Below are 121,896 nucleotides of genomic sequence, written 5' to 3' on the forward strand. Positions count from 1 at the left end.
ATCCTCCCAGGTTTGCCCAGCTTTTAACCTTAATTATCAAACTTACCATAAAACAGGGGGAAACTGCATCCCTACCAAATGCATGATGGTAACATGGATCCTAATTTCATCAAAAACCTAGATCTCAAAGCCAAATGTTGGGCCATAATCTCAAATTGCATTATCAAAACAGTTTTGCTCCTACTGCACAAATCACTGCTGCTATTAGCACATAACTAAAAGACAGCTCATATTATCTAGTAGTAATTTTGGCTTTTTACTTTTTTTTTTACAAGGAATTACTATAAAGAGGGATAATCCACCCAGTATGTTCAGGCTCCAAGGTATTATTGTGCAGAAGCGTTGTGGAGTGAAAATTAATCTTCCATGTCTTTTCTTTCCAGCCTAAAAATCCACTGGACTGTCACAAATATGTATTTGACAGATCGCCCAAGCTAGGATTCGGCAATGCTATCCCCTAAAGCTCTTCTGTGAAGCTTCCAGGGCCTTGGTAAAGTCCTGTGAATTCCAGCTTTTATTTGTAATCAAGTTTAAGTTACCAGCCCTCATCGTTGCATAAATAAGTTTGCAAAGTGCAAGGATTAAGAAGAAATCTGCTAGACTGAAACAAGGATGCTGCTAAAAGTAGGTTCAAATTAATTTCTTTTCAGAGCTCAATCCATAAACTGAAAAGTCAATGATCAATTCAAGTTTTTCACGATGGAGTATATAAAAAAAATTAAGAATACGATCGCGAAACAATCTGGGAGTAAGCCCTACTGAATTTAATGGCACTTACTCTTAGTAAACATGCAAAGGATTGGAGTAAGAATGCTTCAATGTAAATTCAACTGTCCCACCAAATGACACTAGGATAGATCTTGAAAAGTGTACACAAATTGTACTAATTACATGTATCTCATGTATCTACATTAGCTTAAATTAGGCCTCTTAGACCTTTGTGCTGAACAGAGGTGCTCATAATAATAATAATAACTACAGGCCCAGTAAATATCTGAATTGGACACTTTCAACAGAGCTACCAGGAATTTGCATTAAGTACTCTAAACAGAAGACAGATGTGCTTCCTACATGGCTACATAACGTATCTGGTACCAACACAGTCCACATCCGACACAAAAGAGGTCTACTAATGGGTCCAGGCTATTTGGGCCACCTGTCAAGGTAAGAGCTCCCAAATTCCCCTTGCTCATCTGCGAAAAAGCAAGCCTTCTCTAGCTCTATTTCAACTTCCATGACTTGTTACAAGTTCAAGGTTTAAGAGAAACTAAAGGCTTAAGTGTAACCCTACACATTTACTCAAAAGTACGTCCTGCTGTTTTCAACAGAACTTATTGCCAGGTAACGTGTATACAGGATTACAGCCTTACAACCACTTATGAAAGGCTTCATTTCTAGTTTATGTCAGTGTCTGCTTTGACACACTTTGTTGAAAATTATTCTCCTTACGTTCAGTAAAACAGGGAAAAAAGAAGACCCACCCAAAATGGCATAGTATAAGACAGCTATATAAAAGGGGGCAGTTAAAAACCTAGGGCATTCCCCCTCACCAGTAACATAAGGTCTAGAACAGCCTAGCACTGAGGTCTAGGCTGTGCATACACAAAACACTTTCCTTTAAAAATAGCAGCAGCAGCAGCTTTGCCATACCCAGTCGAGGGGGGCAATTCTGATCTGCTCAAAAGGAAACTAGTTTATGAGATTGCAGTAGTCAGCAGCTGTTTATCCAGTTGCGGGGAGTTTTCAGAGCAGTTCATTAGCACTGAGATTTGGCCAGATTCACTTCGGGCTGGTCTTGGGAGGCTTGCAAACAGAATTCAGCAGATATTTGTGTCAGATCAGTTAGCACAGTTGCGCGGGATACAAGGAAGCATATTCTTCCCCCCGCTGCACACACGAATACACGCTTCCTGTGTAGTTCCTACAACACGCAGCTAACTCCTGGGCTGGGATTTTGCCTGCGCTTGAGTTACAGGTGCTTAGTCCGGTTTTTTGCAGCCTCGGGTGCACTGAATGCACGGAGTCCACAGTATTCCCTCCACATCACAGGAGATTGTTTCTTCGACGATCCAACCCTGGCTCCTAACCCCATTCTCCCTCCTCCTTCCCTTCCCGCCAGACATCAACAGAAACGTTTGCCCGAGCGCCAGCAAGATCCCAGTACGCCTCCCCTCTTTCTCCATGTCGTCTGTACGTCGCCTGTCTTTTAAGTCGCGACGACTTCACGGGGGGGGGGGAGAGAAAAGGGTGTCAACTCCAATACGTACTGCAGTTTTTACAAATAGTGCAACTGCACGTGATCAGAATAGACAAGGCGAAAAAGGAAAAAAAAAGTGGAGGGGGGGAGAGGAGTGGTCCCTATCACGAACAAGCCAAATGCATTCAAAAAGAAACGGGGGGGGGGGGAGCCGTTGCGTTTTACCCACCATCTTGCAGTCATCCAGGGCTAGTCTCTGGGTCTTGGGGGCGCCCTCCGAGGCGCTGCCTCTGCGCTCACCGTCCCTGCTGTGCAGCGGCGTTTTGCTGATCTGGAAGATCGAGCCCGCGGACCTGGGGCGCTTTTTGCGCCCATTCGGTGCAGAACTCATTCATACACATCCACTAAGCTGCTGCTGCTACGCGGATCCCAGCCCGGGCGGGCACAGGCTTTCCAGCACGCCGGCCCCCAAGCGCCGCTGGCGGCGGCGGCGCGTCGTCGTCGACGATGAGCCCGACGAGGGACCCAGAACCGCTGGGGCTCTTGTGGTTCGCCCTCGGCTGCCGCTTCACAGGCGCGAGGGCTGCTGCGGGTCCTGGGCGCCTTCCGCTTGCAGGGGAGCAGCCGGGTACGCGGTCGCCGCGCCTCGTTGCAGCATCGCTCTCCTCCGGCTACAGCAGCGAGGTCAGCGCGGGGGATGCTAAGCAACTTCTTCCCTTCGGCAGCAGCATTTCAATCCCTGGAGCAATCGCGGAGCCTGCTTGCCTCCTTCCTGGTCTCCTGCGCCGCCGCCTCCTCTTCCCCGCCGCGATTTCCAGGCAGAGTAAGAAATCCGAGGGCGCTTCTTGGCGCAAGCGGCGCTTCCATTCAGGAGCGCAGCAGCCTCTCTCCCGTCTCGTCCCTAAGCCCTGCGCCGCTGCCCGCGAGCCGCTTCTTTGTGTCCTCCGCGCCCAGCTTCTGGCTCGCCGACTCCCTCCCTCCGCGCCGCAACAGCCGCGCCAGAGCAGAGACGGAGCGGGTGCATGTGTGCGTGTGTATAGGAGCCGGAGTTGGGCGCGCGCAGGCGCACGCCGAGAGGTGGGCCGCTTCGTTTTCCCTTGGCTCGAATTGCTCGGCTCTAATCGCTCGCCTTAAGCCCGTCTCCGGAAGAAGGCTCCCTTGGCCAACGATCCCCAGGGCGAAACCCTGCGGGAGGGTTTGCAGAGAGAGAGGATTGGGCTGGCTCTCCAGATTATTGTGTGCCTGATTTGGCGCTACTCAAACGCAGGCGGAACTCGCCCCCCCCCCATCCCCAGCGCCATCCCCCAACGGTCCTTCGTAACCCTGGGAATCAAAACAGGAAAAGGTTTGAAAATGGGCCCTTGCAAATTTGATATCAGTTTTGGGACTGCGCTTCATGACAGGACATCACAACAAGCCACTTCTGGCAGTACGCAAGGCGCTGTGACCCATTATTTCACATTCTCTCCCCCTCCCCCTCCGCTCCTCCATTCTGCCTTCTATCGCAAAGATGTAGATTTATGTCAACCTGTGTGCCATCTGGATCATGGGGTGCCACGGGCAAAAGGACAGGTGCTTTGCAGAAAGACGTGTTGACCACAGATTGGTCAAGATTACTCATGCAAAGGAGTCAGCCCCACTCCAAGGAATGCATGCAGGAACCAGACCCATTCATGCTGGATCTGAAACCAGCCATAATACAAAGTATGGATAGCACTTGGGGGCAGGGCGAGTTACTGGTTGGGTAGCCTTACACACATGGGTGTCGCAGCAGGTGAAAATTTTAAATTATACCCCTTTTCGTTTCGCAGCGTACACATACCTTTTCTGTAGCCACTTGCAAATACAATAGAATTTTTGTTCTATCAAGACAAAATCATTACATCTGTAATGCACCAGTTGTTGTTGTTGTTTGTTGTTTAGTCGTTTAGTCGTGTCCGACTCTTCGTGACCCCATGGACCAGAGAACGCCAGGCACCTCTGTCCTCCACTGCCTCCCGCAGTTTGGTCAAACTCATGCTGGTAACCTCAAAAACACTATCCAACCATCTCGTCCTCTGTCGTCCCCTTCTCCTTGTGCCCTCCATCTTTCCCAACATCAGGGTCTTTTCCAGGGAGTCTTCTCTTCTCATGAGGTGGCCAAAGTACTGGAGTCTCAGCTTCACAATCTGTCCTTCCAGTGAGCACTCCGGGTTGATTTCGTTCAGTATGGAGAGGTTTGATCTTCTTGCAGTCCATGGGACTCTCAAGAGTCTCCTCCAGCACCATAATTCAAAAGCATCAATTCTTCGGCGATCAGCCTTCTTTATGGTCCAGCTCTCACTTCCATACATCACCACTGGGAAAACCATAGCTTTAACTATACGAACCTTTGTTGGCAAGGTGATGTCTCTACTTCTCAAGATGCTGTCTAGGCTTGTCATTGCCCTTCTCCCAAGAAGCAGGCGTCTTTTAATTTCGTGGCTGCTGTCACCATCTGCAGTGATCATTGAGCCCAAGAAAGTAAAATCTCTCACTACCTCCATTTCTTCCCCTTCTATTTGCCAGGAGGTGATGGGACCAGTGGCCATGATCTTCGTTTTTTTGATGTTGAGCTTCAGACCATATTTTGCGCTCTCCTCTTTCACCCTCATTAAAAGGTTCTTTAATTCCTCCTCACTTTCTGCCATCAAGGTTGTGTCATCTGCATATCTGAGGTTGTTGATATTTCTTCCGGCAATCTTAATTCCGGCTAGGGATTCATCCAGCCCAGCCTTTCGCATGATGAATTCTGCATATAAGTTAAATAAGCAGGGAGACAAAATACAGCCTTGTCGTACTCCTTTCCCAATTTTGAACCAATCAGTTGTTCCATATCCAGTTCTAACTGTAGCTTCTTGTCCCACATAGAGATTTCTCAGGAGACAGATGGGGTGATCTGGCACTCCCATTTCTTTAAGAACTTGCCATAGTTTGCCGTGGTCGACACAGTCAAAGGCTTTTGCATAGTCAATGAAGCAGAAGTAGATGTCTTTCTGGAACTCTCTAGCTTTCTCCATAATCCAGCGCATGTTTGCAATTTGGTCTCTGGTTCCTCTGCCTCTTCTAAATCCAGCTTGCACTTCTGGGAGTTCTCGGTCCACATACTGCTTGAGCCTTCCTTGTAGAATTTTAAGCATAACCTTGCTAGCGTGTGAAATGAGTGCAATTGTGCGGTAGTTGGAGCATTCTTTGGCACTGCCCTTCTTTGGGATTGGGATGTAGACTGATCTTCTCCAATCTTCTGGCCACTGCTGAGTTTTCCAAACTTGCTGGCATATTGAGTGTAGCACCTTAACAGCATCATCTTTTAAAATTTTAAATAATTCAGCTGGAATACCATCACTTCCACTGGCCTTGTTATTTGCAGTGCTTTCTAAGGCCCATTTGACTTCACTTTCCAGGATGTCTGGCTCAAGGTCAGCCACCACGCTACCTGGGGTATACGAGACATCCATTTCTTTCTGGTATAATTCCTCTGTGTATTCTTGCCACCTCTTCTTGATGTCTTCTGCTTCTGTTAGGTCCTTTCCACTTTTGTCCTTTATTATAGAAATCTTTGTACGAAATGTTCCTTTCATATCTCCAATTTTCTTGAACAGATCTCTCGTTCTTCCCATTCTATTGCTTTCCTCTATTTCTTTGCATTGCTCATTTAAGAAGGTCTTCTTGTCTCTCCTTGCTATTCTTTGGAAATCTGCATTCAATTTCCTGTATTTCACCATCTCCCTCGCATTTTGCTTGCCTTCTCTCCCCCGCTATTTGTAAGGCCTCATTGGACAGCCACTTTGCTTTCTTGCATTTCCTTTTCATTGGGTTGGTTTTCGTTGCTGCCTCCTGTATAATGTTACGAGCCTCCATCCATAGTTCTTCAGGCATTCTGTCCACCAAATCTAAATCCTTAAACCTGTTCCTCACTTCCACTGTGTATTCATAAGGGATTTGACTTAGATTGTATCTTACCGGCCCAGTGGTTTTTCCTACTTTCTTCAGTTTAAGCTTGAATTTTGCTATAAGAAGCTGATGATCTGAGCCACAGTCAGCTCCAGGTCTTGTTTTTGCTGACTGTATAGAGCTTCTCCATCTTTGGCTGCAGAGAATATAATCAATCTGATTTCGATGCTGCCCATCTGGTGATGTCCATGTATAGAGTCGTCTCTTGTGTTGTTGGAAAAGCGTGTTTGTGATGACCAGCTTGTTCTCTTGACAGAACTCTATTAGCCTTTGCCCTGCTTCGTTTTGATCTCCAAGGCCAAACTTGCCAGTTGTTCCTTTTATCTCTTGACTCCCTACTTTAGCATTCCAATCCCCTATAATGAGAAGAACATCCTTCTTTGGTGTCACTTCTATAAGGTCTTGTAAGTCTTCATAGAATTGGTCAATTTCAGTTTCTTCAGCACAAGTAGTTGGTGCATAAACTTGGATTACTGTGATGTTAAAAGGTCTGCCTTGGGTTCGTATCGAGATCATTCTATCATTTTTGAGATTCCATCCCAGTACAGCTTTCGCCACTCTTTTGTTGACTATGAGGGCCACTCCATTTCTTTTACGGGTTTCTTGCCCACAGTAGTAGATATGATGGTCATCCAAACTGAATTCACCTATTCCCGTCCATTTTAGTTCACTGATGCCCAGGATGTCAATATTTATTCTTGCCATCTCATTTTTGACCACCTCCAACTTACCCAGGTTCATGGTTCTTACATTCCAGGTTCCTATGCAATATTTTTCTTTACAGCATTGGACTTTCCTTTCGCTTCCAGGCATATCCGCAACTGAGCGTCCTTTCGGCTTTGGCCCAGCCGCTTCATCAGCTCTGGATCTACTTGTACTTGCCCTCCGCTCTTCCCCAGTAGCATGTTGGACGCCTTCCGACCTGAGGGGCTCATCTTCCAGCGTCATATCTTTTATATGCCTGTTGTCTTCGTCCATGGAGTTTTCTTGGCAGGGATACTGGAGTGGCTTGCCGGTTCCTCCTCCAGGTGGATCACGTTTGGTCAAAACTCTCCACTATGACCTGTTCATCTTGGGTGCCCTGCTCGGCATAGTTCATAGCTTCTCTGAGTTCTTCAAGCCCCTTCGCCACGGCAAGGCAGTGATCCATGAAGGGGAATGCACCAGTTATCAAAAGATTTTTGAAAACATTTTTTAAAAGTCAGCATTTCCCGGGTGATAATGCACCAGTTATCACCCGGGAAATGCTGACTTTTAAAAAATGTTTTCAAAAATCTTTCGAAAAATGGAGACTTGCCCTTAAAGGCCACCTGTGACACATCTGCCTAACATGCCTAAAAACATGACACTGGAATTCAGAGTCACCCAATGAAACTGGCTGGCTGCAGGTTCAGGAAGGTTGTGTTGTGTTCTACACTTAATTCAATGTACTGAATTCACAATCACAAATTTGGTTTTACTATCACTAGATGATCTTTTTTAAAAAAAAGAAGAAGAGAAATTTATGGGGAATAATTACAACAATTACTATCCCAGGTTCCATGAGCACAGGAAGGTACAGCCAACAAATGATGTGTTTTGCTGTCATACCCCGCTTGTGAGCACCTCCTGGCTGGCTATTGCTAGAAGGAAAATGGTGGGCCTAGTTTGATCCAGAAAGTCAGTACTTAGGTTTCTTTGACTAATATCCATACAACATAGACTGTGGTTGTTATTTTAATCAGTTTGTGTTTGAGACTTATCCAGCCTGGGTACTTTTGAAGATGGGCAGGATATAACAGCTATAAAACATAAAACAGTTAAACATTAAAACAAAATAAACCATTCAGTATAGTTAAATAAAACTTCAACCATCTGTCAGTATATCACTCTGCAGGCCAGTTCCTTAGTGTTTGAAAGGCCTGAGGAAAACTGCTAGTCTTCAGCTGGCACTGAAAAATCAGCAACAGCTGATTCTTTGGGGGAGGTGTACTCCATAACCCGGGTGTTATTGTTGAGAAGGTTTTCTGATGAGTCACTAAGCATTGGAACTAGCAGAAGGGCCTCCTCAACAGATCTCAGATCATAGGAAGAGGTGTTCCTTCATGTAATTAGGCTGTAATCTGTGTATTTTTATTATTTTTATTAATTTCATTTCTATACTGCTTTATATTTTTAAGAAGACATCTCAAAGCAGGTTACAATATATTAAAATATCTGCTGTTGCTGCTGCCAATCCTGCCAGTGGTGTTTCATGGCAGGCAGCAGCTACAGAAGCTCAGACTCAGTGTCCTGGGTCTACACTAAGAGACAGCCAATCAGGGCCACAGCCTCCCAGGCCAGGTGGGAAAAGGTCTGGAAAGCAGAGAACAGGTTGCAGGTCTTCCAGAACTCACAGCCAAGTTGAATTGGTCGCAGTAGCAAATAAGCAGCCAGTGGTGTCTGTTTAAGCATTGGTGTCATATGGTTTTGTACCATTAGGCCCACCAAAACTCTGGCAGCTGCATTTTGCAGTAGCTGCATTTCCCAAACTGCCTTCAAAGGCAGTCCCACATACTTTCCTTGAAGCATGACATGGGGAGCAGTCAGTTGTTTAGGGCCAGCAGTGGAACAGAGGTGCTCTCACCCATAAGGAAATTGAAGCTGAACCTCATATCTGAAATGTGTTAATGTGTAGCACATCTGAATTGCCTTCTTTTCTAAATTGAAAAGGTTTTATAAGAAAGGCATCTACATGTATTGCATTGATTGGTTGTGAGTCGAGGACCCGCCACCCGCTTAGAGATAAATAAGACACAAGGACCCATGTATTTTAGGTTAATGGGCTAAAGAAGGTCACAACTTTATTGGTTACAGCATGTGAGTGGTATTGGCTTAGGCAATGGAGCAAACAATCTATATATGACTCCAGCCCGCTCAGCAGGGAGTCACTCAAGGGTTAACAACCAGTGGGTAGAGCTTGCTGATGCAAATACAACTGAAAGCTTCCCCTGATATCACCAGGAGTCATGTGAGGGTATGGGCTGCCGCAGCCTCTTAAATGCAGCTAAACCCCGCCCTCAAGCCAGCCCTATTGGCTGGCTGAAAGGCGCGGCAAGGCAGCCAGGATAACTGACACAGGGGGCCGAATACGCCCCCCCCCCCCCCGCTGACTCGGGAACCAGCTCCCGCTCACAACTCCTCCCCTTTGGTAGGAGGAGAGGCTTTCCCAGCAAGAAGCTAGGCCTTGGGAGCACCAACAGGAATAATCCCGTGACTGGAAAATCTCTGTAATCTGAATTCCTGCCCTTTCCTGATGCCAGGGGAAAACTAGGCTTTCTTTTAACCGGATCAAAGATGCAGTTTGGCATCCCCCCCCAACACACATTTGTGTACACACACACACACACACACACACACACACACACACACAGAGGACCTCTCTGGAGGCCCTACATGGGCTAAAAAAAACCCAGCTCCCCCCCCCCCCCCGCATAGCTATGGCTCTGCCCAATGCATACCTGTTGGGCAGAATAGGCTCTGATAAACACCGTAGCATACCTTAATCCTTCATCTCTACTATGAATGAATGAATGAAGATGGTGTTCTGATGTATATGGCAGAATCCTTTCACACCACTCAAAATGAAGCAATGAAACCAAATTGGCATGCTGTGCTAACCACGGCATAGAAGGGACCATATTTTGGAAGGCAAAGGAGCTGTAATTAATGCAGAAAGGTGAGCTGATTGATGATAAGGATTTAACTATGCCAGTGCTATAGCTTATGTTTCCTTGGAAGAAAGGCTGCAAGTTAGTGTTAGAGGAGATGTTTTGCATGCATAAGTTTCCAAGTTCAATCTAAGTTGAGGTAGGGCTGGAAAAGACCCCTGGAAAGCCACTGCCAGCCAGTATAAGTAGTTGCTGAGCCAGATGGGCCAATGGTCTAACGCTGTACAAGGGAGCTTCCTGTATTCTTGCAGTGCTGCCTTGTTGTCATGCGTATTACGGGTTACAGCAATAACAGCAATCATTGTGTTCATTGGAATAAATAACACTAATGGTGTTCAAGTATACTTGTGTTATGTGGTTACACAGATGGAGAAAAACATGATCCTTGGCCAGTTCACTGAGGGAAGTGGCTTTGGTTGGCTTGGACTCATAGAAAACAATTTTAGAATCAAATGCTGTGCACAGAGAACATTCTGCTACCAGCACTTGAAAGGTACACTTGTTTTTGCACTGCAGACAATCCTAAATGGCAATCAAGATGCCAAACATTTAAAAGTATATAGAACCACCCAGGCTAGCATTTTGAAAATCCCAGAAGTACAGTTGTCCGTTTTTCTCCCCTTACTTGATTTCTTACCCCTTAACAGTTTCAAAGGATGCATAAGCTGAACAGTTAAACTTTTGTTGCCAGCATAGAAGTGATGTGATGGGGAAAGCTTCACCTACTGAATTTCTTCCTGTCTGTTAAAGGCATGGGAACCCAGCTTGAAAACCCTTGAAGCAAGTAGGACAGTGATATTCTGGAATATTGTGTCCTGTTCTAGGCACTACATTTTAAGAATGACATTGTAGAACAGGGAGACAAGGATAGGAAGAGGCCCAGAAAAAGTCATAGGAGGAATGATTGAAAGAGCTGGAGAACATTAAGGAAGAGACAAGACAGCCATCATCAAATTTCATTTTTGAGGGTGTGGGCAGGCAGAGAAGGAAGCAAGACGGTTAAGGGTAGCATAATATTTTCCCCCAGACCCAGAATTTACACAGCAAATAAATGACAACAGGTGGAGCTTTTGAGAACTGTCTTGTGCTAGCCTCACCCAAATACATCCTCTTCATATATTGCCCTTCTTGCTGTTCCCGTACTTGAAAGCAATTGTGCAGCTGCTGCCAGATTTATTTACTGTATTATTACATTCATATCCTACCTCCCCCCCCCCCAGGAGCTCAAGGTGACACACACACTTTTCCCCTTCTCCATTTTATCCCTTCAACTATCCTGTGAAGTAGGTTAGGCAGAGAGATAGTGACTGGTCCAAGATGGGCTTCATGACTTCAGGAGCTCCATGCCACCACCTTGCAGGAAGTGCTGAGCAATCTTCAAATTGCTGAAGAGCTTTCATGCCAAAGATGGAACAGACTTGTTCTCTGTTACTGCAGAGGACAGCATGAAAACCAGTGGGTGGAAATTGCAAGGAAGTGAATTTCTACTCAGCGTTAGGAGAAACTCACTAATAGTAAGAGCTGCTCAACAGTGGAACAGTTTGCTTAGGTGCAGGGCTCCCCTTTGCTGGAGGTATAAGCAGCAGCTAATTGGCCATCTGTCAGAGAAGCTGTACTTTCATCCTGCACTGCAGATATTTCATTGATCAGATGGTTAGGCTAGACTACCTCTGAGGCCCTTTCCAGCTAAGTGGTTCTTTATTAAGATTTTCATGCTGGCTTTCTCTGTTATTTCACTCATGGTCTATTTACACCAGCAGTGGTGTTCTACTCATATAGACTTAGAGTCTGTTACAAATGTCCAGATCACATCGGCTTGGAATGGTGAGGTTCTCCTTCCAAAACAAATCCACTAAATGTCTGCCCACAGATGGAGAAAATGAAGCCATCTGGAATTTCAGAAATATCACATTGAAGAGAAAGCACATCAGAACTGCAAGATTTTGCTTTGTATTATGAGTATTCCTTATAATAATAATATTAGCAATAGAAACAACAAAATTCACACGAGGATAGCAGTCTTTCAAACAGCACAGATATGTATCAATGCAGAAGCAGGTCATCATGTTCACTAGTTATTATTATAGTCAATTCATACATGGCCATGTAACCTCTCTGGAAACCACATATATTTTGGCCTTGGAATCTTTAGCAGATCTTGAGCTTTCCATATTATATGGATTGATGCTCTTAGAGAGCCAGATGTTTATGAGCATCACTGGTTTCTGCAGGAGATTCTTTTGAACAATGGCTCCTCAATTTTTCTTTTGTAATGTAATTCAACAATAAAAAAAGGTAGGGCACTATGAGATTTTGGAATGGGGTAAACTGAAGCTATAATTCTAAAATGAAGAAGTAATTAAATGTAAAGCCACTAAGGTTTTTCAAGAACCTTTGGAGAATGGAAGGGTACTAGCTTTCCACTTGAGGTGATTGCATCAGACCTTTGTTAATGAGTGTGAACAAAGGCCTACACTTGAGAAATTATCAAGCCAAAAACATACCATGCAAATAGTTTCTTTAGGGATAGAAAGTACTGTGTGTAGAACTTAGCCTTTAATTACTACCCATTAGAGTTGCTGCTGTTACATTGGCTTCCAAGCCAACAGCAAAGTTATGTCAGCAGCAGGTACCACAGGTCCCAATTTCTCAGCCTGAGAAACAATTACTGGGTTGCTGCTTGTGTACCGCCATGGTAACGAGATGCCAAGGGAACTGCATGAAGGTTGAAGGGTAAGGCTTTTGTAAGGTCACCTAAGTTGATAGACTCTTATCTCCGTCAGCCCCAGCCAACATGGCCAATGGTCAGGGATGGTAGCAGCTATATCCCAACAATATTTCTAGGGCACCACATTGGCTATCCCTGCTCTAGGACTTAGAGACGTGTAACCTTTGGCCCGCCAGATATTGGGACTCTTAACTCAATCAGTCCCAGACAGTATAGCCAATGGTCATTTAAAATATTTCTAGGCTGTCTTTCTCAGCAATGCTCATCCAGTGATACTGCAAGACCTTGTTGTTTTATTAGGTTATGCAATTCATTACAGAGCAGAAAAGATTTGTAGATGGAAGCTGTCAAGGTTTTTCTTTATTAAAAAAAAAACAAGTTATATAGTGGCTGAATCAAGTATGGACAGTTCTGATACTAACCATGCCAACATAAAGCCTGATCCGTAGCAAATTTTCTCAGTTCTTTTTAATTAACTGGAACATGCTTCCAAGTAAAATAACAATCAGAAATATGGCTAACCAGCCTGATTACAGTGACAGCCTCCACAGTACTCATTACAACTCTGCTTCTGTGCTACAGGTGCTGCAAGACCCCTGGGGCTTTGGGGCATGAAGTGATAGTATGGTGTCAGAGACTCTGAAGCCACTGTTGTGAGTGATCCCCAGCTGTTCTTATTGCCTACACACTCCATTGCATTTACCATCACCTCTGTTGCTTCCTTTTGTAGCTCTGCTTTCAGTGGCGGTAGTGTGTAAAAGGGTGTGTAAAGGATTGGACACTGGTAGTTCCTATTAGGTTTCACCTAAATAAGTTTGAACTTTTGTGATTCTCATTTTAAAAATGTTGCTGTTGTTTAGAGTGCTGCATTAATTTACAAATAGAAGGAAAAACTGTCCGAGTGGCTTTCATAGCATTGATGATGCCTATGCCCTTCCTAGCTTTGCAGTGCTACAAAACACAGATCTTTATAGCTAAAATGAGTTGCATAAAAGAAAATTCCCTATGGAAATTTATGAATTCATATCTGCCATCAGATTTGCTAGAAAGACCCACAGTCAATAAAATGAAGAGCAGCCCACAGGACATAAAACAAGGGTGCAGTCTGAAAATAAAATGACTCCTGAAAGCTGCTGAGAGTAAACTACAATATTTGATCAGATGTCCAGGTGGAGTTGTCCAAAACATCACAGATATTTAAGAGTTATCCACAAGACTGTGAACATGAACTCAGCAGAAAGCCTCGAAGAGACGTTTCTGGCAATGTTTCAAGTGGCGTTTTGCCAGATGAGCTGCCAGAAATAATATTGTATTGGATGTGATCTTTGTATAGATATATCGAAAACTATTACGTACAGTTTGTACCTTCAACAAAAGATGGAGCTACAACTTTTGAATGGTTTTGTGTTTATAGAGTGCTGTCACTGTACATTGGCAAAAACAGACATGTCCCTGCCCCAAGGGCCTTACAATTTAAATGGATATTAGGAAAGCAACAGGGCGAGAGGAGAAAAAGTACTGAAGAATGATCATGCACACATTTGATTTATTTTAACATTTTGATCTATTTGTCAATTTAAAAAAGAGTTCACAATAATTTTGGGGCTTGGTGGGCCTCTACATGGAACAGGGCCTAATATATTATGTATCCAATTCTCTGTAAATCCCTTCCCCTTGAAATGTGCCGGACTCCTGCAATTTTAAGCTTTTGCCAAATTTGCTCTCTCCTTTTTTATATGCTCTTTTTATGTTATGGATTTTTCTCTTTTTTTGCGCACCAATTGGATATCTTGATGTTTAGTGGCATAAACATTTTGATAAATGTGTAAACAAAGAACAATTAAGAAACAATAAATGCAATTGCTTATACAGTGGTACCTCGGGTTAAGAACTTAATTCGTACAGGAGGTCCATTCTTAACCTGAAACTATTATTAACCTGAGGTACCACTTTAGCTAATGGGGCTTCCCGCTGCCTCTGCGCCTCCACTGTGCGATTTCTGTTCTCATCCTGAAACAAAGTTCTTAACCCGAGGTACTATTTCTGGGTTAGCGAAGTCTGTAACCTGAAGTGTCTGTAACCTGTAACTGTATAAGTGGAGTCTTGCTGGATTTCTTTTATTTATTTATATAATGATACTCCCCCCCCCACCTTATTAAACCTTATTAATGAGTATGCATTAGTCAAGGCAGCTTACTAGTCCTTCTGGTCCCGTTTCCCACCATGGCAAAGCCCACATAAGCCGAGCAAGAAGGCAATAGTTGTCTCTCAGGCTACAGATTGCATGTGGCCATTCTGCACATTTAAAGCCATGTTGTGAATGCTTCACATTTTGTGAAGAAGGTGCTTTCTATCACCTGCCTTGAATTTCCTGCCAATCAAGTTGCATTGGATGATGTCGTATGAGAAAGACTTTCTCCATCCCAAGCAGCATCATTTTATAAATCTCTGAAATGTTCCTTTTTGATCATCTTTCTTCTAATTAAAGAGCCCCAGATCCTGTAGCCTTTCCTCATAGTAAAGTTACTCTGGCTTTATGGCAATTTTGGTTGCCCGTAAAAGCTCAGTTACAGTTGGGAAAGAGGATTAAGAGAGAGAAAATGTAGTTTTGATGAGGGACGGGACCTGAAGGGAGAGAAGTGGTTCCAAAAGATGTTCATCGGTTGTCCAGCCATTTACAGGATTTGTCACTTTTCTTTTTTTGTAACCTGCATTTATACTGTTTCAGAGATCCTTCCAGTAATAGTCATAGGCCGTAAACCAGATTGGCTGGTGGGTGTTCTGGCCTCAAACACACGTGTCTGTCCAGTTAACTAAACAGACATCTAATCCACAATGTCAAATACTGAGCTGTAGAAGAAATATTAATGGGTGGTTGAATATGACTGAGATAAAACAGATTTTATGGATGAAGTGAAAAGACAATGCAAGGTCTGACGCTCCATTTGCAATTCAGAGTGGCAGAGGAAGGTTTTTCTTCTCGTCTAAATAGGGTTAGATTTACTAGATAGGAACAAGCAGTTTATGATGATACTGTATATAGCAACACTTTATCAGTTGCTAGCAAATCACAAAGGGAAAATTAAAGCAGTTCTAAATGCAGAGACTGGTACAGTACATACCTAAAGCATTTTGAAGCACATTAGTTCCCTCAGAGAATTCTGGGTCCTGCAGTTTACCCCTCGCAAAGTTACAACTCCCAACAACCCTTTTACCAAACAAAGGGGGTGATGTGTTTTGAATGTGTTTTAAGGGTACAGTGTGCACACAGCCTATGTGACAATATAACAACAATGCCTGCTTGACACAGTATAGTGAGAGCAGCAAAAGAGTTGCTCATGACACTAGTATCTGTGAGCATAAGCAATAGCTTGTGCACAGACTCACATGCAGATACAAATGGAATAAGTTTTCATGTGATTACTCTCAGCATTCTTTGCCCTTCTGTGTCACACCTTTTTGCAAACTTGGTGCAGCAGACATACAGAGATGTTTCTACAAAAAAAGATCACATCTACTCATTGAGGGGACCATTTGCACATCAACAGGCACAAAGGAATCATAAGCTCTTCACAAGATTTGCACACTTGCCCAGTGATTTAATAGCAGAAACCATGTGGGAATGTTCAATGCTTCAAGTGAGCAACAAACACATAGGACAAGCTGGAAAAGCCCTGCAGCTGTTCCTTGAACCAAGTATTGTAATTATTGATATTGTTCCTGTATAACTTGAACTTTGATTCCTTTCAAATATTTCCAGAGAACACGGTGTAAATTCTACCTATATATTTTATTGTGCCCTATTACCTTTCTATGGTTGACTTGAAGCTGTGAAAATTATTTTTGAAAGTCTTTATTTTTACCTCTTGCCAGTTTTCTTTCATATTTTCTCCCCCAAAGGCTAAGCTAATTGCTGCACGAATTCATGTGGAAAAACAAATTACTTTGATGCAAGCATGAACAAACCCCTCACTAACTTTCATGTGTTCAGAGTTGTTCAAGCTGCAATTTATATTTATATAACAATGCAATCAACACAGATCATGGATGTACTTAGACTTTTCCAGAATCTGAAATGGTGGAACACTTTATTTTACATGCTGTAAATCCCTGGTTCAAATATGAGGCACAATCCCACACTAGGAAGGACAGAAATCAGTTATTGAAGTGCCAGTCACTATGTAGTCAAATTGTGATAGCAGTTTTCTATGTCTTCCATTTTAAACTGAGGCCCTTGGCCCTTAGCCAGAGATGTTACTTTAATTTCTGTTTACAGCCCTAGAATCCTGGTTTCATTAGCAATCCCATCTATTTCAGAGGTTGTGTCCACATTCCTTTGCTCCAAAAGCTTAGCTTGGAAAGGTCCACTCCACTGTAAGATGCTGTTTCAGTTTTTGCTAACAGAGCTGTCATTTCAGTCCTACTCTTGAAAACTCAGACTTCCAGACTTTAGGTGACAGGAAAGACTCCTCTTTGTTGTCCTATTTCAGATGCTGGAATTGTTTCTTTAGTCCAAAAATATGTATCCATGGTCCATTCTTTTTTGCAAAAACATGCTGTGACATGCCCCGTGTGGGTGCTTCTTTTCAGCAGCTGCTGAACTAGTTTGTTTAGTAGTGTTCTGGTTGTAACTATGGAAGTGAGATATAGGCCTAAGCTGCCATGTTCCCTGGGTGACCCCTACCCCCACTTTTCAGCCAATTGATACATAAAGATATTCTGATGCTTGGCTATGAACATATTTAATTTCAATATATTTAAATTGATGAACACATACAAGAAACAGCAGCAGTTCTGTGAAAGCAGTTCTTGAAGTACAAAAATATTTTTTTATTTTTTAAAAAAATGTTTTCTGGATCCAAATGGGCAGGGGGCTATTTATTTCCCCAGACTGCAGAACAGTCGCCTTTCTTGTGAATATAGAGCTGCCATCCTCAGTGGTGGCATGTCCTATGAGGAAAAGCTGTGTCTGAAATCTCAGTGAGCGGAATACTTGGATTTGAGATTGCTTTTCAAAATGAGACACAACACCATGCTCCCATCCTGAAGAGATAAAAAATCATGTTGTGGGATAGAGGTGTGGCCTCCTCTTTCCTTGTGGCTTCAGCCATGATGAAGTTGTGATGGTCTGTGGTTTCTTGTTGCCATGGTTTCTGAAATAATAATGTTGCACTGAGCTGTTATATTTAGGGCCCTGTGTGCGGCTTATCATTGGGGAAATATCAGAAACATGATTTGCCTGGAGGAATAGAAGCAAGGCCCGTTTCCAGTGGGAAGTTATTTATGAAGAATTTATCTGAGAGAAAAACAGGATTTATGACCATCTATATGATAGGATAGGAAGGCGTGTTGAGAATTGACTTTTGCACATTCCCTCAGAAAATAAACACACGTTTCCTTTCTCAGGAAGCAGCAAATTCCCCCAGAGTTAATTTCTTCTGCTACCACCACCTCATCTCCCTCAGATCGTGTGACTCCAAATGTCTTTCCTGTCTCATTCCTGATAACCAGGAGCCATTTTGTCCTAGCTTACAAAGAATAATGGAAAATCTGCCTTCTGAGGAGCAAGGCTGCTCTTCTTTTCCTTCAGACACCAGAGACAGGACTAGTAAAACTGTTAACACCAGTCTTAGTCCAGAGTCACCAGATAAGAGCCAGACTGACCTGGTTATTTTTAAGTGATGTTTATGAGGTGGAGTCTAGGAAAGAGGAACCTGTAGGAGGTGTTTCTAAGTATAACTAGATAGGCCCTTTCAACTTGGGAAATGTGGGTTGGGGAAATGGGTGGGGGGGAATCTTTATGAGACAGATTAGGGCATCTGTTCCTCCCTTCCCTCAGATTCTTAGAAGGCATTCCTTTTGCTGTATCTTTGGCACCATTTTCATCCAGGAAACTTACTTGTTTATTGTGTTACATGCCATGCTTTTTTCAGATGAAGTTTTAAAAGGGGCTTACTTTAAAAAACAACAACAAATTAACAACAATAACATACAATGTAAAAATGACGCTGCAAATGAAAAACACCACCACACATGCAATAAAAACAGCAGACTCAGGAGGCAATCCTGTGCATTACAGGTGACTAATCCCATTGCGAGAAGTGAGGCTACAGGGAACCACACAGAGGGCCTTCTCGGTAGTGGCGCCCGCCCTGTGAAACGCCCTTCCATCAGATGTCAAGGAAATAAGCAGTTATCCTATTTTTAAAAGACATCTGAAGGCAGCCCTGTTTAGGGAAGTTTTTAATATTTAATGCTGTATTGTTTTTAACATGTGATTGGGAGCCATCCAGAGTGGCTGGGGAGACTCAGCCAGATGGGCGGGTTATAAATAAATTATTATTATTATTATTATTATTATTATTATTATTATTATTAACCTTCATCTTTGGGCAGGTAATGCTTTGCCATGACCTTGTAAATACAAAGTACTCCTGTTTTTTCACCAGTTAGTTACTGTACTAAGATGGATTCATAAATGTGTTGAGTATGAGAGAAACAGTCACTGATACAGGGTATAAGCAAGGTGTAAAGCACACTTTGTGTTTGTTCTGCATTTATTTATTTATTTTTCCTGTAGAGTTGGAAAAACTGCTTAAAAACAACAACACTGAATAGCAACTCTCCTCAGTTGATCTCCACAGATGAAATGAGAAGGGGTTGTATGCCCCTGTGTGCTTGCATATGAGTAACCACTCCCAGAGCACTAGCCAAGGGTGAATGCGGCTCTCAAGCCAAACAACGTTAGCCACTTGCTATACATACTTACCTGGGGGGATGCCCCATTCAAATCAGTTGGACTTACTTGTAAGTAGACATGTATAGGCTTGCACCCTTAGTCATAAAATGCCTTCTGGTATTAAAAAACAGCAACTTCAAATGCTGTCTCAAAATGGAATAAGCGGCAGCCTGTCAGTCTTGGCATAACCAACCAACCATGGAGATGTGGGTGAAAATAAGTATTGGTTGGTGCCAGAGCTTAATTTTAGCTGGGGCTCACTATAGCTTAGCCTCAGCACAGTGACAGGACTCAGCATGATGATATGGGAAGGAAGAACAGATGATTTGAGCATGAGTAGAATGTCTTTTGTTCGCCTCTAAGTATTCACAACCAACCCCAACGTATCTAGGATTTGGCGAAGGGGGTGAGGGATGAGGGTGAGGCACAGTCAGGCCTGGGATGACTCACACTGACTACCCATGAACTAAAGTTTGGATTCTTCTCTTTGCTTGTCATATTGTCGATGGAAAATGCAGCATTGCCTCCATTCCAAGCCTCTTACTGTGAACGTGCTTTTCCCCCCTGTCCCCACTTTATGGCAAGGAAAGAGACAAACATAAACTTTGAGAGCAAGGAACAGCATGCTTGATTTGAGCTATATGAATACCCTCCAACTATGCAGAGAGAGCGAGAATGATAGGCCCCAAGAGGCCCACTTACCCTGTCTTCCAAAGAGCACTAAGCTACTATAACTCACAGCACCAGTAGATGTTGTCTAGGAATAAGTTATTTGGAAATTCCTTGTTCCACCCAGCATTCTCCCTATTCTTTTAGCCCTGTGTTATGTGCATATTCATGTCAGACTTTTTATGTACTGCTACTGTTTAAGGACAGCATGTATTGCTCATATGCAAATGAGCCTGAACCAACAAAAGTCAGACCAAAACTAATAGAACATTGCAAGTAATCACAGATGACAGCCATTGGGTAAAATGGGAACTACGTGTATTAAAATTGCCTTTATAATATGTGTATGTGTGTATTTGCAGTGCCATAGGTTTGGAACCAGACCTGCAGTTCTGGGAATGGAAGGTGGGGAGGCAATTTTCATTGGATTCCTCCTGTTCCCTTAATTCCCCCAGCTCTACTTCCCATGCTGTTTTGGAGGATTGCCCAACCCCTTAGAGCAAATTGAGAGCAGGGGCACAAGGGACTGCATGGAGAAGGAGAAATCAGCAAAAATCACCCCACCTCTTTGCACTTGCAGGAGCATCCGGTTCATTGAGATCGGCTCGGCATAATTTATAATTTATAATGTTTTGTTATCTGTTTCCATTTACCAAGAGTATCTGCCTTGTTACTTGCCTCTGTATATGCCTGACAAGAAGTAAACCTTTTTAAGACATAATTTTGTGTTTTAGAATCCTAGAATTATTTTATTTTATTATTATATGGGGTGTAATCATAGAATTGTAGAGTTGGTAGGGATCAGTACCCTGCTGAAACCAACTGAGCTAAAACTTCTCTGATATTTAAATATGTACACTGAAGGTCCTGTGTGAGTGTCTGGAGGCGGTTGGAGGATGGATGGCGGCTAACAGATTGAGGTTGAATCCTGACAAGACAGAAGTACTGTTTGTGGGGGACAGGAGGCGGGCAGGTGTGGAGGATTCACTGGTCCTGAATGGGGTAACTGTGCCCCTGAAGGACCAGGTGCGCAGCCTGGGAGTCATTTTGGACTCACAGCTGTCCATGGAGGCACAGGTCAAATCTGTGTCCAGGGCAGCTGTTTACCAGCTCCATCTGGTACGTAGGCTGAGACTCTATCTGCCTGCGGACTGTCTCGCCAGAGTGGTGCATGCTCTGGTTATCTCCCGCTTGGACTACTGCAATGCGCTCTACGTGGGGCTACCTTTGAAGGTGACTCGGAAACTACAACTAATCCAGAATGTGGCAGCTAGACTGGTGACTGGGGGCGGTCGCCGAGACCATATAACACCGGTCTTGAAAGACCTACATTGGCTCCCAAGTGTTGGTGCTGACCTTTAAAGCCCTAAACGGCCTCAGTCCAGTATACCTGAAGGAGCGTCTCCACCCCCATCGTTCTGCCCGGACGCTGAGGTCCAGCGCTGAGGGCCTTCTGGCGGTTCCCTCATTACGAGAAGCAAAGCTACAGGGAACCAGGCAGAGGGCCTTCTCGGTAGCGGCGCCCGCCCTGTGGAACGCCCTTCCAGCAGATGTCAAAGCGATAAACAGCTACCTGACATTTAGAAGACATCTTAAGGCAGCCCTGTTCAGGGAAGTTTTTAACGTGTGATATTTTACTGTATTTTTGGTTTCTATGGAAGCCGCCCAGAGTGGCTGGGGAGGCCCAGCCAGATGGGCAGGGTATAAATAAATTATTATTATTATTATTATTATTATTATTATTATTATTATTATTTCTGTGGAATATTTGTTGACCACCCAATCAACAAATTCCTGTGGACAGCTCATGTGTAGTTCAAAAAATCTGCGATGCGTGTGTGGCTTCTATGTCCAAGAAAACAGTCAACTGCCTGTCATGGATGGGGTTGTACTTCACTGAAAGATACAGGTACATAGTCTGGGGGCTCTTCTGGATCCAACTCTTGCATTGTTGGCCCAGGTAACCTCAGCAGCTAGAAGCACCTTTTACCCTCTGCAACTGGTGTGACAGCTATGGCCATTCCTGAACTGGGAGATCTTGGCCACAGTAGTTCAGACACTACTGACTTCAATATCAGATTACTGCAATGCACTTTATTTGAGGCTCAGGGGTGGAGTAATGTGGGTGCGGTCTGCCCCAGGTGCCACTGCCAAGGGGGGGGGGGAGTGACAAAATGTGGTGTGGCACTCAATGTCTGTGAGAGATGCTGAAGCTTTGGTGCCCGACAGCTCCCCCTCAGCTGTCGGGTGGCAGGCAGACTCCTCGCACATGATCTCTGGGAAAAAACTCAATAACTTTGGCTCCCCCCAAAAAGCTCAACAACTCTGGCTCCCCATTTTTTTCCAGGCAAAAAAATAAATAAATTTCAATGTGTGGCTGGGTGACAAGAAATTTTCCACACCGGGTACCACCTCATCTTGCTACGCCACTGTTGAGGCTTCCCTTGTGTAGTGGTGCCTCAGATTAAGTACTTAATTCGTTCCAGAGATCCGTACTTAACCTGAAACTGTTTTTAACCTGAAGCACCACTTTACCTAATGGGGCCTCCTGCTGCTGCTGCGCCGCCGGAGCACGATTTCTGTTCTCATCCTGAAGCAAAGTTCTTAACCTGAAGCACTATTTCTGGGTTAGCGGAGTCTATAACCTGAAGTGCATGTAACCTGAAGCGTATGTAACCTGAGGTACCACTGTACTTGATCAGAAAGCCACAGTTAGTGCAGAATGACGCTCTGTTCAGAGATTTGCACTGGTTGCCCAGTTGCTACCAGGCCAAGTTCAAGGTGTTTACTTGTGGAACTGGCACTGTTCTGCACGTGTAATAAATCAATCTTTTAGTGTAGCAGCACCTACACTTTAGAACTTCCTGCCTATTGATCAGGTAGCTGCCTCTGCTGTACTCTTCAGCACCCACTTGAAACATCTTTTTAAGGCAAACCTATCCAGACATGCAGAAGATGCATGTGTTTTATTTATTTTTTTAGCTTTTGTTGATTTTAATCAACAATTTATTTAATAGTGATTCAATATTTTAAATACTCATTTATGTTTTGTATTTTTGTAAACTTAGCAGGGTTTTTTTTAACAATTAAGTGGTATATACATTTTGTTAAATAAACAAAATAAATAAATTCAAAAATTATATTAAAACATGAATGGATACATTTTAAACAATAAAAATTGATCATTCAGTTACCTGTTAAAAACAAGCACAAGCAGTGTAATTTAAAGTCCAGAAGAAAATAATCTGTTCCAAAGGAAAGAAACTTTGTTTGTAAATACCTATAGTTCTATAAGCTAATAAAATTTAGCAGGATTCTAGTAATATAATCTAGTGCACAAGGATGAACATGTAAATTCATTGTGCTTAGTGAGATTTAAGTTTGTATAACTGCTGGATTGACGCCTACAAATGTGTCTTAAAGTTAAGAGGGCAGTGGGCAGAATTCGAGTAAATTTCCTCCTGCTGTGATGAATAAATTACACAAGAATGTAACAGCTTGCTAGCAAATATTATTGGACTCAATTAAGTGATACATCTACTGTAGCTAAAGTACTTCTCCATCTGTGTTGCCCATCTATCACCCACATGAGTTGTGGGCTATAGACTCAAGTAGCAAAGAAAAAGTATACTAAATTGGAATGTTATTCAAATACACTACAAAGTACACTACTAAGTACATAGGAAAGAAATATATCTCTTAGCACCACCACTACTTTATTTATGCATTGTTTCATACCCAAAGTTCTCAAGTAGCTTTACATAGTAAGCAAGTAAAATTTAAAATGTACCAACAATAATAACTAAAAGTAGTCACACTAAACATCCTCCAAGTACACACTTCCTTCCATAAAATTACCATAAGTAATCAGCATAAAATAGCAGGCAGCTGAAAATCATTCCGTGAGTTAGCTATAATGTAGAGTAGTCCACTTTGTAAGATGCAACAGCCATGATCTAGAACGCTACGCCGAATGGCACTTTAGTCATATACCCATGTAAAGTGCATTGTACTAGTCAACTATTGAGAATAGTGAATAAAATATGAGTGCTCCTGTCATAAGAAAAATCGATATTTATTTAATTAGTTATAATGGCCCCAGGGTGTGGTCTGAAGGAACATGGATCGCTACCACCTTGCATCCAGGTGGAGACCCGGTATGCTGCCTTGGGTTTCATGAAGGAAGGAAGATAAAATATATATGTAAGAAAATAAATAAACAGCTTTTAAAAGGAACCTTGCTGCCAACTGAGTAGTCAGAAGAAAAGCTGAATCTGAGGCCATGACAAGCTGTGCAGCTTCTCAACCATTGGAGGGAACATCTTTTAATCATTTGCAAAGTCACTTCCTTAGGATTCCAGAGAGCCATAAGTACCATCACTACTAACAAGTCTGAAATTATTTTGTTTAATCTTATTCATCTGAGAACTGTCTCAGAACTAAAACTTAAACATTTTTTGTAGGTGTGATTGAAAAAAAAAGAATATAAGTGAGTGTCATGACACTGTAAAATATATTTGTGTGTATATATATATAATTATAAATTGCTTAATTAAAAAAAACCTGAGCAGTGCACATACAATAGTACAAAATACAACAATACACAGATAAAATTGTAAACAAGTATATATAACTAAATTATGTGTCTGCATAGGCCTGCTGAAATACTAAAACAATGTTGCAAGGGTGCCTGTGTAATATTAATCAGGAAGTGTGCATGCAGTAATCCAGTTTTCAAGTTACCAATACCAGGACTAATGTACTCAAGCTATCCTGATCAAGGAATGGCTGCCACTGTCATACCAGCTCAACCTGGTAAAAAGGCACTCCTAGCCACCAAGACCAGCTGGGCCTCCAGTGGATACAGGAGCACCTATTAGACTGCATACCTCTTCCTGCAGGGCAGGCTATTGGCCAGTTTCTCAGACACAGGAACCACTAACTCACAGAACCTCTGTCTTGTTGGGATTCAAGCTCAATTTATTTCCCATCATCCAGCCCACCATTGCATCCAGGCACTGGTCCAGGGCCTGCACAGCCTCTCCTGGTTCATATATTATGGAGTCATCAACATACTGGACTTTTATAAATGGACTTTATACAGTTCTGGGAATCAAGACACAATGAATCAAGATGGTTCTTTTCATAAATATTGGATCAGCTTTGCATACTTAGGAATAATTTATGATGACATTCATTCTGTTTATGATCTCTGATGATATATAGTTAGTTCCTACTCTTGAACAGTTCCCCACTATACTGAAAAATAATCAATTTTTGTCTATATCTATTTCTATCAATTTTAATAAAAACAATATAATACTGAAAGTATAATATTTAAAATTGGCAACTGTGAAAACAGGATGCTGTTGATGTGTAAGGCACATTCAAACACATTCCCCAGAAAGGCAAAGGAATAAACAGGTTGATGACCTGATTTACCTTATGAAAACATTTTGTTCATATATTGTATTTTAATAGCACCAGATGAAAACTAATAACATCTTTACAATTTTGACAGGTTTGCTACAGCTATCAAAAAGTTCAGTTTACTGAATCCACTTCTAATATTTAGTGGGGCCTGTTTAAATCCATCAGCCTTAAGTGCAATAACTAAAGGAAAACATGGTTCCAATTTTAAATGCATTTGGAACACACTTTGCACTGTTTGGTAAGTACTGTACTACTTTTCATTTTGGAAAGCTATGTCACCCCTAGGCCTCATTCAGATATCACATGGATAAGGCTAAGGATGGACGATATTGTCAATCTTGGTTTAAGCAAGATAATCAGTGTGGGTTTGCTCCTTACTTCAGCAATGAAGTCTGCAACATATCACAACTGCCACTTTTAATATATGCATGCATAAAAACTGGGTAATAGGCACAATCTTTGAGGCACAATCTCCTCTCTATCTCTCATAAAGCAGGAAAATGTTTCTTTGAATATTGTCCCTGGCCCAACGCATGTAGATATCATTTACAGTGGTACCTCTGGTTACGTACTTAATTCGTTCCGGAGGTCCGTTCTTAACCTGAAACTGTTCTTAAACTGAAGCACCACTTTAGCTAATGGGGCGTCCTGCTGCTGCCACACTGCTGCAGCGCGATTTCTGTTCTCATCCTGAAGCAAAGTTCTTAACCTGAGGTACTATTTCTGGGTTACTGGAGTCTATAACTGAAGCGTATGTAACCCGAGGTACCACTGTACCAAAAAAAAAAAAATTATTTACCTCATAACTAATGTTTATCATATGCATATTTAATCAACAAAGCATCATCTCACTAATTACTGTATTTTACTTTCTATAACACGCACCAGACCATAACACGCACATAGCTTTTAGAGGAGGAAAACAAGAAAAACTGCTCCCCAAAGAATCCTTGGAACTAGTTTGTTAAAGGTGCTGAGAGTTGTAGTTGTCTGATGGGTAAGCTGCTATTCTCAGAACTTTTGAGGGAAAGCCTTGCACTTTAAATGTTCAGTGCAGATATGATTGGCTGTGGAATGGTAACAGTGACACAAGGAAGGGGGCCAAATCAAGGAATGTGCCCTTTCCCTCACCCTTGCACATGGAGGGAGAAGGCTGCCTGAATTCTCCTATATATTCCCAGACTAATATTACATATGGTGCTTTGGAATTTGCTGCAGATTTTGCTTCCAATGAACTGCTTCAACATTTTTCTTCTTGTAGAATCTTTTAAAGGAAGTTCTCTGCCCAGTTAATGTTCATTTAGATGGTTATGTCAAAAACTGTTAGAAGAATGGAGAGCAATTTGGGAAATCCAGTAGCTAATGCAATGCTGGAAGCTATTCATGCAAGATGTAGCATTGCTTAATTCAGGTGGCCTTTAAATTTTGTCATCAATTGATTCATATCATTTCTATACTGCTTTATATTTTTTTAAAAGAAACCCTCAAAGCATGCATACAATCTAAGTTACAGCATGTAATAAAAATTACAAAATATCAAAACAAAACACTACAGATGAAGATCTCATATAAAAGACACATTGAAAGCAGCATAATTAATGGGAAAATAAACATAAGTCAGATAAAATTCTAATGCAATACTACAATAAACTCCACAAAACAGCATCATTAGTAACTAAACCTAATAACTGAATTATTAACACAGCAACCTTTCCCAAATACTTCTCTTGCTTAAAAAAAAGAAAGCTGGAGGCCAGACTCCAAGACTATGGCAAATAGCCTGATATCTCAAATTTTCAAAATATAGTAATAAAGTTAGAAAGGCAAAGGTATCCAGTGGTGGCTTTACACTAGTGAAAAACATGACTGTTTATTCAAGGCATGATACTTTATTTTCACCAATCCCACCCCCATGTAGCCTCCTGTGCCCTGACTTAAACATTTTCCCACTGAAATACTGTACCAGCATCACTACTGTTTAAATAAAACAACATTAATTGTTTATCTGTTCAGTTTCACAAAACAGTGTTGCAATTTTGGTTGGTGATTTCATTTTGATTTTTATAGGAACACTTCATTCAAATCGAATACACCCAGCAGGAGACTTTACAATGCATGACCTTTTGAATATTCTTCCCTTTATTGATGCCCTTCTCGTCATCAGAGTGACAGGCAAACAACTGATGGAAGCTCTTGAAAATCGAGTTTATAGATACCCAGCTCTTGATGGAAGGTATGAAGTATATATTTTTTTAAGTGCCTCTTCCTCCGACTCCTGAACTCCTCTGAAAATGGATTTTCAATGTTGTAACAGTCAGCATTTATCAATTTCCATATTGCATGCAAATTATACCATTCTTACTGTCTGAATTTATGTCACACTAAACTATGGCTTAGTGCTATGCACATTAGCTGGAATGAGCTGAAGTGAAGGCCTGGATTTGCATGCTTCTCCTCCCCTCCTCCTTTGTTGCCAGGTGAAGGACTTTGTCAGCATTTAGTTTCACTTTCACAGAATCTTGGCATCTAATATAGGAATGGGGGAGAAACTGGATCCTATTTGCATTTAAAGGTGAACCTACCAAGTTTACTTTCTGAAACAATTGAAATACACCCATCTTTTGAAATGTGAGCTTCTGAGAATTTTGTGATGTAGTTCCCCAATCAAGTACAGTTGTACCTAGGAAGTCGAATGGAATCCGTTCCAGAAGTCTGTTCAACTTCTGAAATGTTCGGAAACCAAGGCACGGCTTCCAATTGGTTTCCAATTGTGCAGGTGCGCTGGAAACAATAGTGGAAGCCACGCCAGATGTTTGGCTTCCAAAAAAAGTTCAAAAACTGGAGCACTCACTTCCGGTTTTTGATTGTTTGGGAGCTGGAACGTCTGACTCCCAAGGTGTTTGGGAGCTGAGATATGACTGTAAGGTGTATAAAAGTGCATACACTGCAGTAAAGTGTGCATAAGAATGCATATATTCATGAGAAAAACATACTGAAATGTATTATATTAAGGAAAATTGCTTTGCACAAATTTATATATTAGGCATATAAAATGTATACATTAGGAGAATTTAATATTTAAAAATGTTTTGCAAACTGATACAGAAATGTGGAGAATTGAACTTAAGAATGGAAGAATGAAGAATCTTGACAGATTTGTCCATCCATATATGTGATTGCATATGAACCACTCTTGAATCAAAAGTATCAACAGCTTGGGGAGGAGGGACATAGGTCAGTGGCAGAGCATATACTTTGCCTACAATAATGAGAGTTAGAAACCTCCTCGTGGAGATGAGAATGCCAGAGGTTGCACTAAACATTATGTTTTGCACCTACTGTATGTGGCAAGCCACTTTTTTATGGAAGACAAATAGCCAGTTGCACTTTAAAGCAAAAGAGAGTGAGACAAGGCTTTGCTGTGCCTCTCAGCTAGGAATTGGAGCGCAACTCCCATGCCAGCTCTAAGTGAAGCCAATGCAGATTTGTTCTGAAACCCAGTGCAGCTGTGTGCAAAGTTCTTTCAGTCTCAAACTTGCTTTAATCCGCTCCTGTGTACATTCCAAACATCTGTGCTCTGTGCTGTATTTCATGTTTGGAAACTAGAGTGTCTTGCTAAATTTAATAGGTCAAGGCAGGCTTCTTGGATAGTGCACTTGGAGTAGCTGGAATCAGAGGAAGGCTGGAGAAGGAGCTCACAGAGGTGGAGCAGGAACTGTTATCTGCATGGCATTATTAATCAATGTGTGTTAAATGTTAGCACATGGAGGAATTGATTGTATTGATTTTGAAAGAGGGCTGAAATGTGGAGAATATTAATGAGTGAATTTATTCATCATAATATAAAATATAAACTGTTTTTATTAACATTTAGGTTTCCTCAAGTAGCGGAAATAGAATTTGGATTTGATCCAAATGCAGAACCAGGGGATTTTAAAAGACTCTGTAAAAATTCAAGGATGGTATTTAAAGCAAAATCAGATCTATCAACTTGCTGTTAAGGAATACTTAGCTAATGTAAGCACTTCTTTTAATATGCTATTTTGAACTATAGTGATGCTTATTCCATTTGACAAAACTATTTCTTATGACCATACCACGTTGGAAGGAAATAACAACTGGTGGACAAGCGAGGCAATGGAAGACATTTATGGTAGGAATTACAAAAACCTCTTACCTGAAAATTGTGAAGGTGACATCAATGACAATCTTTCATGAGTGGTTTAAGTAATAGTCTGACCTGGGATAAGCTAGCTTCCTATCCAGGACTTTATAGTGAAATGCAAGTTGTAGCTAATACAGTATGTGTACAACTTGTTACATGTTTAAATATTCCACATTCTTCAACCATTTCTATTTTCACTTACATTTTGTATCACATCATAGTCTTCATCATTTATAAAAACGTAAGAAAGTACACACCTGCTAATCTAGCTGATTATCATTACTGTATTATAATAATAATTGTTAATGTTTATTAGACTCAACTGGTTATTGACCAAAATAAATAAATACTCTACTCTGTTTATTAGACTTGTTAGTTGCCTGTTACCTGAAAGTCTCCAAGCAAATTACAAGACATTTGAAAACATTAATAAGAATACATCATGCCTGTGGTTCCCATTTTTTTCATTCTGCAGACCACTTAAAAATTTATGAGGGTCATGGCAGACCACTTAATGCAACTTTAATGCACTGTGCCAGATGCTGTATTATTTTTAATTGTCTTTTTTCAGACATGTGGACCACCTGATGAACCTCATGGAGCACTAATGGTCCATGGGCCACAGTTAGGGAACCCTTGCATTATACCATCGAAATGAAACATCACCCATAACAGTCATAGGAAGCTTTGGCAGGTAAGTTGCTGTTGCAGCAGAGAGGTTGGCGCAATGCAAACACACTTGCAGGACCACTGGATTCGCTTCACAATTGTGTTTGCACTGCACTGACATCCCCACCCCTTTCCCCATTTCTCCAAGTAAGCAACAGCAACTGACCAGCAGCTCTACCTCATCTGACAAGACACTTCTGGATGTATCTCCACATCTGCCCATCTCTGGTGTGGAGGGATGGAGGTGACACTGTGCAGGGGGTGGTGAGAGTGGGAAGGCAAGTCACAAGTAGTGCCAAGCAGGAAGCACTCCCTTATTTGCCAGGGTGACACCCCTCTCCCCTGCCTTCATTCACAGGTACAAATGAGGTGGTGGGGAGGCAGCCCTGTCTCTATGGTGGCAGGGATGCCTTCCTACATTCTTGTGAGAATGGACCCAACTGCAGAAAGGAGCAGAAAGCAGAGTCTGTGCAACTTGGACACCATTTGTTCTAAATTAATATTTCAGTGTTTCACAAACTTACTTTTTATTTATGTAGAATTTTATTTTTAATATTGAATACACAATTGAAAGCAATAATTGTGGAACATAATTTAAGATGAAAACAACAGAAAATTGAAAACTATAACCTAATAAAGATTCTTGTCCAAAGCCAGCTCATGCACTTTATTCAAGGAAGCAGACTTCCCCATTTATATCCCCATCTGTTTGGGGAAGCATGTGCCCAACTGGGTGCAGGATGCTCCGTTTCCCACTTTGATTTAACAGATGAGGCTATGCACACAGCCCTTTCAAAGACATTAAAATGCTTCCACCCAGGGGTCAGGTGTACCAAGTACCCTTTTCATGACGGCCTCTCCACATTTGCCTTATGGTGTCATATATACACCATATTCTAATTGAAGCTAAAGGAAATGTTGGAGTTAAATTTAACAAATATACTAAACAAACCTGGTAAATATCACATATGAATATTTAGATTTGGAAGCTGCACTCGAAGAGCATTGCTCTATGAGTAATGCCAAACTGAATGTTTGGATTGGATATATTTGAGTCTTCATCATTCTTAGTTTGCCAGTAAATCTTCATATAATCATCCTTTATTATGCTCATTGTGCATATAATCAAATGCACATTTAAAATATGTATTTAGATGCCTGTATCTGAAAGAGTATGTATACTTGGGAACAAGTTTGTCTGTGATTTTTCAGGAAAAGGATGGCTACATGAAGTTTCAGAATTGCTCCAGGTTATTTGATATAGAAACTGCGCAGACACTTTCCACAGTAGTTATTAATCACTTTGGCTCCATCAAGATTGTACAAGAAATCAAGCAATGCTTCTCTGGTCACTGAATGAGTTTAATTACGAAATCCACACTCTCTTCATTAATAGGTAAATAGATAATGGCATGTTACAAATAAGTAAGTAATTTTGCCCAAAGGAATGTTGTCCTAAAATAAACCATTGTGTATTCCTCCATATATCCCGTGTTAATTATTTTCTCTACTGGAAATATGTTGGGTTACCGCTGCTTTTTCACCTAGCTAAAAGAAAAGAAGTTTATGTCAGGTTGTTTCTCCTTTTAAGTCGAAAGGCAGGGTTGAAAGCTGGTCATCTGACATCTCAGGAAGGAAAGCCCTCCTTTCCAACCTCCTAATCCTGCTCTCTGTCAGGATGCCAGGCGGTGATGGCTGGTGCCCAGTGAGTTTGGTAAGATGAAAGGCAAGGAGACCAATAGAGGGTGGAGCTGGAACCAATGACAAGCAGAGTCAACTAATTCTGCTTTTCCCCCCCCATCCTAGGAATCTGATAGGTAGGGCCACCCCCTTGGATTGGTTGTAAGAAAGAAGGCAGGCAGGTGGGGGCTGGCTGAGGGCAGATGGAGGCAGTGCCCCATTTGCCCTGATGAAGTAGCTTCCACTGATGTTGGTGGGAGGACTCAACTCTTCATTAGCTCTGATGTTCCTTGGGTTGCTTAGTTATAGGTGGATCTTTGTGGGATTACAGAGTCCCCTCAGCCTGATGGACCTTCCCTAGGTACTTATAGTAGGTGGCTCATCCAAGTATTCCTTCCCCAGTCCAGCCGTCTCACCCACTGCTGCCTTGCCAAGCTTACTGTTCTCTTCAGCTCTGTAGCCACCTCCTGCTTTTGCTGCCCAGAGACTTATGCAATAAATGGAACACACGCTGCAACATTTGTACACCTACAATGAGAAACCTTCCACTTCCAGTCCAGCTTTGTTTCCCTCTTAGAGGGCTATTTAAGGTTCAGAGCCTCCAGAAGGTGGATAGCTGACATTGTGCTAGGAAATTAGTCTTAGTGGAATTTTGCTACCTTTGTTGTTACCAGAATTAATGCAATTGCTATGACTAATGAAGTATGGACTATTAATTGTTCTGTGTCACAGTGAATTAGAAATACACATTTCAAATCTAGACTTCTTGTTATTTGGCACCACAGCCTCATGCAGGCAGCATTGATACATCTGGGACTATTGCCAGTGTTTCCTCTCTCTTACACTTAGTTCTTTTTCAATGAAGGCATAGTTTCCTTTAAAAAGTAAATAAGTTACAAAAAAACTTCCACCACTGAGTCAATCGTATGGGGCAGGAAGGGATTTGAGCTGATCTAATTTGAGTTTATTAAAACCATAAAAAGCTCAGTTCACACTTCTATTTCTCCAAGTGATGCTGAGTAGTCTTTATCTGCATTGGGCTAGAAATTGTTTTTATATATCTTCTTATTGCTGATGTTTTTATTGTTGATAGCTTTGGGGTGTTTCACGGGAAGTGATTCATAAATGAACAAAAAGGTAAGCCAGCCTTTGAACCCAGCACTACAAAGAGCCAGCTCATCAATGTAATGTAATGTAATGTAATGTAATGTAATGTAATGTAATGTATCCTGGATGACAGTGTGAGCTAAGCTGTAATGGGTGCAGCTTCAGCAATACTGTACTTGTGAACTTGACAGCTGGAAAAATTGCTACAAATTATTGCTACACAGTGTCCAAATTTCCAAATGTTAATGAATAGATACGTAATGGAAGATTCACAAGGAAAGTAATGTCTTGTGTGAACTGCCCTGGTGGCATCACCCACATAATTCAATATGCCATCTTTAGACAGCCAGAAGGGAGCAAAGAGCACAAACACAGTTAGCTGTTGGCTGTTCACTTAGTTGTTTCTGGGTGATGCTTGTCTGCAAAAGCTACTCTTGCTGTTGTGTGGGCTGCTCATCATTTCTCCAGTTCATCCACTTTAAAAGCATTTTGGATTGTGAGGACAAGCTGGCTTTAAACCATTCTCATTGATTTAAACTACCAAAGTCTTAACGCAAGAATGTATACTCTTGTGATTTATCTCTCAAAAACTTTCTTTAATTTGATAAAGTATGCTGCCTGCAATGATGTCAAACTAATTTGTAACCTTCAACCCAGAAAGGATTGGGGAAGTGACATAATATATAAAGAAAATAAGGGAAGAGCAGTTTAAGGACCAAGAACTTCATGTTTCATTTTTTAAAAACCAACCTTTTGCACTAATACAATACATTTCTTTCTCTCTCAAAAACAACAACAACAGTTGAATAGATTTGCTAGACTTCTCCTAAAGGGTCAAACTACATATAGTGTGAGACATCCGGCTGATTAAAATAAAATAAAATAGTATTTTTTAAAGAAAGCAGTCTGGGGGAGGGCACTGGGGGAAAGTGTTTTAATGCTTTCCCCATGTTCCTTTTTCCAACTGAAATAGATCTTCACCAAAGCTGCTCCATGGGGCAAAACATAGTTACTATGTGGGTATCTTCAAAGGATAATCTGAATCACTGCTCTGGAGCAAAAGAAACTGATGAAAACAACTAAGGACAGAATCATGTACTGTGTGCATGAAGAAATATAACATTTCTGTAGCAAAAGAAAAATGGCACAAGCTCACTGGAAGATCCCAGGCTCAATCTGTAGCATGCCCAAGTAGGGCTGGAGAGTTGTTGCCAGTCAATGTACACAATACTGAGCTTAGAATAATAGAACTGCAGAGTTGGAAGGGACCCCAAGGGTCATCTGGCCCAACCCCCTGCAATGCAGGAATCTTTTGCCCAACATGGGGCTGGAACCCAAGATGGATCAATAACCTGACTCAGTATAAAGCAGCTTCCCACGTTTCTCTGACTAAACTAAAAATAACTTGTCACCACGTGTTCATCATCAGTGGTTCTAACTGGTTTATATGCATTATTTGGCTGAACTGGTTTGTAGACCACAGCTGAAGTATCCCTGAAAGTGTTGTTAAAACAGGGAAAGACTTTAAGCATAAGAGTACAAGACGGGTCTTAATAAGCCAGTGACTAATATCTCATTATTTAATTTCAAGCCTTTGAAACACAAACAGAGGAAAAAGAAGCGATAATTGCTGTGCCGGGTGTAGAAGGAAGGACCTGCCACATTTCAAAGAACATGAAGGAACACTTGCGACAGCTTCAAATAGTTTTCTCCACTTCCTAGCATTTTCTCCACTTCCTAGCAACGATTGTGAGAAATCAGATTTGGATTCGGATAACTATCTCATGCCAAGTCAGATCATTGGGGAAATGGTACCTTTGTGGTATAAAGAGAAACTGCAGTGATATTATTTGTGTTAAAATGTTTTGATTCTGGTTTTCGTTTTATTTTACATATTCTCTTTAGATGCTTTGCAATCTCGTTATCCTCCTTTAGTGCATCTTCAACTCCCTTGCCATTCAAGAGTCCAACTGCCTCTCTAACCAGTCTCCTGTTATTAGCATATTTAAAGATTATTAATTTTATGGCCTTAAATATTTTAGCAATGTGCTCCTCAAATTCTTTTTAGTATCCTTTGCTGTCAGCTTGCATTTATTTTGCCTAGTGTTTCATTTTAATTTGGTCTGAAAACATTAATTGATCCTTAATCACAGGCTATAACCTGGGCAAAGATATTTACTGCTAGTGCCAGGGTTAAAAAACATATAATTGGGGGAAAGGGGGTCCTGTTATGTTCTCATTTACAAAACCAATAAAGGATATTTTTAAGTGTGCAGTTCTCTGGACACACACACACACACACACACACACACACATTTCCAGTAAACAAACAATTGCTGTGGTTTAGTTTGCCCAGTGAAATTACCTCCTTATTTAAGCATGGTTAAATATGTTCCAGATGTCACTCATTTCAACTTACTTACTATAGTTTTTAATTGATCAGTTAACTGACTAAACTGGTCAATCTCTATTTGGAGAAAAGACCAGACAACCTGTTTCTGAATTAAACTAATGTACAGCTCATGAAAATATTACTATGCTACTCTATGCTGGTTAAAGCCACTGAAATGAAAAACCATTTTTATGCGCTTCAAATTCATTTGAAAATCTTTACACAAAAAGAAGTAGAAAGGTCAGCAAAAAGCTTTCCTTCAAAATTCTGCATGACTGGAAGTCAGATAGCCCTGTAAGCCTGATTATAAAAACAGCTCTGAGCAGCCTATATTCAAACTGCTTGGATAGTCTAAAAACGGGTATACTGTATTATCCCAAGTTGTATTCACAATGGGACAGCGCAACATACGTAAAATCAGTCAGAGGTATGTAGAAAGTTCCTGTCAGGGTTCTGCACTTGTTTTCAAATCATTTCCTTTGCTCCTGATGTGGGTGCCATTTTTGTAGCCAAAATGACAACACCTATGCATAAAAGGGAATTATTATCAGGCTTGGGGAAACCCTGAGATTTGCAGAAGCATATCAAATCATTTAGAGGGAAAAGTGGAAGGATCCTCAAAACAACCCAATGGGGACTGAGTCTACTCAATGGTGATAATAAACTGACTGGCTGTTGCTGAATAAAATGCAACTTGGTAGAATTGCTAAGAACCTCTATGGATGCCTACATCATCATTGTCATCATCATTTCTACTTCCTTATTTATAGGCCACATCTGCAGCTTACATACCAATCATAAATGACATGCATTTAAAAGCAAGAACATGTAACATAACAAAGCAGTAGTAAGGTTCTACACTTAGGCAGGAATAACCAGCTCCACAAATATAAGATGGGGGGGGGGGACCTGGGTTCCCAAAAGTACATGTGAAAAGGATCTAAGAGTCTTAGTAGATCACAAGCTTAACATGAGTCAACAGTGTGATGCAGCAGCAAAAAAACCCTAATGCTATTCTAGGCTGCTTCAACAGAAGTATACTGTTCAGATCAAGGGAAGTGATAGCATTGCCCTATTCTGCTTTGGAATACTATTCCCACCTGGAATACTGTGTCCAGTTCTGGGTGCCATAATTTAAGAAGGATATTAACAAGCTGGAAAATGTACAGTGGAGAGCAACCAAGATGATCAAGGGTCTGGAAACCAAGGACCTCCGTATGTTGGGTGTGTTTAGCCTAGAGGAGACTGAGAGGCAGGGCGGGTCCAAGACAAAATGGTGTTGCCCTCAGGCAGGGAAGAAGGGATGCATGAAGATCTACAGTAGGATCAAGAGTGTGAGTAAAGTTCTACATCAGGAACAAGGGAGGGGAATCTGATCAATCTTACCCGATGGTTGAAGGGGGAATTAAAGGCTGTCATGGGGGGTGGAATGGGGCCCACTCTGAATCATGCTGATCAGGTGCAGACCCCAGGAAACCCCCGAGGGCAGCCCCCACCATTTCCTCCTATGGGGTGTGGGTGGAGGGGGAGAGACCAGCAGCACATCCTATTCACCAAGAGGCCACAGTAGAGGCAGCATTTTAGGGGCTGATGTTGAGGCAGTGGATCTAGCCTCCAAGGTGTTCTCCACAGCCATTGCTGATACTGCGGGCAATGCATTCCTTGGAGGTCAGATCCTTTGCCCCCGTGGATCCTGCTGCCTGAAGCAGTCGCCTCACCTTGCCTCATGGGTTGGCTAGCCCTGCTGAGAGGTGATAAGATAGCTATGTTCAAATATCTAAGGGCTTGTCACATGGAAGACTGAGAACAAGCTTGTTTTATGCTGCTGCACATGGGAGGACCTGACACAATGGACTCAAATTACAACACAGGAAATTCTAACTAAACATTAGGAAGATTTGGAAGCCAATTTTCCCCAATTTACTGGATTATTCCCATATCAGGTAAACCATAATTTTCAGGGGGGAAACATCAAGGCTGGTGTTGTTTGCGGGGAGTATAATGTGAAGTACACAAATGAAATGTAAACTGGTGTGGACAAGGCCTCAGTGTGAGGTGAGTGTGAAACATACAAACTTCGTGCATTATGAGCTATGCTGAACACAGTGTTGGCATTAGATGTAAACTTTGGGAGCTTTTCTGTGTGGGGCAGAGGAATATAAAAAGCAATATATTTTTAAAAAACTTGTCATATTGGCTCAGCTTGCCTGGGCCAAATAGTTTTGTAGACTGGAAATAGGAGGGATAAACATTTCCCCCCTTTCCTATTTACATGTGGGCTGTGAGTCAAACAAACATTCTTTAAAGGTAGCTAGATTATCTAAAAAGCTGAGATTCCCGTAGCATTATTATTGTAGGCAGGGTGAGATAATAAAAGGTACTTAAAGCTCTCTTATTTTCATTTCCTCATTTAATGAACACTGTAATGCAATAGACTATTATGTCAGAAAACTAAACCCCTTTCTTTTCTAGAATTAATTAGTGCCAAATATAGCTCTGTTGACTCTTTAAGTTCCATTAATTCCAGTCCATATTCTCACATGAATATGTTTTTATGAGACAGCAAGCATATTTTTATATGTTTGTACACCAGTTTGTCCTTTGGTCACACTTGGTTTCCAGCGTGATTGCCTTCCTGTCCTATGGTAATGCACTGTAGCCGAAGTCATGTGTGACAAGAACTATGGTGTGGTAAAACGGGAAGCCTTGATCTCCTTACAGTGTTGACATATGTTGGTATTATTCTTATTATTTTAATTTATTACCCTTCTTTCACACTCGGAGCCCAAGATGGGTTACAACAATTTATAATAAATCATTAAAAACAGTTTTTAAAAGTTACAAAAAAAGAGAGAAACATTAGATGTGCTTCCTAATGGCAACTCAATCGGGACGCGGGTGGCGCTGTGGGTTAAACCACAGAGCCTAAGACTTGCCGATCAGGTCAGCAGTTCGAATCCCCGTGACGGGGTGAGCTCCCCTTGCTTGGTCCCTGCTCCTGCCAACCTAGCAGTTCGAAAGCATGTCAAATTGCAAGTAGATAAATAGGTACCGCTCCGGTGGGAAGGTAAATGGCGCTTCTGTGCGCTGCTCTTGTTCACCAGAAGTGGCTTAGTCATGCTGGCCACATGACACGGAAGCTGTACTCCAGCTCCCATGGCCAATAAAGTGAGATGAGTGCCACAACCCCAGAGTCGGCCACGACTGGACCTAACGGTCAGGGGTCCCTTTATCTTTAATGGCAACTCCTGCAGCCAATAATTTGTGCCAATGTATTGCTCTGCTTTCCTTTGGACCACATCTCAAAGCAAAGGGGTGTGTGTGTCTTGTTGTCTGGACAGCCCAGGGCATTCATGCACACCACTCAGGCTTGAACCTTGGGGAGGTTACTTTGGTGCTGCTAATGCAGCAGTTTCACTTCACCCCTTATCTCTCAAGACAGATGGATGTCAACAACAAAATGCAATCACAAAACATAAAGTGGGTCCTTGGGGTGGGGTCATCAAGAGTGCCCCTCCGCCGATCTTAGCACCCAAGACAGTCTATGGGGAAGGAAGCGGTCTTTCAGATATTTGGGGTCTTTGTTGTTTAGGGCTTTAAACACTAATGCAAGTACATTGAATTGGGCCTAGAATGCAACCCCCCAGTAGAAAATTAGGTGGTTTTTGAAGCCTCCTCCTTTCTCCTCCCATTAATTCCCTACCTTTTCACCAAGGATCTCACATAATTCTTCCCCTCTCAGTAGCTTAGGTTCAGAGACAGTGACTGGGCCAAGGTCTCTTGGTAAGCTTTGTGGCTGAGTTGGGCTTTGAACCCTGGTTTCCCAGGTCCTAGTCCAACACTCTAACTACTGAAAAATAAAGCCATCCTACTTTCTTCTCAAATAACTGCTAGTATGTCCTGTTAAAGCCCAAGCTACTTTGGATCCCATTACCTGAAGAGCCCCTCACTCTCATATTTACCATCTGGTGCTTTCAGATTCCCTTTTCTGAATGCATCTTCCTTTCAGAGGTGAGATAAAACAAACTTTTGAGAAAGTTGTTTTTTGTTTTACTCTAGTACTGTAGTCATGGAACAGTGAGGTTCACCTGGTATCATTATGTTTAGATTCATAGGTGCAGTACTTTCCATTGGGGGAAGTATGCTTTATATATCAGAAGTATGGAAAAGAGTGCTTTAGTGGATTGGCACTACACTACTGAGCCACTCCAGAACACTCTTCCCACCCTCACCTCCACCAGACAAGGACCACCAAGAATAGCCCATCTTTCCACAGAAATACCACTGCATTAGACTTTTTTCATTATATAAATCACATTTCTTTGAAGGTTGTGCATCCCACCTTTCCATTAATGTATATCAATAAACTTCTACGTCTCTCATACCAGACTAAAATTTGATTGGAGATGCATTTAGTGGCCCATCCTTGTGGGTCCTCTTCTGGGTTTTTTTTTTTACAGCACACCAACTTGCTCTGACATAAATCTTTCCCTACCTCTGCCTATGCATGAGGTTCTTATCTGTCCTCCTGCCTATCCATGAGGTTCTTATCTGTCCTCCTTTCTCCCCATTGCTGCCTCCGAAATAGGTGAGGTTATCTCTTTGCCTGTGCTCTGAATTCACCATCCTTTGAAAGTTGCATATTCGTGCAGTTACACTGCTATTATGGTGACATTGGGATCGTATTGCAGCCAGATATGCTAGATCAATTTTCAAACTAAAGCTCTTCAAGCTGTTTTAGGTTTTCATGCAGGGAACACAGACCAATACTTTTACAAAAAGTGAAGAGTGGTGTCTATTGCTTCCAAGTACATAGGGAATTAAAGCAGAGACATAAAAATGAATTGCAAATAATATTCCAATTTAATTGTTCCAAATGTAAGCTAATATTTAAAATGGGTGCCAAATATATATCAGATGCGACTGTAAGCCCCATAATAAACATGATAGGTGGAACTATGTATCCCAGAATAATATAATGGCTCATAGAAATAAAACAGGTCACAGAAGGATTACTTAGAGTAGAAGGAAGCCAACACAGCAGCTTCGCCTGTTTGTTTAGCACAGCTGAGGGGAACCTTTGACTTCCTAATGTTGCCCACCAGTCTCAGGAAGCATGGTGAATGGTCAGGAATGATGGGAGTTTAGTTCAGCAACATATGGAGGGCCAAGGGCTCCCTATGCCTGGTTTAGCAGAACAGGATGGAGCCCAAACATTTCAACAAGTTTTACTTATAAGGAGGCAATGAGTTAAAGAGGGGAAAAAAACCCCACTCTCTACATTAATTTCCATCTGTATTCCCAAAGTTTTGGGCTTTCCCCAAATTGGACCTTGCATTCCCACTTATTCAGTAAAGTAAATTTGAATTCCAGAGTCCTTCATTTCCATTAACTAATGAATTTGTTACATTTGCCATGATTACAGATCTGTTCCTATGGGTTCCTGAACCAGCGAAACAGTCAGTATTGATTTAGTGGTCCCTGGATCCAGTTCTGTTCTGGAAGCTAGGGCTGGTAAGGAGGAGACATTCATAATATGTCCCATTTGCTTAATGCCATCGCCTACACAGACAGAAGTTTCCTTTGAAATATGCTCTGGCTATGGCTATCTGAGAAGAACTTTCTCTAAACAATTGACAGCTGCCAAGAATGACAGTTCAATTTGGTATCAACTGCAACCATAGTCTTCAACAACTTCAATATTAACAAGGCCTCAAGGACAATTCCAGGTCCAACTTTTAGGGCTAGATGAGATATTAACAGTGCAATCCTATACACAGTACAGTGCTACCTCGGGTTACATACGCTTCAGGTTACATACGCTTCAGGTTACAGACTCCGCTAACCCAGAAATAGTACCTTGGGTTAAGAACTTTGCTTCAGGATGAGAACAGAAATCGTGCTCCGACGGCGCGGCAACAGCAGCGGGAGGCCCCATTAGCTAAAGTGGTGCTTCAGGTTAAGAACAGTTTCAGGTTAAGAACGGACCTCCGGAACGAATTAAGTATGTAACCAGACGTACCACTGTATTGTTAAGTATGGCTTACTCTCAGTTATGTAGGCGCTGAAAGCCTAAATCTCAACAGGAAGTGATTTGACCATGACAAGGGCCTGATGTCAATATTTCCACTTTCAGATCACCCTCGTCTTTGTAGTTACAGAGCACATATATGGAGCACAACAAGGTGACAGATCATATAGAGTGCAGGAGGTTTTAATTCCTTTTCCCCACACACGTCTTCTCACCAGCCTGGCCATGACTCTTGGGGGACTTAATCTGAGGAAGAGGAATGGGATTTTCCCAAGACCTCCAGGGAGCTTGAAGAGCCCAATGCCATAGTTGAACAGTCTGACCAAGTCCCAAAGACACTTTGCCTGGCCCCCTGATCATCATCAGCACCTTGACCCAGACTCTCCTACATCCTCACCCCCCAGGAGCTGATAATACATCAAGCTCAGAAGATCAGATGGCAGAGGAGTGCTTCGAGGGCCATCTGTGGGTTTCCCTACCAGGGGTCTACTTTAGAGGAAGGAGAAACTAGAGAAGGTTCAGGTGTGCACTGAGACCCAGCAGATGATCAGGAAGAGAGGAAGAGAGAGAGGAGCTGACTGCAAGGATATAAATCTCTCAGCCTTTCTTAGGCCTTTGCTGGGATAACTTTGCTCAATTGAATATTAATAGGATGTGACAACGGACTTCTGTTCCAGGGTTTGAAAGGCTAATGAAAGACACAAATGCATTTACCCTGTACATCCAGTTTGGTCCTTAATGAGCATAGGCTTCTGAACTTTCTCAGTAACTGATGCGCCTGCTTCCTTTTATGAGTACCACACTGAGCAGTGTATCAGGCTCTGATTTTGACCTAAATGAAGAGGTGCTGAACAGATAACTCAGATGAACCCCAATACCAGAGGTTAATCTGGTATATCAACCCAAACTTCAACATCAGTTGGGTCCTCCATAGACACCATGTCCTGGACCTGCAACCCATCTGATAATCTAGTCCTTGGCATATGAGTACCTCCAACCCTGGAAACTTCATGCTTGCCCATCAGTGCAGGTAACAAAGAAAGAAATTGACAGAGAGAAGGTGGAGTGCTAGCCTCCCATATGAATAGTCATCCATATGGATATATAAGCTTAAACTTCTGATGTGCAGTAGTAACTAAAAGGTAATATGAGGATGGACTTGTCCTAAATATTATGTTATATGGTGGTGGTGTACCAGATTATTAATGTAAGTACACAAGATATACCAGATTACTTATATCTTATAGTTTTGAATAGATTTGGATATAATGTTTATTAATGATATTTATTTTTTAAAGCACCATAATTACATTCTTACAAATGGTTTACATTTTCAAATCTTTTTGTTTTAGAGAATGACATTTTAAAAAAACCAGTCAGGTCAAGAAAAACAATTACTTTATTATTTCTTCAGAACTATCCCCCCCTTTTTTGTTAAAGCTCCAAAGTACAAAACACATTTTGGCTGAAAATGTACTTCACATTCTTCATTATGGTGAGCCAGGAACAACTGAGTCATAGACTTATGACAAATAAGCACCAAACAACCTAAATCCTTTGGTGAGGGAAACTGCATGTCAGATCTATGAATAAAACCTTGAAGTTTATATTTTCATTCTTAAACAGCCCCACAGTATTGCTATATTGAACATACAGTGATAAAAGACATCCATAGTTCTATAATGGATTGCATAGAAGAAGCAACAGCTGCCTAGCTTTAGCACAGCTGCAGCATCAGGTGTTCCCCGGGCTTTCAGCTGGTCTGTATTTTGCCTTTGAGATAATGCAAATTAAGCTTTTCTGGCCCAAGCTAAATACAAAAGAGGGAGCCAAAAAAGATTGGATAAAAGAGTTAATGAATTAAAATGGAAATCTTTACAGATTGACTGTACAAAGTATGACAGAAATTGGGCAGAGACAGAAGGGAGCTGCCAGGTATAGATTTAAAGGATGGCTGGTTACCTGGGACTGCAGTGAAGCATGGTATGCGGCCCTGCGTGGCCCAGTCCCATTGCATCACAGCACGACTCACATGGTTGCCTTGTAAAGTGTGAAAGCCCATTTGAATGGGCCAATCAGAGTGATGAAGGAGCGTGGCTATGGCAACAGACCTGGCTCCATTCAAGTCCGCCCAAATAATTTAAAAGGCAAGTCGTAGAAGAAGTTGGCTGCTCATATATTGTTGGATTGCCTACCTCATAGCAATTGTCACAACTTTGGGTAGATAAGGCATTGGGTTGCATCTTTAGCCTACTGGCTAAAGGAGATCTGGGAAGGGGTGTCTCTGGGAGTCCACACGGGGGAAGATGAGCCATAGCACCCTTCCAAGTGGCGGCCCTGAAGGGTTCGCCCCAATTTAATGTACATAATAGATAGACTTGCTGTTCAAGCCTTCAAGGTCAACCAAACCTCTGATCAACCAGCTGGTGAGCTGCTTGATACCTGATGCATTTCCAATGCCTTCACTTAAGCCTACTTACATCTGTAATCAATAAAGTTGTGGTCTATTTCAACCCCAAACTGATATTATGAGTCTCATTTCTACCTTGGGCAGCCCTGCACCAGGGCTGCATGCTTCCTGTGCTTGGCCCCGCAAAGACAAAACCCTGTTATTTTGAGAAATTTGCTCAGTGAGTTGCTGCTAATCTGTGATAGTTTTTTCTCAGAAGAATCCTTGTAGTTCCCCCGTGATATTTGTGATTGGGCTATAAAAACAGTGTATAGTATTGGCAGTCTAAGATGCTGTGAACTTAAAGATGTGAGCTTAAAGTAACAGGCAAGTAACCTTATTCCACCTTGCATGTCAAGCGCTAAGAAAGAAACAAAGGGCTGATTCACATGTTCATATTTGTCACCTGATATCTTGCACCATCACTTGATTATTTGTTACTTGATGACATTGACCAAGTCTGAAGAAGAGGAGTTTGGATTTGATATCCTGCCTTTCACTCCCTTTAAGGAGTCTCAAAGTAGCTAACATTCTCCTTTCCCTTCCTCCCCCACAACAAACACTCTGTGAGGTGAGTGGGGCTGAGAGACTTCAGAGAAGTGTGACTGGCCCAAGGTCACCCAGCAGCTGCATGTGGAGGAGCGGAGAGGCGAACCCGGTTCCCCAGATTACGAGACTACCGCTGTTAACCACTACACCACGCTGGCTCCACGCTGAACATTACATTCCCTAAAATGTTCCCATTGGCAGTGGGAAGTGAGGTGTAATGTTGTTGCCACATATGGTGTTATCTAGAGTAAACATGAGGTGTAGCATTTTCCTACAATAGCAATCCGATATGATTTTTTTGGGGTGTCTTTTAATTGCATTGTGGAAACAGCTTCCATTAAACACAGGCAGTACCTATGTGGCTTTTGATTTGTGTTTCCACTCATTGTCCCATAATAAATGTGACTACTCTGCTTCAGGAGACTAACGGTTAGTTTCCTCCACGTCAATACTTTGACAGACATAGAGAAAAGAGAGCTAGATTGTCTCTGCAGGTTTGGCTACATTGGTCACCACAAAAACTGCTTTTGAACAATATCCTATGTGAACTTAATATATTCAGGGTGAATACTGCAGATGAAAAGCTAGTCTTAACACATGTGATATACAGTGCATTTGATCCACACTGCAAATAAGCAAATATATCATATGGAGAACTCCAAACATCACAAGGAAGCCTAACTGCTTAAGGTGTGAACTCCTCCACAGAAACCATTATATCTGAGGTGATAAAGAGGGTCTATCTGTAGGATGTGAAGACTGTTTCAAACATGCCAATTGTTGCTTGTAGCTGAAGCCACTTTTCAGTGAATATGCACATTTGAATCTGCTCTAATTTGCTTAAAGGTTGGCAATATAGAACCAAAAAGAAAGCATTGGATCAGAAAACTGTGTGTCCATTTTAGAAGGCATTAGTAAAATTACACACTATATACAAATACTTCTTCACAATTCAAAGTTCAAAATGCAGCAGAAAAACCTAATGATTAGAAAATGGACACTGGGTTACTCTTGATATTTTAACCATTTCAATTTTTAAAACAGTAAATCCAAGTCTTCTACATGCTCTTTACATCAGGGTATGTCTGTTCCCATGTGCCTGATGGCTGAACGAAACAATGGGAAATAGAAGTCCTTAAAAGGGAAAGAAAAAATAGCAGAGAAAGCAGAAGACTATGAATCCTATAACCCAATTGATGGAATAAATGTAGATTATCACCATGTCCATGTCAAATCGCAATCCTCTGCTATCATCCTCAAAGTCCATATAGTCCATCCTGTGAGCAGCATGTGGGAAATGCCTTCGGGTAAAGGAATCTGTGTTTTGAAAACCTGCAGGACCAGAAAAAAAGAACAAGTTATAATTCTGTCAAAAATACAGCTAGTATAAATTCCTTTTCTTAAATACACAGAGAAAAGACAGGGGGAAACCATATGCTAATATAATAGTCCAGTTACATTTGGTCTCATCTCTCCCTCATATGCCATCTTGCAGCAGTCATTCCACCTGACTGTAAAAGAGGGAATGATATAAATCAGGGCACACTCCATGGGCTCTGCTGACAGGTCAGTTCCAGTTCACCCTTCTCCCTCCAAACGTTTCCATTTAAGCTACTTAGTATACAGACTTTAAGCACTTGTGCCAGATTTTGCTTGTTTTCCTTTTTCCTCCCTATCTTTCTTTCCTTCTGTGTCATGCCTTCTATTTTATTTTATTTATTTGCAATATTTATATCCCACTCAACAATGTCCTCTGGGGAGTTAAAAACCATAAAACAAACAAGAACCCCTAAAAATTAAATAGAATAAAACAAGACGCCCTAGATTTCCCTCGCACACCATTCTCAAGCCTTCTGAGGATCCTATAATGAGATCAACAAGCAGTTTGTATAACTGAGATGCTAACCGTTTCAATTGCCCCAAGGATTGTAAACAAACGAGGTTTGGCAGCAAATTCCTTTCTCTTTTGATGATACAGAGCTCATGAAAGATCTAATTTGGGTTATCTGGAACCAATTATGCTTTACGTTACCTAATTTCTCATGCGGCATTGTCTCCAATATGGGGTGGTCCCTTTCAGAGAGGCTCTTTACACGATACAACCCCTTGCAACTTCCAGCCTTTGTAATGGATGTACTTACCCTTATGCCAAAATTGCTTTAGAAAATGTGACTGCGTGTCAAACTATTGGAGATCTTTATAAAGTTAGAGTATCTGTGCTTATGAAGCTATTGTGCATAGTTTGAAAAGCCATGAAATATCAAAGACCACCTCCCAGTGACCAGTCTCTCAAAGGCTCATAATAAATCACTCTCGATTAATTTTTTTTAAAAAAAAATCTGACATGGTTTTACTCTGTGATATGTGATAAAAGGAGAATATGGAACAAAACTTTTGTCACTACAGCCAACTTCCGTTTGTATCCCAAAATAAGACCCTCCCCCATGCAACACAAGTAAAATATTCACCCCAATACAAAACCAACCCATTCTCCCAGCATTTAATTAAATGAAATGGATTGGGAATAATATTTTATCAATTTTTTAATTGATAGTGCATTCTTATTCTCAAATAATGAGATAAAAATATATAAGGGAAAGATAGCTCAATGCCAAACCTCATGCCAGAATAACATGCACACAATAGCAGAAATTACATTCTGTATTATCAGATCAGCTTCTTCCCCAATAATTTTAATCTAATAAAGTTTAATTTTTTAAAGTTTTTAATACAGTAATAACAGAAGTATCTTAGATTAATCCTCATAAAAGCTTTCAGAGTATATTTTCAATGGCTCAAGGGTATTAACATATCCGAAACATCACTACAAAATGTGCACCTAGGTTTTATTTCCTCATTTTATGTCACAGCTTGTAAGGAATGAATCTGGAAGTGACAAGTGATGCTATTGGTGTGAAACTATTTGATTTCCATATATAAATCTTCTATATGTAGTCCACTCTCCAGAGGACTTTAATCAAATTGGCTACGTTTGATTATATTTTATTTATCTCCGTTCATATGGCAAATATAACACAAAATTTGCCAGGCGGCTATTTTTGCCTCAACAACTTTGAATCATCTTGTAATCATGAATCAAAACATAATCATGCAAACGTTTAGTGACATTATTTGAACTTGTGACGTTAAATTGCACCAGTTGAGAAGATTCAGATGAATAGATGTAATCCTTGATTTGTATCTCTGTGTGATTTACTTTAAGCAAACCTGCCTTATATTTACCCTGGATTAGACTTTATAATGTAATCATTTTTCATTCAAAAATAGAAATTTTATTACTGTAATTGTTCTTGCTGGTGAACTCCACAGTCATACATCTCATACTGCATTAGCTAAATGTCTGACCCAATTTTCCCCACCAGAACTGTATGGGAAGCCCCCTTGACTTCGAAGTAAATGAAAAGCAATCATAAATCCAAAGCATAAGTTACATGCTAGTATTAAAACACCCTTCCATCTAAGGCTCTTGCAGATTCATTACTGCATGCACCGAAAGCATAAAAACGGTAAGTTTAGGCTCCTGCCTGAACTTCCTGTCACATAAATAGGAAATTCATTCTACTATATCTTAATTAATTCAGTTTTAATAAAGGTAAAGGGACCCCTGACCATTAGGTCCAGTCGTGGCCGACTCTGGGGTTGCGGCACTCATCTCGCTTTATTGGCCGAGGGAGACAGTGTACAGCTTCTGGGTCATGTGGCCAGCATGACTAAGCCGCTTCTGGAGAACCAGAGCAGTGCACGGAAACACCGTTTACCTTCCCACTGGAGCAGTACCTATTTATCTGCTTGCACTTTGACATGCTTTCGAACTGCTAGGTTGGCAGGAGCAGGGACCAAACAACAGGAGCTCACTCCGTCGTGGGGATTCGAACTGCCAACCTTCTGATCGGCAAGTCCTAGGCTCTGTGGTTTAAATAGCCCACACCAAATTAAAAAAGGGGAAGCTGGGTCTTCTCAGTACATGTGGCTATGGATGAATAGGGTGTTCTTTAGTCACCAGTTGTGTTTCTCATTTTGCTTTCCATAAAGACTTTAAAATATTTTCATTGTTTTTAAGAATTATTTTCCATATGCCTTTGGGAAGAAGGAAGGATCACCCCACCCCCAGCCTAGTCTCCGGCCCAAACTCAAGCAGCACCACAAGCATATGTGTTACTAAGAACTGCAACTCAAGAGGCAGACCATCTCCCTTGCATGCAGGAGGCCCCAGGTCCAGTCCCTGGTGGTATCTCTGGGTAGGGTGGGAAAAGGTCCTTCCTGAAACACTGGAGAGCTGCTGCTCGCCAGGATAGACAATATTGAGCTAGATGGACCAATGGGCTCATCATTTTTCCTTACCCAATTGGAATGAAGGGTAGTTCACCACATTGGCCTCTGCTAACCTGCAATGCCGAATGTTGTCACCATTACTGAAGGATGTCAACATTTTTCACTCATTTCCAGCAAACAGAAAGGCACTAGGTATAAGAAAAGCATAATCTTGGTCTGCCAGACACCTAGTAGAGATTTAGTGGCAAGGGTAAAGGGTAATTTTGGAAATTTTTTGCCTCTTTTGCAGTGATGTTAGGAAGCTTTAGCTCTTGCATACTGTATTTAGTAATATGATGCAAATGTCTGCTTGATATCCAGCTCCTTAGAACATGTTTTACGCCATTTAATTTTTTCCCCTGATAACTTGAGACACACACTTAAACAGGAATACTTCTATTTAGAAAAATTCTTTTAACAAACAAAAAAGGGCTGTTTTAATCAAATGTCTTCTTTCAAATACCTTCCTTCTAGTTCTCCCTTCAACTAGTTTCTCAGTGTCTTTAAAATTTATTCCATATAGATTTCAATGATGGGGCCCTGTGATGTTTCAGGGACAATGTGGTCTGTGTTACATTTATACGGCTAGTAAGGCAAACTGTGGTGATGGATATTTTTATGAAGTAAGTCTGAAGAGAGGTAGAGGATCCACATCAGGAAACAACAACAATGAATATATATATATATATATATATATATATATATATATGGGACTAATTGTTTAAAAACACTCCCAGAGGTTTTTGCATCAGTTATTTAAGAAACATAAAATAAATCTATAATGATTTCAGGCTAAAATCTACTTGCTTATACTGCTCTCAGAACAAAGAAGACAAAAGTGAACTGTGTTAATTGAATAAGAGACAGTCAGTCTTTGCTCCAAGAAGCGAACTGTCTGTGATTCGATTAACAGTATGCTCTCATCTTCCTTCTTTCAGCTGTTTTCTTTACCTTGCATTGATTTTTGTGGCATTTTAGAAAGTAACCACTCTCTCCTACCCTCAAGAAAAACAACAGGCAAAAGTCCATTAGAGACATTATGTGAGATGGTGCAAAAAACAATAACCCATCATTTTTGTTTTATTATGAACAGAAGAATGTCAATGAGCAAAGTGATGGAAAACATACAGGCGGTGTTTGTTTGTTTGTTTTTAATGTAAGTAGCTAACCAAAGAGTAGCAGGTAAATCAAACAGAAGCTAACATTTTAGCACATTTTAAGCTGAGAGCGGTACCTGCATTTCTCACAACTCAGGAGATTTTAGCCAAGTGAGATTTATCCTTGTATGATTGTGCAGCACATTTTATATATAGATGTGAGCACTGTGTGATGCTGAAAAAAATCATGTGGAAAACAGTCGCTCAAGTTTCCTTTTCGGCCTCACAGCAGGTGGCTAGCAACAGCTGTTAATGAAGATAACAAATATGGGTGAAGGTTTCTGGATTTGGAGGGAAAATGCACGAAAATTTTCTTCAAGTTAAAACTTGATTGTTAACCCCCAAACAACTGCTTGGAATGCAATTTAATTCAAAAAATAAACCATGCAGGTATGAAACACAATAAAGGCATTAAGGAACATAGGAAGGAGAGAGATAGTGGGCTAGATGGAGAAATAGTTCCCTGACTGACCGTGGCCAGGATGGCTACTTTAAGGTCATTTACAGAACGTCAGTGGAAACACTGAAATGTTCCCAAATGGCTTTTGAATCTTGCCATTTCTGATTAACATCAGATGATTTTGTTGGATCAGCCCAGCATCCTGCTGCACGAAGAACTACTTTTTTCTATCTGTCCTGAATCTTCTACCATTCAAGCACTGCAAAATTTATTTATTTTTTCAAAACCAGTGGCTTCATATGAAGTGAGACTTTGGAACCTTTGTACATGGTTGGATAGAGATGATTAAGTGTCTCTCTCTGTGTGGAGATTACTACTACTACTAAAATTTCTATACCACCTTTCATCTGAGGATCACAGGGTGCTTAACATAAAAATACATAACATAGTAAAAAACAAAATAATACCCCACCACAGTTTAAAAGACCCTAGATTGTTTAATTTGCCCAAGGCATTGGAGAAGAGGAATGTTTTTGCCTGTAATGAAGGTGTCAGGCGAGCCTCCCTGGGGGAGAGCATTCCACAAAGAGGGAGCTACCACACAAAAGGCCTGTTCTCGTGTTCTCACCCTTTGGATCTCTCATGGAAGAGTCAAGTGAAGAAGGGCCTCCGACGAAGATCGCAGGTTCATATGAGGAGAGGCAGTCCTTGAGGTATTGTGGCTTAGGAAAAGTTTTTAAATGATGTAAAAGTCTCTGAATTTCCTCCATTCTCTCTGTGCTACTTCCTCAACCAAACTGACAGTTTTATTGTGCACATTAAGCATGTCCCACATGCAGGTTTTCAGTAAGAACTGATTAATATAACTACTTTTTGTGATTTGTGCATGAAGACTTGAGGATGGTTTATATAATACAAGGAAAGTTCCCAAGATTAACCTGGAAATCAGAGGTCAATGAATATTCATCACACCCAGGCATGTTACTGTTACTGAGAGTTTAAGCAACTAACATAAAGATGTTAGGAAATATCACATTGTGGCTTGTTGCTATTTTAAATCTGTTATTTAAGTATCAAGCACATCTTGTGCTGAAATTAAACAAAATAGTTGGCTGTTTCACAGATGCGTTGACACTTTTTATCATATCATTTCAAAATAGTTTAAAGATAATTACAGAAATATTTATAGAGGGATTTGTTCTCCTGGCAATTCAACACCAATCAATTCACTTTTATGTTAAAACTGAGAGAGCTGAGTCTTGCATGGGCATGCACCACTCACTATCACATGGCCAATCACATTAAATACATTTAGGGCTAACAGGTGTTCAGAACCAGCTTATTCTACATAAATCAGAAAGCCTGTAGAAACTGGTCTCAAAAGATAATTGTGCATTTGATCACACAAACTAACGTGCACATCAGCCACTGGTGTTTGAGCTGCCTGTTTAATATAGTTTACCTTCACTTGAGAATAATTCTGAAACCTGTTCAGAACCCAATTAACATTTCACAAACCTTTCTGTAAACATAGTTACTGGCATTTTTTGATACCAATACTTAGTGGCAGTTGGTTCACCCTCCCCTCAAGGGGCCGTTACAAACCATTAGTTTAGCAATACTGTATGTACAACTTAAATCTGAAGCGTATGCTCTCTCGATCTGAATTATTCACATCTGACACTGTGTGAACATTTCTCTCAGTTCATTTTGCTGAATTTCATTTACAGAATCTGGTTCGGCTGGGCTCTTCTGGATTTTAGCCACTACAAAGCTGATTTGTTGGGTCAAACCAGCTTGTGTAATATTAGTCACTTGAACCATGGAGCTGTGAATCTTTGCAAAAGGAGAAACTGCCCCACTGCCATTATTCTCTGCTCGTGAAGGAGTCATATGAAACCTGATCCAGCTTCCAGTACACTGAATGAGGAGCCTGGACTGTTATGAGACTTAGGATTGGTGTTTTCTACTGCTAAGAATTGGGATCCTGACTCTGAAAATGGTACATTAGATGGTCTAGAAGGAACCTCAACAGCTGTTCCCAAACAAGATTCAGTTTTCTTTGAAGCATTATTGCTAACACGATCCACCTCTTACTGGGCTTCTTGAGAATTCATCTCCATTTCTGAAACACTTGTCATCTTAGTTTGAGCGTCCTGCATAAATCTGTGGCCGTAGACATCAATTGGCTTAGTGAACTCTATTACGGCATTGTCTGTGGCAGCACTTTCCTGGGGTCCTTTGCCTTCCAATTCACACTTGTTAGCTTGGTCTTCATAGTGTGTCATGTGGATTTCTGAAGGAACAGAAATGCTAACATTGATGTCAGTGCTGCTTATAGACTGGGACCGACTGCCTAGCTGCCTAGCTGAGGAGCAGAGGCAATGATACCACAACTGGGTAGAACATAACCTTCTGTCCCACGTTCTCCAAGGAGTCCATGAACTCCTTGGTCATCATCAGATTTGGAATTTGTATGGTACTCGTCAGAATGAATCAGTATCTGAGGATCTCTCAATTCAGATTCTGCATTGGCTTTAGGATCTGTCATGGGATTTGTGCTGGTCCAGATCCAGTCCTGAATCCAAGGGTTCCGCGATGAGTTAGGCTGGCAGGGCCAAGGCAGGACATGAGGCAGGAAACCAGGCAAGGTCAGGCACAGGGTCTCAGGCAGGTCCCAGCAAACAGTAACAGCAGGGGTTAACCACCAGTAGGGGGAGCCTGTTGATGCAAATACAACTGTAAACTCTCCCCTGATGTCACCGGGGGTCGTGCCATGGCTCCCAGCCAAAGCAGGGCATTGGACAGGATCCACGACCGCCGGATTCCTTTAACGGAATACCCAAAAGGAAGGGGCAGGCGATGGCCACACCCTGCCCTTCCATACACCACACACAGATTCCAATGCCTAACCGCCAAATACCGGAAAGTTGTGACGAGTTGCTACGAGGTAAGCAAAAAAACCAAGAGGCCAGTGCCAATTTGCCAATTGGGAAAGAACTCCTACCAGGCCCCTCGGACAACCAAGGCGACCAACCAAAGGTCGATAACAAGATCAATTGCAAGGAACTAAACCAAAGGGAGGGTGGGTGACCTGTAAGAAACTGGCAGCACAATGTGGGGAAGAGCTGCCACGGCCGCATTTAGGCGGCTAAACCCCGCCCCCGAGCTTCCTGCCGATTGGAAGACTAATCGGGGGCGGGGCACATCAGCACTGATGACAGGCAGGGGCTGGCATGCCCCCTGCAAAGCGCAGGAAAGGCTCCCGATTGCAACCCCTCCCCTCTGGGGGTTGGAGAGGCTTTATTAAAAATAACAGAATAGCCTTCTTCCCTAAGCTGTGGAACTCCTCACAGTGGTCCATATGGCAATTCACTATACAGCTTGTCCTGAATGCTGAAGATGCACAGCTTTGATGCCTGAGATATCTATTTTCAGGACTCACCCTATATTTGTGATAATAAATTGTTTTACATGTTGTATTGTTGTAACCCAGTCTGGAGCCTTAGGGCAAAGGGCAGGTAAATAATAATATAGTAATAAGGAAAATAAACGTAAATCATTGTAAAACAACTACAAACGGTAAGATAGTAGTTTGTATGTTTTATCTCTAGTTTTAATACTCTTGCTTTTTGGATACAGTGTTTTCACTGATTCCATGGAACTTAAATCTATTATTTTTCTTCAATGAAAAATTGTCTTAACAGGAAGTGTTCACAAGCTCTCTGTAGCAACATGTACTCAGGATGTTCTGAAAGTGTGGAAAGGTGAGGAAAGAAACATAATGCATTATGTTTAAAACATGGCTCACAGAGCCTTTGGGAGGAGTGACCCAAAAGGCATTAGAGATTCTATAAATATTTTAGCAATCCTAAGAGATACAATATAGGGAGAGGAGTTAGAAAAAAGAGCCAGCAAGTAGTTTGCCGGCATGAAAGCAGAACTAGGGATGTACTGAGAGTTTTACTCAGTAAAATTGATTGGGCACACTCATTTGGGTGGGTGTTTTTTTCTTGGACTCTCAGTGATTACTCTTTTATGTAACTCATAGCAATTCTCATAACAAAAACAGTCTTAAGCTAGCACAGCTAGTCAATACCAATAATCGGATTTGTAACTGGATGCTAATTACCAACTGATGAGAAGCAGTGACTTTAATTCATGAGTATTTTTGGTTAAACATTAATTGATATTTAATATACTTATTAATGACTAGGCGGGCATTATTATAGAATCATAAGGTGGCAAGGAAACCAGAGGACTGTTGTTCAGTTCCCTAATCTCTGCCAATATAGCGGTACCTAAAGCATCCCTGCCAGGTGCCTGTTCAGCCTTTCTCATAAAAGCCTACAAGGAAGGAAATGTACAACCTCCTGAAGTTCACTGAAATACTAAAACTGCTCTTAAATTTTGGTATTTTAAATAACAAATTTACAAAGCTTGAAGTGGTTTAATGAGCCATCAGTTTCAAGCCTGTGACAGAAGTTGAGGTCATGCCCAAACCCGCTTTTGTCATCTTATCTTCACTCTTGAATATACATCTGTAAATAATGTTAGAGGGCATCTAGACATTCCTTCTCTTTATGATTATTCTTTCTAAAATCCCAACAGCATTTCTGCAGATTCCTTCCTTTATCTGACATTTAGCTAGATCAACTCTTTGAAGTTGCTTCCATCAGACCTGTCGTTTCATACTGCATGACTACTCTTTTCAAAGTGACATTGGGCAAACAAGGATACCAGCAACAATGTGTGTCCTGTGCTGTGTTTATGGCAGTTATGTAACAACAAAAAATACATGCTCAGCACAAGCCTAGTAGGACAAGGGTACTCAATGAAAGAAGAGAAAAGCATAGCCGTTGCTGGTTGTAAATTTTGCCTGGGAGCAGAACCATAAATGCTCCATAGGCCACAGAACATTTTTTGTTGCTTTCAGTGAAAAAGGACTGACCTTGACTGACCCAGTTTTACAGTACTACATTGGAAGATGCTTTTGGGTCAACTGTTTATCAATTCTAGATATAGCACCCTCAGAGTTAACCTTCCAATCTTGTTCCAAAGCTTGCCAGTAAAGAATAATGTTTCAAATAAAACCAAGTCAATGCAGGGCTCTGCTCCCTAGAATAAGTGATAAAGTCATGTCATGGAAGTGCCTATTCCGAACCATGCTAGTAGAGGGTCTCTTGTTCTTTTTCTGCCTACTTCTTAGCATTCATGAAACAGAAAGGACCTCAGCTTAAGCCAATTCCAAGCAATTCCATGTCCAAGCCCCATGAGGCAACAATGCATATTAGAGGGCAATGGCTGTTGCTGAATCAAAGATCATAGTCATACTATTAAAAGATTGTACAAGTCATTGCATAGGGCAATAGTATTATTTATTTATTTAGAAGCATCTATAATCTGTTTAAGATTTTGAAAACCTGTAAGCGGAAGTTAGTAGGAAGCTGAATGAAAAAGAAAGCAAACTTCAGGTGGTTCACAGCTGTATTTCCTGGGGAAACTGACAGTAAAGTAAGTTTACAGGAAAATGTCACATACCTAGATTTCAAATGTGAAACACAGCAATAATATTGTACAACATGGTGCATAGGCTACCCCAAATACCAGTTAGACCCACCAATCTGAACAGTGGTATTATCCTATACTCTTTCGATACAGGGCCCCAGTAGTGTCCTGTTATGAACTCTGGCGCATGTAATGTAATGAATCTGTAGACCTTAGGCTGCAAAATTTACAGGTAGGGGCCAACGAATGGCATCAAATCCATTCACATGAATGCTACAGGCTGCATGTGACACATGGAAAAGGAAAATATTCAGCAATCTTTCTTACCTTCAATAACTCTGAATGCCTTCCTGCAACTAGGGAGGGGCCATTTTGCTAAACCGGATTCTTGAAAGTTTTCCTTTAATTTTGAATATTCAATAGGAAAGTGAGCCTTTGTTGAATTGTTCAGTTCTGCAGCGTGGGGGAAGGAAAAAAAAACACATCACAAATCTAAACCACTTCATAATGTAAATTTTGTAATTGCCAAAGATTTTATTTACATTTCTCACATATTACACACACACACACACACACACACACACACACACACACAGTCTTTATGTAGCACATAAAGGAATTTTTAAATCCAAAAAAATTTAAACATTCAATACAAAACACATATAAGAAAACCTGGCAAGCATGAGCTCTTGTATATAGATCTGTTACTTTCAGGAAACTTATTCTCAGTAATGTGGAATCAAGACCAATGCCACAATCCAGAAAACCATTTAATTATCCAACTAGTTACCACTTAACTAGAATTTTGGATATGTGTTTTTTAAACAGTTGCTTTCTGTGCTGCACATTAAAACAGATCTAAAAATTGGTTGAGTTCCTGCAGCAGTTTTTTTAATATATATTTAAAATACAGGCTACAGTTGCATGACCTGGGTTGCAATCCTATCCATTCTTACCAGAGAATAAGTTCCACTGAACTCAGAACAAGTAAGCTTAGGATCAGGCCACAGCAGATTCCAGATAGGTTGCATGTAAGCATTTGGGGATGTCTAGCTATATACACGGTGGTTCAAGGCTACATGTCAGTGTATTTGCAGCACTAAAGTGACCTCTCTGGTGTAAGCCTGGACAATTTGTATGGAGGTTCTATAGATTTTAAAGCAGAAGGGTCTCAATCATAGTCAAGGAAGCTGAGCACATGCAATTAAAGAGCTCTCTGCAACTTTATATAGGAGCACCCTAAAGTAGATTATTAGCTGATAAAGTTTCTAGGTAGTCTATCAGCTTGCAGTATTTAAGTGGCAGGATATTGGTAGAAATTAGCCCTTGCCTAATTTTTTTATGGTGGTTTAGTGTTTCCATTATTTTTAAATTATTGGTTGTGTTTTATAATGTTTTTATATTTTGCTGGATATCATTCTATGATCAGTTGTAGGATGAAGAGTAGTATCAACATTTTCTAAATAAATATGCAGAGAAGATTGGGAGAAAGCATAGTCTAGCCTGGGCTCTTAGTGCAGAGGAAAGCTGTCCAAAACCTCAATACATAAACACAGGATCACTAATGATTCTCATCACCTTTGCAATTAATAGCCTTCCTTCCTAACTCAATCAGGTAAGTTGTCTCTGCCACCATTTTGGCAGAAACCTAGCAAAAAAATTAATCTGGAATTTTGTGGGCCATTACTCATCCTCTTTAGAAAAGCGCCCAAGTGATTATCTCTGGATGTGCTATATAATGGACAGTACAATAAATAATGAGCTAGCTCTTCAATTTCCATTGAACCACAAATGCATCTTATCTGGTCCTGTGGGCATACCAAGTGCTCTTCCCCCGTTCCTGCAGATTTCAAAGCTGAAAACTTAATAAGGAAAAAGCTCTCTGGGCTGCAGGGTATCTAAGCTCAACCAGATAATGTTTGTACCCACTCTTTAATTTCAAAAGTTGCATAGCTGGAGAAATCTTAGAAGAATGGATTACTGCTATTCTGGTTTCTATTGCTATATTTTTAATGTTGTGAGAGAGGAATGCTTTGAGCTATTCACAGGAACTTGGACTGAGATAGATCATATTGTGGAAAAAACTGAAACACCTGCTGTAATCGTTAATTTTTGTATAGCCCATGCTTCTGGGTTTATTGTATCAAACAGGGTTGGGGGTGGACCTAGCAACAGGTAAGACTATTAAGCGAATGCATCCTGGGATTTAGGGTTAATTCTATTTAAAACCATGTATTTTTGTTCCTGCCACAAAAATTGTGTTCTGGATGCACCTGAAAGAAGAGATTGCGAGAAACTTGTAACCACTAAGGCTCCAACTAGATAAGAACATAACTGATTATGTGTTTCAAGCAGCTTCTGGCCCCCTAATGTAGGGACAGAGTGTTTGGCTATGGAGAAGTGAGTGCTACACACACAATCTCCCCAAGTGCTTTCCTCCCAATATTGGTGATTCTAAGCCCAGTTGAAGACAAATGTGTCTTGGAAGAACCTCCTGGCTTGGTGAGGGACAGTTTAACAGCCCCCCCCCCCCCCCGCTTTCCACTTTTGCTACTAACATGTGCACCGATCCCTTTCTCTACATAACTGGAATAGATGTAGATTTAGACACATGGATCTGCTACCATCATGCCTAATGTATGAGTAGTTACCATTATACTAGATTTGGAGTACAGTGTCTAATTAGTCCTGAACATTCACTTTGAGGGAAGACAGCTAAATATTTATGGTCGTTACTAGGAAAGATGAAATATATCTTTAAAAGCTTTATACCTGATTGGAAAAAAACTTGGGCAATTGCTGTGCGGCACAGAGGACACAGAGTGCTGGTTGGATTATCTTTGGCGAGTGTGCGTAGGCAAGGTTCACAAAAGATGTGGTGGCAGGGATAGCACATGTAAGGATTAAAATAAACATCCAGGCACACTGCACAGAGGTAGCTTTCCTTATCTTGCCAGTGTTCGTGCTCCTCTTCTGTATTCATAGCCTGGGGTAAGAGGGAGAAACAAAGTAGTGCTTTAAAATTATTTCACTCAGTCAAATAAGAGACACAATAAAGGCATCATGCTCCAAGTACGATGTGTATTCCCCCACCCCCACTAATATTTTCTAACATAACCCCAAAGTAAAACCAATGTACCTGAAGTAATGTGAATGCTTCTAGGTGGAACTAGAACAAAAAGAAACATGCTTTGCTGCAACAGCTGAAAAATAACACAATTCACCTCCCCCTATGTACGGCAAGCTTTCCTATTACTTGTGATGTGCGCATTTTATGAACTGTATTACAACAGTCAGCAAAAGAACGACAACACTGGGGCTAGGGGTAGGTGTATTAAAAAGTAGATGAGTGCTTAGCATGACTATAACAAATTATCTTCTTCTCTTATGAGAAAGTGAATGCTTACATCATCTTCAGAATTCCACATGCTGTAGTTGAAAATAGTGAGCAATGCAAGCCTGCGCTCATACAAGCTAGCCCACCTAGCACTTAATGGGTTTCAAGGGGAGTCAGTAGAAACTACCTCCACTGCCTGATTACTGCCCTTCCCTCCAGAAGGTGTCCCATTCAGGTGGGCTATGGATTTGGGGGATCTAACACAATCTAGCTGGTCCAACCTCCCAGCTTCAGATCCCCCAGATCACCCCAGCCTTCCCCTTCCCTGAGTCCTAGTCAGGAGGATGGGTTCAGAACCAGCACATGTGAGCCAAGGCCCTGCTCATGATCCAGGAAGGGGTGGGAGAGCAAGGGCAACTAAAAAAATTGGTGCCTAATCATTGCTGATGCAACCTTGTCTAGCTCAGATACCTGTGATTTATAGTTGGATGGCTCCTGCGCTTTTGTAGAAACCTTGCACCATGACCAAAGTCTTGCTGGTAAGAGAATCTAAGCAGTAGTGGAAATGGTATAGTCAAGCAATGTGTTGTTCAAGGCTACTTAGGAGTTTTGTAGCTAAGCAATAGATTTGAACTTGCCCACACCGGGTCCCAACTCTCTAGCACAATGACTAAGAAATCAAGAGCACAGGATGGCAAAATGGAAAGAGGAAACCCAGCTTTCATTTTTAATCAGGGGTTTCTAGATCTCATGGTTGCAGAGACATATTAAATAGGTATCAATCAATCAATCAATCAATCAATCAATCAATCAATGTCAATTAAATAGGACATATTAATTAGGTCTAGACATTAGAGGTCAGAAATGGGTTTCGGCCAAGGTCTGTTTTTTGTGCGTGTGTGCATCTCACTCCTCTTTCTTTTTGCGGTTGCATTCTTTTGCTGATGCCAAATTAAATTAGAATGATAAATCATTTCTGATTAGTTCCTCAGCTCAGATGACCTAAACTTGTCTACTTTATTTTGTCAATTGTGAATTTGGCATTGCAGATGGTAGCATTTTTGTTTTTGGCATGCAGTAAACACGAAGTCCTGAATGATTATTATTAACTTATTTAAACAATGTAAGTGATAATTGCCTCTTACCAAACATGTATATATAGATTCACGTCACTGCAAATATATATTCTCTTTTCAGCACCTTTTTGTTTAGGAAAACCTACCCAGACATGCAAAATTGACATGCATTTTAATCTGTAATTTAGCTTGTAATGTTTATTTTTAACTGGTGACTTATATTTTGAATTTTAAAAGCTTGCTTTTAACGTTAATTTCTTCATAAACTGCTCATAGGTTTTATTTTCCATTAACTGTTATATAAATTATGTTAAATGAAATGAATAAAAATACAATCATAGAGCCAAGTTGAGGAAAAATATATAGAATGGGACTGCTGCTCACATTTAATTTTTAAATACTGAAGTGTAATTCTATCAGATTCTAGTTTGGGATTACTTTGACACCATCCACAATTCCAGGCTGCTCTCAGTTCTTATAAACTAGTGAAAAGTTATTTTAATGGTGATTATCATCCCTCACTTGCCGCTGTCACACAATTCTCTCTGTCTTCTTCACTCAAAGCTTCTACAGTTTTACCTGAGGCACTGATTTAGTGGCAAGAGGCATCCTGTGGTAGAAAAGGTAGTAGGGATTAAGTAGTAAATTTAGAAAATAACAGCAAAAGGAAACAAGTAGTTCTATGTGATTAGTGTGAGATTAAAGCACTGAAATCATTTACCACCTAAAGATGTGGACCTTCCTCATAATTTGGCCTCTGAGGGTTCTGTGCTCAGACTGATGTTTGATATTTAGCAAAGTTGCTTATGGTTTTACACTTTGGAGAAATTTATGGCTAAACTTCACATATAATGGTTAGCAAAACAAGTCAAAGCATCCATGTTTGTATTTAGTTAATAATTTACTTTCACTTCCTCTCTATTTGGCTTCTCATTAAAAGGCAAAATAGAAGTAAAAAACGTCAAGGAGAACAAAGTAGGTTAAGAGGGTCTTTGGAGCTAAGAATTACAAAGAGCCATGGCCTCCTCTCAGGCTTTTCTACTTCACCTTGGGAGAGATAAATTGCTCACAGAGAAAACTATAAAGAAGAGTATATTTTTCAGCACAACATTTACATTTAAAGTGAGTGTTGTCTACTTATGGCACCTAGAATAAATGATCCATAGACAATTGGAAGCATAAAAGGGTGGAATACTACGGCAGTATTCATTGCAAATAAGTAGAGTTACTGCAACTAAACCTATTATATACTCTGGCACAAAGTCATTATACTCACTGTCTCCCATTTTGTATAACTAAACAGTTTGATTCATTTACATTGGCACTTATTGGAATTGGCGAATTTTCCTCAAATAAGCAAAGGAATATTGTGTATATATACAGAGTATCTTTGTCATTGCAGTAACATCTATGGCATGCAATTGTCTCCAGCAAAGCACATTTAAAGGAGATGGCTTCTCCCAAAGAACCCTAGGAACTGTAATTTCCTGCACACAGAGCTACAATGCCCGGCATTCTTAACAACCCACAGTTCTCATGATTATTTGGGGAATACCATATGCTTTAATGTGGGAAATACGGGTTCACATATGCATGTGTATAGACACAAAAGCAGTTACACAAGTGTTTATGGAAATCAGAGCCAGTACTAAATACGTGTCCTTGAAAACTACATTACTTGGGGCATCTGCATTACTGGATGAAAAGTTCACAGTTTGAGTTGGAAACAAATTCTTGGGGAAATAGCATTTGATTGGTAATACAGTCAAGCACATTCAATTGTCTATGTGTCAGGGGGAAAGCTTTATAATCACTACTGCTAGATAAGTTTTGTGTGAAATGAGAAGGGAAAACTGGGGCAGGACTCAAACTTATGGGTGAGAGATCTGTGCAAGAAGCATCTGGGCCACTTTGAGCTTCCAGTTATAAAACTGGTTAAGTGACACATGTTTCCAAAGGTGGGAACTGGTCTCAGGAGAAGAAGGGATGCTGGTTTTTGAAGGGAATAGTTCATATTAGACAACCTTGTTCTGAATCAAGAAATGGGTCATTATAACAAAGTAGTCCATTAATGTATACATAGATGCTCAGATTTACAGTGGGTTCTATGCATAGTGAGGAATGTGCTTGGTTGTAAAATCTACAGGCCAGGGGGCCAGTGTGAATTATGTGTTCATTTGTACTATAAACTTTACTGTGCTAAATCTAAATTTCTCAAAGTGAAAGCCTGATGTCCTTGAGGAGGCCCAAGCCACTGTGCAAAGATGAATTCAATTTGAACCCTTCCTCCCAATTACAGTACTCTGCATTCCATACTTCAGAACTGAAACTTGCATATTAGTGCTACAGTTGCATATAGCTATTCACTAATGCTGTATATTGAGTGAGATAATAGTGGCACAGCTGGGGTTTTTTGGTAGTTTTTATTGCTCCTTTTCATGCATGCACAATCTATGCACCCCACCCCGATATATTGTGAGTGTCTAGGTTTTATTTCCTCTTCTCCTTTAACAGCTTGATCTGAGCCCAAACTGAAAAATAACTGCCTACACAGACCACCTCCTCTGCCTTTCACACAGATGGATTCTAATAGGTGTATCCTTGACTGAGTGAGACTTACTTTAACAATATTTGAGAACCCCTGTGCTAAATGTTCTAAAACCCATTTCTGAAAGCATTGTTATTGCCTTGAAGAGCCTTTTTTTGCAAGTCTGCTCTCATCAAAGCACTGAACTGCTGCAAGTCTCATTGCAAGGAATGGGAATGACACAGCAATTTGAAGATAGGCCTGTTTTAGTATTTAGCAAAATTTCTGATGACATTCTGCAGCATCCACATTGTTAAATGCAGAAGCACTTCAAGAGCTTTACTGTTATGCAGCTTTTTAAATACTAATCCCCCCAGATCACTCCATGTCCTAATTGGAATGTCATTTATTAGAATATACATCTATAGTAGCAACTGATATTACTAGTAGCCAGATAGATGCTACTGGAAAGATTACATTTTTCAGTTTAAGAACCTTTGGGAATGCAGCTCTCAGTGAAGCCATTGGCAATCACCCAGGGAAGTAGCAATTTTTCCCATTACATGAAACAAATTAACGCAATAGATTCATGAAAATAGCTTCCCAAGATGCTTAGACATATACACATGCTCAAAATTCCCAAATGGTGGGCACTTTGTAGGCAGACAACAAGGTGTTGACAGTTGCGTGTCGAGGTCCCCAATACACCCCAAAGGAAAACACAATTAACACTTAATTTTTGTTTAATTTTTTTGGCATAATTTTGGCCACAACCTTATTCAAATACAGCAATGTGAGTGGTTGCTTAGGCATTGGTAGCACTAACTGCCCCCGCACGGGGACAGCTCTGACATTTGCACCCCCCGCGAAGTCAGGAAGGGTAACTCACCTGGGGAGAGAGACGGGACTGGGAACCATGCCTCACCTCTCCCCAGCATGCTCCCAGGGGCTTGCGTGGCCCTAGCCCCTTGCCAGGGGGTTTCAGACAAAAGCATGGGGGAGCCCCTGGGTTCCTTTAACGGTAAACCCTTCAGCAGCAGCAGCATTTTGGGGGGCAGACACAGCCGAATCCATACCCCTCCAGCAACCAATTCCAGATCAATGCCTAACCGCCAGCTGAGCACTGAAGCTCACCGCCAAACCACTCACAAATGCAACCCTTCCTTCAATCCCAAAGCAACCGCATCCAGCCAGGTGTCGTTCCCCATAGGGGAAAGATGCACCCCATCTGCCCTAAAGAGGGCAACAGCCTTGAAGGAAATAGCAGGGTGCAATATCACAGAACCACTGTTATTTTATTTATTTATATATATTTTATTTTATTTATTTATTATTTTATTTATTGTATTTTATTTTATTTTCCACCACCTTATTAACATGCTTTCTGGCCTGCTCGGTGGTAGTTTGTCTAGGCATTGGTTCCGACTATCTGCACCTGACCTCAGCAGGGCAGCACTGACGACTGGGCCCCACCATATTGTCAGTACAAGCAAACATCGTGGGGGAGCAATGAACCAGGATCAGACTCAAGCACACCCCAAATGCTCCTTGCGTGGCCCTACCCCTCGAAAGGGGTCGACAAAAGCATGGCAAATCCTTGGATTCCTTTAAAGGATTACCTTTGCGCATTGGAGGGGACAGGTGCTCCGACCCCCCCTCCAGACCACCTTGAACCAATGCCTTAAATTATTTTGAGTCCAGGGAGAGCTAGCATCAACTTATCCAAGTCCTCCTGCATGCAGGAATGCAAACTTATGCTGTAAGAAGACGCCAAGTCTTTCTCGTCCAGCTGCACCACTAGCACTGCGGGAGGACCTGCACAGGTCACACTCGACCGCACCAAAGGAAGGAACTCCTCCCAAAGCATTCCCCATCTGGACACCCAGTATATGTTCACATGGGCAGGAAGACTGAGATGGCGCCCCAGTCCAGACTCGTCAGCGTGCTTGCTGGCCCAGTGTACAATGCTTTATTATTTATTTATTTAATTAATTTTATTTATTTTCCACCACCTTATTAACATGCTTTCTGGCCTGCTCAACCGCCAATCCAAATGTGCACAGCTGCTCCTATGAAAAAAGGAAATAACAGACAGGCATCAGCACAGACATCATTGGTGACACTTCCTGATGTAACCCTTGTCAGCATCAGACTTCCAATGACCCGTATTCACAATCCTGTCTACTGACAGGCCCCCAGTGTGCAGCCTTTGCAGCAGCCCTATTCAGAAGGAATGAGGCGTGTTCAGCGGTAGGCAAGCCGCAGGCCGTAATAACTGGTGCACGACGTAAGCACATTGATGCCTGGCTAACGGGAACCCATTTTCATGCACTAGGAGCGGGCCACCCCCCAGGGGAATGAAAAGCCAAATATTTCTGGTATCCATAACTGGGCAAGGGCCCTCCTCACCTGTGAGGGGAAGCCTGATGGTGGCACTCCTGCCCACTAGGTCTGTTTTAGAGTTCCCAACTCTAATGACCAGCTCCAAGCAGATAAGGAAAAGTCCTGAAGCAATAAGCCTCCAGACTCTCAGCCCCGTGCTGGCTCCAACACAATTTCCCCAACCCTCACTGCACCAAAAATGCAATACTGAAAGGAGTCTCGCCTTGATCTTTAACCAGCAGACAAGTTATAACTTGTTGCAGGTACTGCATAGGTAAAAATTGACCAACTTCCTGCCCACTGTCGTATGAGGTTGGAGCCTATTCCAACTTTCCAAGGCACAACAGACTTTATACAAGGGTCTCTGAAAATTAAAGCTTTACTATAACAGACATTGCAGCGGACTGAATACTGATAGTTTTAACAGCACATCCAATCTGTAGCAGGTGGACCAAATACTGCAGGATCTGCTCAGAGGATGGGGGCCAGATCTTCTGAATGGCCGAGGACTGCCAGCTTAAGGCTAAGAAATCCATCCAGGCCTTCTCATAAGAGCTAAAAGCAGAAAGGGAAATGGAAGCTCCTGCTCTCTGTAATTGACAACTAATTGTTGTCAAAATGCCACAGGTGGTCTGGAAAAGTCTGGCAGTAGCTGAGTGTCTGGGGCCCAGGATCTGAAGCGCTCCATCTGAAAATGGGATAGAGTGTCAGCGACATCATTAGAGTATCCCGTAATCATGAAAGCAGAAAGCACAATATTAAACCTTAAGCAGCGCAGCTCGAAGTGTGAGCAGAGGGGCGGAGACTCTGCTGGAGCGTGAGGACTGTTTTGCCAAGACGCTCACCACTGCCTGGTTATCAGACCAAAAGCAGATCCGATGGACTCCTCGGGCCACATGTGAACTGCTACTACAATGGGGAAAACTCAAGAAAAGTTAGGTCAGATGATTGCTTTACCACACCGGGCTTGAGGCCATGGCTTTGCACACCAGCAGCCCCTGAAATAAAAAATTGCAAACCATCGCATGAGATCTGCCTTCACCTCACTTGGTAAGCGTACACGAAGGTAAGGGGACCTCAGGCCACGGGCAGCCTGGCCTAGCGGGAATGGAAGGGGCGGCCTGGGGCAACACTCTGCATGCAAGATTAATTAAGTGACCCAGCAAGATCGGATGTGATGAAGCATCACTTGCTTCAGAGGAAGTATTACAAAATAACTTCCTTCAAGGCAGACAGCTTCTACATAGGCAAGTGGTATGTTTTAGCAATGATATCCATCTGGATCCCTAAATAAATGTGATTGGCGTGCCCTGCCAGGCTCAAGGCCGGTGTACATGATGATGAAGGGACCCCGGGCCATGTGACAACCTGGCCAAGCAGGAACGGAAGGGGCAGCCAGGGGCAACCACCCTGCATGCAAAATTTAACTGCCCTAGCAAATGATAGGATCTGTCAAGGCAACACTTGCTTCAGAGGAAGCATAACAAGAATACTTCCTTCAAGGCAAACAGCTTCACCACAGCAAGCAGATGTTTGAGCAACAATATCAAGCTGACCCCCAAATACATTAAAAGGGGGCAGTAGGACCACTGTCTTATCCACTGCCAACAGAACACCCAGCTCCCAGAGGGAACAAAGGGTGTCCAGAAAGCCTACGAAGAGGCTGGTGTCACATGAACCAGCCAGTAAAATAATCCAAATAATGGTACCCCCAATTAAATGAGTCTTGACTCGCACTGTTCAATCCAGAAAGGCGCTAAAGGACTTGAGTGCTGCACGGTCTATTGCGCAACCCATCGGCATCGCCTTATCAAAAATAAGGAGCTCCATCCAAATTAAAGCCCAACCACTTAAAATCTTCAACAAGGCACCTCTTCCAATTTGTTGGTAAGCTCAACCACCTGATCCAGAGACGCGTATTTCACGAAACAATTCCGGAAGGATAGCGTCATTCACTGAGGTGCCTTTGGGATACGATAAATAAGGATCAGATGGAATTATATGGAACTTTCTTAGGGTGCTTCCTAACGCTATCGTTTGGATGCTCACAGAGAGCAAGAAGGACCTCTGTGTCCAAGATTACCAATCTCTTCTGTTCACTTTCACACACAGATACCTTGATGAAACCACCAGGCAGGGGAATGGGGGAGGAAGACAAGCCCCATTACACCCATTTTCCAGAAAGTTCTCCAGCTGTTAAGTTTTGCTGTCCTTGCTTACATTACAAAGCAGACTTACTTTGGTTTAAAAAATGGTTTGTCTCTGCCCACCCTCCCACTCCATGTTACATCTATATAATCACAGGATTGGAAGGGATTTAAAAAACCAATTTAATCTAACCCCAAACTCATCACATCATTATTATTTTTATTATAACCCAAAAACCCTCCAACAAAAGAATCTCTTACAGAGGAATCTACATTCACTTCTGGTAAAATACGTCAGAATTTAAGGAGATTTACTCACATTGGAATCAGTGGCTATAAAATGGCTAACTTTTTATTTTTGAAAAAATGCTTAATTAGCTTTGGGACTAGAATATTTTAAGAACAGCTGAAAGCAAAAGAGGCAAGCATTTCTATCTAGTTTACATGAAGTTTTTTTTGACACTCCTCTACTAATCAGTAATGAGTTAAATTTTTAAATTATTTTAGTTGCTTTGTTGGTCACATATCAAAACACAGTAACAGTAAAGGTAAAGGGACCCCTGACCGTTAAGTCCAGTTGCGAACGACTCTGGGGTTGTGGCGCTCATCTCGCTTTACTGGCCGAGGGAGCAGGCGTACAGCTTCCGGGTCATGTCGCCAGCATGACTAAGCCGCTTCTTGCGAAACCAGAGCAGCGCACGGAAACACCGTTTACCTTCCCACTGCAGCGTTACCTATTTATCTACTTGCACTTTGACGTGCTTTCAAACTGTTAGGTTGGTAGGAGTAGGGACCGAGCAATGGGAGCTCACCCTGACGCGGGGATTTGAACCGCCGACCTTCTGATCAGCAAGCCCTAGGCTTTGTGGTTTAGACCACAGCACCACCTGTGTCTATTTTGTTAATGCAAGCCTACAAATATTATAACTCACCAAGTAAAACTCAGACTTCTAGACATATGTTGTAGCCTGCTGCTTATACTGTACATTCTGTAGATGTAAATAAAATAATCAACAAAAATGAATCAACAAAGCTGTCTGGCTTTTGGGGCTTTTTTGGGGGGCATGGCTGTGAACTCCTGCATTCCAATTTTTTAAAAAAAGTAATATTTATTAAAGTTTCAAAAAGTTACAAAAGTAAGAAAAAAATAATAAAACAAAAAATTACAAAAAACTGAAAAATAAAAACATTTAAAAACAAATCATTTTTTCCATAACTTATCTTTCATTTACTTGTTTCCTTGACCTCCTCACACCTCCCTTTTTTGTATCCTAGTTCAATTAGTTAATTCAGCAAATCCTTTCCATCTTTGTTTTTATCTTAGTCATTTATCATAATATATTGTACCTTTACATTCTCACCTGTTGACAACCCATTTTTACATTCTCCTTTATAGCATTACTTCTAAAACCACATAACTTCATTCCAGCATCCTTCTAACATTCCTTAATTTTACAATGTTTCTGTAAATAGTCTTTAAATTTCTTCCAGCCTTCTTCTACCGATTCTTCTCCCTGGTCTCGGATTCTGCCAGTCATTTCCGCCAGTTCCATATAGTCCATTACCTTCATCTGCCATTCTTCCTTGGTGGGTAAATCTTGTGTCTTCCAATACTTTGCGATGAGTATTCCTGCTGCTGCTGTAGCATACATAAAAAAGGTTCTGTCCCTCTTTGGCACCAATTGGCCGACCATGCCCAGGAGAAAGGCCTCTGGTTTCTTCAGAAAGGTATATTTAAATACCTTTTTCATTTCATTATAGATCATCTCCCAGAAAGCCTTAATCCTTGGGCACGTCCACCAAAGGTGAAAGAATGTACCTTCAGTCTCTTTACATTTCCAGCATTTATTATCAGGCAAATGATATATTTTTGCAAGCTTGACTGGTGTCATGTACCGCCTGTATATCATTTTCATAATATTCTCTCTTAGGGCATTACATGCCGTAAACTTCATACCTGTGGTCCATAACTGTTCCCAGTCAGCCAACATAATGTTATGTCCAACATCTTGTGCCCATTTAATCATAGCAGATTTCACCATTTCATCCTGAGTGTTCCATTTCAACAGCAAGTTATACATTCTTGACAGACTCTTAGTTTTGGGATCTAACAGTTCTGTTTCCAATTTTGATTTTTCCACCTGGAAGCCAATTTTCTTGTCCAAATTGTATGCCTCCATTATTTGATAATAATGAAGCCAATCTCGCACTTTGTCTTTTAGTTTTTCAAAGCTCTGCAATTTCAATTTATCTCCCTCTTGTTCCAAAATTTCCCAACATTTCGGCCATTTGGCCTCCATATTGAGCTTTTTCTGAGCCATCGGTGACAACCACCTTGGGGTTTTATTTTCAAGTAGGTCTTTACATCTTGTCCAGACATTAAACAATGCTTTCCTGACAATATGGTTTTTAAATGCTTTATGTGCTTTGACCTTATCATACCACAGATATGCATGCCACCCAAATACATTGTTGAAACCTTCTAAGTCCAAAATGTCTGTGTTTTCAAGAAGCAGCCATTCTCTCCTACCGTACAACGCTACTTATCATCCAGTGTACTCTGTTATAAAATAGGAACTACATTTTTAGACAGCTCTTAAAGCTGAGCAACACCACTTGGCATCTTTTTGCAAATTAAAATTTGCAGATTTTGCCTGGAGGAATGGTACCATTAATTACATAAAAACTGAAATGAGAATGACTTTGATTTGGCATTTATCCAGTTTAGACTTGAATACACACACAGCAGAATGATGTGGTGGAATGGATGGCACTGCTTCAGGGTGCAGGTGCAGGATGCCATTCTGAATGTGCCCAATTTTAAAAAATCTGTCCCTGCTAGTTAAAAACTAGGACATCAGCCCTGCTATGCTAGTTTTATACTTGCAGGGAGTTTTTTTGCACATGCAAGCATAAAACTTTTTCACATGTAACCTGAAGTGGTCCATTCTTCTACCTCCGGACTCTCACATCTCACTTCAGCTTCATTTCCTGCATATATAGATCAGAATGTGCAGCTAAAGTGATAGACTAGAATACACCTATTCAGACTACAAGAGATTTTTTAAAAATAGTCTTCTTTAAAGACTATTTCCACATAAAAAAGATTAATCCAGCAAAGCAGCCATAATGTGTGATGCTTTTTTATGCACAGGGAGTAGGGCATCCTCACCTGTGGTTTGAAGCTTCTGTCTAGCACCTCAAACGTTTGCAGCCTCATCCTGCTGCTTGTTTAGAGAAACTGTCTCATGCTTCAGAAAGGTGAGAGGTGTAAATAACTGATCTGTTACCATTCAAATAATTATCCCAAACACAGGATTTAATGTCAACTCTAATGAAATATGTGCTTTTCATGTAACCCTTATTTTGCAAGTAAGCAGTTGTAGTTTGAAATTATACTTTTAGTCAATATTCATTTATGCAGATACTACATAAAATATTAATTCAAGCTATTGTATCTTTAAAATGAAGATAGCAGCTCAATGACAGAATGTGCGTAGCCTTTCAAGAGATCAATTGAAAACTCATACCTGCCAAATAAAGCTAAATTAAAAATTTAACAGATGGTTTCCAACCACTGCAATCAATACAACAGCTTTTAACTCAACTCAAGGTGAAAAAGCACCCTTATAACTCTAAAAAAGAGAGAGTATGATTTCAAAATGTAAATTTAATTCCTGTTTTCCAACAAAAGCTCATAAGAAATAACAAGATTTCTGGTTTGGAATAAAACACCACCAGCAAGCAATAGCTGCTATGTAATCTAGAGGAATTTATATTTTGAATTTGTGCTGGTACTGTTGCTTTGAATGTTAAATTTATCTTCATATAAAGAGCTTAACAAATAATGAGCATACATTAACTTTCAGACATTTATTCTTAACTGTTGGCCCTGTGTACATTAGTAAAGTAAAGGATCTTCCATTCCTTCTATTGGTGGTGTCCTATAACTGCCACACAAACAAACCAGAAGTTGCTGTGTATTGAGCATTAATTACTTGATTGTAAGAAAGCCTCTACTATACATAGTTTACAAAAATATAACACATTACTTATTAAAAACAACTGAAAACATTTATTTAAAAAAAATTCAAACAATGATTAAAATCAGCAGCAACTGAAAAGAGATGTAACTTCTAGGGGCGTAGCTAGGCTTATCTAAACAAAATGTTTTAAGCAGGCAGGGAAAACAATACAATGTCATATAACCTCTGTGTAAAAATATCAGGATGCAAAAAATAAATAAAAAATCACTACACAGGTCATCTGGAAAAGGCTTGAGTCAGCATATACGTTGGGCTGCCTATGAAGACAGTTGGAAACTTCAGCTAGTGCAGAATTTGGCAGCCAGGTTACTCACTGGGGCAAGACAGTTTGAGCATATTACATCGATCCTGGTCTGACTGCAGAACAACTTGGAGAAGCTCATCTTAAAGTGTTTGTAGTAGCCCCACAGTGCAGTACATAATGTAGGCATGGACCTTCTATGAATTATTGTATTAGTGTGAGATGACTTGTGCTCATTTGTGATGGTGGTTATATCACATTGTTTTCTGAATGTTTATTGTGCTACATATTGCTTAACTTTGGGAATAGTTTGGTTTTAGTAGTTATTAAATTATCATCATGAGATGAACGGAAGAGGTTGAATATAGGAAAAAGCAAAGAAGCAGGCATCTAAGGCAAGTGACGTTATTGATAAATGTTCTGAACTTGAATTTTTTTTATATACTGTATATAAAACAAGTAAATGAAAATAAGTCTCAGAAACCTAATAGTGAAAATATTGTTAGTTCCAGCATTCTGAGCACCAGTTTTCAAATACAAAATGCAAACAAGTTGAGTGATATAAGCACTGACCTCAACCTTGGGGGAAAGTAAAAGAAAACTCTGATTCCATTTCAGTGCACAAACAGTCTTGAACTCGCTACTAGCTCTGATAACTCTGTTGCAGATTCCAAATACTGCAGTGAGATTGAGCATACGCTTCATTGTGGTGAAATAAGAAATTATGGTCACTTTTGTCAATGACCATTGATCCAGCCCTATGGAGAATAAATGAAGAACTGTGAGATTATGTAGAATGAATATGAACAAAATTTAAAGAAGATTTTCTGCAATCTAAGAGGCCTTCTGGTGCTGGCAGTCTTTATCATTTATCTAAAGCAGTGTTTCCCAAGTTTGGGTCTCCATCTGTTTTTGGACTTCAGTTCCCATCATCTCTGGCCACTGGTCCTGCTAGCTAGGGATGATGGGAATTGTAATCCAAAAACAGCTGGAGACCCAAGCTTGGGAAACCCTGATCTAAAGGACACCTCTTGAATGGAGAAAAGACTAGGAGGAATGCTTATGTACTCTTAAGTCAATAGGCTCAGATTGTTTTTTTTAATTTTTTTGTTCCCCAATGGCTTTTGCTTGGAGGGACATATTTCATATAGGTAAGGAAGGTTTTAATGGCTAGAAACATGCCCACGAATTTATAAGTATGAGAATTCTCTTGGCTATAAAAACTAACTTTTGGCTATGAAACAGTGAGGATCAGTCATTGGAAGGGTGGATGCATTAGAAGGGCAGATTGATGAAAAAGTCAAGTATTGGAGGTGTGTTCTTAGAAGAGTTGTAGCTGCAGTCAAAGCTTTAACATTTTGAGGACTGTCTTTCAGAGGAAGCACAAATCGCTTTGGATCTATTCATAATGGAAACTTTATTATGGTCACAGCTGAATTTGATCTAATTTTAGTAAAGCACGTATCAAAATATGGAACCCCAGGCAAGGGTCTTAAGTTGAAATAGATAAGTAATCAACAACATGGAAGATAAAGTTTTGAATCACATTACAGAATAAACATATTCTGCAAAGCATTTTAAAAATAAGTATAAATGTCTGACATAAGTCATGTTGACCAGCTTTCTTTGATAATTTGATATGTGAACAAAAATGAACAGCCTGTAGAGTGTTTTATTTGTTTTCTCCCTAATCCTGGCCATAAATCAGAACAGCTGGCTGATGCAGTTTTTAGCACACTTAAGACATATAAATATTGAATACTGTAGAGGGCAATCATAAAACACTGCAAGCAAAATGCCTGGATTGTACAAGGGTCTTCTAGTGAGAATAAAAGCTCAATGTTTTCATGCAATGCCGTGCTCACTCACTGAACCTAATCGGGGTATGTGCAGCAGAATGCACATACGCTATTGAAAATGCAAATAAGCTACAGTGGTACATCTGGTTACGTACTTAATTCGTTCCGGAGGTCTGTTCTTAACCTGAAACTGTTTTTAACCTGAAGCACCACTTTAGCTAATGGGGCCTTCCTTTCTGTTCTCATCCTGAAGCAAAGTTCTTAACCTGAGGTAATATTTCTGTGTTAGCGGAGTCTATAACCTGAAGCGTATGTAACCTGAAGCATATGTAACCCGAGGTACCACTGTATTGGATTCCTTGGCCTGCTTCAAAAACTTATATGTATTTTTCTCATCATCTACTCATCAGTGGGAGGTATTAGAATCACACTTGACAATATCCAGAAATGTTTCTCTAAAAAAAATGTCTGGCACTCAGTCATCTTTAAATGAAGCTTGTCACAGCTTAATCAAAACTGGAACCAAATTATTGCAGTATTACATAATGATCTGCTATAAATAAGAGAAACCCTTAACTCGCAGTAAAGGTACAGAATTATTTAATAAACTGGAGTCCTTGGAGACAGCACTAATGGCACAAATGTGGGACACATTTTGGACTGATTCAACATAGCAAGAAGTTTCAATCTGCTGACATCAACATTAGTACTGTGACAGAGCTGTAGAATTCATTGACATTGTATATGAAAGATGCTGGTGATATGTTTGAATTTTTTGAACCAGCTGCTATGGAAAAGCCAGGTTTGAGCAACTCTAATGATATGTCCAATAAACAGCAGCAGAAAAAGAAACTTCAGAGTGACGAATCACATAAAACTGAAACAAAATTTAATGCACATGAAAGCTTCAAAATTAACACATATAAATGTGATAATTGATAGGTTCATCTCAAAACTGGAGAGACCAAAGTTAGCATGTAAGAACCTTAATACTTCAAAGTTTGTGATCCTATTAAAATGCCAGAAATGGAACAATTAGAAGCGCAGATACACACAAAAGATTTGCAATATTACTATCAGGATGACTTGGCAGGATCATTCATTAATGAATGCAGCCACTTCAGAAATTATTTATTAAGTATGGCAGAAGGACATAAAAGCATCTTGAAAATGTGTGCAATGATGAGAGACAAACTACAAGACGTCTTCCCATAAACGGACATACCACTCAGAATTTTCTTTGCACAGCAGCAACCAATTGCACAGCCAAAGAAAATTGAGTATAAAAACATATTTGTATTCTCAAATGTTACAAGAATGACTTAGCGCATTAGCCACAAAGAATATTGAAGTAGAAGTAGTGATTACAATAGATGATGAAGATGTGATTGATGCCTTTGTGATGCAGAAAGCACATCAAAAATGTTGCATAGTGACAACATAAAGTACAATACTTGTAAATTCCTTGTTTTTTATTTAAAATATGTAATGAAACAAATGTGTAATACATTTGTAAAAAATACCCTATAAATTCTTTATATAACTTGTTCAAATCAAATTATTCTTATTCAAAAAACTTACATAGAATTTATTACATTTCCCAACCCCCTTTCTAATGAAGAAGAAATAAAAACATTTTCTTGCTTTGAAGCAAATAATTTAATCTTTTTGTCCTAGGAAATCAAAGCGAGATAATAAGCTTAACATAAAATGAATTTGGGAACAGCATGGCAGTAATCAGGACTGCTTTCCTGCCAACTGTGTTACTTCCAGTTGCATGAATTCCTGTAACTGCAATTATGGCACCGTTGTAATTATCTGTACAGCAGAACCCACTATCACTGTTTGGTGGGGAAATGTACTAATTGTGCATCCCTTGTCGTTTTAATAAGAGACACTGTCATGGGCTGCATGCTTCCATAAGCCACCATTTAGAGGAAAACAAACATATATAGAAAAAATGGGAGCAGCTTTTGAGAGTCGAAAAATAATTCTGAATAAACAAAATAACATGCAATATAAAGTTAATGAAGGACAATAATTACAGATGTTAGACAAATCTCTTATTTTAAAAGAGCAAGTGAGGCCTCTATCATATATCAACACCACATTCTGCTATGTTGGCAGAAGCTGGGACAGAGCAACGGGAGCTTACCCCATTGCATGGATTCAAACTGCCAACTTTCTGATCAGCAAGCCTGAGAGGCTCAGTGGTTTAGATGAGTTTACCAGGCTAAATGGTGCATAAAAATGCATAATTAGTGAAAATAACATGCAAAAATGTATATTAAAATTAATCTATTAGGCACAATTGCATACAAGCAAATGTGCATTAGGAGACTCGCTGATGAATTTTCATGAGGACTTTTACAAAAATCAAAAACTGATACAGAAATGGGGGGGAACTGAAAATTGGTAAAATGAAAAATTGGGAGAAACTGAAACAGATTGCTGTGAGGTAATAATTCTTTAGCCATTATAAAGCTCATTTCACAACTACTCAACTCAGATAAAGAGTTTTATATTCCAGGTTGAGGTAAAATGATGCAATAGGCTATATTTATTAAGCCCGGTATCTACAGATCTGCCAGAGAAACTGAAACCCAATCTAGTGGGCTGGAGAAGTTTTGGATGCCCCCCCCCCCTGTTTTGGCCACTACAAGTGCCAGGTCTGTGGATTCAGCACTCTATGAAGCCTCGTCACTGCTTGCTAGGTGTCAGGATTATAGGCTGACAGTGCATTTCTATACATGTCTAGTCAGAAGCAAGTCCCATTGAATACAATGGAACTTACTTCTAGGCATTTATGTATCTATCATCTATCTATCTATCTATCTATCTATCTATCTATCTATCTGGAATTTCTATCTGGAATTTCAGTTTAAGGTTTAATCCCTATTGTATTCAATGGGATCTACTTTTTAGCAGACACATAGAGGATTGTGCTGGAAATGCATGTACAGAATTTTAAGAGACACAAGTCTAAAATCAATGATTACACTTCCCCCATAACAGTTTGACTTGCTTTGCTGCTTCAACAGATTTTCTGCAATGACACACAAAAACTCCCTTCTAATTTCAGGTTTCTTGGGACTAAATCTGGAATAAACAACATTTTGTAAGCATACTTATGTAACAAATATCTATTTTCATTCCTAGGAGCTGAGAGTTGAATCTCAGGATCCCTCGAAATGTCAATGGATGGTGAGGCAGCCTGTGTGCTGCAGCTGCTTCTCTTGTGACCTTGTATTGGATCCGGAGCCAGCTGCATCTCATCCTCCCCTGTGATTCTGAGGAGACCCTTAGGCAAACCTCTGGCATTGTCCATGTCAGCTGATTTCCTTGGCTATCTCTTTACTTTCCAAAACCTCCCTCCTGCTCAAGGGCCAGGAGAAAATTGCTCTTCGAGTGAAGGCAGCGCTCAGCATCTGATTTGGTGTTCTTGCATAATAAATGCCACTTACTCTGCCTCCACTCTCTTTTGTTCCTTTTTAACAGATTAATTGAGCTGGTATGTCAATCCCATTGCCTACTGATGATGAATGTTGCCTTCTGGATTGCATCCGTATGTTTTTGGTTTGGAAGCCTTTTGGAGCAGTAGATGGCTTTTGCAACTTAGTACACCCTAGGGCACACCAGCAAATAAATGTAAGATGGTCCGATGAAAAAGAAGGGAGGGATCCTGCACCTTTAATAGTTGTATAGAAGAGGGGATTTCTGAACAGTTATTAAAGGTGCAGGAGTCCTGTGCTCTCCATCTCTCTCTTGTCTTTGTGAATTTTTACTTTTCCTGGTGCATCCACACCAAGCATTCATTTCATAATCGCAGTATTCATTTTTAGGGGTGTATCCACACAATGCCTAGCTGTATTTGAACATGCCCCAATTTCCCTCCATCTTCAAATTATGCAGATTTTATCTAACTGGAAAAAAGCAGGTAAGAATGATGAAGTCTAGTACAGTGGTACCTTGGGTTACAGACGGTTTAGGTTACATATGCTTCATGTTACAGACTCTGCTAACCCAGAAATAGTGCCTCGGGTTAAGAACTTTGCTTCAGGAAGAGAACAGAAATCGTGCTCCGGAGGCATGGCGGCAGCAGGAGGCCCCATTAGCTAAAGTGGTGTTTCAGGTTAAGAACGGATCTCTGGAAAGAATTAAGTTCTTAACCCCAGGTACCACTGTATAGGTGTGAAAAGTAACAAGCGTATCCTGCCTCTCCTTAGATGCAGAGGGAATCAAAATTGTAGGCTGCCACAAATGACAGATGTTGTCAATATGACTGCTCTCATTAATGGCAGAAATGCCAGGCTTTTTGAAGGAGCACAAACTAAGCAAACAACTGCAGAAAGGAACTTAGTATGATTCTACAACAAGCTGCTCTTCCTGGAGGCTGACAATTAAAAAAACAACTGAAAAAAAATCCTGCTGTTCCTTGTGCACATGCTCAGTGAGGTGAAAAAGGAAGTGGGTGGGAAGTCTATAAAAACAGGAGAGTGTGCAAATACAGAATAAGGATATAGCCGCAGTGCACCACCCACTGGTGTGGATGTAATTACAGTGGATATAAATACATTAAATTCTCAAAGGTGTGGAAAATGCCATACTAGCTTAATTCTACTTAAAATGGAATGAAAAAGAAATGAAATTGAAGGAAAAATTAATGTGGGAGTGCCCCATGAGGAGGATTCTGAGTCATAATCTATAGCTCCAGCAGTACATTTTTAATGCAAGTTTTCACTAACATTTAACCTCCTGTTGCACAGAAAACTGCAAAGAATGTAGATGTTGTCTACCAAGACATTAGAAAACAATATGGAATCCAAGTGGGACATCTGGTCCTCTTCTCCAAATCTCCTTTGTTTTGCCATGGACTCAGCCAATGTGTACTCCCACTTTCTTAGTTTCTGAGATAGGGGCTAAGTTCCATAGACTACTAAAACAAGTCTTCAATCTGCACCCCCCCCATGGGCAACGTGCCACTTCTCAGTGGCCTATTGAGGGTGTCTCCAGACTGACACTATTTTGCAGAAGGGATTCAACTGTATGTTGTAATAAACTTAAAGGTAAAGGGACCCCTGACCATTAGGTCCAGTCATGACCGACTTTGGGGTTGTGGCGCTCATCTCGCTTTATTGGCCGAGGGAGCCAGCATATAGCTTCCGGGTCATGTGGCCAGCATGACTAAGCCTCTTCTGGCAAACCAGAGCAGCACATGGAAACACCATTTACCTTCCCGCCACTTATCTACTTGCACTTTGAGGTGCTTTCGAACTGCTAGATTGGCAGGAGCAGGGACCGAGCAATGGGAGCTCACCCTGTCGCAGGGATTCGAACCGTCAACCTTCTGATCGGGAAGCCCTAGGCTCTGTGGTTTAACCCACAGGGCCACCTGTGTCCCTCTGTAATAAACTTAGGTTTGCACAATTAAAGCGGATTAAAGCGCTCTTTGGAAAGTAATGATGAAATGCTTTGAAAACTGTGGGATGAACACAATGCAAACAATCAGAATGAATGATGGATGACTAACCCCCACAAAAAAACTGGAATACATGCTCAACAAAGACCGGATATAATCTAACCTCCATGTAAGCTTTGTTCAAGTAGATCAGGGTGAATGTTCAATAAATAGGTCAAGTGGAAAAGCCCCGTGTTTTCTAATAATGGCCAAAGAATTGGAAGACAGAGGAGAAATGAGGGGTGAGGTGTGCTCTGCCAAGCACTAAGGTTGTTGAGTAGCCTTAAAAACACCTTCATACTGTCCCAACTATCTTAGGTAGGAATAGAAAGTCCTTCCATTCTAAAAAGGTGGTCAGCTTGTGTGTATCCAGGCTAGTTGGTATGTATTACAAATATAAATGAATTTATACTGTATATACTTAGTCTGAAATTTTTGGTGACTTCACAGGACCAGGTGAAAAGAAGCCTCAAATTAACTCTTAATCCATTATAAATTATATACTCCTTCAATTTTTCTTTACAGTTATTTCAGTGACCCCCAAATTATTATTTTTGCTGAATAATTCCATTGTTTGTGAACCTTCTGTCCCATAAAATAAAGTGTGATATGGACACACAGTGGCACAATGAATCAGTGTGTCTGGCTGTTAACTAGAAGGTTGGTGGTTCAAGTTCGCCCAGGGACTACTGTGAGCAGGATTCCTGCCTTGTAGGGGGTTGGATGAGATGATCCTCAGGGTCTGTTCCAACTCTGCATTTCTATTATTCTATCTAAGATTAGTCATACTTAGAAGAGATCCTTTGATATTAATGAAATTCAGACCACTCATTTTAATAAGTGTACTCTTAGGATAATTTAGTTGGCTATCACCCATAATTTGTATCACTTATTTGCTTTGGTCAAAAAAGCTACCATTAATTTCTTTAAAAAAAAACACATTCCACATGAAGGTAAACTGAAAACAGTAGAGTCTGGTCTAGTCTGTGTGGAAGCTGGGACATACATTTTTATCCCTTTTAAAAATTTCAAACATTGGCCACAGTAATTACAATACTTGAGTCTCCTCCTTCTCTCATCAGGAAACCTCACACGTAAATAATACGTTACTGACATATATATCCTTCAAGTTCATAGTGGTTTATAGAAAATTAAAATGCCAGTGATCAAATGCAAGACTGGGCTGGATCAATAATTTTGTGTTAGGGCAGCGGTTTTCAGCCTTTTTGAGTTCATTGCTCCCTTGACCAACTACATTTTTTCTGCAGCACCCCTATGGGCTCAGGAGCTCAGTTATGTTACCCCTTGCCTGCAGAGCTGGCAGCCTCTTGCCCTTTTTGGAGTGTTCCATGAGCCTCCTCTCCATTCCCTTCTCTTTAGGAGTTGTCCGGGCAGCTGCTGCTGTTGCCCCTGGTTTCTGAGATGCCCCCCTTCCCCTAAGAGAGGAGCCACCTCACACTACCCAACAGAGGCCTGGGACTTGTCTGTCCATTCCCAAGGGCTGGCAGACTGGCTGACTGGGCTCCTTTGCCCGCTTGCTTGCTTGCAACCAGCACTTCTGACCAGCCCCACAGGCACAATTTGCCTATGGAGCTTGTAGCCGGGGCTGCTTCAGCAAACAGCTGTGCAAGCTTTTGGGAGGCACGAGCTGTGGGAGGGCATCAGAGAAGGAAAGAGGGACAGAGGCCAGTGTTGGACATGGCACCCCTGTGTTATTACAAATGCACAACAGAGTCTTTCCATGGTCTGGAATTAGAAAAAGCATTCAACAAATGGGAAGGGTAGATGCTAATATGTCTGTGCCCTTATTTGTTTGTTTGTTTATTTTCACTAGAATGTCCCAGGGTGGTATACAATACAATATTGTACAATAATATAATTCTGAATTATTAAAATAAATACGACCGTTCCAGCCAGAACACAACACCAGTATAAAGAGGCATGTCTTCAGCATATGGTGAAAGCTATACAATGAGAGTGCTAGATGGGAGAAAGTTCTACAGTTTAGGGGCTGCCACAGTGAAAGTCCTCTTCTGGGCCATCAGTTCCATAGGCAGAACTATGAAGATGGAGCCAATATTTCAGATATTTGGCGCATAAGTCATTTAGGGCTTTAAATGTTACTGGGAGCACCTCGAATTAGGCCTGGGCTTCAAACAAGACTAAAATAGATCCAGGTAATCAGTTTTCCCCCAAACATGCCTGAAACTGGGCCACTACTGCCTTCTCAAGCACCCTCTTCAAGTAACTAAGGCAATGGCAAAAACAGAAATGAAACTGATATCTCAAAACCAATGAGTGTTTCAGTAAATAGACATTTTACTTATATTTTCTTTTGATTAACTTAGATTAATTACCAGGATACTAGTCACCATCATATTGCAAGCTAAACAAAACCCTTGTTTGATAAGTGACAATTAATGTCTTGCATATAATTTTGCTTTATGACAATGATTCAAATGTTTGGGAAGAATTAATGTCATTTTAAAAAAAGATTCAGTGTGAAGAGCTCCTTGTACTGTAACAGTAATATTTTAAAAAACTATATCACATATTCAGTTGTCCATTTATTTGTTTTCTCCCCAACTTTTAAACAAAAAGAAAGTTCAAGAAAATATTTTCGCTTTTTATCATTCACAGTGTTTCTTTTCCAGTAATAATTTATGAATTGTTACAAAAATTATTCTTGCTCTTACTAAAAATATTTTAAACTCAAATGGTACCAGTTTTTATGAGGCAGAAGAACAGTTCTTTGGCAGACAGATTGCAGCCATTTATCACAAGCTTTTAACAAAGGCAATTTTGGAATGGATATATAATAAAATCAGCCACAAGAACCAGCTTATTACAGAAATGTTGGCAGACTCTGAGCTGCAGCAGTGGCAACAAGTATCACTATTATGCTTAAAACCTATAATCACCAGATGTTAGCAGTGTTACTGTTTTTAATCTATAAAACATTCTACAAACAAAATACACCATCCTATACCATGTAATGCTCGTTCATAAAAGTTTAGCTACCATTGTTTTGTAGCTAGAGGAAATTTGGTGCCCCCTGCTGTTAAAAAAACCACACTTCTATTATTGCATACTTACTGGGGAGTCCCTTATACAGGAAGATTAGCAGCAAAAACACAATACTATAGTTCCGGTGGAATGATACATTATGCTGTGTGGAATTACATTAAAATAGAAATATAGAATTTTAATGAACTTGAACTGTAATGTTTTGGTGCGTGGGTGCATTCTGACAACACAATATAGGAAAATACACCCTATTGTCTGAGAGAACAATATTAATATATTGTATTAACTATAAAATATGTGGAAATATTTATAAACATAATTCTTGGATTCATACAGGGTGAAAATAACATGATGAATGATAACAATGATAGCAGCCCTGTATAGGGAAGCTTTTTAATGTTTGATGTTTTATTACATCTTTATATATGTTGGAAGCCACCCTAAGTGGCTGGAACAACCCAGTAAGATGGGCAGGGTACATAGCTGTCAACGGTTCCTTTTTTAAAGAGAAATTCCCTTATTCCAAATAGGATTTCCCTTAAAAAAAGGGAAAAGTTGACAGCTATGGCAGGGTATAAATAAATTATTATTATTAACAATAGATAATTTCATAATGGGAAATTTTATGTAGTCATGTAATGTGAAAGCTCAAAATGATGTTTATGCAGTTGTGCACATGACTCAAATAACCTGTAATATTTTAATGCACATGTTCACTTGTGTATATGGCTTAGCTATAGGAAAAACCTCACACTGACTGTAGGAAGTAGAAAGCTGCAAACAAAACTGAAGAGGAGCTATTTTCAAACATGAGCACAAAAATTTAAGAATAGAATAAGCAGTCTTTTCACCTTTTATAGAAGAGAACTTGTATTTGTAGTTTGTCAGGTAGAAGAACTACATTACAGGAAGGGAGATCACATTTTGATTAGAAACAAGAGATTATTGAAAGCCTTTCTGTCTGTTTTGATTAGAAACAAGAGATTATTGAAAGCCTTTCTGTTTGGATTTAAGTGAATGCTCATGATGAAGGACTTGTTCTTTATACTGATACAAGTTTTGGGTGCGAGAAAAAAATAATTAAAATGTACACAGACATAGTTTCTTTTCTACATTTTTGGTATAATCTACTAGTGTTTTTCATAAGAACAGGAAATGTTTGTACATATTTTTGTACTTTAGCCAATGGGTCCATTCAGACATTGTGTGAAATATAGGTAATGAACTATGGTTTGATGTTATGTATGAATCAACAAAGCATGGTTTGCAATTGTCTGCACCCCCCAAAAAGAACAGTTTGAAGTAGGTTTGTAAACCATGACTGATGCTAACTATAGCTTAGTAAGATATCTGAACTGATATATATATCATGGCTGCAGCCATTACTCCCACTTAGAGGCTGCTGTCTCTAACATGATAACGTTTGGTATGATTACAATCTCTATTTTATTGTACATACCTGCTTCTGAGGCCACCTCTCTGGCCACCTCTTCTTTCTCCTCAAACTGTTCAGTCGGTTCCTTTTTCTCTTGCTCAATTTTTGATCAATAGTTGTGAAAGGCTGAAGAAGACCAAGAGGTGTGATGTGCTTCTGCACAGTATCTTCTTCTGTAGTGCTCTCTGATGAAGACAGGAACAGCTGCTGGTCAACAGTAGTGCTCTCAAGATACTGTTTGGAAGCTTTTAAACCATGATTAAACTCTGCCTCTTCTTGTGCAAATGCACCATAAGAAGTAACTGAAAAACTGTTTGGAAGCTCACCAGCATCTGATTTAAGTGGGAAATGAAAAAAATTATGTGTTCTGGTGGACTTTAATTGTAAGCAACCCTTTGTGTAAAAAGGCTGTGCTTCATGTTGTCTGGAGAAAACAGGTCTCTTAGCGGTGGAAGTTCCATATAAAGTAGGCAGCAAAACAAGCTTCTCTCTGAAGTTCATGTCTAAACTCTGTGATTTTCTATGAAAAGCTTTTACAGTGTATTTGTCATTCACAGCCAGTGAAGCTGAAATACTTGTTTTTGGATTAGACACTTTGAAGTGTATTTTTTTACTGTTCATCTCAAAGTTGGTTGATCTTACCTCTAGGCAAAGTGCCTCCATTAACCGTCCAATGCCATTGTTATTTTTGGCTACACATGGAAGTCTTTGATTTCTGTCTTCCAAAGATCCACCTGTCACAGTCTGCCATATTTCGTTGTTAAAGTCGGAATGAACTTTACAAAGAGACAAGTGCTTCAGTGGCGATATTGCTGATGTAACTGAACTAACTGTTTGGTAGTCAGTTCGCCTCTTGCAAAGATGGATGTTTGTAAATTGGCCACAGGAGCATTTTGTACTATTGACGAAATTAAAACCCCCCAGACGGGCCCCACAGAATGGGCAGTTCAGCTTTCCAGTTGTCCACTGTGCCTGAGGATAATGTGGAGGGAAACAAACAATGAATTATTTGTAATCCAGAAGATAAGACATAAATCTTTTTTCAAACAGAGCAGAAAAGCATGTAAACATTTGTTTTATGACTGAAAAAAGGCAATGGACCAATGTAATAATTTCAAAGGGTTATTTGATATTCCTAAATACTCTGAGACCTTAGTTTTATATTAAGTAAGGCATATATTTAACATGGAACTTTGAGGGGGAGGGTAAGGGTAACCTTTGAACAGTCTTGTAAACTACAATCCTATGCAGAAGTCAGTCTGTTCAAATCTTTTTGTTAATATATAGTTTATTGAAAAATTTCAGTAGAGTGAAAAGTCAAAAGAAAAGAAAGAAGTGCTTAAAACTGTGATACAATGCAATATTTGGGTATATAAGTAGTACCATGATTCTAACGAGTATAAAATTACGAGTATAAAATTACGAGTAAAAAAAAAGTCATTGTGCTTTTTATAAATGTATTCCATACAATCTATGTTTGTATGTTGCAAAAGTAGTCATAGCTTCTATCCATCTTTCAAAAGGGCCATGGTGTTATCTTTCCAATAAATCAAAATCAGTCTTTTAGCAGAAGAGCCCATTTACATCTGTTGAAATCTTACTGAAGTTTCAGGACTTATGACACCAAACGAAGTATGGGAATAGCATTATGTATTGCAATTTTACAGAAACTTTGGATGTGTTGATGTGCATACTAAATATGGCAAGAGCAGAGTTGACACAATGACTTGCTTATTATAAGCATTTGAAAAGGCATTTACCTACTTAAATAACTATAAAATATGTAATGATATAACTGTACTTCTAAGGCCCTTTATAATGACCTAGATATTGTTTACTTTCTATAGAATATTGCATAGGATATTAAAAAGTTATGCGAGATAAGTAAAATGAACATACGTTTTCTATTATACGAGTCACCCAATCTGGAAGTGCTTCTATGTTCATGTGCCACACATTACAGATATCCTGAGAGGCAGTAGAAGTGTGAGGTTCCTGTTGAATTAAGATTCAATATATTAATAACATTCTGACCTACTTTCTATTTTCAAATACCTTTCGTTGATATTTCTACTTCCAGTGCCATGAACCAGTTCCTTTGTATCCATTTCCTGCATTCTTTATTCCTTCCTCTTTGCCTTCAGGCAAATGTGTCCTTTATGCCAGTTCTCCTAACTAATTAGTGCCCCATCAATCTATTTCAACCAGGTTGAACAAGTGGTCTATACCTAGCACCTTTGCTTCTCCTTCTCCAACTATGATACAGGGTGCATTTCAGTGTTTGACAATTAAGTCATGAAATACAAGTATGCACTTTTGACGTTTTTATTATAAGTTACCTTCTGAGGGCTTGCCCTAAAAGATAGTAAGTATTTGATAGTTTTAAAACACATAAAGTTGATCCTGCAATAAAGAGGCAGACCAGCAAGATAAGACTGCTGCCTAGAGAAGATTTCTACTGTAATGGCCTAGCTGCAAAGATGATGGAACACAGCTGACGTCTCCAAACTATCCTACAAAATGAGGATTTTCTCAAGCATATAGTGAAAAAGTTTAGGAAATAGTTTCAAATCTTGTGGTTGGATTCTTTCCTGACAGATTATTGTTAAACCTTTATTAATATATCAATTATGAAATTTAATAAATACATTGTTATGATGGTATTTATGCAATCACTATTATAAGACACTAGAATACACTATACATTTAGGACACAATAGCGGATAAAAACAAGTTGTGTAATTGTTTAAATAAATGGTGCCATTTTCTTTCTTGAAAATAGGCATTGTGCAATGTGTAAACAGAAAATAGCAAATAAATTGTTTCAAATAAATACAGCATTTCATGAGAAAATTAAAAGGTTTAGGGTTACAGATACGTGCCCCAATTCCGAAAGCAGTTGAACTGACAAATTATAGACCCAAGCCAGTTTAGTCTCATTGTTACTAATGTAATAAAAACGTGTTTCAGTTTAATCAGTCTTGTTTAACTAGTTTAAAGATAATGGTACTAGTTTCTAAACTATAAAAGGGTTGCAAGAATAAGGAAAAAAATGTTTAAAACTAACACAATTTAAATGAATGGGTTCATGTTTAATTCTGAGAAAACCTACTTGTTCAATAACATTTGTACAATCACTGGGAGGGGGGATCAGTTCACATTGCTGGTACTTTAAATTCCATTTCCCCCCATAATTTGTTGTTGTCGTTATTTTCCAAACAAAAACTTACCTAATTTTAACAATTGTTCTTTGAGTGGGGCAAATTTTTATACTGAAAACAATATTGTGAAGAATACTTGGCTTTAAAACATATGATTATTGGAGCCTTGGCTTTATTTTACTATGGCAGTAACAAAAAGAAAATAGGAAAAAACAAGAAAAGTAATGAAAAATATTTTAATTTATCTTATGGCTATACTGCAGTATGACATTTAAATGCTACTAAAAGCTTTATCAAGTGCACTCTAAATAATCACAATTTAGTGCCAGCAGTTGCACTCCCAAGACTGAATTCACTGCAGCATATGAAAATGAAATTTTAGGATGTAGCTAAGCCCTGTCTCAAACGTAAGTCCTAAAATATTAAGCAGAAGTAAAAAGCTTCAACACTCTGTATTATTTGCTTAATCTCCAGTTTCTTTCTTACCAGTGGTATAAATAAGTGTCTTAAAAAGTCTGGTGAAGGGGACGAAGGGAGCTAATATTGTGTCTTGATGTGATGGGAATCCCTGTTTAGTTATGATGTTTACCACACAAGGCTCAGCCCTAACTTAACCCACTTGAATGTGAAGAAATGATAATAGGAACATAGGTGCCTTATACTAGGTTAGACTATTTGTCCATCTGGCACAGTAATGTTTGCCCTGGTTAGCAGAAGCCCTCCAGGATCTTAATAATGGACAGATTGGGTGCAACCGGGTCCATGCCAATTTGGGTGTAAAGTATGTCCCTTGAATCTGTTTTTCTCTCTCTCTGTGTGTAAGGCACTTACAACAAGTTTTCAAGGTGGTGCGGTTGGATTTTCATCTCTTCTTCTTTACAGGTTTATTTTATTATTTATTTTATTTCTTAAATTTCTATACTGCCCTTCATCAGAGGATCACAGGATGGTTTATAATATAAAAACACAAAATACATACTATAGTAACAAACCAAAACAATACCACCCTGCCACACAAAATCAATTTAGAGTGTTAGTTACTTAGAGCAGCTACAAAGAACAGAAACTGCGATCCAGGTTGAAATTGGGCTGCATATGCCTCCATGTGGTATGGTATATGGAGATATTTTGCACCTCACAGGGGCATTGCATGAAAAAAAGATGTCTTTTTTATGTGTGCATTTATATGTGCATTGCTACATAAATGCAGTCATAAATGAATCTGCAACATGGCTTGTCAGGTGCTTGACCCTGGTTTTCTAGATGTTTGGTAAATTATTCACATTTATAGAAACCTTACCTAAATATATTAAAAGTTACAGTAAGTCATTATATATAACTGTTACTGAGAAACATTACAATGTAACATATTTATATCAAAAGCAGGAAACCTGCAGGCAATTAAAGTATCTTTTTTCTTGTTCCAATGAAGCTCATAGTTTAAAATATTTGACCGGTAATGTGACCAAAACTTTACTGACAGTCAAATGTCCAGTTTCATACATGTCCACAAACCTCAATCTGGCTTGTTAACCAGCCTCTGATAGCATTTGCTATCAACTTTCCTTCTTTCCCACTGAACACCAAATTTTCTATCATTTGCAGACTGTTTCTGGGAGAGTTATCTGATTTGTCCTGCAGTGTGGAGAAGGAAAGAAATCAGTGGACTCTCTCCTGCTGTTTTTTCTCTTGTCCAAACTGCAGGGACAGTGGGAGGAAGCCACATCTTGCAAACGCTTTGGAAAGCACAGAAGACTTGACATAAATGCAGATACTGTTCCATCTGACTCACAGTGACTCTGCCCTGCTGTTTCTTATCTTATCCAGACTTCTGCAAAAGTGAGAAAAGACTCTCCCCTCTCTTTACCCCTCTAGCAAGTGGAATATATATTGACTTATAGGATGCATAAAAAAGGTAAGGGGACCCCTGACCATTAGGTCCAGTCGTGGCATAGTTGGATACATATTTAGAGATGTGTGCATTTTCTTTGAAACCCAAATTGACTGCACTGTGATCTGTTTACTGGAGCTCAGCTTCTTTTCCTCTTCACACCCTCTTAATGTATATAGACTCCTTGTCAGACAAGCAAAGTGCAATGGACAAATAAACATTCTTTTAAAAGTCTACCCACCCCTCTCTCTGCAAAGCAGATCAACGTGTGCATATCAGAAAGTCCTGATGGCAGTCTCACTTTCTAACCCTGCCCTCTGCAGTGCATGCATGCTTTAGTTAGGACAGCAAGTAGACCCTGCAGCAAGGGCAGCATGTGCTTCATGTGTGTGTGTGGGGGGGCAGTTTCCTCTAAACTTACTACTGCAGGCATAGACTACCCAGACTACCTAATATGCAGATAAATTATAGGGTACTATACTTGCTTTGGAGGGATTATGTGTAGGTGTATGTATTTCTGGACACAATGCCTTACTGAGCCTCTTCTCCTCCACTCCTCCACAGCCATATCAAGTAACACTTCCACATTTCTTTTTAATTGGGAAAAAGTCACAGAGAATCAAATTGTGAGATATCAGATATCTATTACCCATCCAGCACGAGATGTTTGAGAATTGCTTAAAAAAATCCTTCTAATGTAACATAAAAGTTGGATGGTACTGAAGACTTTAAAAGCATTGATAGTTAATTATAATATTGTGTAAAAATAATCCCACCTTTATGAATAAACACCTTTAAGACACATTATTATCGTTTGCTGCATCATAGCCTGGTGCTTTTGTGGCCAGTCAGATGATTGGAAGGAGATGGAAGGACTTAAGTGTTATGTACATTCTATATTAAAAAACGTAAGTACTACAAAATAATGCCCGTTCTCTCTCTCTCTCTCTCTCTCTCTCTCTCTCTCTCTCTCTCTCTGTGTGTGTGTGTGTGTGTGTAGAAAAGCCCCTTTAAACTATGCAGGTCAATAAAACCACCTCCCCTACCCATCAGCTGCTTTCAGAAAGCTTCTGAGATTTCACCAGATGCTCCTTCACACTTTCAAGCATATCTTCACTATCATGAGGACCAATCACTTGCTTTTAAAAAATACTAAGCCTAAGAAACTTGAGGTACTGAATTCTATGCCTGATAACATATTGTGGAAAAAATCGTGCAATTCACAAAGCCTTGGTTATAACAAGTGTAGGAAGCAGACCTGTCCTTTTGATTGGAGAAGCTTGATGAATTTGAAGGCTTATTTCTTAGCTGAAACTGGTCAAATGAGAGAAATAGATGGCTTTTGACACTGTAAAAACTGGAATCCTAAAAATATCCCGCTATTCACATAAAAAGCTGTAAAAAGTACAGATAATCCACATGCCATGTATTGCCTGTTCTTGCACTGGGTTTCAAAGTAGGACAGATGCAAAACTTTTGACATCTGTTTGTCCTTATTAACCATGTGATTGCACATAGTGCATTGGGTTGCTTGCCTAGCCCTGTTATGCTGAATCATGTTATAACATCTGAAGAATGTGTAGGAGACGCTACGGTTAAGCTAGAAGCAGATACAAAAACACCGTCCAGATTCTCCTTACAGATTATTTCAAATCATTAAGAGGTGGAAATTTTTAAAGGGTTGCTATATAAGGAAAGGAAAATAATGTGAGTTTCTTTTTCTGCATGTATCATCCAGTTTCATAATCCAGATTAAGAATAAAGCTGTTCCCAATAGTCTATGTTTAAATTAGAAATACAAAACTGAAAAAAATGATGTTATTTTCTTTCCTGGCAAACACAGCATTACATTGCGGATGAAGAATCAGCATGGTGCACCTTTACTTTGCTCTTCTCTCTGAACCAGCATTATAAAAGACATCAGCAGGGGAGCTAGTGGAAACCACTGCTTGATAATTAACTGATGCTGCAAAATGACAGCAACTGCACAAATGCATTTTGTATTTTTTTTTAAGACAAGATTTAAACTTCCCATTTTTTAATGAAAATGATTTTCTTAGCTAGTGAATTATGATGATATATTAACAATTTACGAAGCTGCCTGAAACTGTCTCAGACAAGGCATCCCCCAAACTCAGCCCTCCAGATGTTTTGGGACTACAATTCCCATCATCCCTGACCACTGGTCCTGTTAGTTAGGGATGATGGGAATGGTAGTCCCAAAACATCTAGAGGGCTGAGTTTGGAGATGCCTGGTCTCAGACCATCGGTCCATCGAGCCCAGGCCTGCCCATTCAATCTAGTATCAGCTCTCCAAGGCCTCTTTCCTAGCTCCCCTATCTGAGATTCTTTAATGGGTTGAGAAATGATAGGCTGTAGAGGAAGCGGGCTTGAGCAATGGACCAATGCCACGATTATTTGTAAACTAATCTGACGGATTTCCATAGCACTTCTAAGTAATTGTGAAAGCAACTGAACAGAAAACAACACTGTTAAAGAAAATAGGTGCATTCAAAAGAAACCTGTGTTCTTAATTTACATTGATTTCAATAGGAATTAAGTGTGCTGGGTTACCAATAGCAATAACAATAATAGTTGTTGAAATTATTTTATCACAGTGAAAAGCACCCCATCACCTAAAAGGTCTGTGCCAAACAGATTCTTTTCTGACTGTATGTGCCTACTGATCCTTTGTTCATCTTCCTGTGCAGTCGAAACAGTTATTACAAGTTTAAGCTTATTTATACTTTTCAGAAGTTTAACCTTGCGAGCCCTCATTCTGCTCCCTGCTGCAATGGTGAATCTCTCTAAACTATCCTTATAAATCATACAGATTAGGCAATTTAGCATTGCGGATATCTTTAATTTTTTTGCTTTCCTAAAATTTTAGGGTTAGCAAGTTAATAGCACTGAATTATAACTACAAATCAAAATAAATACTTACTACACTAGTTTGAGCTGCAGAGTTGTAGAAAATTTGTAAAGTTGAACACACTCTCTACAAAGTAACTCATGGCTATGGAGAACACAGATCCAGTACAACAGCACAAAACCGGTATTGGGATTTACTTCCCTGTTTTCTGCACTGGGCATACATGACATCTACAATACAATACAATACAATACAATACAAATATGAAAGAGTACTTCAGAATACTAAAAATATCAATAATGCTCCATTTGATAAACAAATGGTTTAAATTGTCCAATCCACAACCCAGTTCTTCTTAATTCAGTAGTATATAAACTGTGCAATATTGAACATGTTAATTCCAGCACTCCTAAATTATAAATACATATTCTAGTAATGGCCTAGAAGAAACAATATATTTTTTACTTACTTCAAAGACCAAATCTGTAGTTTGGTCGTTTATGAGGCAATCAGAATTAGCTACGTATTTTCGACACTTCCAGCAACGAAGCATGTCACCCTGACCTTGGCTAGTCATCTTAACTCTGGTTCTTTGAACTGTATATCTGTTGTTGTTGTTGTTTAGTCGTTTAGTCGTGTCCGACTCTTCGTGACCCCATGGACCAGAGAACGCCAGGCACCTCTGTCCTCCACTGCCTCCCGCAGTTTGGTCAGATTCTATCTGTTAGAATCTGGTCAGATTCTATCTGTTAGAATCAAATAAAAATAGCATACTTTATTATGTTTCTGTATTCTGTGTTTTTTCACCAGTTCTTTCAGAGAAAGAGAAGCTTACATTTTATTCTGATGTACAAAGTTATGGGTCAATCCACATTAGCTGATGTTTTATCCATATTAATCGCTTCTTGACTCTTCACAATGCACATACTACTCAACTCCACTTGTATTGATGCCACTACTTATGATTTTTTATCCTGTGTTTTTACTGCGTTTTGCTCCCATTCATTTCCTCATGTGCACCTTCTGCACAGTATTGCTACCAAAAGCAGCGGGAGTGGCTTTGTTCCTGTGAAATCAGTTTAGCCCTCTTTTCCCCACTTTCCTCCCCTGCTCCATCTATGAATTTACAATGGATCTGAGGAAAGTAAAGTTTATTCTCTATTTTATTCCCATTAACAGAACAGTCATATTAATGACAGTCATATTCTTGGTTGTTTTTGTTTTGTTTTTTTGCACAGGTCCAAATAATTTGAACAAATAATTCTGCTATCTATGCAGATTCCTTGAACAGATGCAGGGTGCAGCTGAATTTCCACCATGCCCCATAACCACATCCCCCGCATCATCACCATGTTCAAGTTTTCAATACCTGAAGAGGTAACTCAGTGCAAAATCTTTACCTGATTGCAAAGCTAAAAGGAAACTTCAGTTCTTCATTCACATAAGCTGTCCCATAGGACTGCTTACAGGAATGTGTTTCTGACAGGTGAAATATGTTGCTTTAGAACAATTGTGGCTTTGCTCTGCAGCAACATGTTCTCCCTCTGACTGTTGCTTTGAGTCAAGGTTTTTCCTGAAGTATTAAACTATATTAAACCATGACTAGTTAGATTTCTAGTCACCATTGTCAAATTGTCAACTATGATTGACAAAAACAAAACTTTACATAATGAAATAACATTATTTTTCAGTGTTTCAAGGCTAAACACTTGGCACAGTCAGTAAGAGTCAGGCCTCTAGTTAACCTCTGGTAGACTCTGTAAACTCCCATACCCATACCATACCAACCATACCATACTCCTCCAACCGGTGAGGCCCATAATCCACAAGGATTTAATCTAGAAACAAATTATGGAATTCAACTGCCACTAAAAGATGCTTAGCTTTCAAGGACAAAATGAGATGGTATGGTAAATGTGAATGTGCATTTGATATATTTGCTTTTTATTTGGTGTCAATAGCAGCTTGGGAACAGTGTGTGTGAGAGATTTTCATCAGAATCAATTGCACAGTGGGAAAGGACTATCCCTCCTGAGTGTTGTGGTCCTGATCCTGACCTCCACTCTTCTCCAACAATTGTTATTTGTAAAGTAAAAACAAATCATGCTAAATGCATACATGTATTTAATGTGTCCTCTCATTTGCTCCAGAGTTTGTGGTGCATTGCTCCTTTAAAAAAAGTTCATGAAATTCTTTTATTAGTCAAGTTTACTCATATCCTGCTTGAGGAGAGTATGCTTAGCTCTTCTATGTTTGGATACAATGAAAAATGCTAATGCTTACAGAAAACTTGAATATATTGAAGTACGCCTAACTGTGTATTTAAGCAGCAGACATTGTATTTGTTTCCATCATGAAAAATCTTATTGCTCAGATGTAATTTTGCTAGTGCCATGAACATGCCTACTGAAAGGTGGTACATAAATCTAACATAAAACTACATAGCACATACACAGGGCACAATACTATAGACGTCTGCTCAAAGGGAAATCCCACTGTGTTCAGTGTTTCCTTCCCCCAAGAAAGTGGGTATAAGATACAGCCTTAGTGGACCTTTTAGAATTGAGCTGTAGGAATTCTCCACCAACAGTGCTTCAGAAATGGGGAGAGTATCTTACATGTGTGTACTTGGCAGGGATCTCCTGTGTGTGGGTTGTAATATTATTGAGCATTAGTGGTTTATTTATGAATGGTTCAATGACAGAGATAATACTTTAGGTAGTGAATGATTGTAGTGGTTCTATAGAATAGATGATGAGTGAGATTAGGTGAGTGGTTGTATGAATAATGTTTGTTATGATAATTGAAATCTTACATTATACTGCCTGGTAATGCTCTCTTGACTTGATTTATATTGCTATGGTATTTATGTAAATGCATATTCTTTATGTATTTTCTTATTTATTGTACTGCCTTGCAATCTTCATGTTGTAAGCAGTCTATAAATGGAAATTAAGAATAATAAGCATCATAAATCCCTGTGGAATTTAGCAGTTTAAGTAGTGACCCCCCCTCCTTAAAAGAAGCAGCATGCTTTCCTGCCCAACAGCTGGACTTTCAAGAAAAGGCACTTTTCGCTTACAAATGACTGAAACGTAATCCAGAAAACAAGGCTGCGATTCTAAATGTGCTTTCAAGTTAACTCCCTCGAAATCAAAAAGGCGCTTCAGATGAAATACATTTAGAAAAGGGAGCATGGTTCCTCCCTCCACCTTTCGTAGGAAACAGGTGGGGAAAAGCTTCTCTCATCTCTCTCTCTCCACACACATACTGTATTTTTTACTCCTGCTGCTGCCGCCCCTACTGTTTGACAGGGGGTCGTGTGGGGAAGGGCGATGCCACTGCCATTCCTTTCCACGCGGCTTCCCTCGCGGACCGTCCTGGCTGCTGTGCCCCCTTCATACGAGGCGCCCCTTTATTCTACACCCACAGGGAAGAGGCAGCCTTCGTGTGACACCCCCTTCTCCCTCTGCCCTCACGCGGAGGCTGGAAGAGGAGAAGGAGGAGGAGGCGCCTGCCTGCTTGTCTCCTCGACCACAGCGACTAGGCCTCCTCCTCCTCCTCCTCAGCCCGGCCGTGCCTGACAGAAACTCCCGCGCGCGCGCCCGGCCGCCCCCATTTACCTGCCTCTGCCCCTTTTGGCGCCCGGCCGCTGCGGAGGCGCCCTCTGAGGGAGAGCAAGGAGGGCGTCAGAGAGGCCTGGTTGGCTCGGCGGTGCTTTGTCGAGTCTTTGCCGGGAGGGATTATGAGAGAGGCGGGCTGTCGCGGCGCCAAACGGGAAGAGACGGGAGACAAACGGCAGCGGAAAGCGCTCGGTCTCCTCGGGCAAAGCGGGGCGCTGGAAGCGGGAGAAGAAGGGCTCGTCGCCTTCGCCCGCGCCCTCGTTCTCCTTCAGCGCCGCTCCTTCCCGGGATGGTGGCTGTAGTAGTAGAGCAGGCTGGGAGGGGCGGCGAGGTCTAGCTAAAGTACCGTCGCCGCCTGCTGCTGCTGCTGCTGCTTCCCGCGCCTATAGCTATAATATAGCTGCTTCTTTTCTTTCCGAAAGGAAAGCACCAGAGCATGGGGAGTGGAGGATCTGACCCCGAGCCCTACTGCTTGTGGTTGCTTTGGAGCGCGCTCCGTACATGCTCAGAGTACTTCTCAAAAGGAAAGTCTTGCCATATTCTATAGGTTAGGCACTAGGAGTCACTGAGGTGTCCTAGCTGGACTGTGACCAGGGAAATCTTGGTTTAAATCCCCCTCCCAGGCTTGAGGTCTGCTGGGTGATCCTGGGCCAGTCATCGTCTCTTAGTCTCGCCTACCTCACAAGGATGGTTGTGAGGATCAATGGGCAATGCATGCTCTGGGCTCCTTGGCAGAAAAAAGGGGTAGAATCGTAATAAATCAATAATCTGGCGGTTAAGGTCTTGCTGCTCAAACAAGCACCAAAGTTTCCCTGTTGGTATTATACACTTGGAGGGATTGCACTACCCAAATACTCTTGAGGAGAACGTTTTCATGGGACCAGGTTATATGTTTGTTGGCTTCCACTTTTTGTAGCTCAGAGTCCGCAAGTCTTTCCTGAAGACAACACATTTGTTACAGATATTTCTTCATTCTCGCAGGGCAGACTTATAAATTGAAAAGCTTATTCATTGCTCTCTTCTACTATTGTTGTATGGAATGTATTTGGTGAAAGGAGCACACTACAAAAGTAGTGTGTGTGTGTGTGTGAAAAACAGAATCTCTCTCCCTGTTATAAGATAACGGTATATTTTTATCTTGCACTCTAGACCAATGATGTTTCTTAGTTGACTCTGAAAGCAACAATGGTGCTGGCAGGTGCTGAACATAGAATGTAAATAAGCTGCAGGCCCTGTCCTCAGACTTTAAAAAAAGTAATGTACAAGGCAACATGTGCAAAGGAAAGCAAGTTGAAGGAAAGCACTAAGATCTGTTTGTTAATGTCTGCATGAGGGATTTTAACAGGCATTTGCACTGATCTTCCATTACTGGATTTCTTCCTGGGATGGAGCTGGTTGCTGCATCTAACTGGCTCTTCGTCCTTTTGCCAGCCAGAGTGACCTTGCCTTCATTTTTTCACTCTCCATGCAGCTGACTTTTGGGATGGTATTCTTACTTGTAGGACAAAGAATTCAATCTCAGTGTTGCTGCATCTGCTCATTCTCTCATCAATATCTGGGGACATGGTAATATTCACCTTGCTATGGAGCTGTTCTGGGGAGGGAAGGATTGCATAATGATAACCTCCTTTGTGCTTTCAGTAGGGACAGAGGCCAGGATGTCCTTCCCTTGCTTCTGGGTAGCTCATACCATTGTCAATGAAGAAGTCATTAATGAAGGAGCATGCACTCAGTGGTTCTGTGGAAAGGCTCTGAGTTGCAATTGTCATTGTTGTCTATATCTGCTTTAAAGAGACATTTTATGTTTTTGCTGGATTATAACAGCACAGATTACAACAGCACAGAATTGTTCCAAAGCTTTTCACCATCTGGAATAATCTGTGACCTATTTAAAGCACCAAAATATAACATGACAGTGCAGGTGCTGACATTTGCAAGACCATCAGCTTGGTTGTGAAGTTTAAATGTTCCATTGCATATCTTACTGTGTAAGATATGAAAATGTTTTAATTAGCATTGTAACCCACCTGGTGATAAATATTATAAAGAGCACTACATAAATAGCTCAAGTAAATAAAGAGTTTGTGATTGTGAGTGGGCACTATAACATTTGGTAGCTGTAGCCTAGTGGCAGCTGGCAATTGACTTAGGTTATTTTTCCAGACTCTGTGCTGTCTTTGTGTGTAGTCATAGTTGCCAGTGTTGTTGTTTTTTATTTTTATTTATTTTAGAAAATTTCTATGCCAGGTAATTTCTTACAAGTGCAGAACAAGTATTATGTAGTGTCTGTAACAGTGTGAATTCTGAAGTATGAAGTGGTTGTGTGTTCATATATGGGATAAGGCAGTTCTGCAAGTAAATTGGTTCCAAGCTGTTAAAGGCTTTATATACTAATAGTGACATCTTGAATTTGACCTGGTAGCAAAGAGGCACCCAGTGGAGATCTCTGAACAGAGGTCTAAAATGCTATCAGGGTCTCCTTCCTGTTGGCAATTGAGCTGCATCATTCTGTACTAACTGCAGATTCTGGATCAAGTGCAGGGGAATCCCTACTTGCTTCCTAAACAGCTCCTTGCACCTTGTAATGGCATCAGGAATGACATTAAGTAGGGCTAGAGACATCACTGAGGTGGGAGAAACTAGAAACATAGAAACAATATTCTGTTGTTCTATTGCAGAAAGCCATTCTATTTTACCCATTGGGTAATAAAAGTTCAGTTCTTAGCATATTGTTAGACTGCATTCAGATATTGCTGGATGAAGCCAATAATACCTCTTTTTAGATAGTAGTGTATCTTTTTATTGTACAGTATTCCCCAATTAAGCTTCTGTTCTATTGGAGACCCTGTGGCGTTAAATAATTCATTACAATTATTTAGAACTTTTAATGTCATTGCTTCACCACAACAGCTAACCAGCTTTGATTTTTATTTTTGTAATAATGGAAATCTCTGTAGTGCACCCAGTTCTAATAAGTTAACACTTCAAACACTTAACAATTACTTGGCAATGTGTGACTGGTCCAATGACTTTATTTCAGTCCTAATGCGAGCATTCCAAGTTTGGAACGTTCACAGAAATATGATCAACTAAGTGTGAACAGCATTTTTATAAGGTTTAACCACAAATCCCTGGTGAGGTATCTCTAAAATATGATAGTGCTTGTAGCCGTAAACAACACACAAAGATAATATGGTAACTTCCTGAAAGATGAATTTGCACAATTTCCCCCTTTCTTTCAATGCACATAAATCACTAAGTTATTACTTCTGCTTCACAAAAGCTGTTACTTTTGTTTCAGAATGAGGGATCATCAAGGGTCCTTTGTGAGGCTAGAGTTATTATTGTTATTGGAAGGATGCAGCTCTAATTGCTATTTCTTGTTGCAATAAGGCTCATTGCTGACAAATCTCATGGAACGACTTTGGGTTTTTGATGAACATACACTAAAGCTGAGAGAGATTCTTTTGATAGCCAATATATTGGGAAAAATAAATAAAAAGGAAGAAATGTGAGTTAATTTCAGGACACCCCACAAGAGTCCTGAGAGATGTACAGTATTCTACACCCACAGAGGTACAAATCCCAGCTCCTTTAACAAACTACAGGTCCCAGGATTCTTGTGGGTGCAGTTTAAATGTATTATGTCTACTGTACACAATCAAATATTATAGCTACTCTTCAGTTAAGATCAATGTGAAAACTTAAGGAATTGTACATAGCAATCCGAATAAATTGTTCTGATTCATGTTGCATCTGGTGTGTGTATCTGTAATTAGTTATAAAGAGCAAACTAGGGTTCAAGGCTTGATTCTGTGTCACCTTATATCTTGTTAAAGCACATCCCTGTAGGACTTCTGCTTTGGAGAAGAGGCTCTCCAGTCTGCTTCTTTATCTATGGGGGTAACTCTGAATGCTCAGTGATGAGGAAAATGCACCTGGATTATAGCAATCCTCCTGATTATCACTTGCTTCTAAGGTTGGGCACTGTCATTTGGAGCCAGGCCTACAGGATGTGGCATTGAGCTCTTTCTCAAATTAAGACCTAGCTACAAGATGTCAAAACTTTGGAACTCATTTGTGATTGTGCGGCCATTCAGTCTAGAAAATTAACTTCCATAAATGTTGGAATGCATGCCTTTGGGAAAGAAATAATAACAGAAACTAGCTTCCCTATAGAGTTATTTTAGAAAGCCTGCAAGAGGCTCAAATATTAATATTTTAAATTGTAATATTGGAATTCTCTAGAAGAGATTTGTTGTGCCTTTTACAGTTTATAGTTTATATCTGGTCTTCCTCTCCCTTTACCCCAAAGTAAAATATATTTAGGGCATTTTCTTTACTGCTGTTCCAAGTTCTTTAATAACAAGACCTGAACATCTTGACTGTCACTTCAGTCCAAGTGATTAAGAACCAGTGAGGTACAGTGATTAGAGTGTCAAACTGAAACTGGGGAAACTGAGTCAAATCACATTCGCCACTAAGCTGCAAAACTCGCTGGGTGACCTGGGACCAGCCCCTCTCACTCAGAGTTTGTTGTTAGGTTAAAATGGGAAGTGAGGAAGAAGGAAAGGGAAACATGTATGCTGTCCTGAACTCTTTGGAAGAAAGGCAGGATATGTATGTAATCATAGAATCATAGACTCATAGAGTTGGAAGGTACCCCAAGTGTCATCTAGTCCAACCCCCTGCAAAGCAAGAATCTCAACTAAAGCAACCATGATATATCGTCATCCAACCTCTGCTTAAAAACTTCCAAGGAAGGAGAGTTCACCACCTTCCAAGGGAGTCCATTCCACTGTCAAACAGCTCTTACTGTCAGAAAGTTCTTCCTGATGCTTAGTCAGAATCTCCCTTCTTGTAACTTGAAGCCATTGGTTTGGGTCCTACCATCCAGAGCAGGAGAAAACAAGTTTGCTCCATCTTACATGTGACAGTCCTTTAGATATTTTAAGGTGGAGTGGTAATGTTTTCATTGAGCACCCATGATATATACTTCCCAGGAGAGGAAAGCTCTATAGACATATCTCCTTATAAGGGGAGCAACCCACTTCATTAGAGTTGAACAGATAGCAAATTTCAAAATACCCATCAGATTGGAGCCTGATCCACATTTACTCAGAAGTAAGTCCTATCAAGTTACAATAAACTTAAGAGACAACTAATATAGCAATACAGAACCAACACAACAGAACATTATATTGTGTGCAGAACTAAAACACTAATAAATTCTATACATTAAAACCACCAACCGTACTGCGAGGATTTAAAAGTGGGAGATTTATCCAGCTAAATTCTTAGAATATATCCAACTGAAATTAATGAACCTCAGTTAGTCATGCCCAATAATTTCAATGGATCTACTTTGGGTATCGCTAACACTGTCTACAAACCAAGGAAAAACAGAAATGTCTTAATCTGATATCCAAAAGACAGCAGTGTGGGCACTAGGTGGGCTTCTCTAGGAGAGTGTGAAGAACTGCAAGTATGCATGCTGGATATATGAATTGGCTCTTAGTTCGTAACAGTTTGGTTTGCCAATTGATTTCTCTAAATTCAAATCCTGACTCATATACAATTTATTTCTGGCCACAGTGTAATATTCAGGAAAATGTCATTTGTTTCCTTTTGTTTGAAATATAATGATTCTCAATCAGTTATTCAGGACCAAATCTGATTTGTCAGGTGAGTAATACTATTATGGCAATCATTTTCCTTTACTGTACAGAAAAAGGAATGTCCTTAACTCAATTGCACAATATTTTTATTGGAAAAAACTTCACTTCCATGAGCAATCAAGCCAATGATCTGCTCCATTTTCTCTAAAGGAAGTACTTATTCTAGTCAAAGTGAGTCAGATGCATGCGATGTGTACTGTGAAGAGAAGTGAAATCCTCAAACTAAAATGTGCTAAAATATAATGCATATGTTAGCTTCATCATATATTGCCAACAACTAAAATAGTAAGTATTGGGGAAATTACAGGTTTGACAAATGTGTCATAGCTGATGAACAACAGTTGACTTTTAAAATTGTGTCTTCACATTTATCTATTAGTTCGCTAGAGAATTTAAAAGGAATATTGAGTTGTGACTTGTACACCTCAAAATTGTGCATCTTATACATATCAAAGTTTTGCAAAGTAAGGCAATATTGCCTCAGCAGAAGCTTTGTATGCCTTTTATTGGGCAGATGGAAGCAGTAACAAATGCTTTAGAAAGAGTGCACCTAAATGTCCATACAGTAAACATCCATAAGTGTCATGTGCCCTTCAGCTCCATCAGGCTCACACAGACCAGGAGGAATAGGAAGGAAATGTACAGATGGGGGGCTGGAATCCAGGTTCAAAAAAGAGATGTCTTCTCTTTGTCACTCTAGATGTCAGAGAGAGAGAAGCAGATTGGCTGGCTCCTCTGCCTTATCCAGGGATGGGGAGGACTTTGACTAGGGACTGAACAGGAGGAAGTGGCACAGGAGCTGGAGGCAGAGGGCAAGATACAGTTGTCATTGTGAACCAGGTGCTGTCTTCACAGGTGGGACCAGGTGCATCTGCCCTGATTGAGCGCATGTACAGCATATTTATAGGGTGAGCGTGTCCCGTGAGGGAGCTCACTCTACCACATCTTTAAAAGCTTGGGAGGAGAAACATGTCAACTGTCAAGACAGCTTCAAAGCTCCCATTATGAGCCTCTTTCTTTGTTCTTGAATCTTGGAATCTTGACTTCTGGCCTTGTGTTTCCTACTGAGCCTGTACTGCTCTTAGCCTGAATAAAGAACTCTTCCTTGCTTACCAGTAAAAGTTGCTGACATAGTGATTTGGGATGGGAGCCTGACAAGTAGTATCAATAGGATATCTGAAATTATTTATGTGCATTAGGTGTCTGCTCCATAGAGATATACATGTCATGGACCCTGGTTGCATGGACAAAATGAACTCTGCATTGGGATATATGCTTCCATCTTTGACTAGCTATGCCTGTAATTTCCAGGGGATGTAGTTATTGAGAACAGCTGGGGAAAATAAATGCAGAGTTTTAAATAGGCATTTCTTTTTCAATTTACTCTACGAGATGTACTATATATATGTAATGCATTGTAAGACTATTAATAAAGCTTGTTACATTGCAAAAAAAAAGGCATTTCTTTTTGTACAGCACTAAGTTTACTTGAGAACATATGTTCCTTCTTCAAGCAGTGTAATGTGAACTTCTGGTGCAGCTTCTGGTTGTGCTTACACTGTTTACCTGAAAGACAGAAAGAGTTTGAAAACAACAATGTAAATAAACTGGGAGTAGACATTAAACTGGGGAAACAATGTTAATCGTTAGTTGTGCATAGTTTTTATTCTTCAGTAATGGTTGAGGAGGGTGTTGCCAGCTGTGGATACAGGCAACTTCATTAGTTTCTTCTATCAAATTAATACAGGTGATGCATTAGGTTAATTAATTTATGATTATTAGGAAGGTTAATTTAGTACTATTATTTATAATATCTATCTATCTATCTATCTATCTATCTATCTATCTATCTATCTATCCAGTTGAACTATTTTACTCCATTACTATTAGCCAGCCACCTAGTAGAGTAAAATTCTAGTGCTGACCTTAAAGGGGCAATTAATAGATAGATAGAAATATAATATATAGCCACCCCACCAAAAACAACACACGCTGTACACCCACCCTTGGGTGGTTTCCCCCCTTTCTTTTTTTACTATTCTTACAGTTATTATTTTATTAACTATATAATGAGCAGCGCTAACAGAGTATTCCAGTTCCTTATACAATGGCTTATACTTGACCACACTCAATTATTTTCTTCTTTTGTTGATTTTTCCTATTTTATAATTTCATTTAAAAGACTGCAACACAAATTACAAAAAAGTGAGTGTTTGGAAGAAGGAATATGCTCCTCTTGTGGATGTAACTCGGCCAGTGTTCTCTCCCCTGATCCAATGGGCATTGGTGATTGTGAATGGCACATCTGAAGTCACATCCCGTTAAAAAGAATGCATTGAAATAATGCAGTGAAACTCATTGGTCAGCATTAGGACATATTTCCTCCACATAGAAGCTTCCATGTTCAAATTCTGCTACCTACAATTAGAGGGATCTGTAGATGATGCAAAATATCTCTATCCAGGACCATGGAGAGCTGTTGCCAGTCAAAGCATGACAATACTAGAAAAGTATAGAAAAGTAGTCTGGCTATAAAGTTGTTTGGTATGCGCCTATGATTTGGGAATCTGTCTGGCTATGAATGCTGTTTACCTGCACTGCGTTCCTATTAAAGGGATGCGCAGTTGCGTTATGCCCCAACTAGTCAAGTGCAGCCACAAGTGATGAGAGCTCCATTGGATCCTGCTGGTAGGCAATGAAACTGTCACTACAGTGCTTGGCAAGGAGCATCAAGCAATTGCCTGGGCAGAAGGGACTGTTCCCTTATTAAGAGTCATAGTTATGGGAGAGTTTTGTTTGATCTTAGGGATGCCGTCATGTGATGTCATGACATCCTGTTCTCTGCATGATCTCTGATTGAGTGGGATCATGTAGTAAAGGGGAAAAAGTTTTCAGAGTGATTCCAAAGCAGCATCATATCAGGACAACAAACAATTCCCCCCAAACACAGAAAGCAATCTTAAGCCAACGTTTCATATCAAAAATTGAACCTCATGAATATTTAGTGCCAAATACCTAGATAATTTATTTATGATCCTCCTAGAACAAATCAATTTAATTCCTTCCTGCCACTAGAGGGAGAGGTTAGAAAAGAGCAATATAAATTTGTCAACAAAGGGCCTGAGAGTGCTCAATTTCAAGAAGCCCGGAAAAGAGGGAGAGCCTTAGAGGTGCATGTTGCATTTCAGGTTAAAGGCTTCCTCATGGATGACTAAGCAAACAGCAGGAAGAAGAAATTCTACTTTAAGCTGTAAAAATAATAACCGTATGCAGGAATTAGTCAACGAAGTGATTCGCTCAACTATGTGTTATGTACCGTAGTTGTCTCAGTTTTAGAAAACATACAGTGCTCCTAAAATACATTGGGTTATGTGAAACATCATGACAAATGCATCCAAAACAAGAATAACGTGATTGTAGTACCAGTCACAGTGCCACCCTTCCCTGTGCAGTGAGTAATGTGAGGCATGATAGAATAAACTCAAACAGAGAATGAGCTGGATTAAAAATGGCCACAACTTTATTGATTACAGGTGTAGGTGGAATTTTGGCTCAGGCATTGGGTGAATATCCATTTTAGCCTCCTGCCAGAGGGCTGAAACCACTTCAGTGTCGTGCCAAGGAATGTGGCCTCCTCCAAGGTGTTGATCTACTGAGGTCATTGTCCTAAGGATGCCACCAGAAGCTCTATGGCCCATCTGTCCCCATGCTTCACTTCTGGACAAAAGCTTCCACCGAGACCCCTCTAACAGGGTACCCTGATTACGCCCTGGTTCAGGGCAGGGTGCTGTACCACTTTACCCCAAAGCTTGAAGACTAGGATTCCACCCAATGCCTTAACTGCCCAAAGTTGTGATGATTTGCTATGAGGAAGGCAAAACCTCTAGACCGACCAATTTGTCTACAGGCAAATTCCTTCCTGGCTCTGAATACGGCAACCATTAGTAACCATAGCAAGGTCAGGATGCACTAAGAATGAAAACCAGATAAATGGAGTAAACCTAAGGAATAAAGAGAGGTTAAAGCAGCAACCTTAAAGGAAAATTATGATTAGAATACATAATACAGAATAGACCTTCCACAGAAAGGTCCAAAAACCAGAGTCAAAGGATGGCCAAGAGCAATAACAAAGGACTTAAGTGAGTGCAATATGCAGCCAGCACCTGCAATATACACCCACCCACAAAGATAACCTCAGAGATCTCTGGCTTGTCCATTCCTCCCCTCTAAGTAGGTCTCTTGTCTTTGGATATGGATATATTGGTTGGTTTTTCAAATGGATGTGATGTTAGCCTAGACTTCTTTAATAAAATGAGATAAAATGTTTATTTTGGTAGTTTTAGAAAGTTCAACCGATGAAGCTCCTGAATATTTAAACATCAAATTTCAGATATTCAAATTATTCCTTTAAACAAAAAAGTTCCCCTCCTCTCTTTTTAATAAGCCCTGAAAGTAAAAAGCTTTTACATATTGATGTAAACTTCTGTGGTCCCTGCAACTGCAATGCATCTACACAATAATAAACCTTAAATAAGTACATGTTTATAACACCCTTGATCTCAATTTAATGGCATCCTTTGTGTTCAGAGTATCCTGCCATTAAGCAGTTCTTTATTCAGAGCTGTATTATTATCTTTGTTATCCATGAATATGTGTTCACTTCCTAACGCTTCTCAGCCAATTAAGCTTTTTCATTTTCATTTTTCATATCACCTGATGTGCTCATTAGAAAGCTGTTGGATATGATCCATCGGGAACTTCTGCTATACAAGCTCCATCAACATGAATGGTATGTACGTAAGATTACAACACTTGGGATTTGAGCAAAGAGTAGAATGTGTTCCTTAATCGTTATACTGAAAATTGATTAGCAGAGTGTGTGACTTTCTCAGTTTCATCAGCTGATTTCAGCAAGGCCTCCTTTCATCTATCATTTCCAGTTTTTATTTTTTATTTTTAAATTTAAAAGCATTTATAAAATGCTCAACCTTTCAAAAATCTCTAAGTGCATAGTATAAAACAACAGCAAAAGCAAAACAGAAAACCCATTTAAGCAATAGTATAAAAGCATAGAAAAATAATAACAGGAATTCAGGAAACTTCAACACATAAAATGTCAGGAACTGGCTGGATGAAGAAGAGTGGTAGGAGGAACCAGCCAGGGAACCCCCAGAGGAGGAAAGCTAAGAGCAGGGGATTGCTGGTGGGACACTGAAGAGAGGTCAGAGGAAGAAGACTGGAAGTGCTGAAGGGGTGACAGGGTTGAGTGAGCAGGAAGAGCCTGTGACAGGGAGCAGTTCAGACTCCAAAGCTGAAGCAGAAGAGAGGGTGGTCAAGGAATTGCTGAAGAATCCAGAGACCTTCCCTCTGTTGCTGCAACAAGCTCCCCTCCCCCCTGGTCTCCAAGAACTCACAGAGCAATGAGAAGAGCAGAACAGAGGTCAGAGGTGTGCATGTGCAGTATGAGACTGCTTGGGAAACATCCAGGAGAGGAGGAGCCTTAGAGAGGCGTGGAAGCAATAGTATAAAAGCATAGAAACTGGCAACTGCTCCATAGGGACAAGACCTGCTGAGGAATGTTGCTGAGACCACTGGGCTGTTGTATGTTCATTTCCTTGAATAATTAGTTAATTTCACTGACAAGAGAGATCTGCATTCTTTATTGCTGCATCTGACACCAATTTTGACATAAAACAAGGCCCAATCTTATGGGTCAGGGAAAGCTTGACAAATAGACTGGTCTTCACAAGACATGTAAAACAACTGTTGGTTGTTGCTTCACGTAGGGTAGAGTGAGTGGCATTCCAAAGTACATGGTCAATAGCAGAAAATGCCCATTCTGGGGTCACCATGTTATGATATTTCACTTTCTTGTAGTAAGACTAAGGTAACTTCAAGGTTGTTGGGACGCAGGTGGCGCTGTGGGTTAAAGCCTCAGTGCCTAGGACTTGCCGATCGAAAGGTCGGTGGTTCGAATCCCTGCGGCGGGGTGCGCTCCCACTGCTCGGTCCCAGCGCCTGCCAACCTAGCAGTTCGAAAGCACCTCCGGGTGCAAGTAGATAAATAGGGACCGCTTACCAGCGGGAAGGTAAACGGCGTTTCCGTGTGCGGCTCTGGCTCGCCAGATGCAGCTTTGTCACGCTGGCCACGTGACCCGGAAGTGACTCCGGACAGCGCTGGCCCCTGGCCTCTTGAGTGAGATGGGCGCACAACCCCAGAGTCTGTCAAGACTGGCCCGTACAGGCAGGGGTACCTTTACCTTTACCTTTAACTTCAAGGTTAGCTGTTAAGCTCAACAGAGCCAAGATTCCACCTATGAATATTTCACACACCACTGGCTTTATCTTTAGTGTGTGCTTATGAACTCAAATATAAAATGTTCTATAGTTGTTGTAGAACTATTACACGAAACAAACTTTTTAGAGTCAAAGTACTTTGTTTCTTTAAAATACTTTCTGTCTAAGAGTGTAAGTGGTAACAATGCAGAAAAAAGTGGACGTAGCACTGTGGGTTGGAATTTAAAATCACTGAGCTTATGGGCACATTTATTCTCAGTGATTGCTACAAATCAAATATTGATGAAATAAGATTAAGCTGTTAATAGGGCAATTTATTTCATCACTGGAACATGTAATTTTTCACATCTGTTCATTAGAGTATAGGCTCTACATCCTATTATAAAAAGATTTATCGGTTAGCATTACATTTTTAAAGCTTTCTTTGGGGCAAGAGAATACGATGAATGGATGGGACAGAATGAGAAACAGTTCACACAATCAGATTGCCTTGTGAAATGGCCAATTAATTGTCTCTGTAGCCCATAATATTGCACTGGGGAGAAGCAGCAGAGTAACAGATCACCATCAAGGAACTCTGTACAACCTCTGTTATCAATGCCTCTGAACAGCCAAGACAATGAAAAAAGTGAATCTTTGAAAATGAATGGCTGCTGTCACCTGACTGCCATCCTTTCACTGAGAGCCAGTGTGGTGTAGTGGTTAAGAGCGGTAGTCTCGTAATCTGGGGAATGGGGTTCACGTCTCCGCTCCTCCACATGCAGCTGCTGGGTGACCTTGGGCCAGTCACACTTTGAAGTCTCTCAGCCCCACTCACCTCACGGAGTGTTTGTTGTGGAGGAGGAAGGGAAAGGAGAATGTTAGCTTTGAGACTCCTTAAAAGGAGTGAAAGGTGGGATATCAAATCCAAACTCTTCTTCTTCACTAACATAAGCTCTTTAAAAAAACAAGCCGCTTCATGCAACAGGCAGAAGTTCAAAAGGTGCACCTTTCCTACCATAGCATATCTATGTTGGAAAAACTGCATATGTTGAATTTCTATATGTGGTGCAACTTTAAAAAGTTGGGGGAAACGGTTGTCCCTTCTGCTTCTTCATGATTCGTCCAACAGTTTTCACCCAGTCATTAAGATTCAAGGGAAAGCTAGTTTCCTTTTCAGCCTTTGAGGAAATAATAGGAATATACAGTAAAAGTTGAATTGCCATTAATATTTTGCCTAAAGTAAAGCTCACAGTGAATTTAAAGGTTCCTCCTCATGTGGAATTGTTGAGGCAAGAAAAGAAAAGAAAAAAAAGATTAGGTTGTTGCCTGGTGGCAGACTTCATCATTTCATGTAGCAGCCCTCAGGTTCAGTCCCTGGAGCTTCCAGTTTGAAAAACAGATCTCAAAGTATCAGGGTTGAAAGACCCTGATACTCCGTAGAAGATAATACTGGGCTTCAATAGTCAATAGTCTAAGTCATCTTAAGTCTAAGTCTAAGCCCAGATGTTATCACCAAAGCAAAATCCCATGCAATATTGGAGGTTCCTATACAGTGCCAGGGATCTCAAAGTAGAAATCTGGAAGCATATTTCATACCCTCTGTGCCAGCATGGTAGTTTGCCAGGGCTGATAATCTATTGTTTACTCTGCTTCATGTGGGTGGACAGAGGACAGTATGCCAGCTGCTATATAAGGGACCGATAGGCTCCCATCTGAATGCTAACTGTGACCTTTCTACTTGGGCTGAAAACTCATTGTTAAGATATTGACTGAGCTACCTTCATATTTTCTATGTCTGCTTTTTCCTGCATTGCAGGTGTTTGACTAGATGACCATGGGTACCTTCCAACTCTACAATTCCACGATTCTACTTCTAGACTGCCAAAAAGTTGATAAAACAAAATTTCAAGGGGTTGGAAGGAAAACAAAACATTTCAAAGACTAGCAAAGATTCTCAGAAGTGATTCAGACAGTTATAATACTAATAGTTGCCTTCAGCTCTTTTTATGTACATTGCTCAGTTAGGTTTCAGTGTAGAAACACAGTCAACAACAATGTGCAGCATGCACAATTTCGCCATGTACATTGCTTTGGCATGACCTTGCAAGCTGAGTTTCAAGAGGAGATACAATATTAATACTGAATTATGTACTTGTGTGCTAAAAGACAGGAACTGAGGGAAAGACTCAAAGGTTGGATACTAGTTGCTAGATTTCTGCTTTGAGCAGGGGGTTGGACAATATGTCTTCTAATGATTACTTCCAGCTCTTAAAACATATAGAGAAAGAGAGGCTTAATGTCTCTTTCTACAAACTCAAGCAGGCATCATCACATTTCCAGCTATAGTTTGCTTTTTTGTCTTTGTTTTGCATCAAATTGTTAATTGTCTTAATATGAAACAAAATAGTAGCTGGATGGTCACTGTGTTGCTTATGTTTTCAAATGCAAATTCAAGCCACTGTCTCTATAAGGGCCTACTGTATTACTGTATGGATTTTCTAATGGGTATTATGGATATAATACAAAAATACATATGCCTGCCAGCAATTGTCCCCTATAGACTATGTGACTTGGAATAAAAAAGAAACAAAAGGTTACAGCTTAGCTATTTAGTGCTCAGAATCCCCCCCCCCCCCCGGAACGTTGTAAAGAAAACATCTCCTTTTATCATTATCGCAGATAATCTTCTTGTCTCTTATTCTTTGGAAAGAGAACTATACTGAATTTGAATGGATAGCTAATTTCACTAAAAATAACCATTATTCTGCACTTGCTTGCTTCACCAGCATATGTACTTGAAAAGTATTGTACTGACTGTTGTGGTTGAGTAACATCTTGCAATGTATGATGTGATGCCAGAGTTGCAGATGCATTGTAAGAGCAGGTGCACCAACTACAAATCATTGAGATCGAACTGCCAGTCAATCAGATGAAAGGTCTCTCTAGCTCAGTATATTGCTAATGACAGCTGGCAGTACTAGATGTAACCGAGTCTGTGCCTATGTCAATCTTGGCATTTCCTGTGTCTGGTATTAATCCACAGACAGATGGTAGCGGAGAAGCTGCCATACTCAAGAGCTGTGACCAATGAGAATGGGAAAGTAAAACCCTAACTTTCAGCTTAACATGTTTGCTTCATGGGAGACTTATGCTTACTCGTCTCCAATTTGATTGCAAACAAACTGAAAACAAAGGGAGCTGCCTTATATTGAGCAGGATAATCTAGGTTAGCATTGTCAGCACTGAGTAGCACAGCTCTCCAGGGTTTCAGAGAGGAGACATTCCCAGCCCAGCTTTCTGGGGACTCTACCTGGGACCTTTTGCATGCAAGTCAGATGCTCTGCCACTAAGCTATGATACCTCTTCATATAATCTACATATTGGAAATAGTTTGGGCAAGTCAGAACATTTTTAAAGCTCATGCTGGAACTTCACCATGGCTCCTTTGCGTAGGAAGGGTGGTAGAATAACAATAAGGCATTAATCTTTTGGAAAGATATACTAGTCACATGAGTTAGTTTGAAATGTATTCAAAACTGGCCTTCCTGCGTGTGACAGAATCAGATTATCCCCTAGCCCTGCATAAAGCCTTTCTGTTTTTGTTTAGTGCTAGGAATTAAGGTGGCTTGGCCAAACATCTGTAAGCAACATGTGGTCAGATAAGCAAAAAAGATTCAGAAAGCAAAAAGTCCTCAAAGGTGAAATACAAAATATAGCAACACAACAACAAAAGAGGTCATATACCTCTCTTTTGATTTGTTGGCTTCCATATTTGTCAAGGGTGCCAACAAGCACCAATTGAATGAAGATATTTTGAAAAAGGAAGGATCAGATACTCCAAATGTCCAATAATTCAGGTTGCAAAGTTTGCTATAATTGTTCTGCATTGGTGTACGATATGAAGTCCCACAATGTGGCTTGAAATTAATCTGGTTTGCAATGTCATTCAACTCTCACATGCCAGATTCTTTTTTTCTTTTAACATTTCAATTCCTCATCTGGGATAGCAGAGGTCCCCCAGCATTATAAATATATTTCTACTCATTGTGACCAGTTGTGACGGCTTATAGCTTTTAGCAATAAAGATTCATTCATTCATTCATTCATTCATTCATTCATTCAGTATACAGTGGGTTACTGGTACATACGCTTCAGGTTAATATACGCTTCAGGTTACAGACTCCACTAACCCAGAAGTATTACCTCAGGTTAAGAACTTTGCATTAGGATGAGAACAGAAATCGTGCTCCGGCGGTGCGGCGGTAGCAGGAGGCCCCATTAGCTAAAGTGGTGCTTCAGGTTAAGAACAGCTTCAGGTTAAGAACGGACCTCCAGAACGAATTAAGTACTTAACCCGAGGTACCACTGTAATAGTCAATAGTAGTTATCCAGTGTTTCTGGCAGCAGGAGACATTCCCAGCCCTACTTGGAGAAGCTTACCTTGGAAGTAATACTAGTTGACATTGACTAGTTGATAAAGTTGCTGCCATAACTTATGGATATGATTCCTGACATCAGCTGAAAACATTAGGGTCCTTGCCACTCCTGTATCCATAAATTCAAAAGGAGAGTATGATTAAAAAAAGCTGGGTATACATTTGCTTTGGCTCAATGTTGAGGACTTGGCCTTTGTGAATGGGGTATTTCAGTTATGTTATTCTGTAATTAGGATGATACATCTCAATATGCTTCTCTAGAATATAGCGGTACAACTTTATAGATGTGTCACAGATTCAATCCAGAGTCCCTTTGCCAAGCTGATAGGATACTGCATTAAAATCTTGGGCTACTATGAAAGGGGCTCTTAACGCAGGAGCATTAGCCTTGCTTATCACTTTAATGTCTTCCTTTGATGGCTATGCAATGGCTAAGTCTTGAAATATTTACTACATAATGAGAATCCGTTATTACCCTACAGCCTCTTTTCCCGAGGGGTGAATATGGCCAAAAGCTCCATTTTCATCTGAGAGTTTTGATGAAGGAGTGCACATTTTGGCTTTCAGCTGTCATGATTGCAAAATGACAACTGCAATATATATACAAAAGGAAACTCGGTGTTCTTTTTATGTCGAGCAGAAAAAGAAGGAGAACTCTGGCTCGTATTTTGCTGATTTGGAACCAAAATTGGAGAAGCTTTCTAGAAAAGAAAGCTTGGTTTTCAAGAGGCCATTATGGGGATTTTAAGGAGCCCAATCCACAACCACCCTGCTTTATTCCTACCTGTTAAGTGGGTGGTGGTGGTAATAAGACAAACAGCATGGCTGAAATTGAGCACCACATAGCTTACAACATTTGGATCTATTGGCTGTATCTAGCTCTAGCCCAATTCAAATTAGACCCATTGAAATTAAAAGCATAAGTAACCTAGGCTCATTAATTTCAATAGGTCTACTCTGAGTAGGACTAGCATAGGACACAACCCAATGAATGAGCAAGACTGAGCTTCAAAAGATGCCACAGTCTGTTTAATGACCAGGTGGGCCTTATTTCCTACAGGAAGTACCACTATTACTGACCAGGGCATTATTAGTTCTTGTAGTTACTTCTACTGTTGTGTTGACAATTCCATCAAACTATAACCTGGATATCTTTCTTCGATTTATTAGCTGTGTGCCACATGCAGACAGCAAGGACATTATAGAGAAATGTTCTTGGCAGCTGCTGTCAATGGCCGAATTTATTTCCCCTAGGGATTTGCCAGCATCTAAGAATTTTTAAAGTGTGGTCTAAAGTTCTCATAGTTGGTGGGAAGGGAAAAGACAATAAAGATGAATTGGTGTTTTGTGCTTTTGTCCCATGTTTATAGAAAATTTTATATCTGTGTGGGTTTTAAATTACTGGAAATGACTCCCAAGGCTTTAGAATCATGCAGGGCAGAAATGTGCATGAGTAAAAAAATAAGAATGAAATAAAAATCATGAGACATAGTGTTAGTGAACAAGAAGGCAATAGTTTTGCTGCTGAATTCATAATATTGCAAGTGAAGGTTTCGGTGGGAGCCTCTCAATCAATGCAAAAAGCAGCTGTGGCAGGAGGGGCAATCTGGATCAGGGCCATGGCAGTGGCAAATGATTAAAACTCCCTCCTCCAATGTTACAGTCCTGCTTCAGATCTCTCCGCCTGCCCTCTGCTGCCACTTTGACTGCTAATGCAAAAACCAATCACTTGATTAATGTCTCATCTAGTTTGGTGCACAATAATATTGTGGGGAAAAGCTGGAAGAATGAAAAGACCTGCCATCTCCCAGCTCTGCAATTGAAAACAAATTATTTCTGGACTCTTAATTGCTTCTCACTGCAATTTTTATTTCTTGGTCATTCTTCTTTGTGCTCCTCTTTGACACGGAGCCACGCATTCTATGATGATTGCTAATAATCGCATCATAAACTCCCTGAACCTTAGCTGGCCATAATTTTTAGCAAGCTGAAGTTGAGAGTAGGAATGGAGCAAGAGGGAGGGGGAGCAGTAAAGCAGTAGCTTTGATATGTGATTTTGCTGCCATTCTAATATGGTTAAATCTGGTCCAGAAAACTCCTGGACATTCCTGGAGACAAAAGTGTCTTCAATGATTTGCAAGCACACTATTGTTAATTAACAATCTCAAATGCCCCTTGCCAAGTGTAAGAATTAAATAATTTCTGTGGCAAAATTTCCTTCCTGGGCTTTTTCTTGATTACCACCACTCCCCCAGTTCACACACAAAACTAATTTCTGAAGGGGGTTTAAAGACACTTGATATTAGTATAATAGAATGACCATTGTTGATGGATATGAATGCTCATATAGTATTTTTTGGACATGACAGATACACCAGTGATATGCTGGCAAAATAGCTAAAGTGGGACTGCCTCAGGCAGTGCAACATTTATTTAATTTCCAATATTTATGGACAGCTTTCTGTGATGAATGGTCACAAAATGGTTTGCAGAAGAACAGCTGCAGCGGGTGGTTTGGTGCTGCACACCTGTCTTCCTGAAAGTGAGCATTGGTGATGCTTCCTGAGAGGGAGAGGTGAGGCGCAGAGTGCAGTGTTCAATGTGGCTCAGGTTCAAGAGTCAGATTAGCTCCGCTGCCATGCCTGCACTGTGCTCCCTGTGCCCTGCCCCTGCCCCTCTTGGTAAGTGGCAGCGATGCTAGCCACTGGGAAACCAGGTGTGAAACACCACCCTGTGCTTATTGCCCAACTGCTGCTGCAAAACCTTAAATAAAACAATGCACCAGTCAAGCAACACAGTGTTTAAAACAAGAAAAAACACAGGTGAAAACATCAGATAGGCATAATTTGACTTAGAATGCCTGGTCTTTGTAGAACATCTGAAGTTCAATAGGGTGTGGGGCAGACTTATCTCAGCTGGGAGGAAGTTCCATAGAGTCAGCCCCATAATTCTTAATGCATGGCTCCTGGTAGATATGTGCTGTACATCTGAGGCATGGTTAGACCACTAACAAAAACACCTCTGAAGATTTCAGCGATAGGGCAGGGTAAGATGAAATTGGGTACCCTGGACCCAAGTAATAAAGAATCCTGAACTTGACCCAGTAACATACGGGCAGCCAGAGCAAGTTTTTAAGCTTTTAAGCACCCGGGTTATGTGCTGGGGGGTTGGTCTGTGCCATATCCTATACCTATATCAGGGAAGTTTTTAATATGTAACGCTGTACTGTTTTTAACACTTGATTGGGAGCCGCCCAGAGTAGCTGGGGAAACTCAGCCAGATGGGTGGGGTTTAAATAATAAATTTATTATTATTATTATTATTATTATTATTATTATTATTATTACTACTACTACTACTACTACTATGCTGTATCCTGTGATTTGTAACTATTTTTCAAATTTATATATTTCATATACAGAGACACAGTAATCTTAGATATGTGATTTATGGGACTGCTGTATTGTATATGCCAATAACAAGCACAAGTCCATTGTGAATTGCATCTTGAACAGTGAAATCAATGTGCTATCAGGCACGTCCAACTTCCAAGGGACTGTGATTTACTCCCACTATAAAAAAACCTGGCAGTGATCTACCCATTGGATTGACCAGAGTTGCTGAGCTTTTTTTGGGGGGGGGGGACTTTGAGCCAAAGTTGTTTCGCTTTTTGGGGGAGGAGAGCAGGTTCCCGCAATCAACCATGATCGACCAGGGACACCCTGCGATCGACCAGTAGATCACAATTGATCTGTTGGACATCACTGTGCTATATGATAGAGCACATCCTTTTTTGATGGAGGATGTGCTGGGAGATATTCCTAATGAATTGGCCTATGGATAGTCACCAGGTCAGGAAAAGTCAAAGTGGTACTGCAATCACTGCAGACACTAAATCATAAAGATCAACAGAAAAAAAATATTCCAGTGACAACATATTTTGATAAAAATATCTGATTTTCTTTTATATTGTGGTCTTGACCTGCAACCGATTTACTTGCCTGGCAGAGTTTCTGAAAGACAATTGAAATAATGAAGTCGCAGACTAAAAAAGAAAGAAAAAGCAAGTCCTTCTAGAGATTTATCACTTACTGCTTCTACGGAGAGTTTGATGGTCTTTTTACTTTTCTTGACTTAATTCATGAGCATCTCAAAGAGGTGTTATGGTTTGTACTTTGAAAGTATTTTAGAAGTTTAGCAATACCAGCTGCTGAGTGCTCTTGCAGGCTTCCCATGGGCATTTTAGCCAGCCATGTGGGAATTAGACTCTTGTTCCCATTTGCAGAGATATGCAGAAGTCAGCCCTGGGACGTTTGACCCTTTAATTAGTTCTCTTTTCTCCTCCTATAAAAACTGTTGTTGTTTAGTCGTTTAGTCATGTCCGACTCTTCATGACCCCATGGACCAGAGCATGCCAGGCACTCCTGTTTTCACCTATAAAAACTATGCAAGTTTAAAATAATATATAACTTTTACTTAGTATACTTTTACTTAGTATACTTTCAGTTCCAGATTAAATATACAACGCAGGTAGGTGATACTTAAATTGCTAATAGGCCTCATTTAGAGTAAACTGTTACAGACTGACTGATACTCTGACGCTGAGGCAGGCAGCTGCAAAACACAACATACCTGCTGCTCTAACTGTTAAGACTAACTGCCATAACTGTACCAACTGCCATAACTACCACAGAGTATATGACATCATAGAGTTCTACAGCTCTTGCAATTAACCCTTTACATATGCATTTTGGATGCTAACAACCCACAAGCCGCTGTGAGAACAGGGCGCTGCACCAGGTGGCCTGATCCAGCAGGCTTGTCTTATGTTCTTGGTTCGAGCTACATTGTTTGCTATAGAATAGACATTAAAAAAACCAGCCAGCTGCCATGTTGGTTAGAATGCAAATGCATGGTGAAAAAGGGGTGTAAAAAAGGCCTTTCTTTGTTTTCTGCTATGGATACCCAGTCCACATTAAAACACTTTAACAGCGAAATTATGTAAACCCCACTGAATTCAACAAGACTTACTCCACAGGAAATTATATATAGCAGGGATGGGGAACTAGCAGCCCTCCAGATGTGGTTGGGTTACACCTCCTATCATCCCATGCTGGCTGGGTCTGATAGGATTTTGAGTCCAGCAACACCTGGAGGGCCACAAATTTGTCACCACTGGTGTTTAGGGTGCAGCCAAAATCACTGTGACTATTGCCCTTTGAAAATACATGCCTTAGAAAGGGAGGGAGCATGGAATGTAGACGTTGCAGCCAACAGAAAATCTATTTTAGGGAGACTTATCTTTTCCCCTACAGGGAAAATCTTCATGCCCAGTGTGCTTACACAAATCAATAAATGGGCACATGGTGCACTCAAGAATAGTTATAATCCCTTTCACTGAAAAAAAATGTGTGTTCATCTATATGTTTATTTACAAGTCAATACAGATTTCTTCTCTCTAAAGCCATTCTCTATCCTTGTTTGCCCTGGAGGAACTTCCATTTTTATTGGCTCTAACTCATACATATCTTACTTGCCTTAAGGCAAAAAGTCACAAACCATAGGTTTATTTATAACTCATCATGTTTCATTCCAGTGGTTTTCTCTAGTTTCACCTAGAGTATTGACTCAGTAGATCATTTTAAACTGCTATTTAAATGCTGGAAAATGTAATTATTGACATTATACTCTCATGCCCAGCATTCATGGCGCAAAATATAATCACACTAATTGGTAATAATTCCTATTTGTGCTGTTAAATCTCTGCAACTTTAGCTATGGTGCTTATTCTCTTTAGATTCATTATTCACAAGGCAAAGTTTTCTCACGCTGACGTTTATCAGAAATTCCATATTAGTCATAGTATGAAGAAGGAGGTTTGCCAGGTTACATGCTTGAGGTTCCTGATCTACCTTCAATTCTGGCATTGCAACATAAATCAAGACTGACACAGCTTCTCTCACACAACTGCTTGTTCTGTACGACTGCATGCTGGATCTCCGACAGAAATTGAAATGGGATGGAGGGGTGTATTGGAATTTGGGGGAGGGGACTAGGGGTTAAGGACTGTGGAATATTACCCTAGGCAAAATTTCTCAAGCCATGTAGCACCATTGTGAAAAATTGAAAATTAACAGTATTACTACTGCTAATAATTAGCAATAATCTTAATCCTATCTTGGTTTCTTGCTATACATTTGCACATTAACTTCTTGAGTGCAGTACATTCAATCTGATAGTCACTTCATTGACATTCTTCTTCTTACAATTTATTACCTGCCCTTCACCCCAGGTCATGGGCTGGTTGCAACAAATAAAACAGAGTATTAAAAACAGTTAAAATAATTTAAAATTACAGAAATAAAGCAGGTCCTAAAAATATGCACCACAGATGTCAAAGACCAGGATAAAGAAGTGTGTCTTCAGTATTCGCCGAAAGCTGTATAATGAAGTTTCCAGGCATACCTCTCAACTGATATACTTACTAGTTTATTCCTGTATCAGGCAAAAGTGGTTTCTTTCAGAGTACAAGATTCTGTTCCATGAATGTTCAGCTGTAGCTGATGGGGCCAGAAGTAGCAAGAGATGAATACCAATTTCTTTTTCCCCCCAAGAAGCACCAAAACCAGACAAAATTACCATTGGAGACAAATATCACTCACTTTTGAATAATATTCCATTCTAGCCCTCTTTCAGGCAGTGTACTAACATGTAAAACTAATATGTGGTGTGGGGAGAAAGGGGATAAGCTGGTTAAACTTACCACCACTGTCTTCTGAAATGGGGACTCTCCTGTACCCATGGAGCCTCCCAACATGAAGTAGAACACTGGAGGTGGACTTTTTCACTGGTGGTACCAATGTTGTGGAATCCCTTCCCTGACTGAAATATGTGTGATCCCATTGATATTGGCTTTGTTTAAGACACACCTGTTTAGACAAGCATTCCCCTTAACTTGAACTTCTGTTATGTTATTATTTTTAACTGGCTTGTCTTATTGTACATTTTAATTAAGGATGTTTTAATGCATTGATGGAATGGATTTATTGTGTATTTTGATTATGTATGAATCTAATAATTTATTCTATAGGTGTAAATTGCTTAGAAGCCATTTTGCCATGTAAGCGGTATATATATATATATATATTTAATGAAACTAAAAACTCAATATTCTGCCCTTATCATATTTCAACCTCATTGCTCTCTTACTCTTTTTTTCATGCTTTAGAAGCCAAATTGTGCTAAAACCTATGCAGGCCTATGTTGGTACAGAGGAGTGAGTATTCTGATTGTCCAGAGTTCCTGCTCACTTAGAGGAGCCCTGCCCTATATATTTTTACATGCAGAGGTTCCCCTTCGGAGGACTAGAGTGAAGACTTCCTAACTCCACCGCCTAGCCTGCCTATGATTGGGCAGTTCAAAATTTGAGGCTTGGAGGGCTATCCAACAGGCGGCTGTGGAGAAATGGCTTTTGCCACCCAATACTAAAGGGGGAGCTCATAACAGGCCACAACCACAGCCTACCCCCCAAGAAGGGTAAGCAGCCATACCAAATGCACAGCTGTGGGGTAGAAGGCCAGCAGACATGCTGCCAAAGGAGGTCATAACTAACCAGTGCAATCTTACTCCCCCAAAGTGTTTATCAGGGGGAGTGAATCTACAATGGCCAGCTTCACCCCTGGTGCCAACAGGGTGTGTGGATGTTTTATGAACAATGCATAAGAGGCTGAGTTCATCTGACAAATGTTATGTCACACGAGGAAGGATGTGACAAACTGCTGGAAGAAGCAGTTCTTGGGCGGGGGGTTATTCTCTTCTGTTACTAGAAACACTGATAAATACGGACTTCTAATGTTCCCTTGACGTTAAGTCCAAGGGGAGAGCAAAAGTCATTATATCTGTCACCTTTGCTAAAATGACTAAGGTGTGATGAAGTACTGGGTTGTCATGCCATCTATTCAGTTCCAAGTCATCACAAAGAGGTTCCTCTCCAAGTGCTTCCTTCCCTCTCTGCTTTTAATTTCCCAGTTGGTTCCATTTGATATGTTTTGATGAAATACACTCTTTAGATCTATCACTCAAATCAGTACTTTTTATCTTTTGGTTTCCCTCCCTTTAGCTTGCCTGCTTCATTTCATTTTTCATGTGCGCAGTCAATCTTTCTCAAAAGGTTTCGGAGATAATGGGTATAGGCGACTCTCAACTTATTCTGGGGTTGCAGTTCTGGGGATGGGGCCTAAAGCCAAAACCGTGTAGAGTCAAAACATATTGGGTTCAATGGGTGAAAATGCCAATAAAATAAAATAAATATCCCCATGGATGTCAGCCCCCTTTCCACCCCTCCTTTTTGCCAAGCACATAAAGCTGAATGTGCACAAGTTAAATGTACATCAGTTTGTCCAAGCCATAATATTTGCATGTATTTCCAAGCCATGATATTTTTGAAAGCAAGAGTTAGCTTAATATAGTATCTTGTAACCATCTTTCTGCCTGTACAAGCACAATAAGCTTTGTACTGTACAGTAATAATTAAGTTTCCTATCTGTGGTTTGTAGTTTTTTATTGAAGCGAAACAAAGTTTCAGAGGGCTCTTATGGAAAAGATAATGAATGTAACCTCCTGACAGAAGAGCATGAAATACACATAAATGAAAAGAAATATCAAAGCACGGGTAATGTCTTTTCTTAATCTTTAGAAGACCAATTTATGGAATATGCATTCTTTCTCAGCAGTGCCGAGCAATGCAAATCTCTTGCATTTCAGATCCAAGTTGAAAATAAATGATAATGCCGTGAAGTATGAGACAAATAATGTTTCCAAAAGGAGAACAAAAGAAGTAATTAGCTACCCATAGATCTGTTGTGTGTGTGTATTCCAATGGTCCTAAATCTGGCATATATTTTCTGTGTGAATGAAACAACCAAGCTTAAAACAGTCCTTAACAATGATCAAATAGATAAAACAAGAGTTAAGGTTAAAATATAACTAATACAGGAATTTATTATGAATAAAAATATCTACATATACACACTATTTTAATTATATAAAGGCAAAATATGTATTTTGACTACATCTTCCTCAACAGCAATCTTATTAAGCATTTAAGACCACTGAGCAAGACATAGCTGAAAGGTGCTTGGCCTTTTTATATATTTCTGACTTGTTTACTTATTTGTAATTCATATTTTCATTATATTTTTATCTTGTACTCTCCCACCCTGAGATCAATCTGAATGCTATGCTATTCACATATGTACATATGATGTTCAAACTAGAGATGACCCTTTTCTGTAGCTGAATTAAAAATAAATTCTAGAGACTTGAGGAAAGAAGCTACTCGTATTTCAAATGAAAATTGCCTTTGGTTGCTGTGGAGCTAACCTCTAAACCTTACACTCCTTTGGCTTTTTAGCATCGACAGGCTGCTAGGTTGCTTGATCTGTGTGAGAAAAGGAGAACTACATACCGGTACTTTGTAGTAGCTTAGCAACTACAAGGTGACCTGCCCCCACCCCAGCAGTTGGCAACCATGGGCACCTCTGTAATGTTGCAACTCACTCCTCCACAACCAATCAAGAGGCCAGCTGGCCAAAGCTGAAATACTGTGATGTTTTAGACAGCATGAAAAAGAAAATGAACTGAATGGGGCTCATTGAATGAAATGTTTGTTAGTTCTGAAACAAATGCAGAAGGGAACAAATTGGCATGAATGGAATTCCCCTTTGGGACTACCATTCATACCCATTTGTACCATTTAGATGTCGTAAGGTCTTGTCTTACTTTGTGGTGGTAGTGCTGAGTTTGGAAAGTCTCTGAGAAGCTGCTCATTTTCTCCCCAGACTCTCTTAGACGTTAGGGGAGGGAATATGGAAGCCAGAACATGAAAAATGTCAGTCTGCACTGGTGATCATTTTTATTGTTGCTGATATTTCCCAGAATTACACAACGCCTCCAAGATGAGTAGCTGCCAGACTCAGCCTCTTGCTGCCAAAGGTGGTGAATATAAAGAAAAGGAAAAGAGTGAACTAAAGAGCGAATGTTAATTTAAGTACAAAACTGAATGTGACCTTGGTGAATGAATAATAAAATGAATGTGATTTTTTTTAAATGAACTAGTAATGAAATTAATGAGTCCTAATGCCAACAGTGAATGGAGTTGCTTATAAATGGCTTGAGACCATAGTATAGCCTTCCCCATATTGGTAACTTTCAGAATTTTTCTCCACCTTAATAACTTTTAATATTCAGGAACTTGAGGGCTTCCATTTGAAGTCTTTTTAATAACAATTGCAGGGAAGAACATTGTGGACAAAACCCTTAATTTTGGAGTAAGGCAACCTTCCCCAGCCTGGTGCTCTCGAGATGTTATTGGACTACGACTCCCATCAGCCCCAGCCACCATGGCTAATGGTTGGGAACGTGGGGAGCTTTTGTCCAACAATGTCTTTGGGACACCAGGTTGCAGAAGGGTGCAATAGTAAGATTGCTGGCATCATGGAAACCCCTGAAGCCCTGGTACCCATATGGTTGCCCCAGCTCTCTAACAGGCATGTGGTGATATCTGTCCACTGTATCTGTTCATGAAATCTTGCTGGTTGTAAGTTTTTTCTTCTAAA

The 121,896-nt window shown here is 40.3% G+C and overlaps 2 protein-coding genes and 3 long non-coding RNA genes across 12 annotated transcripts in view; 2 read left to right on the plus strand and 3 right to left on the minus strand.

Moving 5' to 3' along the window:
* RGS7BP (regulator of G protein signaling 7 binding protein) overlaps positions 1-3,461 on the minus strand; it is a 53,687-nt gene extending 50,226 nt beyond the window's left edge. Inside the window, exon 1 of the mRNA XM_083703708.1 lies at positions 2,427-3,461. Within this exon, the coding sequence (XP_083559834.1) occupies positions 2,427-2,588 (162 nt within the window). The 5' untranslated portion in view covers positions 2,589-3,461. The remainder of the gene's footprint in view (positions 1-2,426) is intronic.
* A 13,969-nt stretch (positions 3,462-17,430) lies between these two features.
* LOC310827575 lies at positions 17,431-20,200 on the minus strand. The gene is made up of 2 exons (XR_014556429.1): positions 19,392-20,200; positions 17,431-17,739 (listed from the first exon to the last, which is right to left on the minus strand). It is a non-coding gene; the product is annotated as an uncharacterized lncRNA (long non-coding RNA).
* On the plus strand, positions 17,737-32,056 carry LOC310827547. Of its 3 annotated transcripts, XR_014556390.1 has the most exons (7): positions 17,737-18,309; positions 20,197-20,294; positions 25,516-25,665; positions 26,689-26,838; positions 27,495-27,660; positions 30,164-30,286; positions 30,620-32,056. It is a non-coding gene; the product is annotated as an uncharacterized lncRNA (long non-coding RNA). The 3 variants fall into 3 exon arrangements; XR_014556391.1 differs by having other exon boundaries at positions 30,164-32,053; XR_014556392.1 differs by lacking the exon at positions 20,197-20,294 and having other exon boundaries at positions 30,164-32,052.
* A 13,413-nt stretch (positions 32,057-45,469) lies between these two features.
* On the minus strand, positions 45,470-95,011 carry RNF180 (ring finger protein 180). Of its 5 annotated transcripts, none has more exons than XM_083703552.1 (9): positions 94,889-95,011; positions 91,735-91,870; positions 85,241-85,336; positions 83,366-84,313; positions 59,675-59,752; positions 59,006-59,035; positions 58,639-58,852; positions 56,194-56,319; positions 45,470-45,801 (listed from the first exon to the last, which is right to left on the minus strand). In XM_083703552.1, the coding sequence occupies exons 2-9, from the start codon at positions 91,840-91,842 to the stop codon at positions 45,605-45,607; spliced, it is 1,797 nt and encodes a 598-aa protein (XP_083559678.1). In that variant the 5' UTR covers positions 91,843-91,870; positions 94,889-95,011; the 3' UTR covers positions 45,470-45,604. The 5 variants fall into 5 exon arrangements, with proteins under 5 accessions (XP_083559678.1, XP_083559679.1, XP_083559681.1 ...); XM_083703553.1 differs by lacking the exon at positions 94,889-95,011 and adding an exon at positions 94,696-94,864; XM_083703555.1 differs by lacking the exons at positions 91,735-91,870; positions 94,889-95,011 and adding an exon at positions 91,338-91,490.
* Positions 95,012-100,481: 5,470 nt separating this feature from the next.
* On the plus strand, positions 100,482-121,382 carry LOC310827560. 2 transcript variants are annotated; one of them, XR_014556412.1, is made up of 5 exons: positions 100,482-100,573; positions 105,296-105,355; positions 118,509-118,556; positions 119,836-119,951; positions 121,217-121,382. It is a non-coding gene; the product is annotated as an uncharacterized lncRNA (long non-coding RNA). The 2 variants fall into 2 exon arrangements; XR_014556413.1 differs by lacking the exon at positions 119,836-119,951.
* Positions 121,383-121,896: the final 514 nt, after the last annotated feature.

The sequence above is a fragment of the Podarcis gaigeae genome (genome assembly GCF_964106915.1).
Source record: "Podarcis gaigeae genome assembly, chromosome: 11".
In the NCBI taxonomy this organism is placed as follows: Eukaryota; Metazoa; Chordata; class Lepidosauria; order Squamata; family Lacertidae; genus Podarcis; species Podarcis gaigeae.

Bases quoted from the DNA above. Each gene is read 5' to 3' on its own strand.
- RNF180 (XM_083703551.1), bottom strand. From the start codon at position 94,667: ATGAAGGGGGCACAGCAGCCAGGACGGTCCGCGAGGGAAGCCGCGTGG. The intron at 91,871-94,569 runs GTAGGGGCGGCA...CAACAACAACAG, and splicing joins ACACGACCCCCTGTCAAACA to ATATACAGTTCAAAGAACCA. The intron at 84,314-85,240 runs GTATGTTCATTT...CATTATCCTCAG, and splicing joins TGACTCGTATAATAGAAAAC to GCACAGTGGACAACTGGAAA.